This window comes from Marmota monax, unplaced genomic scaffold (genome assembly GCF_021218885.2).
Source record: "Marmota monax isolate L192 unplaced genomic scaffold, Marmota_monax_Labrador192_F-V1.1 WCK01_AAM20220418_F8-fsc00076, whole genome shotgun sequence".
NCBI lineage: Eukaryota > Metazoa > Chordata > Mammalia > Rodentia > Sciuridae > Marmota > Marmota monax.
Genome location: NW_026692843.1, coordinates 928,662 through 1,060,000, shown reverse-complemented (window position 1 = coordinate 1,060,000; position 131,339 = coordinate 928,662). Strand labels below are relative to the sequence as shown.

The 131,339-nt window shown below is 41.1% G+C and overlaps 4 protein-coding genes and 1 pseudogene across 10 annotated transcripts; 3 read left to right on the top strand and 2 right to left on the bottom strand.

Moving 5' to 3' along the window:
• Positions 1-39,649: 39,649 nt before the first annotated feature.
• On the bottom strand, positions 39,650-80,623 carry Acadsb (acyl-CoA dehydrogenase short/branched chain). Of its 2 annotated transcripts, XM_046448797.2 has the most exons (11): positions 80,468-80,623; positions 60,252-60,426; positions 59,063-59,163; positions 53,764-53,970; positions 53,070-53,240; positions 52,114-52,239; positions 50,816-50,908; positions 48,061-48,150; positions 43,828-43,965; positions 41,157-41,256; positions 39,650-40,455 (listed from the first exon to the last, which is right to left on the bottom strand). In XM_046448797.2, the coding sequence occupies exons 1-11, from the start codon at positions 80,507-80,509 to the stop codon at positions 40,385-40,387; spliced, it is 1,314 nt and encodes a 437-aa protein (XP_046304753.1). In that variant the 5' UTR covers positions 80,510-80,623; the 3' UTR covers positions 39,650-40,384. The 2 variants fall into 2 exon arrangements, with proteins under 2 accessions (XP_046304753.1, XP_046304754.1); XM_046448798.2 differs by lacking the exon at positions 52,114-52,239.
• LOC124095605 (histone H3.3C-like) lies at positions 61,141-61,505 on the top strand (annotated as a pseudogene).
• An 80-nt stretch (positions 80,624-80,703) lies between the features above and the next one.
• Ikzf5 (IKAROS family zinc finger 5) lies at positions 80,704-96,889 on the top strand. Of its 6 annotated transcripts, none has more exons than XM_046448804.2 (6): positions 80,704-80,832; positions 82,383-82,531; positions 83,543-83,658; positions 89,030-89,203; positions 91,518-91,700; positions 92,916-96,889. In XM_046448804.2, the coding sequence occupies exons 4-6, from the start codon at positions 89,071-89,073 to the stop codon at positions 93,857-93,859; spliced, it is 1,260 nt and encodes a 419-aa protein (XP_046304760.1). In that variant the 5' UTR covers positions 80,704-80,832; positions 82,383-82,531; positions 83,543-83,658; positions 89,030-89,070; the 3' UTR covers positions 93,860-96,889. The 6 variants fall into 6 exon arrangements, with proteins under 6 accessions (XP_046304760.1, XP_046304759.1, XP_046304757.1 ...); XM_046448803.2 differs by having other exon boundaries at positions 89,012-89,203; XM_046448801.2 differs by lacking the exon at positions 83,543-83,658.
• A 464-nt stretch (positions 96,890-97,353) lies between these two features.
• On the bottom strand, positions 97,354-106,008 carry Pstk (phosphoseryl-tRNA kinase). The gene is made up of 6 exons (XM_046448805.1): positions 105,326-106,008; positions 102,586-102,877; positions 102,146-102,344; positions 100,485-100,563; positions 99,889-99,982; positions 97,354-97,567 (listed from the first exon to the last, which is right to left on the bottom strand). The coding sequence occupies exons 1-6, from the start codon at positions 105,539-105,541 to the stop codon at positions 97,371-97,373; spliced, it is 1,077 nt and encodes a 358-aa protein (XP_046304761.1). The 5' UTR covers positions 105,542-106,008; the 3' UTR covers positions 97,354-97,370.
• A 12,370-nt stretch (positions 106,009-118,378) lies between these two features.
• On the top strand, positions 118,379-129,928 carry LOC124095626 (ATPase PAAT). Its single transcript, XM_046448841.2, has 6 exons — positions 118,379-118,557; positions 118,973-119,176; positions 119,942-120,014; positions 122,000-122,206; positions 124,670-125,121; positions 129,295-129,928. Exons 1-6 carry the CDS (start codon positions 118,394-118,396, stop codon positions 129,527-129,529), a joined length of 1,335 nt encoding a protein of 444 aa, XP_046304797.1. The 5' UTR covers positions 118,379-118,393; the 3' UTR covers positions 129,530-129,928.
• The last annotated feature ends 1,411 nt before the right edge of the window (positions 129,929-131,339 follow it).

Genomic DNA, 131,339 nt, shown 5'->3' with positions numbered 1-131,339 from the left:
CTTGGGTGATACATGGAGTCACCAACAGCTGACTGTGATCTGTTGAGTAGATGTTTGCCACTGCAGTGATGGTCACTGGGGAGGGAGGTCAGTGAGGTGGAGGGAATTGGAGGTCAGGTCCAGCAGGGTCCCCTACAGTAACAGCCCCACACCCACCTTGCACTTCACAGTGGAAAATTGCTTCTAACTAAAGCATTCATTGGCCCCATTTTATTGACCAAGAAACTGTACAGCCTGGGGGAAGTCTGTTGGAAGGATTTGGGAATAGAACTGAACTTCAACCTCCATCTTCCAAATTCAAAGATTTTTTTCTTTAGCTGTGAACTGGGCTGGGGAATACTTTGTCCAACAGAGTTTGCAGATCCTTGGGGGGAAAATCCATCAGCCAAGCTCCCCTTTCCATAGAAGGAAGGAGAGGAAAACACTCTTTTCTCAAAGGTGAATTTGCTCTAAAATTTGCTCTTGATTAACTGAATGGGTATTGATGTGATTGGTCATCAATGGAGACCTCGATGCAGGTCACGTTTTTTGACTCTCTTAGCAGAGGATCAAAGGGACAACTTTGTCCAGTGGCTTAAGTTGAGTCCAAAAGGGAAAGGAAAAAACAAAAACAAAAATAAGAGAGGGTGGGGGCTCTGGAGGAGGAGAATACACAACAGAACGCTGAAGCCCCATGTCCCTTCTCAAGTGGAATACATAACAATGTGCTGAGAATTTTAAGATAAATTATCTCTGATCGCATTTCTCTATTGTACACTGGGTAAACATTTACAGTAAATCGTTTGTAAATTTCACCCTTGGAAAAACTACCACACAATCATGTTCGTTACTTCCCAGCTCCAACACAGTCTTTGGTGGCAGACTTATATTTCTCATATTACCTTGTTCCAAATGCGAGCTGGGGCAGCTGGCTCTTTTTTCTTTCCTTACATTTTCATGATTTATATAAATACTTTTGCCGCTGTATTGTATTTTATTTTTATCCCTTGCATTTTATTGGTACCAAACTACTCGTGCATTTCCAGGGCTCCCAAGCGAATATTCCTATTTATTCCATGATTATTTATTGAAAGCTATCTCATGCTCGGTTACTTTGCCACTTTCTTTGGCTTTAAACATTAAACAGATGCAGTATATTTTCAAATAATTTAAACAATACTTGATGAGTGAATTTTCCCTTTTGCCCTGGTAGGATTTTGTTCCTTCTGGTCAAAATTGGAATGTTGCTGTCTTTGCCATTAGATTGGCTGCTACAGACTGAGAATTGCTGCTGTCTCCCAGTGGCCTGGTCCAGATGAAGCAGGCTCTGCTTTGAACTCAAAGAAAGTTTTTGCACATGGAGGACAAGGTAGAGCCTAGAGGAGGGATCAGTGTTGTCTGGCAGAACTGGCTGAAGGGATTGGAATGCCACACTAAGTAACTTGATTTAATTTTAATTAAAAGTGGCCACGTGTGACTAGTGTCCACAATATTGATAGCACATTCCACATGGCCATGACAATTGGTTTGTTGGACTCTGAAAGTGGCTTGGCAAGGAAAATGAAGGTACATGCCAAAGAGCCAGGTGGTCCTGCCAGAGCTGGGGACTTGGGGTGAGGATGCTGGGGCCATCTCTAGCCTCACTTTCGCAGCTCAGTGACCACAAGTCAGTCCCAGGAACTCTCAGAGCACTGATTTCCTCATCAGGAAAATAGTCATAATAATTACAAACTTCTAAAATAACTGTGAGGATAAAATATGACGAATGCAAATAAATGTAGAGCAAAATATCTTGCACACTGAGTATTTGCTGGGGAATTCCCATGGATGGTCCCATTCAGTCTTTATGATGACCTCATGATGTCATTACTGCTGTACTTATCATGACTGCTGCTCCCATTTTACAGGCAGGGCCACTGAGGTCCAGAGAGGCCACTAAGATTCCCATCTCCCCCAGCTAGAAGGTGGCCGAGCTGTCCTGAGGGCCCATGTCCTTTACCACTGTGCCAAACGACCTCTGCAACAGAACCTTGAGATGTCAGCAGTGATTAATCACAACAGTCATCTTCAGTTTCCATTGTGCCTTTTGTCTAGTGGGAGGCAGGAACCGCATTTTCCAGTGGGGATTGCAGTGGAGCAAGGAGGTCTGGCAGTGGCAGCAGCTGGCCCTGTGACACAAGCCCCTTGGCAGAACCCCACCCCTCCCTGCCTGCGCCAGCTCCCTGTCCGCTGGGAGAAGCCACTTCTTCCTCTTAGCCTCCAGGTTTCTTTCAGTGGGCTCTGGACATGCAGACAGCGGCCTTTTTGTGGAGTGACCGGCTCCCCAGAGCGCCCAGTGGACCACGGTCTGTGTTCCTCCATGGCCTCTCGAGGTCCTCAGGCCCATTTAGTAGCATCAGAAGGGGTCTTTGGCGTGTCATTTCAGTCCGTAAACAAGTTATCATTATTTACGTCACAGAATAAATGAGCCACCAGCCCTGTAGGGGGCAGGTATAGGCCATGCATAGAGTCCACCAGGGACGGCAGGGTGACCACAGCTTTGAAGGCCTCCAGGGGCAGGGATGGGCGCCATCTATAGGAAGGATAACTTGCCTGTTCAGCACCCCCAGGACAGTGTACACACAGACATTTAAACCCCGGAGGACTTAACCATGTCTGAGGCCACAGATTAGTCCACAGGGGCTGAGAAGGGCGTCCTGAGAACCAGGCTTCCTGTCATAGTCCCCAGTGGCCTCTGGTCACAGGCAACCCGGACACTGCCATCCTGCCATCTTGCTTGAGCATCACCAGGCTCTGGCTTAAGACAGGAGGAGACACTCACTGAATTAATAGTCAAGGTGTTCCAACCAAGTCCTTATTTATACTCCCAAATTGTGTCTTCAGCTCTGGTCAATCAATTCCCTCAAGACATGCGTAGTGAAGCCTTACTCTCTAAGAACTTAATGAAAGATTGCACCAAAAACATTTGTGGTGGATTTCAATGGGTCACCCCTTGATTGAGTTTTACTAAGTGAAACCTGAGAGCCTTCTTGGGGCAGCTGGTAGCCCCAGGCACTGGCCTTTCTGAAATATCCATTCCCAGGTCTCCCGTCACTAGGGAGAAGGGTGAAAAGAGAGATGCCAGGATGGCCGAGGGCAGTGAGTGCCCTGGGAAGGTGAGAGGGGTAGGAGGTTTGCGCAGGTCAAGGGTGGATGTGATGCTCCTTGGAGGGCTCTGGCTCAACTCCAGGCAGCTGCCTTGGGCCATCCCGGTCTTTGGTTCCTCCAGTTCCCCCTCCAGGAGAGTCTGGGTCTCTGAGTAGATCTGGCTCTTCCTAGTTTATAAAGCATGTTTCCACCCATCGTCTCATTGGATGTACAGCTCTGCCAGGAGACTTGGATTGCTATCACCCCCATTTTAAAGACAAGGACACCAAAGCTGGGGTGGGGCAGTGATGACTCCCATAAGGACTCCCTGCTGGTGAAACGGAAGAGCTGGGACTAGACATAGGCTTCTGAGGCTAGCCCACCCACACCAGGAGTCATCTCAGGTGAATTCTCCTGCCCCCTTTTGGGGAATGGCAGAGAGAGGGGATTGACTGGAGCCTAGGAAAGGTGGCTCTGAAAATTGAGTCCTCAGCTGCTGATTTTGTTGCTTTTATGCAAGGTTCGTGTCTTCTCAGTGCAGTTCTGGTTGTGCTGAATTTAATTATTTGTAACAAAGCATTTTCAGAGCCGCTAGTGAAAGTAGCGTGATCACAGTGCAGTGATGTAGAGTCCCTGAGCCTCCGGGCCGCCCCTCCCGGGGAAGGGCAACTTCCTGAAGGAAGCAGCCGCTGCATCTTTGCCAAAACACCCCCATAATTAGGTCACATTAAGGATGCAATGCCCGTAAAATTGGATTGTTTAGAAATAATGAAACTTTAAGAGGCAAAAAAAAAAAAGAATTTTAACAATTAAAGATTTTCACACAGTGAAAAGATTTCCTTCCAGTTTGAACAGATTAAAATGTCACCCAGAAAACTGGATTTAGGGAAGAAATGAAGAGGGCCCCTGGTCCCCTTGAGATGTGGGACTGGGGTGAGTCCCTGCTCCAGGAGAGCGAGGGCAGGGTGAGCTGAGGGGGTCTCTAGCTTAGGGGCTGCTGGGCACCTCCGGCTCTGGTGGGGCCGAGCTGCATATGGCTCTCATTCTTTGAAAGGAGCCCAAGTGCTTGCCTTTTGGGCTTTGATTTGAACACTGTGGCGAGTGAATGAAATCCACCTTAGACCCCTGAGGGCAGCTGGGGGTCCCCCTGCCGGGCTTCAGGCTCAGGATGAGAATGAGGATGGTGGGAAGCGCCCTCACTCCTCTGTGCCCACAGAGGCTCCATGAAGCCTCTCTAGAGAATCCTGGAAACCCACCTCGGGAGGCCCGACCGGAAGGGTGGGCCTGTCTGCTCGCTCAGGGAGGGACTCACGTTCCCACTGAGGGTGCATGTAGATTTTGAGGACCCCTCCACCATCTGTGGAGGACCATCTGGTTCCGAGTGCCCCTCTCACCCATGCACTCACTCAGCTGCAGTGAGCTATGGCATAGTCTGGGCCCCGAGGGTGCAGCCTGTCCACCCCTGTCCACCCCGGGACTGTCAGCACAAAGACAGAATACGTGACCTCAGACCCTGAGAAGTACAGAAAAGAAAGCGAGCAAGGGGGAGGTGGGGCGGGGTCAGGTGGGGAGAGGAGCTCAAGAGAGGGGCTGCCAGGCGGCACAGGTGTGTCTGCACCTGTGGCAACACCTGCCTGTTTTCTGGCTGGACTGGAGCAGCCTGTTCCCTGGGATTGGCACCACCTAGAGACCACCCTCCAGCCTGAGCCTCCCCACTTCCTGGCCGCCCACCGAATGCCTCCCCCATGCCCCACTTTCCCTTCTCAGTGCCGCACTTAGCTGTGGGCAAGGCAGGCTGCACCCTCTGGCATCTCTGTTGGAGGGGGCTCCTGCTCCTGGGGTGCATGCAAGCATCCAAGGAGGCCTTTTGGAGGGAAAATAATTCTTTTCCTCCTGCCTTGGCTATATCTCTCAGTTGTCAGGCCCTCTTCAGGCCAGTGATCCTGGGCATTCCATGTTTGTCATTGAATCCTGTGGGGAATATCCAGGTGAACTCATGATCTGGATTTCTCAGGCTCTTGGACAACAAGGTCATTCAAGGTTGCGATCGGCTGCCACCTGTGGAGAGCTGCTGCAGCTCCCAGGCCCAGCGAGGTGCTGGGGGTGCCTCTTGGCCCTAATGCACATGCCGAACTTACAGGTCCCGGGGCTGGGGATGTGGCTCAAGCGGTAGCGCGCTCGCCTGGCATGCGCGTAGCACTGGGTTCAATCCTCAGCACCACATACAAATAAAGATGTTGTGTCTGCCAAAACTAAAAAAAAAAAAAAAAAGAACTTACAGGTCCCTTTTGAGCTTTGGGAACACCATTTCGGAGTGGAGAGGATGGGATTGGCTGTGGTTCCCATTGCACAGGGAGGAAACCGAGGCTCAAGGAGAGAAGAGGGGAAAGGACCTTCTATAGTTTGGATCTGAAATGTCCCCCCAAAGACCCATGTGTTCAAGACTTGGTCCCCATCCTGGCACTGCTAAGAGGTTGTGGAACTTTTAAGATGCGGGGTCTGGTGGGAAGTATTGGGAGCAGGCCCTTGAAGGGAATTGTGGGATCCCGCCCCTCTTCTTCTCTTTCTTTCATTCCTGGCCATGAAGTATGGACTTCCTTTTTGCCACACATACCTGCCTTGATGTAGATCCAAAAGCAACAGAAACAACTGACCATGCACTGAAATCATGAGCCAAAATAAGCTTTTCCTCTTTTTAAGTTGATTATTTCATGTATTTTGTTACAGTAACGGAAAGCAACTTAACACAGCCTGGAGCTAGCAGGTGTCAAGGTCCAACCTGGAGCCCTGGCTTGCCTCTTTCTATACTCGCCTGTGACTTCTGTGGCAGATTGCCAGGAATCTGTTGGCTTAAAACAAAAGAATTTATTTTCTCACAGTTCTGGAGACCAGAAGTTGGAAGTCAGTCTCAGTGGGCTGAATCAAGGCCTGAGCAAGGTCTTATTCCCTCAGAGGCTCTAAGGGATGACCCTCCCTTGCTGCCTCCAGCTTCTGGAGGTTGCCAGCTTTCCCTGGTCTGTGGCTGCACCGATCTTGTCTTCAAGGCCACATCGTCATTGTCTTTGAGCTGTCTTTGTATCACCCTCTCCTCTGTGTACATCTAATCGCCCTCATGCAGATCCATATCACGGCATCTGGGGCCTGCCTTTATCCAAGATAACCTCCCCATCTTGAGCACACATGTGCTGAGACCCCTTTTCCTCATTAGGAAAGTTTACAGGCTCCAAGGATTAGGCCTGACATCCTGAGGGCCATTGTTCAGCCTATCACACTCTCCCACCTGCAGAGGCTGCAGTGTTAGCTGAGAGCTTCCAGAACATCTTCTGACTGGGCCTCTGCTTTGAGCTTAGACAGATCTCCCCCAGCAGACATCCACAGCGGGAGACCCAGGTGGCTCCTAGGGATGGAAGGCTGGTCAGCCAGGGGTGGGGGAGGGGAGCAGGCAACCCCAAGGTCACTGGCTGCCTGTTGGCTCCACCCCCCAGCATGCAAGTTGGGTGCAAATGGTCCCCACTGGGGAGAGCCCAGGGAAGGAGACTGACATCTGAGCTGGCACCTGCTTTTAAGTTTGTATCAAAGCAAAGCAGAGTGAGCACCCAGCTTCCCCAGGAGTGGAAAGGGGAGAGGCAGCCATGGGGCTCCCAAGGGGCTCCCATCTGTCCAGATGCCTCTGACAGGCCAACCCCACATCCTCAGGCCTCTCCGACTCCTTGGGCACTAAGCTCTCTAGGCGCTCACACAGAGTCACACTTCCAGAACCGGCTGGGGCTGTTGTCTTCCCTGGCATATTCATTTTCCAGGGCTGTGGTAAGAGATGGTCACAGCCCGGGAGGTCCAGACCACACACACTTACTTTCTCACGATTCTGGAGGCTGGAAGCCGGAGGTCAAGGTGTGGGCAGGGCTGGTTTCCTGTGAGGCCTCTCCTCGCCTGGCTGACAGCTGCCTTTTCCCTTGTGGTCTTTCCTCTGTACACCTCTCTCTCTCTCTCTCTCTCTCTGGATCAAACCAAGGGCCCTTCACGTGCTAGGAGAGTACTCTACCGTGAGCTACATCCCCAGCCCTAACTCTCCTTTTTTTAGGAGAACGGCAGTCAGATTGAATGAAGGCCCACCCCATGACTCCTTTAACTGGATTACTCTTTAAAGACCCTGTTTCCAAATACAGTCTCATTCTGAGATACTGAGGGTTTGGGCTTGAACACAGAGTTTCGAGGGGGATGCCATTTAGTCCGTGCACGCCCTTTCCTTTCCCGCGGGGCATCCTTCCATTTGTCCTTTGAGGCTTGGCTCCATGGGGTGCCTCCTCTGCAAAGCTGTCCTAGAACTCCTTCTCCCCAGCAGAGGCCTTCATGGCAGAAGGGTGTCCACACTGCCCACAGTTATCACCGTCTTCTCACCGTCAGTCACATCCCCGGCTGCTCTCATTGCACCTGATCCCTCTGCCCTGTGTTCCTGCCCAGGGACTGGCAAGGAGGGCGTGCCAGTCCTAAACAGAGAGGCAGGCCCTCCAGACCGCAGGCTCTGAAGCCTTCCTTCCTGCCTGTGGCTCTGGGTAGGACTTGCATACAGCTCCTGTGTTCCACCCTGAGACTCTCCAGCTAGACCTGGGTCATGGAGGACCTGGGAACTAACGGAGGGTGGAACATTTAGGGGAACTCATCGGCCTGGCTGGCCAGCTTCCTGATGGGGCCATTCTGGTTTGTTGATGGTTCTGCCAAACTGAGAATTAATTACCAGGATACTTAAGTCTCTGTGTCCTTTCTGAAAATGTGAGACACTGACATATATTCCCTTATTTGGCGTGAAGTACCAATCTGACACTAATTCTAATAACGTGATAATTCAGAAGGATCTTTAAAGGCCCAATAGCCCCGTACAGAGCCACCATCATGCCCCCTGGTGCTCACTGGAATGACCTAATTTGGTGCTGACCGACATTCTCACTGAGCAGGATGCTGGCCAAGTTCCATTTCTCTGTAGCACTGGGACTTCTACATGTGACTTTCTTCTGCTTTCTCCTCCCTACATTTAGTGGACAGTGACTGGTTCTACTTCTCTGTGCTGAGGGATCACAGGCCAGCCTGACTTCTCAGTGTCCTGTTGGTCTTCCAAGTGGAGACCACTGGGTTGCCTTGGTATCTCCTGGGCTCCTGGGGAGGCCGGGTCAGCTGATGCATACCAAAGAGCTTTGAAAACAGCGGCTTGAGCACACACTTAAAAATCATTCCAGAGGTTGTGAGACTCTGCTTAGGAGGAACCACACAGTTGAGAAAGCAGAATGGGTTGGTTTGCACCCACACCCTGCAGGGGAGAATTCTGCTCTCTGAGCCAGGGGACCAAGTTGCAGAGAGACACACTTCCCCCTTATTGCCCCCTCTGCCACCTTGCTCAGGGAGTCCATTCCTAGGCAGCAGGGGCTGGCCAAGGGAGTCAGGCACCATTGATACTTGCCCGCAGGCCTGGAGCGGAGTTCCCGGGTAAGGCCATCTGCATGCAAGCCCGGGGACAGATGAGACATTTAAATTTTACCAGCTCTCAGTTATGGGCTTGACATAGAGAAATGGCTGCAATTCTTTTTATCAGCTGAAAGAACAGGCATTAAATGACAAAATATTAGCCAGGGCCTACATTCGCAAAATCGACAAGTTCAGGAGGGATTTCATGAAATCCAAACTTCGGGTAGAGCTGGAGACGGGCAGACAGGGCTTCCTGTTTCCAGACCTGCTCTCAGAGCACCTGATCTTCTCTTGCATTTATTATCTTGCCCACTTTATTCATCCATCTGTTCATCTGTGTCAACCCATTTAAAAAAAAATTTAATTCTTATTTGTAGAATGACCTTAATAAACTCTCCTCAAGTCCTGCAGGTTTGTCACTGTCATGGGTGAAAACATTATTAATGGCCAGCTGGCTGGCTGGGGACCACTGCCCTTTAAACTCCTCTGGAGCTGGCTGGACGGCAGAGTCCTGGCTGGGAAGAGGGGGCAGCGGTCGATGAGGTCGGGTCAGCGGCAGGGGCCCATCATTACTGCCCCCTCCTATCGACACGGCCCACCTCGCCCTCAGGTGGAGCCTTCTGCTCCGGCTCTCATCAGATGTCCCCAGAGCACAAGTGCCCCACACAATCTCTTTATTTAAAATAAAGAGAAATAAACAGAAGGCGGCAGAAGCCAGAGAAGGAGAGTGTGTCGAACCTTGTCCACGGGGAGGCTGGGAAGTGGGATGGCTTCACAGAAGCTGTCTTGGCCTTGAAACAAAGAAGTCCCTGGCTGGGGCATGGCTCGGTGGTGAAGCCTTGGCTGGCAGGTGCGAAGCTGGGTTTCAGCCCAAGAACTGAAAAGCAAACAGCAACCAAACTCCTCTTGGAGAAAAATCAGACCAAGCAGACAGAGCACCAGGGGCCCACAGAAATATCGTAATTTCCATTTCTTGTAAAATCAGAAAAAAAAAAGAATAGTAATTACCATATCATAATGAATCTAGTGTAGATTATATTTGTTTTGGTACCAATGCTATGCTAAGACATGATTTTAATTTTGTGTGTGTGTGTGGCTGAGGGCCAAGTAGGAGGGGGAATCCGCAGGGCTAAGGTGCCCAGGACAGGACCCATGAATACCCTAAAGCAGCCCTGGCCCAGGCTCACAGGTTTGTTAAACTATGTCTGATACTCTCCCCAGATGGGTAATCCATAATTTCATTAAAAGCACATCCTGGTTTTGTGGCCTTCTCTCGTCACCTGGGATCATAAACTTTCCAAAGACGCTGGCTTGGCAGGGTAGAAAAATATTTCGTCAAATTGTAAATCAAGGCTGCATCCATTAGCCTTAAAATTAGATGCTTCTACACGAATTCGTGGGCACATTCTTAAAAGACAATAGTCTGCAGTCTGACTGGGAAACAGATGTAAATCCTGATTGTCGGTGGCAGACAGACTCCAAATGGACATTTCCCCTACTTTAGGGGCTGAAAATAAGCTTAGCAATGATTTGTCAGAATATCTCAAATCCTGCTCACTTTCATCTCCCATGCTCGGTGACAGAGCCTGAGTGTTCAAGGCACAGCGGAAGGGCCGAGGCATCCAGGGCTTCCCCAGGCACGTGGCCACTGGGACCCGGGAGTCCTCCCACGCCACCTGGCCCAGAGCTGGTGAGGTAAATCACACCACGTCCCCATTAACGTCTCATGTTGTTGCAGGGAGGTAATTTTGACAGCAAAATAAGCCACCAAACTGCATATGCTATTGGGTGACATGTAATTTTAACTTCATTCAGGAGCAAGACTTTTGAGACATTGTTACCTGCCGGAGCAAGCAATAAAACAAGGATGTACAGGAATGTGTCAAATAGAGGACCTTCCTAAATTACACCGGGAGGCACAGATTAATACATTTAATATATTCTGGTCATGAGTGAGGTGCTCATAGCAGAACAACTGCTCCTTCAGCGATATCATTCATGGGAATGAACTACAGTCGCCCTGACAGCCTGGAAAAATGCCCCCACTTTTCAAACTGTACAAATGGTGGTTGGACACAGTAACTCAAAACTGGACACTTCATTTCAAGTTTAAAGCTAGTGGCCCAGCCACAAACTATTACTCCATCTTCTTTATTTGTGGTCCATGGTTTTGTACTCTTTAAGAATCAAATAAATACTGGTGTAATGGTTAGCAACTGCCAGTTCAACGAAAAATACTGCTAAATTCACCAATAAGTCTTTTTTCCACACACACAAATTTATGCCCCAAGAAAAGAGCCCATTCCTGCCACGGGGCCTGGATAGTTTTTTAATGTAGAGGGAGACTCACTTTAGTGATAAGAGTTTAAACCTGAAGTCCTTTTTCCTTTCTTCTGGCTCATAGATCTAGCACTCAGAGCAGAGGGAGGTAAACGATCAATGTATGTAAGTGGAGGTGCATTAACTCTGGCCATCGGCCACAGGGCGGCATGGGCAGGACTCCTCCCCACCGCCCCAGCTGGACTGGGTTCTGAACCCTCACCCACACTGGGAATCTTCCAGGTTGGTAGGGGCTGAGGGCCTCCTGGGCATGCACACACAGAGACCTAGCCAGTGTCAACACATTGTTGATATTGTCGTCATGGTTAAAAACAGCTCCCATTTCCGGAGTGCCTTATTTTTTTTCACTTTAAAAAACCATTTTATAGACATGTAATTCACATACCACCCGGTTTATTCATTTAAAATGTACAGTTGTGGGGCTGGGGGTGTAGCTCAGTGGCAGAGCGCTTGCCTAGCATTAACAAGGCCTCGGGTTGGTTCCCAGCACCACAAATAAACACACGTGTACAATTCAATGGGTTTTAATGTATTTGCAGATATGTATGTACAACCCACTGACACCACAGTCAATTTTAGAATATTTTTTATTATTCCAGAAAGAATCCCCATACCTATTAGCCAGCATCCCTGTCTTCTCTTTCCTCCCAGCCCTGGGCAACAGCTAATGTACTTTCTGTCTCTGCAGATTTGCCCCTTCTGGACATTCCCGTAAATGGAATAAAACAACATGTGAGTCTTTGGGATTGGCTTCTCTGGCTTAGCACGTTTCCCTATTTCATTCTTGCAGCAAGGTTCGGTGATTTGTTCCTTTTGTTGTGGTGCTGGGATAGAACCAGGCCCTGTGCGCCAGGCAGCTCCTCCGCCGAGCCACACCCCAGCACCCACGCCGCTCTTTTCGTGGCACAGATGGACCACAGTTTATCTGTCCATTCCTCAGTTGCCTGGCCAGCGTCTGCCCCAGGGCTTGGCCCACCCGAGATCCTCACAGCAGGCCTACTGTGCGTCAAGCGCCCCGAGTGCAGTCGTGTCTGTGGTTTCCAAGCTGGTTACATACACTAGGTGCTGCACCAGGTGCTGTTTGTTCCTGGCTAGTTGACAGCTGGGATACTGAGGCAGAAGCAAAGCCAGGTGCCCAAGTTGTCTGGTCTGGGACAACAGCTCACAATGCGACTTTCCATTCAAGAATCTTTCTTCCACACGGTGAGTCCAGCCAATGAGCTGGGAATTTCAGCCCATCTCAGGAGAAAGGGATGGACCTGGGTTGCACATTCTCTGTTGAGATGCAGCCACAGGACTCCAGGCGGCTGAGCATCCTAGCAAGGCTCACACAGCAGTGTGCAGATTTGTGGTTTCCCTGGTCTCCTCCGACACCCACCCTGGGGGAGTGACTGGCTCTGCCTGAGTCATCGCACTAAGAGGGGAAATCCTATCAGCAGGTGAGCAAGGCCAGGAGGGGCTGATTCCAACAAACAGGGCAAAACAGAACTTCACACACCACGGTCCCTGCTCCCCTGTGTGCTCTGCAGTGGAGTCACGAAATTATGCCCTGATCAGACACCGTGGGTCCCTATGTGACGTCAACTCTCCCCTTCTTCCTTGCCCACAGATTATATTCAGGAGTCAGTATGCCCCACTAAAGGACTACAGTTCCCAGCCTCCCTTTCTGCAAAGTGTAGCCAATGAGAAGAAAGCAAATGTTGTTAGGCAAAGATTATGGGTAATCTCTCCTTAAAAAAAAACAAAAAACGAATTTTTTATTAGAAAAATTTTTAAGCATAAAGTTGAAGATAGGGTAACAGACAAATTTATTATTTAACATTTTGCCATATCCCCCCTGCCCCAAGTAATTAAATAAATACAGATGTCATGACATTTTGCCTCTAAATATTTTAGGTGCATTTTAAAAAGGAACATTTTCTTATCTATCCATAATATCTATCACACCTAATAAAATAAATAACTTCCTTATTATCAAGGAATCAGCCCATAGTTGATGGAGAAAATCTCTGAGAGAGGCTGACTCACATGAGAGACAGGTGTTCTTTTGTCCCTCTCCTTTCTAGCTTTCTGCTTTTCTAAACCACAAATATAATGGTTGGAGCCCCAGCAGCTATCCTGTGACTCTGAGGTCATGTTGATGATTAAAGCCAGGGATAAATATTGCAAAGTTGACAGAGATCAGGGTAGGTGCCCAGATTAATAAAACTCAAAAAATTTAAATTAATAAAATAAGATACAACTCTCCCCAATGAGTTGACAACAACAACAACAACAACAACAACAACAAAAACAGTTTTATTTGAATTGCAGATGAATAATGAATAATTTCTTTATTTTAAGTATCTGGGAAATACTGGAAAATTCTTTGTGGCTTATCTAGAATTCAAGTGTACCTGAGCATCTTGTGTTTTGTTTGGCAATCTGACAAGTGGTCTGAGTCTTTGAGTCTGTGGAGCTGTCAAGTAGCCTGAACCTGCTGCCTTCTCCTATCCTGCATGTTCTAACCAACCCACTTAAGGGTTATTTATTAAGTACCTAAGATGTGCTAGGTCTTGGGCATATCCCTGTGGATGCAGATAAGACCCACAATCTGGGGAATGATACAGATATTAAGGCAAATACTCACATACCTGGAAGATAAGGAATATGGATGGAGTGCCCCCCTCCCCACACCTGACCATACTGACCACTGAATAATGGGTTGCTCCCCTCCACTGGCTTTTGTCTATGCTGCCCCTTCCCCTGGAATGGCCCCCATACTCTGTTCTTCTCACTTCTTCCTGTTGTTCGTTCACTGGTTTATTCATTCATTCATTCTACAAACCATAATTAAATACTTGGGGTGTCCTGGGGAACAGCCCCACCCTGCAGGGGCTTGCAGACTCTCTGACCTTTCGTGAAGTCTTTTGGGTGCTACCATAGAGGTGGGGCCTGGGTCGTGACAGTGGAGCAGGTGGGGAGGGGATCTGCAGGGCCGATGGCTCACTAAGCAAGGGTTGAGGGGTGAACAAGGCTTGGAAAGGGCGCACAGAGGGCAGAAGTGACTGAGTGGTGGAGGGCGTGGCTCTCCCAGGCAGGACTCAGCATGAACTACTCTCTCTTCTACGTGGGGACAAGGCCAGATCCAGGGGGACTTCAGGGTCCACACAGCCTGGATGGAGCACTACGGGGAGCCGACGCCACTTCCCTGCCTCTGGCTGGGCAGCAGTCACGCCCCACGGTGTCTGCTTCAGCTGCTGGGGGTTTAAATCACTTCACTGTTTCCTTGGCCCACGCTGCCCCTCTGCGACATGCGATTGAAAAGCCCGAGGTGGCTCATGCTCCAATCTCTCCCCCGCCAGCAGTTTGGGAGTCTTATGGAAGGTGAGGGCGGAGGTTTCTTAAAACAATATGAAGCAACCACTCGGTTGAATGATGAATAAACTGAGCCCAAAATTAGCGACAGAACTTACCCAGGGTTGTATCCCACAGCATGGTCCAGCCAGCTGTGTTGGAGGCCTGACCTTCCTGGATCACCACATATAAGCAATGATGGAAATGATTCCAGGCGAGTTAGAAAGAACACCTTGCCACCAACTATTTGGGGCATCCTGGTGGTGTCCTAACCCCTTAGTGCAGACCTGCCCGGCATAAGCCCTGGCAGCTTAGCTGAGGCCCTCTACAACGCCAGCCACCTCACAGGCTGGAGGCCCAGGCTCCTGAAGCCAGCCAATCTTAGGCGTCATCCCCTGGTGGTCAGTGGGCATCCTCGAGGCCCTGTCTCTTCTCTGCCTTTCCTTCCCCTGGGGGTTCTGCCTTTCCGCCCAGCGTGGCTATAGCCAAAGTGAACACAGGAGGGGAGCCTGGAGTTGCGCCATCCTAGTGAAGGGGAGAAGCTGCTGAGACTGAGCCTGGTGCAATGAAGGGCAGTGGGAGCTGGGACGGAGTCTGCAGGTGCCCATGGCGCAGGCCCGGGAGTGGGAGCGGCTGGTTCTCCTGGGAGAAGGTGAGGACTGGGCTGGCAAAGGCTTCCCAGGATGGCAGCCCTGGGGTCCCTGGGACCTGGATTAGCAAACCACGGAACCTGATTTCCAGTGAGGCCAGAGAAGACGGCATCAGTCTGCTTCATATGTGAATAGTGCCCAGATGCAGTGGAGACCCCAGGTCTCCTGACTCCCTTGCTCCCCTGGGCTCCCCCCTTGTCCCTGGGCTGCTGATGGAGCCTGGCTGGGCCTTCTGGGGATGTCCCAGAGTGCAGTGCCGTGGCCACTGCAGGTGAGCAGTCTGCTGGGAGCATGTGGGGCATTATCCTTCATGGACTCAGAGGTTAGGTGCTGATTCCACCTTGCCGCTGGCAATGAAGAGCACAGAAGACAGATGGAGCGGCTCCCACTGCCACTATGCTAATCCCCTACCCAGCGGACCAGGAAATGGCTGGCCATTTGAGCCGCCATCAAGACAGCGCTGCTGCCTCAAAGCTCACGTCTTTAACGCTGTCCCCTAGTTGGGGCTCCTTGGAGCAATTGCTCCAGTCAGTTTCCAGGGTTGCCAGCAGCATGAGGAATGGAACAAGTGACAGAAGTGTGCGGCTTCGTGGGGGCCTTCGCGGAGCCCTCTACCCACACTCATACTGCCCTGCCTGGGCACCTTTGGGCCAGTATCAGCACCTTCACCCCTGCTTAAGTCTGGTGGATGACAACAACAGAGTCCAGAGTGCAAAATGCCACTCTGGACTCTGCAGTCTCAGCCCCATGCTGGTCTCTGTGCATTGCTCATGGGACAAGAATGCTGCCTGGCCTTTGCAGAGTTTGATCTTCGGGTGCTGTGCTGTGCCACAGGCGGTGTCCAGGCTTCCTCCTTGGCAGCCACTTGGTCCTTCTTATGCCCAAGCCTTCAGCCACAGCACTTTGAACTTGAACTCAGTGCTCCTGGACCCCTTCCTTCTGACCACCAACCTCTATGACCACCATAGACATCTGTGTATCCTTTGCTACTGGGAAACACCCAAACTGGGAGGGCCATCTCTCCTGGACCAGCCAGCCTGGCCATCTGGACCTGGAGGTGGAAGCTCAGGGGGACTGATGCCTTGTGTGTGTGCGCGCGCACATGCGCATGCACGCACATGCACACTGCCTCCTGGGGATCCCAAGGTGTCACATGGGGTGCATGATGTCCTTGTCATCCTAGAAAATTGACCCTGACAAATCCCCACTTTAAACTGATCCGTTTAACACATCATGTCTGTTATCCTATATAGAATTGAAAACTTGGAACTTAATGGGTTAAAACAGCTGCCTGCCATCACTGATTTTCTAATAAATGGGAAAACAAAAGAGGTATGATGAGGAATTTGTCTTAAAACTTTTCAAAATAAAAAAAGTTATCTTATTTTCAAGTTAAGGCTATAATTACATCTGTAATCTGAACCAAGCCAAAAACGAATCAAGTGTGACTCTGGGCAGGGGTCTGGGTTTTTCTGCACCAAATGATGGCTCACTCTGTAGGCTGTTCTGTGTGGTTGATTTTCACAGCATGGCCTTAGAGAGTGTCATTTTGGTAAAATTCTCCAGACGTCTCATGCATTGTCCCAAGGGCATATCTTAATCTGTGGCACTCAAGTCACTCTTCTGAGTGCTGCTGGTCGTCCCCCCTTTGCCTGTTTTTTTAAACTTGAGAATGGCCAGATCCTCATTTGTCAAGGACTTTGCATGAAATTCGAATCATTCTCTAGCGTCATTTTCATGACTCCATGAAATCCTGCAAGGGTGGCACAAATTGCAGTTTCATTTTGCAATCGATTTATTCAGGCTTTGCAATATATTGATGGAACATGGGACAATTAGTGAGACAGACAATAAAGATGACAGGCGATGATATGAGCAAAGGCAGACCCTAGGGTTTCCCAGAAGGGGAGGTTTGAGTGGGTGCTGCTTTCATGGTTGTTAGTCCTTTAGCGGACACAGCAAGACACAGCATGGTAATGACTTTCACTGCCCTCAGCAAACTACCTGGAGGGCACAGGTAATGAGTCCTAGGATAATGGGAACCGTGACTGTGGCATTTCTTTTATGTATCTAGATCCTCTCCTCTGAGAAGTAGGGAGGGAAACCTGCTTCCTTCTGTGTTGTCTCTGCTGGTTTTTCCTGAACCAGGTCTGAGAGACTCATCCTCTCAGAGGATGTGTTCTAACTCAGTAGAGCTCTGCTGGAAAGCGCTCTGGACCTGTGACCTCTTTAAATTGGGTTAGTCTGGCAGTCTTCTCTCTGGGAAGGCAAAGGGTTCAATCAGAGATGACAGTCCCTGTGCCATCTCTCCAGGACTCAGGTCGTTGGTGGGCAGCACTTTGGGTAACCCATCTCATTAAACACCAATGGTCTTGAGGGCATCGGTATTAACATACTAGTATTAAGTATGTTCCTTGTGCCAGGTCTTGCTGTAAACACTTTAAAAGTATTATTTTATTTCATTTTTACTGCCCTGTTAGTGTTATTCAACATTTTAAAGTTGAAGAAGTAAAGACATAGGTGATTTTTCCCCCCTCAAGGTTACATAGTGAGTTGGGATTTGAACCCAGGTTTCCTGGACTCCAGACCTCAGATTTGTGATGAACACTGGATTGGACACTAACTTGGCTTGTTTCATCTTGGTCTGAGTAATGCCAAGGGTCAGAACTAAGACCCAACAGGAAATGAATATTCAGGATATTGCCCCATTCTCAATTGGATAAGTGTAGAAATGGAGACCCAGAAAGATCTTTGTCCCACTTGCCCAATAACTTGTATGTGGTCTCCCAAATCAACAGCAAAAGGCAATTAAAATTGAGTCTCCTAAATCCTTCACAAGTGGACTTCGATTTAATCATGAATTCATTTTTAATATTCCAAGCATAAGTCAGGAAGCTGTCTTCTACGAAAGGCCACCCCAGAAAAGCTGTTGTCACTCAATCTCAACAGACACAGAAGTATTTTCGCAAAGATGCCTCATTTCTTAAAACTAATAAAATAATTGGGCTGAACATGCTCAATGCAGACCTTCCCTACCAGTGAGCTCTTTCATAGCTACTGAAAAGTCACTTTTTGGGGGGCTCATTATCCCTCAAGATCTTGTGCTGCTCATTTGCATATGAAAGAGGAAGTTCATAAAAGCCTTTCTTATTTTCTAACACAGGTTCAAATCAGGGGCCATTATCATCCTATAGAAAGACCCAAATGGCATATGGATCATTCTGGAGAAGGGGTGAGCGCCTTTTAAGAGAATTGTTTTAGTTTTTGCAGGAAATTAATCAGAGGGATGGGCTTTGTGGAGCGGGGAGCAAATCTAATCTGTCCTTTGTTCGAATTTGCCTTGCTCCAATTCCTACCAATTGTAGACAACATGGTCTTTTGTTCGGGAGACACTTGTTACATGCGTAATTAGAGACTGCAGTAGCTGTGTTTAAAGAAAAACTGTTTTCCAATGTAATGTGTGATCTTGATAATAGTATTTTCATCAAAGGTAGCAATTACATTCATTAAGCTGGGACTGGCGTGGAGGCAAGGAAATTAAGTGGAAAGTGAATAAAAAGCTCCCCTCCCCCCTTTTATCTCTTTCTCTTTATAAGTTGAAATGCACCATGGTGAGCTGTAACTGGGAAATACATAGTGAATATAAAAAAATAAAGTCCTCCTTAACCTTTCTGAATAATGACCCTGCAGATATCCTAGGGACAGCAAGTATAGATGCACTTTTCAAATCAAAGGGCTTTATTCTGCCCTAATTTCCTATGCATGTTTTAAACGAGCTCAACATATGATTCAGGCTTTTAAAGGCTGCTGGGATCTTTAGGATTAATTCACTGTTCTTTTCACACATAAATTAATACTTCTGGGTTCTCAAAAAAAAAAAAAAAAAAAAAAAAAACCACAACAAGGCATAAATCAACCGGTTTAGGAGAGAGGAGACAGGCCAGTCGCCTACTTTTAATTACCCCTTTAACTACTGATTAGAATTCCTTATACTTTAATTTTGAGGAGGTTATAAATGCAGTGCACACATTTGAGAGAGAGGCTAGCATGGGAAAAGAGTCCTGCCCACGTTGCATCTCACTGTTGTGTTGTGAGAAATTCATTCTGCAGGCTCCAAACGTGCATGTGTGTGCGTGTACTCGTGTGTGTGTGTGTGTGTGTGCGCGCGTGTACTCGTGTGTGTGCATCTCCTCCAGGCCGAGATTCTGTGTTTTCACCCACTGGATTAAAAGTCCTGCTTTAAAAATGTCCTTGCAATGCCTCAAATGGCTTGATGATTCCAATTTTATTCAGCAGAGCACAATGAGAGTCTGGCATTCCTGGGCAAAGCAGATGGAAACACACCACCTCCTATCAGCACCCTTGCTCCCGCCGACGTTTGACCTGAAAAGCTTTCTGAGAAAATGAAAGCAGTCCACAAAAATCAATTGGGGACCCCTCTTCTGGTGATTGGGTGGGCACAGCTCTGCAGCAAGAATCATTATCTCTCGATTGATTGACCCAAATGTCATGCAGATCATCTTAGAGTGGAGGCCAAAGTGCTTGAACAACCTCCACATTTTCAGCCGGCTGCACAGCCAGACTCGGCAGTGGCCTTGATGGCTGACCTCAAAGCAAATGGGTCAGGGTATTTTACTCCCTAGGGGAGTTGATATAATTTTTAGACAAAGTGAGGTTTCAGAACTTTCTCAAATTTACTTTCTGACTGCTCCTTAGCAGTTGCTTTGACGTCATGAGACAAGAACATTGACTGAGGTGCCAGGAGACCCAGCTTGTGGTCCCAGCTGGCGTTTACTGAGAGGCTTGCTGTCCGCCTGGTCCTCTGCCTAGGGTTTACATGCACATACAACTTGCTCCTCAGAGTGACCCTTCAAGATGGGCATCAGCATTATCACCGTGCCCCTTTACAAGTCAGAAGACTGAGCCGACTTGGACAGGTCAAGTGGCCTGCTGCTGTGGTCTGAATGTCGGGCGGAGGGAGGAGAGGAAGTCTTTGGAAGGTGATTAGGGTATGGGGGCTATACCCTCACGAATGGGATTGGTGCCCTTAGAAAAGAGGTCTGAGGGAAGTTTTTTGCTCCTTCTGCTATGTGAGGACACAGTGAGAAGGCATCACCTAAGAAGCAGAGAGCCCTCACCAGACACGGATCTTGGACTTTTTTTTAAAATTCTGATTTATTATATATGACAGCAGAATGCATAACACCTCATATTACACATACAGAGCACAATTTTTCATGTCTCTGGTTGTACACAAAGTAGAGTCACACCATTCATGTCTTCATACATGTACTTAGGGTAATGATGTCCATCTCATTCCACTGTCTTTCCTACCTCAGCCCCCTCCCTTCCCCTCTTCCCTTTGCCCTATCTAGAGTTCCTCCATTCTTCCCATGGTCCTCCCCCACCCCACTATGAATCAGCCTCCTTATATCAGAGAAACCATTCAACATTTGGATTTTTTGGAATTGGCTAACTTCACTTAGCATTATATTCTCCAACTCCATCCATTTACCTACAAATGCCATGATTTTATTCTCTTTTAAAGCTGAGTGATATTCCATTGTGTGTGTGTGTGTGTGTGTGTATATATATATATATATATATATATATGTGTATATATATATATATATATATATATATATATATATATCACATTTTCTTTATCCATTAATCTACTGAAGGGCATTTAGGTTGGCTCCACAGTTTAGCTATTGTGAATTGTGCTGATATAAAGATTGATGTGGCTGTGTCCCAGTAATGCGCTGTTTTTAAATCCTTTGGGTATACATTGAGGAGTGGGATAGCTGGGTCAAATGGTGGTTCCATTCCCAGTTTTCCAAGGAATCTCCATATTGCTTTCTATATTGGCTGCACCAATTTGCAGTCCCACCAGTGATGTGATCCTGGACTTTTTTGGCCCCTAAAATGGTGAAAAATAAACCTCTGAGGTTTATAAACCACCCAGTCTGAGGCGTTTTGTTATAATGGCCTGAATAGACACCGACACCCCCCCAGGGGGGTACAAGTAAGAGGCGTCAGCAGATGTCTGAACTCCAGTTGTCTGATATCAAAGCCTTGGCTCTTAGTCATCTGCTCAGAAACCAGGGGGAAAGGGCTTTTGCTCCTCGGCTCTGACTCCCTCTATTTAAGATAAGGAAGTAACCGACAAGTCTCTGGGAGAACAGGCTGAACTTTCCAGGGAACTGAGACTTATGGTCATCTGATCCTTCAGCTGCTCTGGACTTGAGCTCTGCTTCTGCAAAAGGATAAAAGTCATGCCCTGCACCCTCTCATACCACCCATCAGTGTGGCGTCAACTCAGCCCCGCCCAACAACTGGACGGGATATCCACCTCCAAGCAGGGCTCCCTCCCCCCAGGGGTGCTATCTGGGTTCTGGGATTTTACCCAGGGCCGCCATATGAAGGGGTCCCTCCAGCCTGCATCATCCTCCATGCTCTTTACACCTGTGTGAGAAAAGGTCCATTCTTTTGACCCAGACCCTTCCTTTGGGCCGGCTTCTCTGCTGGGGCCCTACTTGAGGTACAGCTTGTTTTGCAAGGAGAGGGTTCTGCCCGGGGATGCAGCCTTCCGGGGGTCTACTCTTCCTCCCCTCCTCTTTGGAACAGGTTTCAGGGCACTTGTGTAGCCTACATATCAGACCTGAAGACCTCTCTCCCTTTCTGCAACTGGGGGCAATCACTCTTTAACTTGGGGGGAATTCTTTTTTTAAGCATTGTTCTGCACATTGGACTTGGGTTTCTCCTTTCTCTTCAAACTTTTTTCAAAACTCAATAGATTAAGCTTCTAGACAAAAATCAAGAAGAGTTGCCACCAATTTCAGCCAAAGGCAAGAAATAGTGCCTCCTGAATAGGGAGAAGAGAAAGGAGAGAGAAGAAAACAGCTCCTCCAATTCCTCTTCCCCTACTGCTTCACAGCCAGCAGGTCCTGGAGACCAGGGAAGCTACTTGGTCAGCAGCTCTGGGCACCACTTGCTCTTCTGAGGGAGAAGTTGTGCATCTTCAAGAGCAGCACAGAACTTTCTGGGATAATGGAAACACTCTGTCTGCACTGACCTACGGTGACCATGGCCACAGGTGGCTAATGAGCACTTGAAACGTGATTAGTGTAACCAAAGAACTGAATTTTAAAATCTATTTCATCTTGATTAATTTAAACAGACACATGTGGGTATCATATTGGACAGCCCTATTCTAGCGAAATCATGGAAGAGGAATGACATAATCTAACATTTAAAAGAATGTCTTAGAAATGCAAATTAAAAATCCTAGGCCATGTTCATTGGTTATACATGTTTGGAATGTTAACCAATATATTTGTCAGTTGTGATTTTTATTCACTGTTACACTTTTGTGCATGCTTTAACAAATTATTACTTTTTAAATCTAGACTGAGTATTCTAAAGACTGCTACTAAAGATCTGATTTAAAAAAAAAAAAAACTACACTGAGATTTCACCTCACTCCAGTCAGAACAGCAATTATCAAGAATACAAGTAACAATAAATGTTAGTGAGGATGTGGGGGGAAAGGCACACTCATACGTTGCTGGTGGGACTGAAAATTGGTGTAACCACTCTGGAAAGCAGTATGGAGATTCCTCAGAAAACTTGGAATGGAACCACCATTTGACTCATGTGACCATCCCACACCTTGGTATATACACAAAGAACTTAAAATCAGCATACTATGTATAGTGATGCAGCCACATCAGTGTTTACAACAGCTCAACTCATAATAGCTAAGCTATGGAACCAACCTAGGTGCTCTTTAACAGATAAATGGATAAAGAAAATGTGGCACATAACACAATGGAATATTACTCAGTCATAAAGAAGAATAAAATTATGGCATTTGCTGGTAAATGGATGGAACTGGAGACTTACCATGCTAAGTGAAGTAAGCCAATCTCAAATAACCAAAGGGCAAATGTTCCCTCAGATATGCAGATGGTAACTCACAATGGAAGGGGGGATTTACAGATTGGTTAGGGCAGAGTGAGGGGAAGACAGGAGGGATGGGAATAGGAAAGACAGGAGAATGGATTAGACATAATTCTTCTATGTTCATATATGAATACATGATTGGTGTAACTCTACATCATGTATAACCACAAAAATGGGAAGTTATACTCCATGTATAGATGATATGCCAAAATTTGTTCTACTAAAATGAACAAGTAAAAATTTTTAAAAAGCCAAAAATAAAAATAAAAGAATGTCTCAGGATGCTAGATGGAAAATGTATTGGATGACGGGAAGCATGGAAGATGGAAGCCAACTATGAGGCTACTGTGCTATTCCAAGCAGGAGACAATGCCCTAGGTTAGACTGTAGTGTTAGTAGAGGTGAAAGACCTGACAGACTGAAGAACTGCTTTCAAGGTTAAAACCAGTGAAGGAAGCCCACTGGTGATGGAGAGCTGGCTGCCATACTCCACGCTGAAATTTACATTTGCAGTTAATTGTGTTAGTCCATTTTCTGTTGCTATAACAAAATACTAGAGAGAAGGTAGTATATAAATGAAAAAGACATATTTTGGCCCGTGGTTTGTGGAGGTAGGGAAAACCAAGACAGGGCAGCTGCGTCTGGTGAGGGCCTTGTGCTGCTTCAATTCATGGTGGAAAGTGGAAGGTCAAGTGAATGAATTCAGGAAGAGAAAAAAATACAAGGGCAGCTTTGCTTTAGAACAATCTGCTCTCATGGTAATTTGTTCAGTTCTAGGAGATCAAGAACCCCCAGGAAAAAGGTATTTATCCATTCATGAGGGCTCCACCCCATGACCAAACACCTCCCATTACACTGCACCTCCCAACAGTGGTCACTGAGGTTAAGAATTAAGATTTCAACATGTGAACTTTTGGGAAGCACACTTAAACCACAGTATCAATCCACCACCCGCTGAACCATCCACTGATCCTCGGATGCCCCTTGATGGAGGGCGTCTTCTTTCAGTGGTGGACACCGTCTCAAGCCATGTGAAGCCACAGAGACAAGGACAACACTTCCTCTATCCAGCTACAAACCTACCAACAGGAGTTTCCACAAATACTCCTGTCTCTGCTGGTTGATGTTCCAAACGATGTCTGTGTCCCTGGAGCCAATCCCAGCGGGACCCCACTAGGGTGAAAACAGAAAGTAAAAGAAAGAGAAATGCGACCCACAAGATGCTTCCTGGCCAGCCACAGTCTGTTCTCAGCTATCCGGAGGCTGGGCTGGGAACAGGGTGGGAAAGGGAAGATTCTTCCTGTTTTACTCCAAATTAGGTGATCCCACCAGAGCTTCCCAGGGTTCTGACTTCTCCTCCCTCCTCCTGTGTCCTAAAGTTTTACTCAGCCAAGAAAAAAAAGAGTATTCTAATTTTTGAAGTCTTCAAAACCCATCTGAGTTTAATTTCCCCAACTCTTTTTTTTTTCTTGGTGGTGGTGGGGGGGCGGATTGAACCGAGGGCCTTATGCATGCAAGGCAAGCACTCTACCCATTGAGCTTTATTCCCAGCCCCTCTCCAACATTTGATATGTTAATTCTCCTCTTTTTTACTTCCTGAAGAGCTCTGTCCTCCTTCAGTCAACGAGTAGTCCACCCTTGTGGTGGTGCAGCTGCGGCGACCTTCCCCTCACTGACCACAGTGTCCTGCAGCCTCAGTTCCCACAGCCACTTGCTTCTCCAGTGCCTGGGCTGCTGGGTTCTTCCCTGAGAGGCTCTTCCTGCATCCTGCCCACCTCCAAGGTCAGCTTTGCTGGATGGTTCCAGACTTTAGCTTGCTTCCGAAGTTGCCCCTTGCTTGTTCTCAAGAATTTGGTTCTCTTTTCCTCTGTACTTGAAAGGCAGAGTACTTAAGAACCCCTGGTTCCGGGCCTCATCTCTTCTTTGTCAAGCTACAAAAATGTTGCAATTTCTTAGATTTACCTTCACCTCACCCAAAAGAGATCAGCTGCTTTAGGGTAAAGCTGGGTGGGAAAGAGACAGAGCCTCACCCCCTCTCTGGTCTGGAACCTAACTCCCCAGTGGAGGCTAAGAAGCAGGAGCAGGGCTCTCTGCTGCAGACACCCTGCGCCCCATTCCTACCCCAGAACTGGCCAGGGGTGTGTAACTCTGCTTTCCTTACGTCAGAAATCAAATCAGGAAATAACAACCCCACATGAAGATGTGGAAACAAAAGCATTCTTTAAAAAAGACTACTTTTTGTTGAGGATGCAAATCAAGTCAAGATGGCACCTGGCACTTTGCCAGGAGGAGTGGTTTGTGAAGCAACGCCAGCGAGCCATTAAGATGATGAGGATTCCTTAATGACTGACTGCTGTATCTAGATGTTAATTGAGTTAAGCTGTGTGTAATTAGTTAAGTATGTACACCTCTGCTGTCCCGCAGAGAAGCGGCTCCTGCTACTTTGAGTTCTCACTCAGTTCCCGCTGAGTTCACTCGCAATAAAGCAGTTCCCGTTTCAACCTTCAAGTTGCTTGTCACCTCCCGGTTATTTGCCCAGCCGGACTTCGGCAATTTTTTGAGTCAGTTTCTAAAATTTATAGCAAAACTGAGAAGAAACTAAAGAAATATCCCATGTATTTCTGCAATCATATCTGCACAGCCTTCCTGTTAACCCCTCCCCCTCCCAGAGTGGCACATTCGTTACAGTTGGTGAATCTGTACCGACACATCACCCAAGGCGCACAGTTGACGTTAGGCTCACACTTGGTACTGTACATCCTTTGGCTCTGGACAAGTGTCCGATATGTCTTCATCATTACAGCACCAAACAGAATAGTTTCACTGGCCTAAACGTCATCCCTGCTCTACATGTTCGTACCTCCCTACCTTCCTCTGGCAATCATTGAACTTTTTATGGTCTCTATTTTTTTGTCTTTTCCAGAATGTCATATAGCTGGATACTAACAGCATGTGGGACTTTGCCCAATCTGTGGCAAAAGTCAATGTCACCGAGTAAAATGTATTTAATTTGCTCCACATTTTCATGGCTTTATAGCTCATTAAAAATTTCTACATCATGCTTTTTTTTTTTTTTTTTTTTAGTGCTGAGTAATATTCTGCTGTCCTGAGGAATCCTCCTACTGACACCTTGGTTGCTTCTTCCAGGTTTTGCTAATTAAAAATAAAGCTGCTACAGACATCTCTGTTAGGGGCTTGTGTGATCAAACTCGGAGTGCCCAGCTCCTTTGGGTAAATACCATGACGTCTAATTACTAGATCAAGTGGTAAGTGTGTTTCAATTAATAAGAAAATCAGCCAAACTGTCATCCCACCAGCAGTAAACCAGAGTTCCTGTTGCTTCACATTCTGAGGGAGTTTTGGTGTGGTCGGTGCTTTGGACTTCTGCCCCTGTGGTGTTTCCTGATATCTTGTTTTAATTTGCATTTCCTGGTTACGTGTTGCAGAGCATATTTTCATATGCTTATTTGCCATCTGTATATCTTCTTTGTTGAGATGCCCATTATGGTTTTGGCCCATTTTTAAAAGGAACTGTTTTCTTATTGTTGAATCTTAGGAGGTCTTTGTATATTTGGATAATAGTCCTTAATCATAGGTGTCTCTTGCAAATACTCCCTCAGAGTCTGTGACCTGCCTGTTTGGTCTCTTCAGAGTGTCTTTTGCAGAACAGAGATTTTAATTTTAACAAAGTTCAGCATATCAATTCTTTGATGGGTCATGTGTTAGTCAGTTTTCTGTCACTATTACAAATACTTGAGATGATTAACTTATAAAATTATTTTGGCTTGTAATTTCAGAGATTTCAGTCCATGAAATCTGTTGCTTTGGGGCCTGTGGCAAGGCTGCAGCACATGATGGTGGAAAGCCTGTGGCAAGAGGGGAAGAGGAAGGGACTGGGTCCTGCCTCCCACTCCCTTGAGGGCATAACTCCAAGGACCTGAAGACCCCACTTGGCCTGGATTCTTAGTTTCCATCACCTCCCAAATGCACCACTCAAGTATCCCTTTGAGGGATATTTAAGGCCAAAGTATAGTTGGTCATGTCTTATGTAGTGTATCTAAAAAATCATCAGCAGACTCCAGGTCTTCTAGATTTTCTCCTCAGAGTTTGTTTTGTTTTTGTTTTTGTCCTAGGGATTGAACCCAGGGAGCCTAACCACTGAGCCACATCCACAGTCCTTTTATAAATTTATTATTTTGAGACAGGGTCTCACTAGATTGCTTATAGCCTCACTAAGTTGCCAAGGCTGGCTTTGAACATGTGATCCTCTTGCCTCAGCCTCCCTAGCCCAAGCCACTGGAATTATAGGCATGTACCACCACTCCTGGCTCCTAGAAGTTTTATAGTTTTGTGTTTTACATTTAGGCTATGATCATTTTTAATTTTTGTGAAGGGTAAAAAGTCAGTGTCTAGATTCTTTTTCTTTTTCTTCTGGGTATGAATGTTCAGCTGTTTTAGTACCACTGGTTGGAAAGAGTATCCTTTCTCTGTTGTATGGCCTTTGCTCCTTTGCTCTAGATAGGTGACTATATTTACTTGTGTCTATTTCTGGGCTCTCTCTTCTGCTCTATCAATCTATTTGTCCTTCCACCAAGACTGAACCAACTTGATTACTGCAGCTCTATAGTTAAGCCTTCAGGTTGTAGTTTCAATTCCTCAAGTTTGTTGTTCTACTTCAGTGTTGTGTTTCTAGATATTTTGCTTCTCCACATAACTTTAGAATCAATTTGTCAATATCCACAAATAGCTTGCTGGAGATTTTTATATGGATTGCATTGAATCTATAAGTTAATTTGGGAAGAACTAACATCTTGACAGTATTGAGTCTTCCTATCCATGAACATAGACTATCTCTCCACTTATTTAGTTCTTCTTTGATTTTATTAGAATTTTGTAGTTTTCTTCATATAGATCTGGTACACATTTTGTTAAGATTTATGCTGAAGTATTTCATTTTGGGGAATGCTAGTGTTAATGGTATTGGTTTCTAATTCAAACCCCACTTGTCATTGCAAGTATACAAGAAAGTGAACAACTTATATATTAGCCTTGTATCCTGCAACCTTGCTATAATCACTTAGTAGCTTCAGGAAGTTTTTGTCTTGTTGATGCTTTTGAATAATCTGCATAGACTATCATGTCATCTGCAAATAAGATAAATAAAAAAGAGTTTTATTTCTTCCTTTTCAATCAGTATACCTGTTATTTCTTTCTCTTGTCTTATTACATTAATTAGGACTTCCAGTCTGACATTGAACAGAAGTTTTTGTTGTTGTTGTTGTTATTGTTGTTTTGTACTGGGGATTGAATGGTGACTGTACCATTGAATTACATCAATAGCCCTTTTTATTTTTTGAGACAGCATCTTGCTAAGTTGCACAAGTTGCCTCTAATTTTTTACACTTTGAATAAAATCACATTTAAAAATAATCCTGTGGACCATAGTACATGGCAAGATCATATTAGAAATAAAACATACTAAGTGGAGCTCAGAACACAAAGCTAGAAAGAATGTACCCATGAATGAGCCTGCAACTATAGGCTAGCCCTAGGCCCAGGAGCACCAGGGAGGCCTATTCACCCTTCAGAATGCACTGCAGAGAAGGTGGAGATGTCTAGTGACCTCTGTTACATGGGGTCTGCTGAAATGACCATGAAATCATAGAAGGGAATGGTGCAGGAATTAGGGACCAAAAAATGATAGAAGTCAGCAGCATAAGACATGTCCAAAGAGCAAAAAGAGATGAGTGCTAAGAGAAATGACCTAAGAGCCTCAAACCAACCACCAAACAATGCGCCAACAACAAGAGTCCTCCCCTTTCCTGCTGGGCATGAGCTAAGAGGCACGAGGACGGTCTTTCAAGAGCTGTTGCTTTAGATGCCAGGGGGGTATTCTGCCTTCACACACAGAGCACAATGACTTCCTCCAAGGGGCCAGGGTGATGCTGCAGTGTTTCCTTTGGACGGGGTTCTACAGCCTCTGTATTGCTAGTCAAAGATGAGAAAGTAAACTAGTTTAGAAATGCTTACTCTTCTGGAGACTACTCTTGACTGAAAAATCAGCAACCATGAGGCAAAAACTAATAAAAACTTAGGGTCAACTGGGGCAAGAAGTGCATTAACTGAAATGCAGCATGAATGTCCACATCAAATAAGAAGTTGTCTTTTGAGAATATCATAGTAGTTTGGCAGAATCAAAATATTTTTATATAATGTAAAAAATAAACATACAAAACCAAACCTATGTCTTTCTATATCTGGCAACTGTTTTACATTGAGAAGTTTCACCCTGAGTAATTTCCAAGATGTTTTGCCCACTGGATACGTGAAGGTTTGCTTCAGTCTCAAAATGCTCGTCTTTACAAATAAGTTTAAAATGAGCTCAGCAGCAATCAATAAGCATATCCTTAGCCTTTGTCTACTTGGAAAAATCAATCAGGTTGGCAAGATGGAGCGTTAATGTGTGAAGGAACTGTACATACATTATACACTGATGGGTTTCTGTTACATGACAGAGCACAGAATAAATCAAGACTGGAAGGGGCTGTCCACTCAACCGGAAGTACTCCCTTCAGAATCCCTAACCCTCCAAGGGGGCAAAACCTTACAGCCTGGAGTTACTTTATTGTTAGTTTGCATCTCCAAAAGGAAAAAAAAAAATTAATCTCTTTGAGAAGTGGTTAGATTTAAAAACACCAAACTCACAGTGAGTTATTTTATCAGCAGCTTCTAAATCTTGATAATAAAGGTGAAAATTCATGAAAGCGAGCCCCAATGAGCCTCTTGGGAACTGTGAACACCTTGCCCTAAATAGCCCTGGTTCTGTAGAAGCAGGAAAGCAGATAGTGTGGGACTTCCCAGGAGCACCTTGGGAGGGTGTGTGGGGAGTGGGTAAGGACACTCAACTCAGGAAGACACAGAGGACCTGCTGGGCTGCTCCTTCCCCCTTCTTCCTCTCTAAGCAGGCAGGGCTTTAGGGAACTCCAGGGTTCACTGAGTTGGTCTTACTGGTTTGGGTGCTGGGGAAGCAGCTGGACAGGAATGTGGACTTAGGGCTAGAGTCATTTTTGAATATCCTGCTCAAGCTTTCATGTGTGATGAGAATCTCTTGGGGGATTCTTAAACAGGCTGATTCCTAGGACCCTTCAGACCCAGTCCTAGGACTCCTAGATCTAGAAGTGAGACCTTTTTTACAGCAACCTGGTCATTTGGGAGCAGAAAGCCCAGGAGGTGGCCATTCCACACTACCTGAGATCTCCACCTACCTCTACACCATTAGTAACTCTGTGAGATCCCAGATCTCCTACCCTAATCTTTCTGCACTTCAGAAAAAAATTTCCAAAGCCTGCTGCATATCCTGCCAGGACAGGCCTGAGAAGAACGCTAGGCCAATGACTTGAAAACTTAGAGGGCTATGCTTCAGTCTGCTCTTCTAGGACCCTCAAAGCTCTTCTAAAGCACAGTGAATTTTGAGACTCGTAGCCCCAGGCCAGTGCTGATGGCCATGCCTGTGCCTGCCTGCAAGCCCATCTGGGAGGCACTGGGAAGCACAGTAGGACACACATTGCTCTGCCCACAGGACAAGCAGTTGAACCTGGATAGAGATGTTTATATATAGACATGGCATCCTCCCATCGGGGATTATATTTCTGACCTTTTCCCTCCTTCTGTGCCAGTCATGTTCCTGGGAGGCTGAAGGGGCTGTCTTCTTGGCTGTGGCTATTTGAGAGAAGCAGAAAGATCAGTTAAAAATGAGGAACAAAAGTGAAAAATTTCAGTGACCCTATTATAACTGTTAATTTATTCCCCATTACAGTTATGTAAGAATATATTTCCATTATAAAAATTCAAATAGTATAGATGACACCAATAGTATAAATGATATTCCTAGTCCTAGCACAGGCCCCCAAATCAAGTGCAGCTCTCAGTGTGGCAACATTATTTTCCAAAGAATTTGTACATACATGCTCATACATACAGAAATAAAAATAGTTTGTACTGTTCTGTACAAATACTGGGTGGTTCATCATTTTCTTAAAAGTGTGACTTGATGATTTTATCTCCATACATGGATCTTATTCTATTAAACTGCTGAAAAGAATGTACAGTGTGTATTTCCATGTTTTATTCATTTATTCTTATTAGTCATTTCTAACTTTTCACTACAGGGCTAAGCATCCCTAATCTCAAAGTCTGAAATGCTCCAAAACCCAAAACTTTTTGAGCACCAACATGAGGAAAATTTCACACGTGACCTCATGTGACAGGTTGCAGTCAAAATGTAAACACATTAAAAATATTTTGTTAAATTACCTTAAGGATACGTGCACTGGAGATTTTATACACACACACACACACACACACACACACATACATACATATATATAATGGATAAATTCTGTGTTTATATTTGGGCCCTCCTCCATGATATCTCATTATGTATACATAAATAAAATTTGAAAAAAATTAATAAAGCAACCCTGAAGTCCAAAACTCTTCTGGTCCCAAGCACTGGGACAAGGGATACCCAACCTGCATCAAACTTGCACTGATGTCCCTGACAAATCTTTCTATACATCCTCCCAGCATCCCTGAATGAGACAGCAGAGCTTGTCATGCCCTGGATGACAATTTATACTTCACATTTTTAATTAATACAGGTTATTTAAAGTCATGATTGGCTTTTAATATCCTTTTTATTTATTTATTTGCTTATCATTGTGTATAATGATGCTGCCCTTAAATTGTGTCTTTTTTGGAATTCATGGAAATTTCCTGAGTTAAAATTCTAATGTCAAAAAAAAAAAAAAAAATTCTAATGTCCATTCATTTGCATTAGAAAAGAAACAAAAGCATTCCCCATATAGCAATCTTTTTAATTATGCTATCCAAATCCTCTACATCTGTTCTTACCTCTTCCTATTTGACTTGTAGGTTTCTAAGTCAGTACCTATGATTATGGCTTTGTCAATTTTTTTCATTGTATTTCTATTTGTTTTGCTCTATAGAGTTCCCAGTTATGTTGTTGGGGATTAGGGACATAAAGTTCATGACTATTGGACCTTCTTGGTGATTCTTTCTTTTTATGAGATATCCTTTAAAATTATTTTTGCTTTAATTCAGTTTTGCTACGTATTAACATTGCTACTCCTGCTTTTGTTTTTGCAGGTTTCTAAAGTCTTTCCATCCCTTTATTTCAACCTTACTGTGCTGTTTTGTTTTAGGTGACTCTAACTTTACGTAGCTAGGATTTAAATTCTTTTGCTCATCTGAACATTTTTTAATAGGTAGGCTGAACCAATTGGCACCTATAAATACCACTATGTGTGGCTATTATTCCTACCATATCTTGTTTTTTCCCTAACCATGTCTGTTTTTCTTTTTTCCTTTTGTACTGGGGCTTGAACCAGGGCTGCTTTACCACTGAGCCACAAGCCCCTACTCTTTTTTTAAGACAGGGTCTCACTAAGTTGTTGAGGCTGGTCTCAAACTCCTGAGTTGCTGGGATTATAGGCATGTGCCCCACATTTTTTTCTTTTTTTGGGGCAGTGGGGTGCCGCAGTCTGGCTGGGCACAAATGCCGCAGTCTGGCTGGGCACACAATCACGAGCCACCACACAGCTTGTAGATTCAAACAGCAACTCTTTATTCCCGAACTCACACCAGCCGTCTACAATCACGTTCTGGGGAAATCCACGTTCTCTTCCCAAATCCACGTTCTCTGCCCAAATTCACCTCCACTCGGCTTCTATCCCAAAATATACTGTCTGAATCCCGTGAGAACTCAAGGGGAACTCAGGCAGCAGGATACGCCCTATTCCCAGCAGGAATAATCTTAAACCTTAAACCTGGAACCTAAACTGGGAACGCCCTAAACAAGATTATCTTAAAACCGGGAACACCCTAATCTGCCTTGGTCCTTGAGCAAGGTTAAGTACATTCAATGTCACTGCAACATGGGGTACGCTGGCAAGGAAATTGTCATACTTACTTGGCTAATGGCTCCCAGCATCTCCCCCCTTCTGATTAATTAAACAACAAGCAATGCGGCTTAAGGACCGTGCCTGGTAGGTTGTCCAATTCAACATATGGTTCTTACCCGTCATCGGAAAACTGACCTTTAGGCGTCAGCCTCCTGTCTTAGGCTGATACCACTGCAATTGAATCATACCCGTCACTGACTACCGGTCCAGCATACAGCCATACTTGTGGATAGGTCTATGCACCAGTGGGGGGGTGAGGTTCTTTGCCTCACCTCTGTTGGCCCCCAAATTTGGCCTTGGTGCCAGTGGGGGAGTGAGGTTAATGTGGCTTATGGACCGTGCCTGGTAGGTTGTCCAATTCAACATATGGTTCTTACCCGTCATCGGAAAACTGACCTTTAGGCGTCAGCCTCCTGTCTTAGGTTGATACCACTGCAATTGGATCATACCCGTCACTGACTACCGGTCCAGCATAAGCCATTGGCCCCCAAATTTTAGACCATCACTAGCAGAAGGGAGGAGGATACAGAAATGCCACGACACCAAGCCAATTGATGGCTCCTTGGGAAAAATTGCATCACTGGTGACACCATCAGCAAAGATATGCCAGTATTACCACAATTCGCTGCACCAAACGATAGTTACATAGTCCAGGCAAGTTCTGCAAGCAGTTCAAAGCGGAGGAATCTATCAATATGTCCATTTCCTCCCAAAATCCGTTTCCTCCCAAAGTAAGTTAACTCCTTGATTGAGCATTACTTGTTGAGTTCTTCACCGGCACTGGGATGGAGATAGGAATTCTGGCAATGATGCTAAAGAGACATTATCCTGAAAAGAATTATTAAATATAATGAAAAGGAAAGGTGAAAGTAAACAAACAGATCTGTTAACCTACTTTAGAAACAATCCTTAACAGCTTTTTACCTAATTTAAATTAGTAAACAAACAGATCTGTTAACCACCTTTAAAAACAATCCTTAACAGCTGTTTACCTAATTTAAATTAAACCATTTAAATCACGTGAATAAAAAAAATAATAATAATTCGGATCCATTTTTTCATGAGCGCTCCTCACATTAACCTCACTCCCCCACTGGCACCAAGGCCAAATTTGGGGGCCAACAGAGGTGAGGCAAAGAACCTCACCCCCCCACTGGTGCATAGACCTATCCACAAGTATGGCTGTATGCTGGACCGGTAGTCAGTGACGGGTATGATTCAATTGCAGTGGTATCAACCTAAGACAGGAGGCTGACGCCTAAAGGTCAGTTTTCCGATGACGGGTAAGAACCATATGTTGAATTGGACAACCTACCAGGCACGGTCCTTAAGCCGCATTGCTTGTTGTTTAATTAATCAGAAGGGGGGAGATGCTGGGAGCCATTAGCCAAGTAAGTATGACAATTTCCTTGCCAGCGTACCCCATGTTGCAGTGACATTGAATGTACTTAACCTTGCTCAAGGACCAAGGCAGATTAGGGTGTTCCCGGTTTTAAGATAATCTTGTTTAGGGCGTTCCCAGTTTAGGTTCCAGGTTTAAGGTTTAAGATTATTCCTGCTGGGAATAGGGCGTATCCTGCTGCCTGAGTTCCCCTTGAGTTCTCACGGGATTCAGACAGTATATTTTGGGATAGAAGCCGAGTGGAGGTGAATTTGGGCAGAGAACGTGGATTTGGGAAGAGAACGTGGATTTCCCCAGAACGTGATTGTAGACGGCTGGTGTGAGTTCGGGAATAAAGAGTTGCTGTTTGAATCTACAAGCTGTGTGGTGGCTCGTGATTGTGTGCCCAGCCAGACTGCGGCATTTGTGCCCAGCCAGACTGCGGCATTTACAACTTTTTACTTTACCACACAGAGATTATCTCATCTAGAAACATTTCTTTTTCCTTTAACCTTTTATATTAAAATATATTTCCACATCTTGAATCTTTTTCTATCTCTTTTTTAACCGTTAACCCTTTTTATAAATTCACATTTTGAAACAACTCATAAAATTTTTGATTTAGACAGATTACTCCACTTTAATAAGATGAAAGACTTTCATGTTTTTTATACTACAATACTATAATTGAAACCCAACTGAAAATTTTTTTACTTTGTATATAAATTACACATGATAGAATCTTAACACTTAGTAACCTTGTTTTAGCAAAGACACAGACACAAAGCAATATTAAACCTTTTTCCATTTACCAATTTATGAAAACACACATAATGTTTAAATATATTACCTTATGGAACTTAATAAGTAAAGAGTACTTGATTTCATATTTAGTGGTTGATATTTTAACACTTTAGCTTTGTAAATTAATCAGATGTCTGTAAAAACCAAGATCTTAGACAAATGTAGTAAACAGAACTAGCCATCTCTTTCTTGTTGAGGAAAAATTCTTCTACAGGATACCATGATGGTCCCATTGATATACTTAATAATTTGTCTTTAAAAAGCCATGGGCTACATTTTTGTATTGTATCAACATATGCCCTAATTGTTCTTGGTCTCACTGGGGTGCCTCCTTCCTCTAACAATTTCTCTTCCTCGGAGGCGAACAACTTCAAACCTTGAGTCAACCATTTTCCCCAGTTTGCCTGAGAAAGTTCTAGGAACAGGCAACTTGAAATAAAAACAAAATAAATCAAAACAATAACACATTGTTTTTTGAAATGTTCACCCATTCTATCTCTCTTCCTCAAGGGTGAGAAATTTCACTTACCTCTAAGCTTCAGAAGTTCCCCGTACGGGCCACCAAATGCCGCAGTCTGGCTGGGCACACAATCACGAGCCACCACACAGCTTGTAGATTCAAACAGCAACTCTTTATTCCCGAACTCACACCAGCCGTCTACAATCACGTTCTGGGGAAATCCACGTTCTCTTCCCAAATCCACGTTCTCTGCCCAAATTCACCTCCACTCGGCTTCTATCCCAAAATATACTGTCTGAATCCCGTGAGAACTCAAGGGGAACTCAGGCAGCAGGATACGCCCTATTCCCAGCAGGAATAATCTTAAACCTTAAACCTAAACTGGGAACGCCCTAAACAAGATTATCTTAAAACCGGGAACACCCTAATCTGCCTTGGTCCTTGAGCAAGGTTAAGTACATTCAATGTCACTGCAACATGGGGTACGCTGGCAAGGAAATTGTCATACTTACTTGGCTAATGGCTCCCAGCAGTGGGGTACTGGGGAATTGAACTCAGGGTCACATTACGCTACCAAGCTACCAAGATGAGCCACATCCCCAGCCCTATTTGCATTTCATTTAGAGACAGGGTCTTGCTGAGCTGCTTAGCGCCTTGCTGGCTAAGAACTCATCCTGCCTCAGCCTCCAAAACTGCTGGGATTACAGATGTGCACCACCACACCCGATTTTTTTTTTTGCTGTTGTTAATATTATGTTTTTTCTTTATATTGGGAGCTATCTGTAACAAATACCTGCAATTTAAATAACCCGTAGCCACCACTCAGATTTTTATCATATTCTCTTGTCATTCTTTACACAGCAGGGTAGCTTTTAGTTATTATTTTCTTAAAAATTTTTTTCATATGAAGAGTCGTCTGTGGCTGGGTTCAGTAGTTCATGCCTATAATGCCATTGGCTCAGAAGACTGAGGCAGGAGGACCACAAGTTCAAAGCCAGCCTCAGTAACTTAGTGAGGCTCTAAGTGACTTAGCAAGACCCTATCTCAAAATTAAACAAAATAATAATAAAAAATAAAAAGGTTTGAGGAGTTAGCTCTTTAGCTCAATGTTAGAGTGGCCCTGGGTACAATCTCTGGTACCAAAAAGAAAAAAAAGTCACCTGTGGCATATAGCATGTTGCCGTTGAAACTCTGGAGGAGATGGCATCTTGGCACTCTGTAGTTCATTTATTTTTCAATACTTTTCTAGCCATGTACCAATGAGCATCTTATTGAAATTCTCTATGCCCCAGTCTCCTTGCCTATAAAATGGGATATAAGAGCATCCAACTCATAGGCTGTATGAGTTAATATGTACCAAAAATGAAGTATGACAGTTGGCACAGGCACATGGGAAGCTTAAGAGGTGTTAGCACTTGTCATTCTAACAGATCTGAGGGGGTACTTCTGAATTGGGTTGACCTTGGTAGTTTTCTACTCCATCTTTTTATGAGGATACACCAATGAAAACATTAAAAAGACAGTAAGGTGGGCACACATTTAAATAAGGAGCTGTTCTAATTCATTTACAATGGCAGGTCAGAGCCCATAGTACTTCCGATATAGTAATTACTCAAACATGTTGCTGAATGACAAAAGGAAAATCTGGATTTCTAAAATAATGTAGGAAACAGTGGGTCAGATAAACTGAAATCTTCTATGGCTTTAGACTGTAGTGTACCACTGAGTAAAAAGTACAATAACATAAAGTTTCCAAAAGTAAATCATAAGCCACAGGCTTAAATATCAGTCAGATAATATATGAACCATGAGGATATGCTCAAAAAGAGGTGACTTCTCTACTCAAGAGCTAATTATTTTGCCAGGGGGCGGGTAGAGGACACTGGTAAATTTTTCTTTAGTGTCGTGAATTTAAACTTGGTTTACAGGAGAGGCGAGCTATTGACTTGGTAAACAAAAGTGTTGCATCTATCTTGCAGGAAAATTACATTATTTTCTTCATCTAAATGTGTAAACGATTTTGTCTTATTAAAGTAGCAAAAATCTCCAGTTAATTTAGTGCATTATGTTTTCATTCATCATAAAATATTGATTTTGTAATAGTGAATACATTCTGATAAAAACCATTAAAACAAAACTTTCACTTTATGAAAGATCAGCATAAATAAAGCAGCGAGAATACAACTAGTGAGTGCATTTACTAAACTACAGTATAACAACGAAGTCAAACGATCACATACAATAATCTTCATATTTGATCCCAGCTACAATCTAGGAGAGCATGTTAAATGCCAGTGCCTTTAGCAAGTGATTAATATATGTAAGTGAGACACGGATGAATCCTAATACTTGAAATGTTCATTCTTCACCAGTTAAATCTAAAATAAACCAACACACAATAGCAGGGAAGAAATCCAAGATCTGTTGAACAGGGACAGTGTTAATAGTGTATTTCGATTCTTGTCTTTGTGCCTGCATAATCTTGGGAGAGCAAAGGCTATGATCCTTTACTTTAAAAATGAGGAAATGTCTGGGCGGTTCTCTAAGGTCTTTCTAGGTCTAACCTTCCATGATTCTAAAATTCTTGATACCGATTCATTTTCATGGATGAATTCTCTAACAATACTAATATGGCAGCTGAGTTAAGACCAGCTCCCCCCACCCCCAAATATGGTCAAATAGTTCTCTACTTTCTAATCCCCATCCTCAAACTAATAGCCCAATCCTCAAATTAACAGCCCAATCCTCAAAGTAACAAACAATAACAACAGGCTTCAGGAGGCTGGATCTCCACCAGACACAAACTCAAGATAGAAAATTTTAAAGATCCCAAAGTCATGGTTATCAGAAGAAAAGGTATAATGAAAGAACAACAGGGAAAACCCACAGTATCTTCTCTGGTTAAACAACACAATGATTCACTAACAGAAGATGATAAGATCATATAATAACAAGAATATAGAACATGATTAATTTTGACTATTCTCTGTGACATGCACAAAGTATACACCACAAATTAGAACTTCATCATTCCTAAATATACACTCATGGTCCAGATATATACGGCAGCCTCTGATAACTGCAAATTTAAACATGAGGTTAATTGTACTTTCACAAGTTTCCGACTGTACAGGAAGAGGGTGGGATTCTGTTTACTAATATCAGCTCTTCCTCCATCATCTGTAACATCCACCTCTCTTCCACATCATCAGAGATGAAAAATATCCAAGCCACCCAGGGCATTTCACCCACTTCCAGGGTAGTTCACTGACCCCCTACTCTTATCAAATGACTGTCTTTTTGTTTTGAAAGACTGGATGGGGTTTCCATCATCTTCCTATCTGAATGTAAAGCAGACTCTCTCTTTGGACCAAGGTCTAAATTTGTCCTTATTTCTTCCTAATATTTTAATGTAATTCCTACCTGAATTGTGTTTACACAACTTTGAATACTTAACTATGATTTGCATTGCAGAAATTAACACAACTCAATAAACATGAATGTGTAAAGCAAAATTACTTTGAAAATGTCAGGTTTTCTTAGTATTTATCCTTTCATTAAAGTACAAAAATGCCCCATATAATAATAATAATGATTACTTTCAGTGAAATTGCATGAGGCTTGGAACAATTCTCATGTTTGACCCATGTCTCTTTTTTAGGGAATACAAAACTCTCATCTGTTGTCCTCCTGTGAGAATTTAGGATCCACCCTGGAGGGTTTTTTCCTGCTGAGACTCCCTATATGGAAGGAATGGCATTGCCTGCTATGTATTTTGTTGGGATCCATCTTTCTGTCATTTGTATTGTAGAAAAATATTTACTTTTGTCTTCGCATATATAAAATTGCTTTAAGTTGATTATGATTTTTCAAACTCTACAGCTTCCTTCTATCCCTCATTCCTTATAAAATTCTGATATGCTTCTTAATGGAGGCAACATCTCTCTTTCTTGAGAATCACTGAACCAAAACCCAATTTTTGAATTAGTTACTATTTAGGATGAAGCCCAATAACAAAGTTTGAGAAAAGAGCATTCAATCAAAACAGAGAGAGAGGACTGGGGATATAGCTCAGTTGGTAGAGTGCTTGCCTCGAATCGACAAGGCCCTGGGTTCAATCCCCAGTACCACATACACACATAAAACAAAACAAAAACAAAACACATACACAGAGAAATTATATTATTGAAAATAGTGCAAAACAGAATGAATATTACAATTTTAGACATTTTCAGTTAAAACAACTTCATTTGAACTTCATAGTTGAAAATTAATGCAAAGACAGATTTTTTAAAACGATCGTCTGAAACCATTATGAAATGCAGTTTTTATATAGGTTAATTAAAGTGGCAAATTATATTGCTTTATTATAAGACCTATAAAGTTACACCCTTAATTTCCACCCATTCACTGATTTTTTTTTTTAGAAGTTTTAGATTTTTTCCAAATAAATTTCTATCATTTTTGGCCTCATTTGGCTACTTACAATAAAATCTATAAAGTATCGAATAAAAATCGTTGACTGTAACAAATGTTTCTCTGATGTAGTAATATAAAGATTTAGAAGAAATATAAAATAACTACTTTTTTAATACTTTGATGCCTTCATTTTTCCAAATGTTGACAGAGCAAAGCTTTTGTATACTCTGAAATTACAGTGATAATTTATATAAATATTAACATAAGTTTTAAGTCAATTTTGGAGAAAATATGGATGCATTTCTTCCCAAATTAAAAAATGATCTCCTGTGCCCATAAAGGGAAAAGGCCAAGGCCACAGACCTGGACTGGGGACCTCAATAAAACACAACAATGCCATGGAGCCTAATACCCCCAACAATGCACAGGAGTTTAGAATGTTAGACCAATGGCATTCAGGAGGGGCCCAGACCCAGGGCCATCAGTATTCCTGGTCGATGTACTTTGCAATGGTGTTCAGCTGGATATTGGAAGTTCCTTCATAGATTGTACCTTAAATGAGAGGAAGCAAAAGGAACAATTAGGAAGGGACCCACAGCTAAGAGTCGAAGACAAAACTATAAACACTACCTCTGTAGTTGCTCAAATCCATTGCTAGTCACATTATTTAATGTCCCCAGAATATGGAAGTACTGGACAAAGTCATTTTGACCAAGAAAAGATGACAATTTTCCTTGGCTTATAAAATGTCCAGAATCAGCATGGAGCAATTGAAGATTCTGGTTCCTAAACCATCAATGCATAAGCTCTGACTGTCTCTGAGGAACATGTGGCGTCTGAGCTGGTGTGTTTATTTTCCTTTCAGGTGGTAGAGCACTGGACCACTCCAGCCTGATAGGGCACTTAGCTTCTGAAATTAGAACCCTACTTCAAAAAACAGCATTAAATCACACTAGTCACAAATATTAAGACTTTTAGTAAAAGAAAAATTAAGATAGTAGATCTTGATGCAGTTTTACTCAAAGGCCTGTTGAGGCACTTAAAAAAGACAAATTGATGTTTTTAAAATCCAAATTCAATTTTCAGATAGAAGAGGTGGGCAAAAAAAAAAAATCCAGCTACAAGAAGAGCGCCAATAAACTGAAGAGATTAAAACTACTTATGCCAAGGTACCAGTAAAATAAAATCAACAAATATAATAGCTCAAATGCCAAAATAACAACAAAATAAAATGTAAAAAAAAATCTACTTACCAATCTTTGCGTCTCGGAAGTATTTTTCCACAGGGTAATCTTTTGTGTAGCCTACTCCTCCCATCCATTCAATACATTTACTAGTTGTTAGCCCTGCAATCTACCAAAAAACAAGCAGCAAGTTACATAATGACACCACACAATTTATGATTATAAACACTCGTTAATGATATTTTAGTAACATGGATTTATTATTACTGGCAACTGGAAGGACTGAAGTTGTTTTATAAACTAGCATTTTTTTGTACCATTCTCTCTAATATAAGTATCCTATTAATTTGCAAAATTCCTTTTTCCTTAAGAAAATCAGAATATTGGTGTTCTGTTTGTCTTCTGCAGTACTGGAATGCTAGGCAATCACTCCACCTGACCTACGCCCCCAACCCAGAAAACCAAAGAATTGCTCACACGCATATGCTTTCCACTAGGTATGATTTATTAGCAGACATTTGTCAAGGGTGTCCTTTATACTGCATACTCTGCCAGCCTGTGGGTATACAATGGTTGGCAGTGAGCAGTCACTGCCCCTTTGGTCCTGGTGGTCACGTAGAGAAAGACATTAAACCAAAAGCACAGAAACTGATAAACTGCATAGGGCAAAAGAGGAGCTTGCTGGGAAAGTGATGTGATTTACATGGTGGGATACTGGAGGAGACAGCCTGAGACCTAAATAGGAGTTACAGGGCATGTTTTAATCTGAGAAACAACACGTGCAAAGGTGCCACGGGGAGAAGGGGCTCATCATCCTCAGGGACCTGAGAGAGAGAGCTGATGGGCTGGGTTCAGGGAAAGCTGTGATAAAAAGAGAATGGAGGGGTAGGCCGGCCTTAGAGGAGGGTGAGCAGCTTGACTATTGGTACTGGTCCCTCCAGGATGCCCACAGCCTAATCCTCAGGAACAGAATAAGCTACCTTACATGGCAATGTCTTTGCCACTGTGATTATATTAAAGACCTTGGGATGGAGATTTTATTCTGGATCATCTGGGTGGATCTAATGTCATCACAAGGTTTTTTAATAAGGGACAGAGAAAGGCAAAGTAGTCAATCACTGAAGGCAACAGGAAGTGTGGGAGAGCTTCAACTCTGCTACAGCACTGGCTGTACAGACAGTACAGGAGGAAGAAGTTGAGGAATGCAAGCAGCCTACCTAAGCTGGAATCACATTCTCTTGGGAGTCTCCAGGAAGGCAGGCTTGCCAACATCTTGATTTGATCCCAGTTAGACCCATCTCAGACTTCTGACCACCAGAAGTGGGATACAATAAAGTTACACTGTTTTAGGCCACTTCATTTTTGGTTATTTGCAGTAGTGGTGATAGAAAACTAACACAAAAATATTTGTATGAGAAGGCAATGAAGTAAAGGTTTAAAGTGGAGAGTGACATGACCTCATGGATACTTTGGAGTCAGCAACAGGAACCATGATAGCAGTTAGGTGACTGCAGTAGTTTGGTGAAGAAATGACATGTCTTGCTTGGATGGAGACGTTTCAGGGAGAGAAAAGTACATAAATTCAAGAAATCTTTTGCAGGCAGATCTACAAGAACGGATGACAGATTTAACATGGGGAAGAAGGAGAATGTTAAGATGACACTGAGGTTTCTGACTGGTGCACTGGGTAGATGGGCAGGTTAAGCACAGGCTGGACGCATTAGTTGGAACACAAGGGAGGTTAAGGTAGGAGGATAAATTTAGGGATTGGATGCCGCAGTCTGGCTGGGCACAAATGCCGCAGTCTGGCTGGGCACACAATCACGAGCCACCACACAGCTTGTAGATTCAAACAGCAACTCTTTATTCCCGAACTCACACCAGCCGTCTACAATCACGTTCTGGGGAAATCCACGTTCTCTGCCCAAATCCACGTTCTCTGCCCAAATCCACGTTCTCTTCCCAAATCCACCTTCTCTCCCAAATTCACTTCCACTGGGCTTCTATCTCCAAAATATACTGTCTGAATCCCGTGAGAACTCAAGGGGAACTCAGGCAGCAGGATACGCCCTATTCCCAGCAGGAATAATCTTAAACCTTAAACCTGGAACCTAAACTGGGAACGCCCTAAACAAGATTATCTTAAAACCCGGAACACCCTAATCTGCCTTGGTCCTTGAGCAAGGTCACTTACATTCAATGTCACTGCAACATATCAGCAACATGGGGTACGCTGGCAAGGAAATTGTCATACCTACTTGGCTAATGGCTCCCAGCAATTGGAGAGCTTAAATGAGTATTTAAAATAAATCAGACATATTGTCAAGACTGGGAAATAGCTGTTCAATGATGTGGCTAATTTCTCCAGTCAAACTATAACTCCTTAAATGTTAAGTATGAGCAGAAAACATTAAACACAGACAATTTTTTTCTTTGCGCTTTTAATCTCATTTGCTAACACCTCATCTTCCATGCCCCAACCTGAAACCATGGGCCTGACACCACTGCTCACAGGAGGCTCCTCTGTGGACTTGTTAGGGTGGGCTACCTGAACTGACTACTCATGAAAACACAAGACCCCCACAGAATTAAAATGTTCTCCTAGGGTAGCTTTGCTTTTTTGCTTTTCAACTGTCAGAAGTGAAAAGTCCATGTTACCTACTTGAAAAAAAAACCTGAGTTCAGTCAACATTCTTAAGTGGAAAGGTAAAAATAAAAAATTCCATTTTTTTTTTTTTACCTCTGCTGCATAATATTTGGCCATAGATGCTTCTTTGATGAATGGTCTTCCAGTTTCTACAAGCCTAGCAGCGTTGTATATCAGTAATCGTGTAGCTTCCAGCTGGGTGGCCACATGAGCCACTTGGTGTTGGAGCCCCTGTAACATTCAAGGCCCAAGATGGAGAGTTAGGATCTCTTGAGACAGCTTTGGTCCTTTCAGAAGATATAACCCTGACAGATTCAAAATATATCCCAAAGGAAATTCATACTCATTTCTAAAATACTTTAAAATCTCCAATCTAAAAATGAACTAAGACATTACAAGATTGCTCTTTTCTCAGAAAAATTCAAAGCTCATGCAATTCTTTATAATTGTCAAGATTTAATATCTCAAAGTCAGATTTAAAAATCTGAGTGTTATTAACAATTATTTTCAATTCTCTTTTATGATGAAAATTGAGCTTAAATTAAACTCTAATAGCAAAACTTTATATTCTTTATTTGATAGAATTAAGAAAATTCTGGGGCTGGAGTTGTGGCTCAGCGGTAGAGTGCATGCCTAGCACATGTGAGGCCCTGGGTTCGATCCTCAGCACCACATAAAAATAAATAAAATAAATGTGTATATAAAAAAAGAAAATTCTGATTTTGCACATGGTCTCAAGGCATCACATGATATTAAATGCAAAGTAATGAAGGAATATTTGAAGCACCCCCTTTGAGTGACTTTATTAATGTGACTTTACTAAAAAACCCAATAACAGATACCACTTTCTTTAAGGTTATAGAAAACAGAACAAGAACTTAAAAAAAACCACACTAAAAAAACTCATACCACTCTGATATTTTTGAGGGTAAAAAAGTGAGTGATTTAATGAGTGAGAAATGAATGATAATATTTAGAGTTATAAGCAATTTCCTGGAAATCTAGGCACAAGATGTTTATTATAGACTGAAATGATTCTCATGCTTAACTTATCTATTCACCCAGACATTTATTGAGCGGCTAGTATATGCCAGGCACTATGCTGAGCAATGCAGACATCACACTGAACATTATAGTCAAGAGTTCCCTGTCCTTCTGATTTATGGCATCCTGCAGGGAGAACAGACAAATAAATATAATAATCTGTGCTGAATGTTAAGACAGACTCTTGATTGGGCAAGTACTCATATAATCCCAGGAATGGCCTTTCCTAAACAAAAGGGAGGAATAAACTGCAGAAAAATGGCACTGTTTGCAAATACCCTGTAGATTCTTCTGTCTGTGGTACGAGATACATCAAATTTTGATGTGTATAAAAAAGACTAAGTTACATACATATAGGTTATGAAACATGGTAACAAACCAAACACCCTCAAATCTATGTGTAACACAAATATCTTCTCCATTATGATCTTTTTACTTCCTGGCATCTTCTTTTAAAAAATTAATTAATTTATTTGTTCTAATTAGTTATACATGACAGCAGAATGCATTTCAATCATAGTACATAAATGGAGCACAATTTTTCATTTCTCTGGTTGTATACAAAGTAGAGTCACACCATATGTGCAGTCATACATGTACCCAGGGTAATTATATCCATTTCATTCCACCATCTTTCCTACCCCCATGCCCCCTCCCTTCCCCTTGCCCTATCCAAAGTTCTTCCATTCCTCCCATGCCTCGCCTCCTGCCCCATTATGGATCAGCATCCACTTATCAGAGAAAACATTCAGCCTTTGGTTTCTTGGGATTGGCTTATTTCACTTAGCGTGATATTCTCCAACGCCATCCATTTATACCTGCAAATGCCATGATTTTATTCTCTTTTAATGCTGAGTAAAATACTTCCTGGCATCTTGTGAGGGAAAGAAATTTGGTAGTCAAATTCACCAATTTTATCCTTTATGATTAGTTCTTATGTGTTTTATTCTGTTTTCCCCTGTGATTTTTAAAGTTTTGCTTCTTACATTATCCCTTTAATACATCTGAAATCTATTTTCTGCATATGGTGTGAGGTAAGGATAGTTTCATTATTTACAATTTCATCTTTAATATATATCAATTTGCATACCTGCATGGATCTATTTCTGGCCTTTCTATTTTGTTCTATCAGTCAATTTGTCTATTTCTATGCCAATATCAATGTTATGAAAAGTTTTTCTAGCTTCTTATGTGAAACTCAGAGATTCAGACTGTTTTCATAAAATACATTCAGTTCATTTAAATCTACAGTCACCATCCATGTTGTCTATTCTAGTAAGTACACACAAGGCAGAAAAGGGATAGTGGTTGTGTTTCCTTCCCTAAAGAGCACACTGTTGCTGCATATTAGTTCCCTAAATACACTGTGAGCACAGGGCCTGGCATGAAGAGCATGTTCGACAAACTGAAAGAAGTAAGGAGGAGGTCTGGTCTTTACCCTCCCGAGTAAGAAATAAATGAACATATGCAAAGCAAACCCAAATCATTCTAATGAGACGAAATACATAAAACCCTACTAACTTTAATCAAAGCTTATATAGTTAATGGTGGTTTTTAGGATCAAATTTCTAAGTTTCAAAAAAATTACTCACCCCAGGTATTTCTAAAACTGTCTTTGTGATTACACTTGTTAGTACATCTGACCCCCAGGTGTACATGTGTATATATTTATATATGTATATACACATATATAAATGTGTATATTATACGTATATGCATACATGTAAACACTGTTTCCTGGGTGTTTCCTGCAGAGAAGATCAACAGCCTCCTCAAACCCTTCTCGCCTTCTGTCCTTGCTGTGAGCTATGTGGAAGATGGCTCTGAGATAGGACTTGAGTACAATGAAATGCAAGACCAAAAACTAAGACAAAAACCTGTAATTTTGGTACCATACTAGTAACATGACCTTGAAAACTTGCCCTCCAAGTGCCTCAGTTTCCTGAGTATAGCATGGGGATGACAGCATGGGCTGTGCAGGCTCTGGTCAGGTGTGCCATGCTCAGTCTCTGGGTCTTGGATTAACTGCATGTCCATGGCTTTATATCTCCACACATGCAGTTTGAGTATGCTCATGTGATGTCTAGTGATTATAAACCTGAAGACAATGTAGCATGACAGAGCTGATAGTATAGTAAGAAATTATACTTGGAACTCAGACTATTAAAATAAAAAGGGAGGTTTTTGCAACTATGTAAAGTAATTATTCTGGAATTTTAGGTAATACACTTCAGGGTGCCTGCAATGCCTGGTAAGCTGCTTCTACAGGCTGTCCTGACGCTGGTAAGACCTCAATATGGACAAGAATACCCTTGCCATCAAGGAATCCCTGAATGCCCTATCAGTGGACCAGTCCAGTATTTCCCAAAATGTCTGGTTCAGAGTATCTCAATTGCATTAGCAAACTGTATCTCCAGTAAGATGCATGTGTCAAGGTGCCCTCTGAGATTACCACATGGGTCTGGTCTGACTAGGGCACTTAAGACGAGTTTTACCATCTACTGAGAACTATTACACCATGAAGTGTGTTAAACACTTCACACATATCTAATTTAAAATAGGATGTCTCATATCATATTATCTTTATATTATAAATGAGGCATTTGAGGCTTAGAGTGATCAAAGCCTAAAGCTATGACAGATTGAACACCCGGATTTGAAAATGTGAAATCCATAAATGTCCCAAAATCTGAAAATTTTTGAATGGCAACATGATGCCACAAATGAAAAAATCTACAACATGAAGCTTTGTTTTGTGTACAACATCATTAAGTACGTCATATAAAATTACCTTCAGGCTATGTATATAAGATGTATTTGAGGTACAAATGAATTTTGTGTTTAGACAGGGGGACCATCCCCAAGATGTCTTATTATGTCTATGTAAATATTTCAAAATCTGAAAACACCTGATATCTGCAACACTTCTGCTCCCAAGCATTTCAGATAAAATGATACACAATGTGCAAGTAGCAGAACTAGGATTTGAACCCATGAAGTCTGACTTCAGACTTCATGTCCTGTACTTACGAAGCAGTGAGGAGAAATCTCTGAAAAATTCACCAAGACATCCCATGTCACAGCACAGCTGGAACACAAGGATGACAGTTCCACCCTTGACAAAGATCAAAGCATGTACAAGTGCATGCTCAGAGGCCTATTCCTGCCCTCCTCCCTCCATTAAAATCCCCTCCAGTGATTCCCTCCATGGATTTTCAACAAAGCTCCTTATCAACTGGAAGAGAGGAGAGTCTGGGATAGTAGAACAGTCTAATTATGTACCTGAAAATCAAATATTCTTTGGCCAAATTGTATCCTTTCTTTAATATATGGAATGGTGTAGTCAAAGCATCCTTGGGCCAGTCCCAGCATCTGTTTAAAAAAAAAAGAAGGAAAAGAAAACCAGAATTTCTCACTTTTCCACAAGTTTATGGTTGTAGTTACCCAAGTCATAAATTACTTTTCTAGCAGATTGAACAGATGGAGTAGGAGGAGAACTTGATCTACCGAAGTGCTGAGGTATGTATTAACTACACATCTTCATCTATTGCATTTATAGAACTGAACTTCCAGTAACTGGGAGAAAATCTGGACTGGTGTCATATAAATATGAGTGTATTTAATTCTAGGACAGAGTAAATCTTCTGGCATGGCTGTATTCATGCAACTAAGCTACTGTTTAGGAATCTTTTTCTTTAAGCTCTGATCCTCTAGGCACAAAGTGAGCCACAGAAATTCTGCCCAGAACTGGCCTTCAAGACAGTAATAAATGTCCTCTCCAGTCCTTCCAGAAGTCAAATATGGAAGATCACTTCTTAACCTTCTACCTTCCTATCCATTTTGCCTATAATTAATGAAAGTTCCAATGGAAGGGACATCAGAACATAACAGAACAGGATTTCCCAAACTTAGATGCACATTAGGATCATTTGGGGAACTTGATTAAAACAAATCCATGCCTGGGTATAACATCTGAGTATAAGAACTGAATCCAAATCTTGGAAGTGGAGGAGGTGGTTAAGTGTGTTCTAAACATCAGCATTTTAAAACTCTGGGTGATTTAATGCACAGATAAGGTTGAGAACAACTGATAGCATCTGGTAAAATCATTAATTTACAAGTTAGAAGAATAAGGGATGGTATTTAACAATTTTAGCTGAATTATGTCACTGCTAATCAATTCTATATCTATTGAATTATTTGAGCTTATAAATGGTTTCTAAATTTCAACATTAGGTAGCTATTAAATCACTAATTATGTCAAACTATGGAGGTTTTTAAAAAGGAAAAAAAATCAATAGTTAAAGCTTTAGGGGGAATGCCCACAAACATCAATATTTCATTAGTGTTCATTCATATTTTCATTTAGCCTTTACTTTGAACTCTCTGCAGAACAGAAGATAATGTTAAATATTAAAGAAACAGCTAGGCATGCTGGTTCATTTCTGTAATCCCAGTGACTTGGAAGGCTGAGGCAGGAGGATTACAAATTTAACACCTTGGCAAAGTAGCGAGACCCTGTATCAAATAAATTAAAAGGGCTGGGGATGTATCTCAATGGTAGAGTGCCTCTGGCTTTGATCCCCAGTACTTGAAAACAAAAAACAAAACAAAAACAAAAAAAGAACATAAGAAAATTAAAGGGACAAAACCCCCACAAACCCCAATTTAAAGTGAGGCAGTAGGCTCAATGCTTCTGGCTATAAGAAAAGATGATGCCAGTCATAACTAGAGTTTAAAGCATGGAAACAATAGCCTATACTGACACAAAAACTGAAGTCATTAGTTATTAATCAAAATAAGCTATTTCATCTCAGTAAAATGTTTCCATGAAAAATACTGAAGAACCAAATTTTCTCCAACTGCAGTGTTTTGAGGATGGATGACCTCAGTTCACTCTTTTACCTATGCCTCTTCCTCTAAAAGCCATCCACAGAGACATAATTACTATCTGACCTTAACTTTTCATTAGGTTATAAGATAACTTGGAGTAATTAGACTAAAGACCATGCTGTGTATTTTACTGCCAGAATATCTCTATTATTTAAATGCCTGGGAAAAATCAGGTCTGGTACTGTAGTTTTTAATGCCACATCTGATGAAATTAAATCACAGAAAAACTTTAAAAAGGATAGATATGCCAGTGCTCTTTAGTAACATATTACCTAGCTTTGTGGGAAACTTAGGTTAATTACTGATCTAAAGAACACTCTGTTGGGCTGGGGATGTAGTTCAGTAGTAGGGGTAGCAGGCATGCTTAGCATGTTCAAGGCCCTGGACTTAATTACCAGCACCAAAATGAACAGTTTGTTAAGAAAGTAACAGCAGCAGGAAAATATCTGGAGTAATACTCTAACATTTAACTATTCCAATTGCTAATGTATATCAATGTACATCAAAATCTAAAAGCTCTAAATTGAATTTCAGATATTCATATATAATAAACTAAAGCCTTTATTCATTTCGTTAATCTAGAAAATAATGTAATTTAATATAAAATGAATATATACAATACGGTAAATCTGGTAAAAATTTGAGTAATTCTCAAATTACACTGTGTATTTATTTATGGCTGTTTTATTTCATGTGCCACAAAAAATTGCTCCATTTTCACACTTGTAAAACACTAAGCAGTGAGTCTTTCATTGTTTGAGTCAGAGATCACAGAGAACATGTATTTATTCTTAATTTAAAAGATGTCTTCCAGAATGAATTTCATGCTTTGAGATGCTGATTTTATAAAAATTACATATTTAACTTATAATACATTTTAGAAGTTATTGAGTCAGGTATTAGATAATATTTCAGTGTTCTCAAAATAGAAAACATGTTATCACTAAGCCATTGTTTGGTTCTCTGGGTACTTACATAATTGACTAAAGTGGAATCTGAAATAACAAGCCATTCTTTCATCTCATGTAAAGGAAGGGTGCCATCTTGTGTTCAAAAGCTTCCACATTCTCATTGGTCTTACTGTATTTCTTTATTTTTACATTTTAATTGGCTCATATTGTGGAAGAGTTACAATTTGACTTACCTGTGCAGCAATTCCTATTCTGCCTTCATTAAGACTTCCTATAGCATACTTATAGCCGTGGCCAATTTGTCCCAAGATATTGGCTTCTGGAACCTGAAAATACAAATGTGCACCTTTTTCTCAATTTAATTTGACATAATTTGATTTGATTACACACATATTTAAAGGCTCATATACTTCCAATTTGTGTGATAGTACCTGATCACAGTACTTATTAAAATCTAATGAGATTATCTGCTGATTTCTCCAAGTCTCTACAACTACTTCCCCAAGTCGGTTATTCACTATTGCATTGTGCAGAGCCTAGCAGTCTGCTCCATAAATGAATGAATGACTCTAGAAAAAGGGAATGTTGAACAATTCATCAATTGCATAAATAACAATTTTCCTCCAATTCTTATCTGTATATTAATAGTGTAAGATAACATCACTAGGAACTATAAAAAACATGAAGTACTTGTAAAATAATAAGGTTTTCTTCTGTTGAGATGATTCATCCTTTTTTAAAAGTCAACTGAGGCATGTGTGTAGTGTGTTTATACATACCTGTGTGCATGCAAAAGAGAGAAAAAAGGAGGAATGAGAAAACAGACTAAAATGTACTTGAAAATAAGATTAAAGATTCAGATTGGGAACAATAAAAAATACTTAGCTTTATAATATGGGCAATTAGGAGAGGGAGCAGGGCAGAATGGGAAAGAAAAAGGAGAATCAGAAGGTCAGGGGAGGGAAGTAGCCAAACCCAAATGACAACTATAAAGTTATCTCCTACCCCCACCCCAGACACACAGGTGCATGAAGATCAAGCTCCACTATGAGTGATGGGAAACCCATGACAACCTGTCATGCCTGTGTAAAAGCTCTGGAGCCTCAGCCTCAGCACTCCAGCTATCTTGTTTTGTGGGGTGCTACCTCCTTACTCTTCATTCTCACTGAGCAACATCCCCATCTTGTGGCCTATGGTGCACTGACACCAGACTTCCTTCACAAGTACACCAAGCTTTATAAAGTAGTAGTCATTCAGAAGTATGCAAGTTATAAAACATAACAGGTTAATTCTCAGCATTTTATTCTGAGCCAGTTACTGGGCAGAAAGGTTTCCATTCTGGTCTAAACTACTATGAAAAGTACTCTGGTGACAACTTAACCTAAGAGCACTTTTAGGATTCCACAAAACACTCTCCTGTGCGTACCGTTTGCCACTTAGTATTTTGATAGCTCTCTTGCACACCCACACTCCCTATGGTACCACCCGAAGCTCCTTTCACAGTACTTTACTGATTATTCTAAATACCCACCTTGACATTTTCAAATGTTACTGGGCAGGTGGAAGAAGCTCTGATACCCAGTTTATTTTCTGCTTTCCCTATATGAAGGCCTTCTGTATCACGATCTACTAGGAAGCAGGTGATTCCTCTATATCCCTAGAAAGAAGATTTAAAATTCTATTTCCACTTGGATTTATAAAATCTCTTGTTTATAAAGGGTTCCAAGGAAAAAGAAAACTAAAAATGGACTTTAGAATACTTAGGAAAGAACTCTGAATGTGTGCATTATGAAATAAGTGGAAGATGTGAGATACAACACCAGGAACCTTGCCATTTCTTTTGCTTCTTCAGAAACCATAATGGATATTAAAATTATTTTTGTCATAAGGTATGATTATGAGAATCCCATGTTTTAAATTTAATTTTATTAAATACCTTAAAGTTTTTCAATTCAATTAAATGTTATATTAGTGGAAATATTAAAAATATACTTTTTTTTGTGGTACTGGGGATTGAACCCAGGGACACTCTATATACCCAGTCTTTTAAAATTCTTTAAAATTTTGAGACAGGGTATCACTAAGTTGCCCAGCTGGTCTTGAACTTGTGATCCCCCAACCTAAGCCTCCCAAGTAGCTGAGATTACATGTCATTGTGTCCAGCTCTAAAACATTCTTAAAAATAAATGTACTACATAGGTACTTAAATTCTTCACTATTAAAATTTGAAATTATATAAAATTAAAGATTGGCTTCTTCTATAGCATATTAGGAGATAAATAACAAATGGTCTCATGTAATTAATAATTATGTCAAAATATTTTAAGAGATTAATAAATAAGGTGAAAAGATGCCAGTTCAATCTCACATTTTCAGTACCAAGGAAAATATAAATTTAAGACTAAGTCCTACAAAGGAAATGGAAGGAGGAAAGAAAAAGAGAAAAGATGAGGAGGAAAAGAGAAGAAATTTTGTTTTCAAACTTACACGGGTAGGGTCCACATTTGCGAAAACCAGGAAGAGTCCTGCATGTGCAGCATTGCTAATCCACATCTTTGACCCATTGATGAGATAGTAATTTCCCCTTTTATCAGCTCTGGTCTTCAAAGCAAAGGGGTCACTACCTGCTCCAGTCTCTGAAAGGCAGAAGCTTCCTACCTACACACATGAGGAAAAAAAAGTCCAAATAACAATTGCATTTATGTTCTGCATGACAAATGCTTATAGCAAAATGGACATTTGTAAATAAAACCCATAGCTACTTTTTAAAAAGTCTATATTTATCAAAACAGTACTCTCACAGTATTATTTCCCTCAAACTACCACACTATTTGCCTAAGACAAATTTGCAGACTTGAGAATACATGCTTAAGTTTATCTAAATTAATTCTAATAATTAGAGGAGAAAGCCAACTCAACACAAATGAAACTATCAACAAAAGAATTGGAAAACAAAATTGTGACAAAAAAGAAATAATTTTACTGTATAAATTTCCAAGTGGCAAATGAGAAGCAGAGTCCCCCCCCCCCCCCCCAGTAAGTTACTGAGCACGGCTTGATTAATTTATGGTGCTGCATTGTGTCCTAGATAATAAAAGTTAACACTGCAGCTACTTTTCTCCTGAAAATATTGCAAACTTAGAAAAGACCAAACCATTTCAACAACTCATTTTCAACTCACTTTTTCTGTAACCAGTTTAGGAAGATGGGTAGTCTTTTGTTCTTCTGTTCCATGTTTTTTAATCAGCTTGTTAATTATTGTGTTCTGGATGTCACATACGAGAGCAACAGATGCATCAACTTTGGCTAATTCCTCTATGACTAGGATACTGGAAAAAAATGAGAATCCTGTTCCTCCATACTTTGCATCAACTTCAATACCCATCAACTAAAGGAAAAACAAGAAAACAGATTAAGCAGTCTATTTTTATGCCTGAAAATTTCTTGCAAGAAAAGTTAAAAATACACTGTAAACATAGATGTTTTTAGTTCATAAAAAATTAATTAATCTTTGGTACTGGGGAATAAAACCAGGGCATTCTACTGAGAAACATCCCAGTCCTTTTTATTTGCTTTTTATTATTTTTATGTTGAGGCAGGGTTTCACTATGTTTCTGAGGCTGGCCTTAAACCTGCCATCCTCCTGTCTCAGCCTCCCAAGTCACTGGGATTATAGGTGTGGGCTACTGTGGCTAATTTGATATCAGTAAATGAAAAAAAAAAAAACCTGTAACAGAAATAATTTATTTTGGAAAGGAATAAAATTGTATTCTAGACCTATTATTTTCTTTTGGGCCTCCAAAAATGAAAATAAGAGGTAAAATGCTTTTAAGAGTGTTTAGTCAGTTTTGCATTGCTGTGGCCAAAAGACCTGAGAAGAAAATCTCAAGAGGAAACATTTATTTTGGCTCATGGTTTTAGAGATTCAGTCCCTAGTAGGCAGACACCATAGCTCTGGGCCCAAGATGAAGAAGAACATTGTGACAGAGGGCATGACAGAGGAAAGCAGTTCAGGACATTGTGGTCAGAAAGCAGAGAGAGCTCTATGCACTAGGGACAAAATATAAACCCCAAATATAAATTCTTAGGGACTCATTCCTCCAGCCATGTCCTACCTGCCTTCAGTTATCACTTTGTAAATTCATATCAGTGGAATAATGCATTGATTAGATTAAAGCTCTCATAATCTAATCATTTCACCCCTGAAATTCCTTGCATTCTTGCATTCGGGGGACACCTTATATCTACACCATAACATTCCAACCCTGGACCCCCCAAACTCAAGCCCATCTCAAAATGCAAAATACATTTAGTCTATTTCTAAGTGTCTCCATAGTCTTAAGTTACAGCATTACCCAAAGTCAACGTCTGAGACTCAAGGCAAACTTAGCTATGAGCCAAGATCAAAAGCAAGTAACATATATCCAATGTATAATGAATGGCCCAGAATAAACATTTCCATTCCAAAAGGGAGAAACAAGAGTATAGGAAGAAGGAAGACTGAAATCCAGCTGGCCATACAAGTTTTGTAGCTCCACATCCAGCATCTGGGGCACATGGCTTTGTGAGTTTTCTCCAAATTTTGTGCAGCTTCACCCCATGGCCTTGTTGGTTGCAGCTCACATGACCTTTCTCTTGGCTTATGTCCGCTCGATTCCTGCAGCTTTCCTCCGCAGATGTTCCACATTAATAGCATCTCTCAATCTGTGGGTCTCCACCGCAGCTTAGGCTTCCTTCTCACATCTTCATGCATCATCCTCTTGGTGCACCTCACAGGAACTCCAACTCTGCTACACTCTGCCTGGCCTCCGAGGCCTTCCTTTGAAATACTGGTGGGGGCCTCCATAACCTGAACTCTAATTCTGCAGTCCTGCAGAATTGGCACTATGTGGTTGACACCAAGGTCTGCCACCACCTTGAGTAGTAGCCAAGCGTTCCTGGGACCATGGCTGTAGCAGCCTCTGAGTCCGGATGGCTGAGAAGAGTAAATTAACTTCCTAGGTCCCCATGTGCAAGCAATGTTCCCCCAGGGACTCAATGGAATTTTAACTTTTACACCCTTGAGCCTGATATGGTTGTGGTCTTGCCAATTCCTGAGAAGCTCTCAAGCCATCTTTTCCATTGTCTCTGTGCAAAGTATTTAGCTTCTCTTTATACTGCTGTAATGTCTTTAATAATCATATCTCAGCCCTAGCTTTACTGGTACTTTCCTAGCCAAACTGCAAGTTTTTCCAAATCTTTCTGCTTTGCTTTCTGCTCCTGATTAAACTTGATTAAAAGCATCCAGAAATATCTATGCCACCCCTTGAATGCTGTGCTATCCTGAAATTTTGTCTGCCAGATTAATAAGTCCATCATCTTTAAATTCAGCCTCACAGAAAGTCTCAGGATGCAGGCAAACATAGAAAACTTGTTAGCCAGAATGCTAACATGAACAGCCTCTAGCCCAATTTCCAATAAAGTCCTCCCTCTCCTCTGAAACCTCATGAGCCCAGTCTTTACTGTCTGCAGTCCTACTGGCATTCTGTTCTGCTGAGTTCCCACCAGCCATCCATTAAACTACACTCACAACATTCTAAAGCTTTTCCAGTTTGTATTTCTAAACTTTTCAAAATTCCTCCCCTCATAAACCAGCTCCAAAGGCTTCTGAGCCACATGGTCAGCCTAGTCATAGTAATGACCCCACTTCTCAGAATCAAATTCTGTTTAAGTTTTCTCTGTGTCACTGTGACTCAAAGACCTGAACAGAACAACATAAAGGAGAAAAAATTTATTTTGGCTCACAGTTTTAGAGGTCCAGTCCATGGTCAGCCAATTCCATAGCTCTGGGCCCAAGGTGAAGAAAGATATCATGATAGAAGGGCATGACAGAGAAAAGCAGTTCAGGACATGGCAGTCAGAAAGCAGAGAAAGAGAGCTCTGTTCACTAGGGACAAAATATAAACCCTAAAGGCATACCACCAGTGACCTACTTTCTCCAGTCACACCCTATCTGCCTACAGTTACCGCCGAGTTAATCCATATCAGTGGATTAATCTACTGATTTGGTTAAAGTTCTCATAAAAATAACCATTTCACCTCTGAACATTCTTGCATTGTCTCAAAGATGAGCTTTTGGGGAACACCTCAGATCTAAATAACTGAAGGGAATAAGAAAATATCTTACGAAATATAAACATAACCTGATGTCCTTTCTTGCTAATAACTATAGGAGTTGTTTTGGTCTTTCAACACTATCCCCTTTATACCACTTTGAATATAATAAGTAAATACAAGAAAACGACTAGCCCTCAAGGGGAAACATTTACAATTTCATTTAGCATAATCTCTTCTAGACAGGTTTCTTGATATTTTCAGCTGAGATAAGGGTTGAATGACCAATCCACTTGCAATTTTAGCAAGTCTAGGATGGCTAGCAGATAATACTTGGCACTATTTGCTAGAGTCACATTTGACCAGGCACAGGTGCCTGATAAACACAACAAAATGTTGGCCACAGACTTCTAATAACCTTGATACAGGCCAACTGATCAGTCACTACTCCTAAGTCTGACATATGAATCTTCCTCAGTAACACTCATTCCATTTTTATTTTTAACTTTTTTAAAAAATATATATTTTAGGGGGCTGGGGTTGTGACTTAGTGGTAGAGTGCTCGCTTAGTACACGTGAGGCACTGGGTTCGATCCTCAGCACCACATAGATATAAAATAAAGATTGTGTCAACCTAAAACTAAAAAATAAATATTAAAAAAATTATATATATATATATATTTTTAGTTGCAGTTGGACATAACCTTTATTTATTTATTTTTATGTAGTGCTGAGGATTTAACCCAGTGTCTTGCACATGCTAGGCAAATACTCTACTGCTGAGCCACAAGCCCAGCCCCAACATTCCATTTTTAAGAGACTTTATTTCAGATAGGAACATGTGAACATGTGAATCAAGACCTATAGCTGGTAATGGATAAATGATAATGCTCCAATTCTCACTATACTCTCTGGGAATCACTCCATGTTATGTATGGTCAGGGTTATGGCTGTCATGTTTCAGGATGAAGAAAGATTTTGCCGCTATGAAGGCAGAAACACAAAGGGGATGATTAAAATGTGAGAGAACCAGAAATGATGCTCTCTGAGGAAAACCTGAGGATCTGGGCATGCCTGGAGACTAGTAGGCCTGACAGCTACCTGACTATAATTTTTGGAGCAGCCATTGGAGATACTGCTTCTCTATAAAAAGTCATGAACTTCTCAACTGGAAAATAGGTGTCAGGTGACTAAAGAGCTGAGACAACAGGTGTTAGGTAAGTGGAACTACTCTAAGCAGAAGCAATTTATGGAGCTGGGTACTAGGAGCATGAAGCCTCTGAGGTCTACCACCTCAGGAGAGGCCTTAGAGAAGCCTACAGGGTCATAAACCACGACAGTGAAAGCTAGCTAGCGACGAACTCATTCAGTCTGTCTGTCTTATGTTCTGGACTTCTGATTGACCTGGTGTGGCTCCACATAAGGTTCCATGCTCCCAAGAGTTTCTTTGCTAACACAAAGTTGGAAAAAACACTAAAAGCTGGTCACTTTAAAATAGGAAGAAATGAAATTATATGGCTAAGTGGCAAGGTTATTTTTCAAACAGGATGACAGATGAAATTTAGGACAATGAAATAGCAGTGACTAATTCTGTTCCATCCTTAGTAAAAAAAAAAATCACTTTGCATCTATGGAGAAGGGAGAAATCAGGAGTGAGTGTGGTGATTTTTAAATGTCCTCCTTGGAGTCCCCATGTCCTCCTTGGAGTCCCTCATAACCTCTTCTAGCCATAATCAAAGTAGTTCTATTTTAATCTTTTTTGTCTGTTTCACTAAAGGTCTAGTGACTTAAAAAGTTAGAAATCTGTTACCCTGGTTAACATGGAATTCAGATGTCACCCGTTTCTAAGTGTCTAAGCTGAGCACACACGTAGGAGACTCAGGTAGAATGAACCCTACACTATGGCATCTTATTGTTGCTGTGGCAGTTGTCCTGTGCATTGCAGGATGCTGAGCAGTATCCCTTGATGCTGTGACATAGAGTTAAGGAAATAGGCTTTGGAGTCCGAAAAACTTGATCTGCTCTCTCCATCATCATTTCCTCATTTGAAAGAGCTGCAGTGGTGCAAAGGGCAGTGCATTATTCCTACTCCATTGGATGCCTGCAACATGCCCCCTGGAAGGCCTAAAGAAATCACTCTCTCACTGCCAACTTTTTTCTTAAAAAACACAATATTTCCATTTATAATGTTAATTCAACTACTAAAAATTTTAAGTATATAAATATTAATGAAGACCTCCAATGAACAGAGAGCACAGACATTTTTTAGCTAGGAAACAAAGGGTTCATTATGCTCATTACAGTCCTTAAATTAAAAGAACACATGAGTGTTAACACTGGAAAGTATCTACAGAAGCTTGAAATTGGAAGAATTATAAAATATATACCCCTTGTTGGAATAAGCCTTGGATTACTGATTTTTCCATTTTTGAATTTTCATCCATGGTTGAAACCAAAGGAGCAATCTCTTCCTGTGCGAATTTTTTAACTGCAGAAAAAAGAATCACTATTAAGTCTACGTTCAAGTGGTAGTCATTTTAATAATAACTATAATCATCATTGATAGTTTGCTGATAAACTTTAATTTTTAATTTAAGTTAAATGCATGTGAGTGCACTTATTCTTTTAAAACAGAAAATATAAAGTTTCTTTAATATAGAAAAGTATAATTCTCCAACTCCCTTTGTAATCCTTGATGCCATTAAAAGTAAGTAACATATATAAAAATATAAACAATATAGAAAGCATAAAATGAAAAATGAAAGCCTTATTCCCTGTTCTGGCTACCCACCCCTCTCCCCAAAGGTTACTATTTTTATGTTTATTATGTATTTTTTCTGAAAACTTTTCTTTGAAAATCATCTGTGTCTACACAGACACATGAATTATCCATTTATCTGTCAACTTATATCTCTACACAAAGGAATCATATGAAACACATTCAACCTTCTCCCCAAGCATGTCTAGATCTTTCCATGCCAGCACACTCCATCTAACATGGGCCTTTGAATAGCTGCATGGCCACACAGAATGAGGTTTCTCCACCTCAGCACTATGGACACTTTGAGGCAGGTGAGTCTTTGTTGTGGAGTCGTCCTGTGTACTACAGGATGTTTAGCAGCATCCCTGGCCTTTATACAACTAGCTGCCCACAGTAGGTGCCCATTCCAAGGCTCTCTAAGAAACTTTTTATTTTTTTATTTTTTAGTTTTCGGCTGACACAACATCTTTGTTTGTATGTGGTGCTGAGGATTGAACCCGGGCCGCATGCATGCCAGGCGAGCGCACTACCTCTTGAGCCACATCTCCAGCCCTCTAAGAAACTTTTTAACAAAGCAGCTTCTGGCAAGAACTGGGGAAGCAGAGACCAGAGGTTGGGGGCCCTTCAACCAGAAAGCATTTTAGTCTATTGTTGTTTTTAACTTTTAGATATATATCACTGTTTTTTTTTTTAAAGTCAGAAAACTCCATTCACAAACTTAATGAATTCACCTTTCATCTGTCATATGTAATTTCATATTGCAGACCCCACTCATGACCAGAGGAGTAACAAGGTAAAGTGAGAAATGTACTCACCTGCACTCTTTATCATCATTTCCTCGTCTGTAAATGTTTGCAGTGGCACAAAGGGTAGTGCATTATTTCTGACATCAAGGACAGCTTCTGACTGGGAAGATTTTAGGACACGAGGAGGAATTTTCCAAGACGACAGGCATGTTGGGAAGTTTCTTCTTAGCTTTAGGAACAGCCCCTGATGAAAGAGGGAACACATACACACACATGAAAGTAAAAAAGTGATTGAACATCTGTTGCTTTGGGGATAATTTCATAACCCATTCTTATATTTCACCTCACCAAAATGAGAGCTTGACTTAGTAGATTTTAAAATTCATTGTCTTTTGAACAAACACAAATTAGTTTAACATTATATCTTCTTTTCCCAGAAATTGATGGCCAAGTAACTTTTTCCAATCAAGGAAACAGAGCTTTCTAGGTGGAACTCACTGTCAAAATGTATTTCTCAGTTCACTGACTTTTTGGATAGGGAAACTGGGACACAGCGCTGCTAATGTCTACCACTGACCACTGTCAAGAGCATTCTCTCGTGGGGCACAGGAGCAACTGGAGGAGTGGCACTGCCTGCCCTGCAGCTGGCCCAAGCAGCTGTGCTTCAGTGTCTAGTTTTGTTTTCTCAGAGTCTCCCTAGTAAGAGACTATGCAGCATAAAGGTTAAGGATATAGGCTCTGGAATGTTAAAGAACTAGTCTCAACTCCTAGCATCTGATATTTAATAGCAATCTAGATGGGCAAGGGATTTTCTTCTACTGGTTCATTATAATTATACAAAATAGTGGAATTCAGATTGTGTTTGTAGCCGCCCATTGCTCTCTAACGCCACTGCCGCCTCTAGCGTGCTGACCTCTACCTGAAGGAGAAAGGGGGTAAGTAGGGAGGTCTCTCTACCATGGCTCCTACAAAGCAGACTGCCTGCAAATCAGCCAGTGTAGCACCCAAGAAACAACAAGCTACAAAAGGTGCTCACAAGAGTGCATCCTCTACTGGAGGGGTGAAGAAACTTCATCGTTATAGGCCTGGTACTGTGGCACTCCATGAAATTAGACGTTATCAGAAGTTCTGATTTGCAAACTCCCCTTCCAGCATCTGGTGTGAGAAATTGCTCAGGACTTTAAAACAGATCTGCGCTTCCAGAGTGTAGCTATTGGTGCTTTGTAGGAGGCAAGTGAGGCCTATCTGGTTGGCCTTTTTGAAGACACCAACCTCTGTGCTATCCATGCAAAACATGTAACAATTATGCCTAAAGACATCTAACTAGAATGCCACAGTTGGAGAAAGTGCTTAAGAATTCATTATAATGGGAAACATTTCAATCTCAAAAAAAATTTTTTCTCTTATTCCTGTCATTGGTAGTTCTGAACATTAGATTTTTTCCCACGGGGTCAAAAGGTACCTAAGTATATGATTTGCAAGTGGAAAAATAGGGGACAGAAATCAGGTATTGGCTGTTTTTCCATTTTCATTTGTGTGTGAATTTTTAATATAAATGTGGGAATGTAAAGCATTAATGCAAGTCAAAATGTTTCAGTGAACCAGTTTCAGCAGCTCAACTTTATAACAATTATACATAAAACTGTTAAATTTTTCTGGACAATGCCAGCATTTGGATTTTTTTTTTAAACAGGTAAATTTCTTATTGACAGCAACTAAATGGTATTTGTAGCATTTTTATTTACAGTAGATTCCATCCACTCACTATACTTTTCTGAGTTGTCCAATATGTAAGTATATATTTTTAATGTTGTTAAGTCTTCTCTGCTGTTCCTGTAAGTTTGCTTTTAAAATACATTAAACTATAAAAAAAATAGTGGGATTCACTGTGATATATTTGTATATGTATATAACATGATTTGGTCCATTTCATGTGGCAAATGATTTTTAACTTCTTAGTTAAAACTTCTCAGAATCTGTTTCCTTTGGACTGGAAAAATGAAGATAATCCATTGGAGTTTTGAGTGGCTGAGTGAAACAATCCACAGAGAGGTTTTAGCCTAAGTATCTATCATACAGAAAGCGCTCAGTAAACATAAATGACTGTTTCTACTACAACTTAGAAGACAGTGGTGGTGGTGATAGCAGTAGTAATAGTATCAACCTTCAGCTACCACTGCTTGCCATCAGTGCACCTCCCTGTTACTGTGTCCTGATGCCTCTGACAAATGTAATAATGAACTTTCTCAACAGTTTTGATTATACGCTGAAAAGCTGAGAAAAATTAAACAAGAGTCACTTCACTTAATATCACTGGCAATCTTAGTTACGTGTCGGCCAATCTTTGCAATTATGTGCCTAGGTGAAGACGTGTTCTACTCTGGATTCACCTGGGTAAAAGAAACATTGACCAGTCTGAAGAAAAACATGTCTTCATTTTTCTCATTAAATTTGTTATTGTTGTTTTTAAAATCAGGAGAAATGAGTTTAGGGAAAAGTTGCACAAACCTTTTTTCCCATTAGAAGACAGGAAACTCTGGACTACAAAGGGGGATACATGAGGTATTCTTCCTGATGAGATAGAAAGAAGTAAAAAAGAGGGTAAAGAAGTTCAAAGAGGCTCAAGATGGGGAGGAATGTTGTTAAGCAGCATAAGAAGGGGAAGTGGCAGCAACTGATACACAGAAGAACCAGAAGAAGGAAAGAAAAAAATGGAGAAGAGACGCAAGCATGGAGGTCATTTGGCTCAATGCTAGTGGCAGTCTTGGATGGTGTCCTCAATATATAATCAAATGAATGAAAGAATGAGCCAACTAAACTCCATAAAATACTCATGAAACTTGCCTATTCACTTCAAAAACTGCCCACATTTCTTATTTCTAGAGATTATTTACTTCACTAAACCTACCACAGAATTCTTTGTCTCTTAGTCAATGCCTCTGTACCTAAGCTGATATTTAAAAGAAAGCCCACCACTGAGAAAATTAAGAATTCAGTGGGTCTTAAATGACCCAGCTATATCACTCTTCGGTATATATCCTAAAGAATAAAGTCAATATACTATAGCAATGCATGCCTATCACGTTTATAACAGCATGATTCACCATAGCCAAACTATAAAGCCTAGGTGTCCATCGATGGATGAATGGGTAAAGAAAATGTGACATATGTAACAATAGGGTTGTATTCAGTCATAAAGAATGAAATTATGTCATTTGAAGGAAAATGGATGGAACTTAAGAACATTATGTGAAATAAGCCAAACTCGGAAAGTGAAGGGTCATGGTTTTTCTTATATGTGAAAGCCAGAGAGGAAAAAGGAAAAGAAAGGCGGGGGAGGGATCTCATCAAAATTGAAGGAAGATCAGAAGAGTAGAGGAAAGGAGCCAGGGGGAGGGAGGAAGAGAGGAAAACGGGAAACGCTGGGGAATGATATTGGATAAATCATATTGTTATACTGTGTGCATGTACATATATGTAACAATGAATCCACTATTATGTGTAATTATAATGTACCAATAAGAATATGGAAAAAATGATTCAGTGCATCTTATGATAATACCTATTTTTCCTGATAACAATTGCGAATCCCTTAGTCTTAATATCGTTACTGACAAAGTATATGACAACTTCAACACCGAGTAATTCTTTTAGATACAAAGACAAGAAAACAGAGGTAAACTGACTTTTAAAAATGCATAAAATAGTAAGCAATAACAGGTAAGATTGCTGAAAATGTTTATCATAAAATACAGGGATGATAAGCTAAGTGAACGGAATCCACTTTTAGTCAAAGTACTGAGAGATATTATCTACCAGATAGGAGAAAACTTTGTTTAATATAAATCTTTAATAAAGGGAACTGTCCTTTGCTTGCGTTTAGACTCACAGCCAAGATGTCGATGTTGATTTTCTAGCATGCTCTGCCTTTTGGTGGTGCCTACAGCTGCTGCAGCTCTGGGGTTCACTCCATCAAAATGATTTTCCACAGTTATAACCCATTGCACCATATCATCACATTTTTTTGTGTAGAGCAGCAATTGCTACTTGATGAAATAATGGTTATTTATGCCTTGCCAGATACGTGTCAGAGCTTGAGTCTGATCTGTTCTGTACTCAACTGACCAGAGTTCTGTTGCACTTGGAAGTGCTGATGATCAAACCCAGACAGAAAAATAAAGAGTAAAAAAAAAGAAAAATAAAGAGTATGAACTTGGTTGGGGGGTGGGGAATAATACCTTTATTTCATAAATCTCTAACCAAAATACAGCCATGTATGGGCAACATGTTATGGTAGTATTAGCAGCATCTGTAAACTCTGCTACCAAAAGAAATTACATCTATTTTCATATTATATCAAGTTGATACCCATGGCTTAAGATACTGTTTGTGTTCACCATGACTTTGAAATTGCAACAGCTATTATAACGACAGCCAGGTCTTATTTAAGAAGCACATATTACTAAATCAAATTTTAAAATATTTTATAATTGTTTTATTATAATTGATTTCCTTTATAATCCAATATCTTTCGTGTTATACATTTTAAAAAATTTTGGAAAAGATATAAACTTTACTGCATTGCTGTATAGTCTTTTTTTTTTTTTTGGTTCTGGGGACTGAACCTGTGGCACTTAACCACTGAGCCATATCTCCCCCCTCACCTGCCCCCACTTTTTCCCCCAACCCTTTTTTGTATTTTATTTAGAGACAGATCTCAACTGAGTTGCTAAGTGCCTCGATAAGCTGCTACAGCTGGCTTTGAACTCGCAATTCTCCTGCCTCAGCCTCCCAAACCGCTGGGATTACAGGTGTGTGCCACTGCACCTAGCTGCTGTACACTCCTTTGCAGGAAGCCATCTGAGAAATACATGAGGATCTTCTCTAGCATGAAGTCAGGGAGAGTTAGGCCACGGCAACAGATTGCCAATGCACGTGACCTTTCCTTCCCCTCTGCTAGGAAGGTTCCTCACAGTAGCTCTGGAGACAGGCATAACCTGTTAGGAACTGAACAGCCCACCTTTAACCTTTTTTGGAGAAGAACATTCCATAGAATCTCTTTGATGTTTCCGGATATACATAAAGCAGGCAAGGGCTTCATTTTGTCTAGAAGCTCAACCTGCCTGATCAGCTTGCCTGTCCTGCCCCTGCTTTTGAAACTACTTTCTGTGTTTTGCGTTTTTTAGCCATTTTATTTCTCTTAGCTTTTATTTCTCAGCCAGCCCATTCCATGGAGGGGAACCCCATTCCCACCACCATCACGGGACGTGGGTGGGACTCCTTACTCATTGCACAAACAAGTTAAGAACACCTGATTAATGGCAAGAATGTTCTAGCAAACCTTTTGCTAAACTCAAACTTAGCCACTGTGTTAGTCATCACTCCTTCTCCACTATGCTCTAGCATAATAAAGTACTGTTTCAACATATCTAAAGTACTTCAAGTCTAGAAGCTTCCACAATGCATGAAAGGCAAAGGAAGACATAACAAGAAGTTGTACTGACCAACAAGGACAGAACCAATGAGGCTACCACAAGGAAATGCTTCCATACAACACAACAGTGTGTCACCTTAAATCCCCACAGTCACTGGTTCCTTCTGAGGGTGCACTTCTGGCTCTTTCCTCTCTGAGAGGGACTATCTGCCCACTGTCAACTCAGATGTCCATCACTAGAGAGCATGACAAAAGGCTGCTTCCCTCTCAGCTTCTGAGAAGACTCCTCCTTCCTGGAGTAAAGGCAACTTTGCTCCAAGTACACACTTCCCCGGAAGTTCACTCAAGTGGAAATTGTTCCTTCTCTTACAATCTGCCTTTCTAGAGGTGAGAGGTCTCTTAACTCCTACTACTTTGTGAAGCTTCAAGAACATTATACCTGCATCCTCTTGTGGGAGGAAGGAGGAAGGGGAGGGAGTGAGAAAGGAGACGATTTCCCTTGACACTCAGGATAACAATCAACAGCACCCTTTCCCACCCTTCACCCCAGCATCTCTGTCCTCCTGGACAATTTCCCTTGTTTATTGAACTTTGCCCACAAATAGCCTCTCTACCCAACACCAACCAGGGGTTTAGGAAGGTCAGAGTCCATGAGGCTAACTTGACACTGGCCCTGACCTCTTCTCACACCCAGTGACTTTTCCAATTTTATCAGCCATCTGCTCCAAGTCCTCCCTCAGTATTCTCTCTAGAAGTCTCCATTTCAGATCACAGCTTCCTGTCCCTCTAGCTTGCCTGCTAACTATGACACTGAACTTGTTTCTGAATATCACCAGTTCTCCAGCCTCTTCAACTCATCTAACTTCTTTCTCTCCAGCTGTCCGTCCTGCCTGCACTACCTCCACTACCCAGCATCAGCTCCGCGGTTGATCTTTGCCAACATTTACTTCACTATACACAAAACATTCTTACCCCTATTTTCTTCTCCTTTAAAAAACTCTGTGTTGAGATGCTGTCCTTTCAGAAGACCTGCATGCAGGCTCATCCCATTTCCCTGAAACCAGCTCCCCTACGTGTGAGCACCTGAAATAACCATGTTCAAACATCACTGTGACCTCTCAGTCAGGAGACACACAGGGAGCCTCATACAAATATAAGTCCATGGCCACCAACACCCTCAACTCAGTGCTCAAGACTGTCTGCACATGAGTATCTGCACTTAGTCCCTTTCCTGAGCTCTAAATGACGACCTCAAACCCACACTCTGCTCGAAGGCCCACCCTTCATTGTCAGCTAGTACCTCTCCTGCTAGAGAAGATAAATGCCAACAAGCGGAACCAACACAAGTGCTCACTGCTACACCCACAAATTGTCCTGCATCTGCATTTCCCCCTTCTTCTCTCATGTTAGTGTCCCTTCTCTCAAGGCCAGTCCTCCAGCTCTTCTCTGGGTCCCATTCTTCCTGCCCTCTCAGGATCCTCAGTCACCACTTTTGCCTTCTCATCTTTGCCATTTCCCTTTAAGCCTTTCATTGGCATGAACAACCTGCAGATTCTCCCCATCTTGTCTTGTTCTCGCTGACCTTGCCTCCACTTCTAGCTACTATCCTTTCTCTCCCTCACCCACACACCCAAATATTGCCAAAGCATGGCTTTATTTACTGTCTCCACGTGTCACCCCGTTCACTCCTCAACCCCCTATCTCAAGATGCCCACCCCCCAGCAATTACCAGAAGCTCATCTCAGTCAGGTCACCAGACATCTCTGTGTTCTTCAGGCTTCCTTGTATTTGTCCTCAACAGATTCAGTCCACCAAGCACATCTTCACCCTGCCTTTGCTCCTGTGCCCAATTCCCATGTCTTGCTTCTGCCCTATTTCCCTCCAGTTCTGAACTGTCTTAGCGTCTTACAGCTTCCTCATCACTACTTGGTCCTGAAGTGTGAAGGAAAGTGGGGGAGAGGGAGGAGAAACTCTTTATCCTATGGGTTGAAGTGTAAATCACTGGCATAATAACTTGGGACAATTTAATGAGAGCAAAAATAAAGATATGCTATGACTGAAGTATGTATCCTCCAAAATTTAGACTTTGAAGCTTAATGGCTAATATGATGGTGTTAAGAAGTGGGGCGAAGCCAGGTGCAGGGAGGCTGAGGCAGGAGGATTGCGAGTTCAAAGCCAGCCTCAGCCAAAAGCGAGGCGCTAAGCAAACTCAATGAGACCCTGTCTCTAAATAAAATACAAAATAGGGCTGGGATGTGGCTCAGTGGTCAAGTGCCCCCAAGTTTAATCACCGGTACCCCCCCCAAAAAGAAGTGGGGCCTTTTGAAGCTGATGAGGCCATGAGGTTTTTCCCGGCATGAACATAAAAGACACTTCACATGGCATTCAGCTCATTTGCCCTTCTGCATTCTGCCTTGTGAGGACACTTGTCCTTAGTAAGGAAAGTCCTCACCAGACAACTGAGCCTGCTGGCACCTTGATTCTGGACTTCCCAGTTTTCAGAACTGTGAGAAATAAACTTCTGTTCTTTATAATCCAGTCAATAGTATTCTAACAGCCCAAAACAGACCAAGACCTTACTATGGAAAGGTCCTATAATTTTTACTTTAGTTCATATGAACAAGTACACAAATGCAAAGGATGCAGTGGTGTTTGTAAGGGTCAAAAATGAAAAGCCTTATTATCAACATAGGAATGCATAAATTGTAATATATTGATTCAAGAGACTATTTTACAGGCGTTAAAGTGAAGGGGGAGCTACAGGTACCAACATGTATAATTTTTTTTTTTTTTTTTTGTCAACACAAGTTTAACTTTAGTTGCTTAGTGAATTTTGAACTAGCTCCCTTTAGTGGTGAATACAACACTTTGTATTTGGTGTAGAAACTAAACAAATCAGGCTTTTCCCTTGATTTGTGTGTAAAGTACCAGTTTTATTTACAAAGTAGTTAAGTAAACTTTAAAGTCTGCTTTGCAGCAGTGAGACTGATATTTTTCATGGATAAATTTTGACAATATAATATTGAGCACAAAAATGATTTGTTCAGGATAACAACATTTATGTACACTTTTAAAACACATTAAATGATGGCATACATTCTTAAAGGTGCATGCAGATGCAGTAGAAGTTCCTGACATGAACGGGAAGCATACATACCAGCTTCAGAATTGGGGTTACAGGAGGAGTATGGAAGTGTGGGTTTATGATAGCATTGTTTTATCTGTTTAAATATAAATCTATATCAAAAGTGGGTTCACTGCTAGTTATACTAGTTCCTGCACTATTCATTATATTAGAAATATTTTTTTTTAAAACTTTGATGTTTAGACCTTTTAAAGTATGTATAATTGACTGAATCATGTATGCTTTGGGATTTCAAAGTAGGCTTGCCTTTAAAAGCCTAGAAGTAAATTTTGGATAATGTGTTCACCATGACATTACAGAACCATCTTATGGATTTCTTAAGAATTTAACTGACAAATAAAATGACACATAATTAAACTGAAGAGATTGGTTTAGGGCTGTGGCTGTGGCTCAGTGGTATCGCACTTGCCTGGCATGTGTGAGGCACTGGGTTCAATTCTCAGCACCACATATAAATAAATAAAATAAAGGTCTATCAACAACTAAAAAAAGTATTAAAAAAAAGAGATTGGTTTATTCTGAGAATATCTACCAACTACTCTATTAGTGTCTACAAAACAAGTGCTCCTGAGATTTAAATCAGAGGTTTCCAATGCTGGGGGTCAGGAAGTGAGACCCTAAAGAATGGTGCTTGACATCCTGAGTTAAACCAAAGGAATGGCTTCAAGGTCTTTCTGACTCCCCTCCCCCATCTCCAACCTCTCTCCTGAAGAGCAGAGAGCTAAGGTTCACCTTATCTGACCAAGGGAAGTCCCTGCAGAAGGAAGTTAATGTACCGCCCTCTCTCTTCCACCACCATAATTTCTTCAAACAGGGAAGATTAACTTGCAGGATGGAAGACTGGAGCAACATCACCTGTGCAGATCCTGTTAACTTTGTATTACCTGTTCTTTGGGCCCATTCATCTCCCTAAAATCCATTTACATGTTTTCTTCCTTATCTTTGGTTTTGCTTTTCATGGTTTTAGTTACCTGTGATCTGAAAATATTATCTGGAAAATTCCAGAAATAAACAACTAGAAAGTTCTAAATTGCATGTCATTCTGAGTATAATGAAAGATGGTAGAAACCATCTTGCTTTGTCCAAACAAGCCTGAATGATCCCTGTGTCCTGCTGCATTTGCTGGCCCATTAATCACTTAATCCCTTAATTGACATGTAGGCTGTACTGTTGCTATGTGGCAGTGGCTGTGTTCAAATAACTCTTAAAGAACTTAACATAGGCCCAAAGTACAAGAGAAACAATGCTGGCAATTCAAACATGGAGAAGCAAGAACACAAGCGCATGCTTTAAGTGAAAAGGTAAAAGCTTGATTTAATAAGGAAAGAGAAAAACTGTACACTGAGGTTGCTAACAACTACCGTAAGAATGAATCCTCTACCCATGAAATTGTGAAGAAGGGAAAAGAAATTTATCCTGGATTTGTGGTCATATCTTAAGCTACAAAACTTATGGCCATAGTGCAAAGTTAGCTTAGTTAAAAGAGAAAAGGTATTGAATAATAGGGTTTGATATTATCCATGGTTTTGGGCATCCACTGGGGATTTACAAAGTATCTCTTGTAGATAAGGTGGGACTGCTATATTCTCAAACAGCACAATTCTTCCACTTCCTTATAAAGATGGTGTAAATGAAGGAAAACCTAAATAAATCCTCTAGATTTACTTGCTTTCAGCTAATTTTGGATGTCATGCAGATAATTAGTCTCCCACAAACTTAGCTGTAGAGACACCTCTCTTCTTAGCTGAAGCCACCTAACAGATTAAAACTATTCTCTGGCAAAAGTTGTTTTATTCTCCTCCCTTATTCTGCATCTTAAACTGCAAGGTTAGCTAAAACTAAAAAGACATATGAGTTTATAAACTTCCTAATCAGTAACTTTTCGGTAGATTTACAGAACCCTGGGTATCTGATGACCTTCAAACCAGATCAAAATGTATATCATTTAACACAAAACATTCAACTTGCAAATAATGTTCTTCAACAAAAAACAGAAGTATAATTAATGTTTAACTTGCAGGAAAATACTGTGTTTATCTGAAGAATTACAAAGACTGTCCTAGGAGATGAAGGTCGGTTGTTGTAAGGATATTCTGGCAAGAAAGAGAAAACAAAATATCTCCTGATTGACAGAGATGATTATCAAGCCAGGATGGATGACTCAGCATGTCCTCTTCCTGCCCATGGCCCCCACCACCCTGAACCCCCTTTCCCTGCCTATGAATGCCCTTTCACATAACTGAGTTCCCAAAGATGTGGCTCTGAGATATTAAGTTCCCTCATCTTCTCAGGGTACCAGCCCATGAATAAAACTGATTTGTCTCTTTGAGTATTGGCTACTAAGTGGGGAGCAGACAGACCTGGTCCTGTAACAAAGGTAAATAAGTTCCAAACTTCTGAGTTATTGGATATTCACTTGCTTATGATGCCAGTGTGCGCAGAATAAACTTGCATGCCTTTGTTCCTGTTAATCTGTATGTTGTCAGTTTGTTTCAGCAGGCTCAATCACCAAACCTTCAGAGGGTATAAAGGGAAGTTCCCTTAGCCCTTAAACCACTCTTGACTGCATACCCAAATCACCTGGGGAGCTTAAAAAAGAGCTCTCTTAGTTTCACCACTTAAGATGATGGGCTTCTCACTAAAAAATGACAAAATCATGGAATTTGCAGGGAAATGGATGGCACTAGAGCAGATTATGCTTAGTGAAGCTAGCCAATCCCTAAAAAAACAAATACCAAATGTCTTCTTTGATATAATGAGAGCAACTAAGAACAAAGCAGGGAGGAAGAGCAGGAAGAAAAGATTAACATTAAACAGATACATGAGGTGGGAGGGAAAGGGAGAGAAAAGGGAAATTGCATGGTAATGGAGGGAGACCCGCATGGTTATACAAAATTACATACAAGAGGTTGTGAGGGGAATGGGAAAATAAACAAGGAGAGAAATGAATTACAGTAGATGGGGTAGAGAGAGAAGATGGGAGGGGAGGGGAGGGGAGGGGGGATAGTAGAGGATAGGAAAGGTAGCAGAATACAACAGTTACTAATAGGGCATTATGTAAAAATGTGGATGTGTAACCAATGTGATTCTGCAATCTGTATTTGGGGTAAAATTGGGAGTTCATAACCAACTTGAATCTAATGTATGAAATATGATATGTCAAGAGCTTTGTAATGTTTTGAACAACCAATAAAAAAATATATATATATATTTAAAAAAAGATGATGGGCTTCTTTGTTTCTAACAAATCTCCCCCAGGTGACTAGAATATGGAGTCTGGGCTGGAATATTGTGGTTTACTGACAAAGTCACTGCCTAGCCAAACTTTAGGCTTCTGCGCCTTTTCCTAGGCTCATCTGAGCACTTCCTTGTGAAATCTAGTTGTAGCAAAGAACCCTGCTAAGTCAGTTCAGCCAGAAGCCCCCTTCTAATATTTGATCACCCTTAATATCTGGTCAGACTCCTCCCCCTCAACCTCCACCCCAGGGAATGTCTGAACACTCTAGACATCTTCAGCATGAATCCTGTTAGTTCAGTTTAGTCAGAATCTCTTTTACTCCTGATGTTTTCTCTTAGTCAATTTTCTTTCTTTTTTCTTTGGTGCTGGGAATCGAACTCAGGGACACTTGGCCACTGAGCCACACCCCCAGCCCTATTTTGTATTTTATTTAGAGACAGGGTCTCACTAAGTTGCTAAGTTTCTAAGGATGGATTTGAACTTGTGATTCTCCTGCCTCAGCCTCCCGAGCCACTGGGATTACAGGCATGCGCCACTGTGCCCAGCTGTTAGTTATTTTCTACCCTCTGACTCCCACACTGGCTATCCAGTCCCACTTGCCTATGCTGTATTAAGACTTGAGTCTAATCTCCCCCAAGTGCAAGATCCTGCTGCAGTGGTTCTTGTATCTACCATGACCATTCTGAAAAAGTCTTCCCTGCTGTGCTTTAATAAGTGCCACTGAACAATGTTTTTCTTTAACATTACTGCACTCCAATCTTTGGAGGATGAAAACTCAACTCCTCTTACAACATTCAAAAGCCAACCTGTTCTTTCACTTGTTGCCTAGATTCTATGATTCATGAATATGCCTCCTCATTAGTATCCCCATCCCCAGTTGTCTGTCTTTAAAACTTATTTTGTTCAGTATATAACACAAACACATTTCAAGAAGGCTGTCATAACCTCCTGATCTAGTCCACTTCTCAAATTCTCCCATAGGTAACCACTTTGACTGATTTCCTTAGAATCCTTCTAGTGTTTTGTTTTGTTTTTTGGCAGTCAATCACTGAGCCACATCCTTAGTCCTAGTTATTATATTTTTAAGTTAGAGACAGGTCTCATTGAGTTGCTTAGCACCTCACTTTTGCTGAAGCTGGGTTTGAACTCACCATCCTCCTGCCTCAGCCTCCCGAGCTACTGGGATAAGGCGTATGCAACCATGCCTGGCTCTAAACATACTCAAATAGGAATATACATTCTTATTTCCTTCCTGTCCTTTCCAAAAGGAAGCATATTACATAGCTTGTCTTTTTTTTTTTCATGGAGCAATACATTCTGGAGATATTTTCATATTAAGCTTTCTCACTCCTTTGTTAAATAGTTGCAAAATAGTTTACTGTATACAAGAACAGCTTTCTAGGGCTGGGGATATAGCTCAGATGGTAGAGTGCTTGCCTTGCATGCACAAGGCCCTGGGTTCAATCCCCAGCACCACCAAAAAAAAAAAAAAAAAAAAAGAACAGCTTTCTTTCAAAGGAGACTCCACTTTAGGATGCATAGGGCAGGCTAAGGCAGGAGAGGGTTAGATGGGAATGGTATGGTAGAACTTTTATTAAAAATGATCCTGCAACTGAAGCCAAGCCCTTGTCTCTGAGCTGTGGAGAGGCAGCCAGGCTACGTTGAAGCACTGGTAGCAAGCTCAGGCCTTAGCCTGTGGGGACATCAGTTCCACATAGCACTCCAGCCCAAACCCCGGAACATTCACAATCCACTGACCTCAACCTCTAGCTTCCCAATGAGCTGCAAGAAAATAGAAGTGGGGCAGACCTGAGTGGAAGTTCAGACTCACGGGTTAGACTTTTCCAAACCCTGAATAGCCTAAATTTGGACCCATAGTGCTGACCCTAGAGCTATATAAACCCCCAGACTAGCACGCTCAGGTCCCCTCTTACCCCTGCGAGAGTTCTGTTTCTATTCTTCACACTTGAATAACTCCTATTCCTTTTACTTTTCATGAATTTCATTCTTCAGATTTGTTGTTGCTGTTGGTACCAGGGATTGAACCTAGGGTCGCTTAGCCACTGAGCCCCAGCCCTTTTTATTTTGATACCTGTTACTTAGGGCATCACTAAGTTACTGAGGCTGGTATTGAACTTGTGATCCTCCTGCCTCAGCATCCTGAGCCACTGGGAATATAGGTGTGAGCCACCATGCCAAGCTCATTCACCACCACGCCCAGCTCATTATTCAGATATGTCAGACAAGAACCCTGAAAGAAGTTGGTGGTGAGCTGTTGGGGTCTGTTGCAACATTGGAGGGCAAACCGGCCCCCCCTTAAGAGTTTCAACACTAAAAGCTGCAACATGCCACTCAACGGTGGTGTAGAAGAATCATGCTTTGCCGGCTGCAACACTTGAGCTAACCCACGAAGGCATTCCCTAATGTAAATAGCTGCTACCACTAAAATGGGCTTTCTCCACCACAGAGGCCTGCAGCTTGCATGGGCTTCACTTGCCAGCAGAAGCAGAAAACAAGTTTTGTCTCCAACAACAGTGCTATCCGCCAGCAAAGACAGAGAACTGAATTTGGTCTCAAGAAATCTTTGTATCTTTTTTTTTTTAATCTTTTATTTATTTTATTTTATTTTTTAATACATGACAGCAGTGAAATGCATTACAATTCTTATTACACATAGAGCACAATTTTTCATATCTCTGTATATAAAGTGTGTTCACACCAATTCATGCCTTTATACATGTACTTTTTTTTGCATTACAATTCTTAATACACATATATACCACAATTTTTCATATCTCTGTATATAAAGTATGTTGACACCCAATTCAAGTCTTCATACATGTACTTTGTATAATGATGTCCATCACATTCCACCATCCTTGCTAATCCCCTGCCCCCTCCCTTTCCCTCCCACCCCTCTTCCCTATCTAGAATTCATCTAATCCTCCCATGCTCTCCCTCCCTACCCCATTATGAGCAGAGAAATGCAAATCAAAACTACGCTAAGATATCATCTCACTCCAGTCAGAATGGCAGCTATTATGAAGACAAACAACAGCAAGTATTGGCAAGGATGTGGGGAAAAGGGTACACTCATACATTGCTGGTGGGACTGCAAATTAGTGTAGCCAATATGGAAAGCAGTATGGAGATTCCTTGGAAATCTGGGAATGGAACCACCATTTGACCCAGCTATTCCTCTCCTCGGACTATACCCAAAAGACTTAAAAACAGCATACTATAGGGACACAGCCACATCAATGTCTATAGCAGCACAATTCACAGTAGCTAAACTGTGGAGCCAACCTAAATATCCTTCAGTGGATGCATGGATTAAAAAAAAAAATGCGGCATATATACACAATGGAATTTTACTCAGCATTAAAAAAGAACAAAATCATGGCACTTGTAGGTAAATGGTTGGCGTTGGAGAAGATAATGCTAAGTGAAGTTAGCCAATCCCCAAAAAACAAATGCTGAATGTTTTCTCTGATCATCTTTGTATCTTGATTGTGGTAATGATTACAAAAAATTGACCTGTGACAAATTCCACAGAACTATACACACTGCACTTTTCTCTACCACTCTTAGTTAAATGGTGTTGGGGTTGACAATGGACAGATCAATAGGAGAAAGGCAAGGTTTATTTACACATGCTGCTGTATTTTCAGAAGGCTGATTTATAGCTTAGGCCATGTTTCTGACTGTGGCTGCTGGTTGTTGGGATGTTTATACAGTTTAAGGTAATGTTCACACCACTGTAGTGGAATAGGGGAAACAATAAGGATTTGTTGTTGTTGTGTTAGGGCAACTCTGTTTTTTAGCACAGTATTCTCTACTTGCCCAACTAGTTGTTGTAGTATCACAATGTTTATGTTGATGTAACCCTTATTTTACTTCATTGTGGTCCCAAAGTGCAAGAGTAGTAAGGCTAGAAATATGGGTATGATAAAGAGAAGCTGTAAAGTGCCTTCTGTAAGTAAAAAGGCAACATTTACCATGAGCACATAAGATAGGAGAAACACAGCATATAGAGGGTTCACTGCTATGTTTGGTTTCAGGCATCCACTGGAGTTCTTAAGACACTGATAAGGGATAAAATAATAAATTATGTAATGTTCCTTTCTCGACTCCCAATAGCTAAAGGATTCCAATCCTCTACACAAACTTCCAAACTTCCACTGAATTCTGACTAAAATTGGAATATCCACGGTAGGATCTGGTTGAAATGCTGCCTACCCCATTTATGTTGCCTCTTTCTCTGCTTTCACTTCCCCAAGCCCAAATTTCCACACCAAAATCTCACTACCTTCTGCTTGCTTTCTTCAAAACAGAGACTTTTGTTCTTGAAATTCTCCAAAACTACAAATGGTATAATTTTTTCCCTTCCACGAGTTTCTGGCTCCTTATTTTATCTCTGTAATTTCCTAACAATCCCTCAACCTTTTAAAATAATAGTGACTGCTTCAAAAGAGGACTAAACAAACCAAGACAGGGCATAGTACCCAGGAATTAACACAAAGAATACCTGTTTATTTTCTGTACAACCCTGGCCATGCCAACAAGTTCTCATTCCTAAATCACCAGTGTACAAAAATGACACCAGATGTTCCGTTTTTTCTATTTCCAAAGAAATCTTACATGATAGGATTACTTTTTATGTAGTTATTTGGGTCTAACACCTTATTGGGGACTGTGAACTCCTTTGATACCCTCCTTTTCAGGGAAGACAGGTTATGTAGCACAAAGAACACTTAACTAGAAGTCAGGAAGCCAGGGTTCCAGAGCAGAAGTGGCTCAATCAATGTCTGCAGGGTCATGCGGATACCAAGCTGAGCGGAGGGTGTGCTGCAGGCGTTCACAGCCAGCTTGTTTTGTATTCCAGCAGCTCCAAGTGCAGGACCTACTGTGTCTAAACAACTCCCTGTCCTTCACTGGTTTGTTTCCTTTACTTTCTGTGACACAGATTCCGCTTGTACTTTTGCTCTTAAATATCCTTCTCCTTTTTTGCTCCAATTCTGAATATGATATATTTGTTGCAAAGTCTCCTCTAACTCTATTCTACTAATTCTCCTGCTTCTTTGCCTTCCTTCGATGTTCACTCAGAATGGTCTGCATGCTACTCCAAAGGCTCAGACTTGTCATCTCCTCTTTACTCTCCCTTAGATGCCCCATAGCTCTCTGTGGCTCTGGCATCTATATTTCTAGCTTCTATTTTCCTACTACTTTCCAGGTCTATTTACTGACCAGCCTCCAAAATACTTTTTAAGGTGTTGATAACATTTTAAACATGTCTAAAACACAATTACTCATCTTCCTTTCATTACCCTAAATTATTTTTCCTCTATACGCTGCATCAAGAACTTAGAGGCTGCTGTCCTAAAAGCACTCTCTCTTCACTTGGGCCTTGTGTATGGCTGCAGATGCCTGACAGGCAACTAAAAGCAGGATAAAAGCTAAGCAATTCCTTCTTTAGATGGTCAGTTCAAACCCCACTTCGTATAAGCACATTTGCCCATACTATTAGCATTAGCCATCTTAGCTATCTTCTACTGTCCCAGTATTCATTTTCACACACATTTACCACACATTTTAACATCCCATCTCCCCAATTAAAATTGTAATTTCCTTGATTCAAGGCCCCTGTTGTAAACTTATAAATCTCCAAGACCTGTCCAAGTACTTCGCATAAGGCAAAGACACCCTGCCTCTTCCCTCATGGTATTATTGGTAACGGGTTCTGCCTGTATGATTAGCTAGTGGCTTTGAGTATTTATGGGTCTTAAGTACTTAGCATTTACTATTTCACTTAATACTGTTATTCTCTCACTTTGGAGAAAAGGAAATGGAATTAGAGTGGGGAAGTCACTTGTCTGAAGTCATCATGCTAAGAGGTAGCAGAGAGGATTAAATTCAAGCAGCATGATTGATTACACAACCTGTGATCATTTTTCTCCCTTATTGCTCAAGAATAATTTGTTTGCCAACTTACTTTGTCCTTTTTGTTCTGCTATGACAGAATACTGCCAATTTGGTAATTTAAATAAACAGAAATTCATTTCCCCAAAGTTCTGGAGGTTGGAGGGGCCAAGATCAAGGCGCTGACATCTTGTTGTGACATTCCACATCAGGTGATAGGGCAAGAGGGAGCAAGAGGAACAAAGTTTCACAAAGATGGCATTATTCATCCATGAGGGCAATGAACCCAAGACCTAAACATACCTCCTCAGGCCCCACCTCCCAGGGGATCAAGTTTCCAACAAATGAACTTTGGAAGTTAAATTCAAACCATGGCACCTACCAAGTTCTCTCTACCTGGATGCCAAACAAACAAACAACAACAACAAAAAACAGTGTTAACTTTGTTGATTAGTAACACTTGTCTCTGGATAGGGATCAAAATTAGCCCCAACTTGCAATTCTCTATTTTCCAGGCACCCGCTACCACAGCTAACTACACTTTAGCTCTGATTAAGTACCTCTGAGGCTCTAAACCTTCAGTGGCTCTCCACAACTCAAAATGATAAACCCCCAAATTCCTTAAAATGTACATTTCACTCCCCATTTGCTACAAAGCTCCCCCGCCTAAGCTTCCTAAATTCTAAAACCAGCTACCAGAGTCTGTCTTTGCTCAATGTTCCTACTCATCACTCTGTCCTCTGAACTCATGGCCAGCTGTGGACCCTTTAGGATTTGTTTCACATGTAAATGAATATGTAATTAGATAAAGTTATAAAATCTTCAGGAAAAGATAAAACTTCTTGAAGGTAGGGTGTTTTAGTCCTTCTTACATCTGTCGTGGACACAAAGCCTCATGTCTAGAATAATAGCTAACATTTACTAAAAAGCCAACTATAGACTGGGCACTCTTCTAAGAGCCTTAGAATATGAACTCATTCAATCTTCACAATAATCTTAGGGAGTGGGTAGTATGATTCTTTCCATTTTAGAGTCAGAAAACAGATCAAAGAGAGTAAAAAACTTGGCCAAGATTTTGCCACTAGAAAGTGACAGAGCCTGGGTTCAAACTCAGGCAGTCAGGCTACAGAATGCACATTCTTAACTATCATGCTACAGTCAGCATTCAATTATATATGGTAATGTATGCTCTGAAAACTATGAAGGACCATTACCACAATAAAACCAACAAATCTAAACAAAATAGCTAGCTTCCTGACATTAAGGAAGGGGCGGCAGCAGTGCACGCAGGTTGGGTTTTTAATCAGACCAGAGTTTCAACACAAGTTCTATCACTTTCTAGCTTTGGGAATTCACTTAAATCATTTCTGCAATCTGCATCTGCAAGATTAACTAGTACTTATTATATTATTTCTGAGAATTAAGTGAGATCAGAAGCAGGCAGAGAACCAGGAACATGTAGAGCACACATTACGTGGTCATTATGTTTGGCCCTAAAACAGATTCAAAACATGAAACCCACAAAACTTTACATTATTAGCCAACAATTATAAAACTATTCAACAGCAATCATGCGAACACATTCTATTCCTTTGTGACAATACACTGACATGACTTTACTAATTTTCTTAATACCACGAGCTTATAAAATAGTCAGATAACATTAATTATCTCTAATGTGAGATGAAGTTATAAAAGAGTTCTGCCTCTGGGCAAAAGAGACAAGCAGCAATACAAGAGCCTTTGATTTGTCAAAGCAAAAGCAAACGAAATATAAAAAGCAACCGTCAGCAGAGAGAAAACTTCCAAAGTACCACCTTTACTGAGAAACCCAGGGTACCCAAACGTGTGAGGATTTTTGAAAACCCGCCATATGATGACAGGGCTGAAGAGGACTGGGATGTTCAACATGTAAGTACCAATCCCGACACAGGGCTGCGGAGGAGTGAGCAGTTTGCGAGGGTCCAGAGCAGGGTTAAGTACAACGGGAGGCTTCGGGAAGCGGCTCCAGAAGGGGCTCCACCGAGCCCTGGGGTGCCCTTCCCTGCAGGACGGCCGGCCCAGCGTGCGACGCGGGCAGAGGGAATTCTCTCCCCGGCTGGCAGGTCCCTCCGACCCCGGGACCCTTCCACCCGGCGGGCGGGGCTGCGGAGGAGGCAGGAGACACCTGCCGGGAACCAGACCCGGCCTGTTTTTAGCGGGGTCAGTAGTCACGGGGAAAGCTGGGTTAGGGCACCTGAGAGTCAGAGACCAGTCTGGCTGCCTCTCACCAGTGGCCTGTGAGGGTCTCCTGCCCGGCCAGCGCTCCGACCCCACGCTAGGGATGGACCCCCGCCCCCTCCAACGCAAACGGAAGCCAGCTCCGCCCGAGCGCGGGGCGAGGTCGCGGTGGCCATCCGCCCCTGGGTGGCGGCTCTGAGGGGACCAGCGGTCCGAGCGAGGAGCGGGCCCTGGACCAGCTCCCAGCCTGTTAGAAGACCCCGACGACGACGACGTCGGGGACCACTGTCGTCCTGGGGGCCCAGGACGCTCGCCACGAACACACTTACCAGACCGCTGCTCCGCAGCAGCCGAACAGCTGAGCCCTCCATCGCCGCCGCAGGCCAGAACGCTTGGCAGGCTGGGTTCTGCGCTTCTAGCCTCGCACCCGCACCCGGGGGCGGGCCGAGACGGGCCCCGCCCCTCACACACCCCCCGGAGACGACTCCCCTTCGTGCCTACGGAACCCTAAGAGAGACAAACGGTGCCCTCCTCCGCTTGCGCCCTGCGCCTTACTCACGCGAGACTTGGGCAAGGCAGGGGGCGGGAAGGGATCGGAGACACAACAAACATGGCGGCGGCGACGGTGACGAAGACGGCGGCGGCGGCGACGTTGAACAAGGCGGTGGGGGTTACCCGGTGTGGTTGTCAAGAGGTAAGTAGCAGTCTCCCGGATTGGAAAACAGCGCCCCGGATGAGCAGGGCGCATAGAAAGAGGGGGCAGAAGAGGACAGCCGGGTTCACCGCGGGCCGGCTGACCCGGCCCGAGCCTCGCCCCCAGCGGAGGGTCGTGCGTGGCCCGTCGGAGGACAGGGTCAGGAGCCGGGTCCTTCCTGGCCCCAGCGCGTGCGGCGGCAGTGTGGGCCGCCGGAGCCCCGGGGCAGCGGTGCCTGCGCGTGGGCGCCGTCGGGCCGGAGCGCGGAGGCTCCGGGGTGCGGAGGCTGCTCCGGGCTCTGACAGGTAGCTGCGCTGGGGGCGCCCGGCGGTTTGCGTCTTCACCGGGTTCCAGGGGCCGGGGTCAGCCCCGGCGCGGGTCTCCTAGGTGTTTCGAACCCTGGTGAGGATGTCCTTCCGAATCCTGGCGAGGATACAGTCCCGACGCCGGTTCGGGGCTGCTGTTTAGGGCAGGGACATTTAAAACCTCCGTCCTTTATTTCACGATCCTGCCGGGATCCGTTTCTACTGCACGTGCACTCTAAATTTGGGGAACTTGTGAGCTTTCCGGAGGACGTTGAACTATTGAGGAACTATTCAGGTTCATTCCGGGTGTAGGTCTCTGATGAACTGGAATGCGAGTAGCCACCCCAGGCATCTAGTAAGTGTTCCATAACCGTGGATCTGAAGTTTAGTCGGTTCTAGCTGCCAGTAACCACGTGGCCCTTTTAGTGACCCGGTAAAGTGATCGGAACCCGAAAGAGGAGTGACCGTCCGGAGAAGTCATGAAGACATCTCGGATTGTGAGATATCAGGAAATAAAGTTTAGAAAAAGCAAAATTAATTTAAAACAATGTTTTAAACATCTGGACTAACAATTAAATTAAGAGTTCCATCGATTTTGATTTATATCTGTTTTTGAAAAAAACAGCTAGAGATCAATATATTCTTGGGAGTTCCTTAGAGTGAATTGAGATGTTTGGTGTTCTTTCCCCCGGTGGTCCGAGTGTTTCCCAGAAAAACCTGATTATTTTGTATTGGTATAGAGAGGATAATGAAGATGAGGATCGGATGGGATTAGATGTTCTTTTGTTGGGCATATGGTAGTTCTGTTTTGTTTTTGTTTGTGTTTCTTTACATCCTTTCCTACAAATATTTCCCTAATTATAGGGCTAATACATTGTTGTTGGGCAACTACAGCTATTCCCCAGGACTAAGCCTGACCCTTGTACAAGTATACTGTGAACAAATGAAATTAATATCATAAATTTAGAAAAACATTTACAAATTTCCCAGAACTAAAATCTTGAGAAGTCACCAGTGCGTGTGAAGAGGAGGCAATAGTCACATATTGCATGTTATTCTTTGGTGATTCTATGGTGGTTTTGCAGAAGTGAGACTGTTGGTTTGTTCTTAGATTGTCACCTTCATTCTGTGTTCAGCTAATGGTAAGATTGGCACAAGTTTCTTAATTAGTTTATTAAACCTGTAGATGCTAATGTGATTTTGATTTGTGGTGTGCTTTTTTTCTTTTTTTCTTTTTTTCCACAGACCTCTGTATGGCTTTTGAATTTTAGTTGAAATTCCCTCCATGGCCTTTTGGAGTCCCTTGGTGTGTCTCCAGAATAAATTTCAAATACTCTACATTTCATCAATGTTGGAGTGGCAAGAAAAAGGTGGAACTGATTTGGGGTGAAAAGGTTAGATTGTATAACACTTCTTTTGGATTTCAACATGGTTTTAGTTATGTTTTACTTTTATATTATATTTTCTGGTTTCTTAAAGCCTCCTCGTAAGGTCCCTTTTTGCCTTCAAAGAGTTTTTTGACATTTATGAAATGAGGAATTGTGTTCTAATTCTTTATGAAGGCCCGTGTTACTATATACAAGCCAAGCCTCCCTTATCAGCCTTCTCAATTACTATGAATTCTATTGGAGAGTAAATCTTTCAGTGATCATAATTATTATACTGTAGAAGTAAACACATCTGTTGAACTATAATCACTTTACACATATAGACCTAAAAGTCCAAATGAAGTATTATATATTAGTTGCTAAGTATTCTTCTTTATGTTTAGTAACCCTTAAACACTTCTCAAAAAAATGCTAGATGGATGAAATATATCTTATTGTGCCCTAATCATGATCTCAAAATTCTCCCACAATTTGTGGGGAGGACAGGTTAAAGAGCCTCTTCTGGTATTTATATTCTCTCTGTTTCAGTTGTGTTTGCCTTTTAATTCACATCTTGATACCTCTGTTTTAAATAATTAACCCCCAGTTAAGAGGAACTGTGTATGCATGCATACATATGTATGTACATGTATTCATCATCAACTTCTCATTTCTGAGACTGAAGATGAAAGGTAAAGAATTTCGTACAAGATAAATCCTTTATCAGAGGCCAAAGAAGGTTGGAGAATAGTTTAAATTACCTGCTTGAAGGTAAAGAATTTGTCATGTTCTTTTGGGATATCAAAACTTAACTCTTGGATATCTTTTTTTCCTCAACTGACTTGGGCAACCTCTGTTTTGTAAAAGCATTTATTTTTGAGACTTGAATGGATAATTTGCTGGACACTATTGTCACAAAAATAATTTGTGTATGCTATAGCCAGCTTCTCTACATACATACGTATATCCGAGGGAATTCCATACTAGATTCAACTTACCTTTTTTTTTTTCTTTTGTGGTGCTCGGGGTCTAACCCAGGGCCTCTTGCATGCTAGGCAAATACTCTACCACTGAGCCACATCCCCAATCCATCTCAGCTTAAGTTCAATCAGAGTAATCACAGGAAGGCCTCAGGAGTTATACTAAATCATAAGGTATGATAATCAAAGGTTTGAAATACATATTTTCTTTGGTTGATATATTTATTTATCTGTTTTAGTTCAGGCTGTTATAACAAATTGCCATTGACTTGGTAGTTTAAACAAACATTTCTCATAATTCTGGGGGTTGGGAAGTTTAATCTCAAGGTACTAGTGAGTCCAGTGACCAGGTACAGGCCTGCTGTCTAGTTATATTCTCACAGGGCAGAAAGCAGAGGGGAAGCGCCATGTTTCTTCTTCTAACGCACTAATCCCATTCAAAGGGCTTCACCCTCACAGCCTCATTATCCCTCAAAGACCATCATTTTGAGGGTTAGAATTTCAACACATGGATTTTAGGTGATATAAACAATATCATTTAGCAGAAACAGTAGATCTGGCTTGGGATAACCCACCTAATTCTATAATATTGGAGAATACTTAGTATGTTTCTTTTTCTGATGACATGATTTTACATACTAAAGTTTTGTTTAAGTAACTTTTTGGCAACAAACTCCAAGGTTTGTTGGAATGATACCATTGAAAAAAATTATACTTTGCTGACTTCTTTTTTTGGGGGGGTGGGTGTTACCAGGGATTTAACTCAGGGGCACTCAACCACTGAGCCACATCCCCAGTCCTATTTTGTATTTCATTTAGAGACAGGATCTCACTGAGTTGTCTAGTGCCTTGCTTTTGCTGAGGCTGGGTTTGAACTCCCGATCCTCCTGCCTTAGCCTCCCAAGCTGCTGGGACTACAGGTGCCCATTACCATGCCTGGCTGATTTCTGGTATACACACTCATCCCTCAGTCATCCCTTGGGGGATTAGTTCAAAGATCCCTTGTGAATACCAAAATCTGAGAATGTTCAAGTCCCTTATATAAAATGGAGTAGTATATCCTCAGGTGATTCTCCTGCCTCAGCTTGAGGCTGGCATTACAGGCAAGCATCACTGTGCTCACCTATCCAAGTCATCTCTAGATTATTTTTACCTAATACAATGTAAATGGTTGTTAGACTGTATTGTTTAAGGAATAACAACAACAAGAAAAAAGTCAGTACACACTCAGTTCAAATGCCATTTTTCATCTGCCTTGGTTGAATCCTTAGATGCAGCATTTGTATTATATTGGCACAGATTTTTCAATTTATCGGTGCCTTACCACTACCTCTAGGTATCAATTAATTTGTGGAGTTTTTAGATTAAACTTTCAGTCCTGAGCTGATGATTATTAAGAACAGGAAGATGGTTTGGATAGAAAATCTGTATTAACAGGAAGTCTGTAGTTTCAGAATTTTTGTTTTCCACATATTGTGCTTATAAATATTAACCTGAGATGGTGAAAGGTGTGTGTGAGCTAAAGATTCCACTAACATTTAGACACCTTTCAAGAATCTGTTCCCCTGCCTAGAGCTCTGCAAGCACATGTCATGTCTCTTGTCCACAGATATGTGTAATACAGATGATGATACAGGTCAGGTGTACACCTAGATGCTGAAGAATGATAATGACACCAAATTTTTAAACCATGGCAGGATGTCTAAGGTTATAAGCCATATTAGTAGGTTTAAAATTGTAATTTAAGAAGAGCTTGTCTTAATGTTTAGAATGTTATCTTCCCTTATTCTTTGGCATCTTTTTTTAAGTCCATCATGCATAATTGAAAGCAGCTTGCAGTTTATGGTAGGGAGCACTGTGAAATGTATAATGTGACACTGTGATGATAGCTAAGACTGTCAAAATATGTCAGCCATCCTCTGTATTTAGGCTCATTTATGTTCTTAAACTTGAGATACATGTATAAAAATATCACTCTTTTCTGCTTGCTTACTGGCAATTTTAACATGTTTTCACTCGATTGTCACATGTTGTTCTATAATGGTGTTATGCTTTCTAATCAAGATTTAGTGAAATTTAGTTTGCTTATTGAAGCCTATCAAAGTACATTCAGATATTTTTAGAGGAAAATATATCAGCTTTCATATGAACTGTATACTAAGTTATAATGTAAATACTGGGATTTCCTTTTTAATGAAATCTCGTATAATTAGAACTCAGATGATCAATAGGGCTTTACAGCTTGAAAAATCATTTCTTAGATCTTATTATTGATCATTTTCATTGATTGGGGCAGACCCTAGCTCACATTCCCTAACCAAAAGGCAAAATTTAAAGGACAAATAATCAGCAAATCATCAATAGTCACAAAACAAATAGTAATACAATGACAGAGAACTGGTTCAAGTAAACATGATAATATAGAAAAAAATTGAAACTTCAAAAGTCAACAATAATCTATAAGATTGATAAAGTTGAGCCAGATTAAAGCAAGTGATTTAAAAGTAAAATAATAAGAGGTGAGGGAAATTATAGATGGACTTAGGAAATTGCAAATGGGGATATGTGAATTAATGAGATTGAAGTGGTTTATATTTGTTTCATTGAACTAAGGAATAGATAGATGCTCAGTATATTCTCCAACCAAGTTGATAAATGAAAGAAGGGGAAAAACTTTGAGACAGAGAGGAGTTTCTTAATCCAAGTATAATTACTTTTTGCTGTAAAAATAATTATTATAAAATAATTAACTGTTGTCTGAGAACTTACCATATTTTGTACATATTGTGATACTTTATGCATATTTAACTATAAAACTGAAGATAGTACTCAAGTTGGTTTTATTATTCCAATTTACAAAATAGGAAATTAAAGCTATGAGTGGTCCCTTCCTGTTCAGAGTCTAAAGTCTAAGTCAGAGTTTGACTTAGTACCAAAATATTCTCTTCATCCCCAGAATAGAGTTTCAGTAGGCTCATTTTTCTAGAAAACAGTGAAAAGGCATAGTCACAATAGTAACTTTAAAATCTCTGGGAAACTTCTAAAAAAGGAGTTAAGAACTATTCACAAATGTTGCATTGAGAAAGAATTCAGGGGCCTGGGGTTGTGGTTCAGAGGTAGAGCACTCGCCTAGCAGGCGTGAGGCACTGGGTTCAGTTCTCAGCACCACATAAAAATAAGATATTCTGTCCACCTATAACTAAAAAACTAAAAAAAAAAAAAAAAAAGCAGTCACCTACAGGTCCTTAATGTATTCGAGTAAAGAACAAATTAGATGAAAGAGAAAGGAAGAAAAGAAATATGAAAATAAAATATATCAGTCTGAGACCAGTAAACATTAGGGAAAATTAGAATAGCCACATTCTTTCATTAGTTCCTGAGTATATCACTGCATTGTTGTAAAGTATGGTAATCTGTAGTAATGTCATAGTCTAGGGTTGGTCTATTTCCAGTTAAGTCAAAGTGTAAAAGTTTTAATTCTTGTGAGGTTGGGCAAGTTTTTGTAAATTGGGAAATATACTTTTGTGAAACCCCCTCATTTCTCATCCCCATAGTTCTGCCATTTAAAAAACTTAGGCTGAAAAGGATCAAGAATATACAGTCATTCTCAAAAAAGAAAAACAAAACTGTTGGTCTTAAAGGATAACAACACTTAATAAGACTGAATAGTGTGGCATTCATAGACACAGACAGGATAGTGGAGCAGAATTGAAAATTCAGAAATAGAGCACATTCAGAAATAACCACCTGATGATTCTGGAGCCTGGTGGAGAAAGGCTGGCCTGTTAAATGCAGGTTGCTGGGATGTTGAATATCTTCTTGGAAAAAAAATAAGTTTTGACTCTTATTGCATGTAAGACTAAATCCTGGATAAAAATAAAAGAAAAATGCTAAAGCTTTTAGAAGGAAATATAGGATAACATCTTCAAGTAAAATGAAGACAAGGATTTCTTGAATAGGGCACAAACCTCTCTAAAAGTAAAGGGAAAGAATGAGTAAATGGGACTGTATTAAGAACTTCTGGCCAGGCATGGTGGTGCACACCTGTAATCCCAGCAGTTCGAGAAGCTGAGGCAGGAGGATCGTGAGTTTAAAGCCAGCCTCAGCAATTTAGAGAGGCACTAAGCAACTCAGTGAGACCCTGTCTCTAAATAAAATACAGAATAGGTCTGGGGATGTGGCTCAGTGGTTGAGTGCCTCCGAGTTCAATCCCTAGTACCCCAAAACAAACAAACAAATAAATAAAAGGGCTGGGATTGTGGCTCAGTGTTCGAGCACCCCTGGGTTCACTCTCACCAAAAAAAAAAAAAGGACCTCTGTTTATCAGAAGTTACTATTAACTAGTTGAAAGCACAAAATAGGAAAAAGATAAAGAATTCTTACATATTAATTAGAACAAAACAGACAGCTGTAGAAAAAAAGGATCAAAAGACTTGAACAGACAGTATCCCAAAGAGGGTATCTAAATGGCTAGTTAACATATTAAAAATATATTACTTCACTAATCGTCAAGAAACATAAAACTAGTGTAAAACCACCACACATTCACCACAATGGCTAATATGAAAAAAGGTAAAAATTAGACAAGTGCTGGCAAGAGCAGAACTCTTGGCCACTGTTGTGGCAGTGTAATTGGTAAAATCACCTTGAAAAACTATTTGGCACTAACTAACCCTGAATATATACATACCCTTTGACACAGAAATTCCATTTCATTTCTATATTATAGTCAATTCAGTATATAAATATACCTTTTCTTAAATCTATTTAATGAGTAATTTTCCATCTAAAAAAGTTTTCATCTTTAATTGCCAGTTGTAGGCATCTAAAATTCATTACTCTTTGGCATATTGCTTAACTCTTTCTTGAAGCATAGCATAAACACAGAAAAGTATATAATTCAGAAGTCTTGAGCTAATCAGTTGTCACAAAATGAAAACACATCCATGAAATCAACACCAAAATGAAGAGACAGAAGGCTGCCTGCTTCCTGGAAGCTGCCCTTGTGCTACCGTCTGCCCTATTGGGGGTCACAGGGGTCTGACTTTTGGCACTGCAGTTCAGCTTGGTCCGCTCTTCAACTGGATGTAAATGCAGTCCTGCCCTACAAACCCTGGTGGGCTTCTGTAACTCCACATTCTGATTGTTAGATCTGTGTAGTTGCATGCAGCTCAAGTTTGCTCCTTTCCCTGCAGCCCATTGTGTGGCCATGCCACAACTAATGTATTGTACTGTTTTGGGGTCATTTGGGTAATTTTTTGCACTTGGCTGTTGTGAATAAAGTTTCTCTGTTTTCTGTCTTTGTAATTTCTTTCCATCCTCTGTGATGAAATTTGAATTCCAGTTACTTAATTATTAAATATGTTTATTTTTCACCGTTTTCAGATAACCAGTAAGATTATATGAGATATTGGAAAGCAAGCACCATATTTTCTGTTGCTTTGTACAGTATCTTGCACAAAATAGTTTTTGTCACTGTTGTTTTATTTTGTACTGGATCTCCCTAAATAATGTAAAATTATTTCAGTTTTTTCCCCATCTCTAGGTATAAGAAACTATAAACGTAAGGAGGAAAAAAAAGCAAAGATGGGTGAAAAGAAACCAGAACCTTTGGACTTCGTGAAAGATTTTCAGGAATACCTGACTCAGCAGACCCATCATGTGAACATGATTTCTGGATCGGTTAGTGGGGATAAAGAAGCAGAAGCTCTTCAGGGAGGTAGACTCTTCTTAATACTATTCGTCACTTTTATAAATGTATCAATGTTTGTGTGTAGCTATCCATACTATGAAAACTAGTATTTACTAATGTAGATCATTCCACTTTTTTAAAGAAAGATATAGGACTTTTTTCTCCCCTTTAAGTGTGTCAGATTCTCAGATTTTTGCTAAGGGAGAATGACTCAACATGGGGTTCTAAAACCCAGCCTGTCTTTTAGGTTCTGTTAGCTAACAATAGACTCAAGGAAACCAGAAGAAAGCAAAACATCAACTTCACCACCCAGAGAATTCAGCCATCAGGAAGTATGGATTAGACCTGAGTCTCCAAAGGGTTTTCTGTTCTCTCTGAAAATGAAGAAAGGGCTGAACATGTTTACATGTTTAAGAGGAGAAACTAGAATAGGAAAAGCAGCAACCTACTGAGCCTGGTAGAAGTAAACTTTCTCCAGTTTATAGACCACAGAGACTGGAATATATTTCCAAGCATAGCTCAGGGTCAGCAAACTATAGCCTATAGGCCTTATCAGTACTGCTGCTTTTGTGTGGCCTACAAGCTTAAGAAAGATTTTTATTTGCTGGTGAGGTGGTACATGCCTGTAATCCCATCAGCATGGGAGGCTAAGGCAGGAAAATTGCAATTCAAAGCCAGCCTCAGCAACTTAGCGAGGCCCTAAGCAACTTAGACCCTGTCTCAAAATAAAAAATAAAAAGCGACTGGGAATGTGGCTTAGCAGTTAAGCACCCCTGGGTTCAATCCCCAGTACTCCCCCGCAAAAAGAAAGGTTTTTAAATAATGTCATTACACATGAAAATTATATGAAATTTTAACTTCAGTGTCCATAAATAAAGTTTTATTGGAATATGTACATATATTTCCATATTGTCTATAGTTGCTTTTGTGCTCCAACAACAGAGATGAGTAGTTGTGATAGAGACAAAGCCCACAAACTCTAAAGTGTTTACTATTTCACCCCTATAGGAAGTTTGCTGACCTCTGACCTAGGCGGTCAAATCCAAGGACTGGCAGCATGGATCAAGCATCACCTGGGAGCTTGTTAGAAATGTAAAATGCAGACAGCTGTGGTGGTGCACACCTGTAATTCCAGTGACTTGGGAGGTTGAGGCAGGAGGATTCGTGAGTTCAAAGTCAGCCTCAGCAACTTACAAGGCCCTAAGCAATTTAGTGAGACCCTGTCTCAAAATAAAACATTAAGAGGGCCAGGGATACGGCTCAGTGGTTAAATTTCTGGTACCAAGTGGTTCAATCCCTGGTACAAAAAAGAGAGAGAGAGAGAGAGAGAGAAATGAAAAGAAAAGAAATGTAAAATGCCAGACCCCACCCCAGATCTAGTTAGTCAGTTTATTTTAATTATTCATGCATACATCAAAATGTGAGTGTTCCTAGCTATGGAAAGCAGTGGGAACAAGGGAGATACCGAGCCTGGTCCCTCAGCACACTGGCTCCAACCTGCACAATCACTTAATTTCTGGTGAAGGGTAGAAGTAACAGTGGAGCAGGGCTTGAGTAGTGCATGCCAGTACCACTCCATCCTGGGATGGAGTGGAAGTTCTTTTCCCAGGACACTGTAGGAATATAAATTTTCCCTTCTGAATCTAGTGTGTACAGATTCCTATATTGACATTGAAGAAGCCAAGTTTGTAGTCCCCAAAGTTTGCTGGTTTTCCTGATTATGAGTACCTGCCCCTTTATACAGTTTCCTTTATACAAAGAAGTAGTCCACTTAGATTGAAAGCAAACACCCATGCATCTTTTAGCTCTGAATTTCTTTTTTCCTCACATTCAGTGGTATCAGATAAAATATTTTCCTTTATGTGCTAAATTAGAATTTTAAGATCCTGAATATAACCCAGAATGTGGGCTATATATATAAACTGAGTGGTATGGTGGAAAACTCATTAATTGCTTTAGATTAAAACAAATAGTTTTAGAGATTATTATGAATGCTAATTATTATTGTAGGAATGACTAGCATCCTAAATGCTTGTGTGAACTCTGTCATCAATCTTAAGGGAGTCTCTTGGATCTCTTTATCTCTTCTTGAAAAGCATGTTGAGAACTGACTTATTTAACTTTTGTTTATAATTTGAGGTCTCCCTATAAAATTTTCTCAGAATATAATGCTTTTATACAAAATTAGCCTCAGTTTGAAAAAAATCTGTGTTATTTTACAGATTTAACTTGTAGGAAGTGAACTTTCAATTTATGAAAGATTTTCAACCACTTGAGACTAAAGTGCTAAATTGAGTTGATTCTGAGATGCATAATTTCTTTTGCTATACTTTGTTTATAGCTGGAACAGATGGTGATCAAAATGGACTTGATCACCCATCTGTTGAAGTTTCCCTGGATGAAAACTCAGGAATGTTAGTAGACGGGTTTGAAAGGACCTTTGATGGGAAGCTCAAGTGTCGGTACTGCAATTATGCCAGCAAAGGAACAGCACGGCTTATCGAACATATTAGAATCCACACAGGTAATGGAGAAACAGCTGTTGAAGGGGGGCTAAGGAGCCCAGGTCTGTCCATCATATAAAAAGCACCGATTGTTCACAAATGAAGGTTTGTAAGGTTTGAATCAATGGAGAAGTTATTCCATTTTCTTACAAAGCAATAGCTTAATGGCATACAAAGAGTGGGAAGTGAGGCCCCTTTTTAATTCATCTCCCTTCTCAGGCATTTTACTGGTTGAACTACATAATCTGTCAACATCCGTCTGTTTTTAAGGTTGAGGAGGTTAATGCTAAAGGCAGTATGGAATGTTGAATTGTTTTTATCTTACTCTCACTAGTACAGTTCAGGTGCACCTGGTCTCACCTTCACCATATCTGAACAACCTTCCTAACTATACCCTACCCCGCTTCAAGACCAGGCCAGTTGTCCTGCCTTTGTGTTCCATGGCATTCTGTGCTCATCCATCACATCATTTTGGTGACTTGAAAAGCCTGTGAAGACAGGGATTGTGATAGGGCCATTCTTGTACCCCAAAACTAGCATAGCATCTGGCACATAGTAGGTCTCGATACTAGTTAGGTGAATGGCTCCAAATCTTTCATTCCAATGTTTATTCTGCGTACTTGGGGAGTCTTCAGCTAACAGCATAAACTAAAATCGTGCCTTCTGGGAACTAAAGAGTAGGAAGGTAGAAGAAAAGTGCTGGCAGTTTTGAAGGGATAATTTGCATAACTCATACTTGGACTAGCAAGCTCATTTTGATTTTGAACTTTTTATTTTATATAAGGACTTTTAAAAAAAAAGTGGTTTTTTTTTGTATTTTTCCCCCTGAAGAAAGGGTATGCATAAATGTGTATATCTATGAATATAGATATATAATTGTTTATGTATGGTCATGTGCTTGAATATATTTCTCTGAGGCATACTATTGATAAAATCATGTAGCAAATATTATTGTCATTTGGGCTATTTCTTCTTTCCCCAAATGCCAGTTAAAGCTATAACTATATTGACTAATAGAATTTAAATGTATATTTCAAATTGTTGCAGATGAGTTCTTAGGTTTTATTTCAACTTGCAGGTTTCTTTACAGACTTTAATAATCTTTTATGCAAATGTGAATTTCTTAAAAACATTATATTTTCGACCAATTCCCAAATCCAATGAATGGACAAACATGGAACTTTCCATAAATGAGCTACTCTTGCAGTTTCTCCCCCATTTTTCCTTTTAAACAGGTGAGAAACCACATAGATGTCACTTGTGTCCATTTGCATCTGCTTATGAGCGTCATCTGGAAGCCCACATGCGTTCCCATACCGGAGAAAAACCATACAAATGTGAATTATGTTCCTTCCGCTGCAGTGATCGAAGTAACCTGTCTCATCATCGAAGGCGCAAGCATAAAATGGTACCAATTAAAGGTACTAGGTCTTCCTTAAGCAGCAAGAAAATGTGGGGGGTTTTACAGAAGAAAACAAGCAATCTGGGGTATAGCAGAAGAGCACTAATCAACTTAAGTCCACCTTCCATGGTGGTTCAGAAACCAGACTACCTTAATGATTTTACCCATGAAATCCCAAGTATCCAGACTGACTCCTATGAAAGTATAGCAAAAACAACACCAACTGGTGGCTTACCGAGGGATCCCCAAGAACTCATGGTTGACAACCCTTTAAATCAGCTCTCAACTCTAGCAGGACAGTTGTCCAGTTTGCCACCTGAAAACCCAAACCCTGCATCCCCTGATGTCGTTCCCTGCCCAGATGAAAAGCCTTTCATGATTCAGCAGCCCTCTGCCCAAGCGGTGGTTTCTGCTGTATCAGCAAGTATTCCTCAGAGCTCCTCTCCCACAAGCCCTGAACCTCGGCCATCACATAGTCAGAGGAACTATAGTCCAGTGGCAGGTCCAAGCAGTGAACCAAGTGCCCACACTAGTACTCCCAGCATAGGAAACAGCCAGCCAAGCACTCCAGCCCCAACCCTGCCGGTCCAGGATCCTCAGCTTCTGCACCACTGCCAGCACTGTGACATGTACTTTGCAGACAATATCCTTTACACTATTCACATGGGGTGTCATGGGTATGAAAATCCTTTCCAGTGTAATATATGTGGATGCAAATGTAAAAACAAGTATGATTTCGCCTGTCATTTTGCAAGAGGGCAACATAACCAACACTGAAAACAATCACTATGTTTTACTTGGTTTGGCCTTCTGGGGGTTGTAGTTTTTTTTTTTTTTTTTTTGTTATCCCTAATGAGGTGTCTGCTAATTTAAAGTTTATGCATTATATTTATAGAATATAAATTTGACAGTGGAAAATTTTTTTCATAAAAGTTTAGTCAGGGTCATTTATGTATTAGAATAGTTATTGATATCTGTTTTTCCCTTTCATTTATACATGTGAGAATTGGAGTACAATCATAATTTTAACAGGTGTTCTTTTACATTTCCCACATTTATGGTCCATAGAGACTTGAAGGCTTATCCCATACTCTTGCTATTTCTGTATATACAGTATAGCCAGATGTTACTTCTGCCATATTTCAAAATGGTAGAGTAAATTATTTTCTCTTACAAAATCTGTTACAACCTATTTCAGTGTTTGTAGAGAAATTGGCCTTTAAAATTATTCTTAATTAAAGTACTATTTAGTTCACATATCTTAAGTTGAATTAGTAGTTTGATTTCAACTGATAATAGTAAACCTTTTTTTTTCTACAAGGGAAAATGTAAAACAATTATTTTAAAATTAAAGTTATAAAAATAGGTCAAAGTTCTGAAAAGAAGTAAAACTCAAGATTTTAAATTGAAAATTGTGTTTAATATTTAAAATAACCTGTTTATTTCATGTCTACTTTAAACATGTCAGTTTTCCATTGGATTTTTTTCTAATAGTTGGCAGTTTGTTTTTAAAAACCACTAGATGCCATTTTCTTTTCATTTTGAACTTCTCATTTAAATTCTTCCTTCTGATGTTTAGTGTCAGGTGAAGTTGGTATGGTGAGAATCTGTTTCTTCCTATTCCTTTGATGACCAAAGAGGTACAGTGGAAGTCATTCATCTTATTATTAAGATGCAGTCCTTCAAAAAAATCTCCAAAGTTTCCTTTTCCTGCCTTCTATCCATTTATTGCCCATAATATCCAAGAAAAGGTGGGTATAGAAACACATGGGGAAATGTGATAGTAAAGTAATACTTAATAAAAATAAGAATTTGTATCCAGAAGAGATCCTGGTCTTCTCTTCAGAGTTGGCCATTTAAAATATTTTCTGTGAATTCAAACTGTAATATTTACTTGCAGTTTTACCAGTCTTCATGTACAGTGACAATACCATATGGAAACTGATTGAATTGTCCCCTTAATAGAAAAGGATAAAGGTGTAAAAATGGATATAAAATTCATTTAAACATGCCATTTAATTTATTTATACAAGTAAGGCTTGTTAAATAGAGTAATTCATTTTGAACAGGAGGCTATTGTTTTTATATTGTGTAATAACTAGCTTACTCCAAAGAGAGTTTGGTCAAACAATAAAATATATTGTTACTAACTTGGTTTCTGTGTATTTTGCAAAAAATTTATTTTTAACTTGGTTCATATCTTGAAAATAAACATAATTGGATTCTTAAAGAAAATATGCTATTAAGCATTTGTTAAACAAAAAAGCATCCTTACTCTTATAATAAATAAAAGGGAAATATTGATAGTATCTGCTAAGCCCCAAGTGCCAAGTTAAAAGAGCCCTCTGCCTCCCTGCAGTGCTTGAAAGCCATTAGAATGAGTGCTTGTGGTTGAGTAGCCAATCTAGGCTAATCTCCACTGCCTTGTTTAAAGCACAGCTTCAAGGACACTTTCTCCAAACTGGAACTCTCTTGCTGTCAAATCTTGTGACCTTAAGTTCTGATTTCACTCCTGCTTGAATCACCACTGCTTAGATCAGTTTTAGTGCAGTTTCCAAATGTGTAACTTGGCTTTAGTATTTATCATTTGTCAGAAAGAAACAAGTTGTCATTTGGAAACTTTTGCAATTTTATTTGTTTTCTATGTTATTCTTCAAATAAAAGCAATAGCCCAAAACAGAAAACAGAAATTTTCATTAAACAAAGAGGGGTAACTCTTCTGAAAACAAGCTTATTAATTGTAGATTATGGGCCAAATAGTGACAAATACATTTTTTTCTAACAACTAAAGATGGATGTTTTAAAGGTACATTTTAATTTAAATGGAAAATATTTTTCATAATTACAAACTAGAATGTAAAATTATAATTTTCCTACCACTTAAAAGAGCACAGTTGGTATTCCAAAGGTGTTGATGCTTCAAAGCTACAATTCTTTCTAAATGCACTAAAATTTTTGAAGCAAATCTACCTTAGAAACTTTTTTGGAATTGTACTTTTTAAAAGATTTAGTATTTTATTTAAACTTCCTGAGTTGAATTGTGTATTTGGAAAGATGTTAGAATCTTCCCTTAAATGTTCATTTCATTTTATTTTTAATCAAATATTTTATAGAAATGAGTTAGGAAGAGTTTAACATGCACTATTTATAGTACTTTGCCATTAACAGGCAATGTTCTGAAACTAAATTTATTTTTGTTCAGTGAACATGAGTTTAGATCTTTAAAGTTTGTAGATAATTTATCTCCACTAATATTTTTTTAAGAAACTGTGAAGAGATTAACAGGGAATAATTTTATTTCAGATTTTACTAATGTAGTATGTAGCTGCAACTTCTTGAAAATCAAGTAAAGGCTAGCTAGACTTTTACTTTGAAAAAACTCCATTCAGTATTTTTTGTGCTGTTTCGTTTTAGAAAAAAATATTTGCCCTTCATCTGCAGAATTGATTGACAAATGGAATATTACTAAAAATAAAGAGAGAGAAACCTAATTTTAAGTTCTACAAAATTATTTATCAAATGAGCGTGTTGTTAAAATTTTTTTAATTCCCTGCTAAAGACTTTTTCTTTAATCTTCGAGGGTATATACTTTCTACAACTTGTTTTTGTTAATATGTACTTTGATGTAAAGAACATATTTTGTATGCAAAGCATAAATCTTGCATTATAGTTGTAAAATACATTATATTCTTTAGGAATCCAGGAAACAGTTTAATGCTGAAATAATTATATCTAGTATGTAGTTTAAATGGTGAATGAAGCTTTGCTTTTGTAATATATGAATAAAAAAATAACACTTTCTAATGACCTTGATTTTTCTTTTTTGAAAACTAGGAATAAATTAGTTTTTTAGTAATTTTCTGGTATGTAAAATGTTAAGTTAATAAAAGAAAAAGATTTTATGGGTACTCTGGTTTGAATTTCTAGAATGCCTTACCATGAAAAGATCTATCACCAAGTTAAAAACAAAAATAGCCCCACATATGTGCAATTGCCTCCATCCTAGCTTACCCTCTTTATTCAAGATCCATTTAACCTGACTCCTATGCCCTAAGGGTTCTGGCACATCAATGAGGAGGGCCACCTCAGATGCTTAATTATCCATGTCATACCTGATAAATGACTGAAGTGATTTCTGTTATGACTAATGGGTCCTTTAGAATAGACTGTTTTCTTTGAAAGAATGGTCTTTAGCAGGTCACATTATTGGCCTAGAAAACACCCACTAATACAAAATTACTTATCTGCAAAAGCTCGTCAAAATCAAACAGTTGGAAATTCTGAAATTTTAATGTTGCTTTGAAAAATACTTCTGTACAATATTATGTTTCTCATTACAAAAAAAAGAAGTGACATCTGATAGGTCAGTGGTTGGTTGAAAGCATAGATATTTGTTTCCTTGTCTTAGGTCTTCCAGAAATTCTGCTTTGAGCTTATTAAGTTCTTCTGCTAGAAGCTTCAAGTTGTTAGGAAGTACTTGTTCATCTAAAATAAAAAAGATTCTCAAATTATTTCTGCAAATCTAGGCTGAAAATTAATTTGATTATATCACACAAAGGATTCTTCTAAGTTCTCTATCCTATTCAATACAGTAGGTGCTAGACATTCAGGCATTATTACTGAGAATCTGAAGTTCAACTTGACCATTAGCTTTATTAAGATTTAATTCATATACCATAAATTTATCCACTTAACTGTATAATACAGTGCTTTTTCATATAGTCATATAATACAACCATCACCAAAGTTGATTTTAGAACATTTTCATAATCTAAAAACCCTCTACCCTTTGGCTATCACTCTCCTAACTTCCCTTTTTCCTACCCCTTTCTTAATCCCTAATTGTCTCAAAAGTTCCTTGTTCTGGACATTTCGTATGACTAGAATCATATAATAAATGTTTATGATTATTTCACTTTGCATGTTTTCTCATGTTGTATTCTATATCAATACTCCATTCCTTGGCTGAATAATATCCCATTGTGTGGACAGACCACATTTTGTTTATTCATTTATCAGCAGATGGACGTTTGGATTGTTTCCATCTTTTGGCTATCATGAATAATGCTGGTATAAACATTCATGTACAAGTTCTGGTGTGAGCATCTATTTTCATTTCTCTTGAGAATATAGACCTTGAGCAGAATTGCTGGGCCACATGGTAACTACATTTGAGGGAACCGTTGGGCTGTTTTCCAGAGTAGCTGCATCATTTGACATTCCCAGCAGTAGGGCATGAGGGTTCAGATTTCTCCACATCACCAATGTCACCTAGGCTTGAAGTGGTGTCTCCTTATGGTTTTGATTTGTATTTCCTTGATGACTAAGTGATGTCAAATGTATTTTCATGTGGTTATTGACCATTTATATACTTTCATTAGAGAAATGTCTATTAGGATCCTTTGTCCCTTTAACAAATTGAGTTATTTACTGAGTTATAAGAGTTTTTTCTTTATATATGGATATATACAAGTTCCTTACAAGCTATAAGTTTGCAAATATTTTCTCACCTGTCAGTTGATAGAGGAACTGAATTTTCAATTTTATTTAAACACAGATTTAGAAACTAGACTAACTACCTTGGATCCCCTTAAGAGTTTTTTTATAGGTGGGAAATAGTTAAGACAGATTTAGGCATAAGATAGAATAGAAGAAAGGCAACGGTTAAGAGAGAACTCCTGGAACTACTTTTTATTATTTTCTAATTATGCTCCCGTTTCTATTCTGGACCTTTGCTATAAATTCTGGATCGTAACCCATTAGTGGTGTATGGCACTGTTTTTCTAAAATGAAATTAAAACAGCAGAATTCGTTATACATGTGAGGGTATTTTGTGAAACTTGTAGACATGCCTGAGTTTATGTACCATGTTACATACTGGTTTACAATGTAAGAGCTAATTAAGTATGGATTTTTTTAAAAGTTTGAGAAACACAACATGGTTAGTATGTTTTTTCCTTTCCCAATGTTCTAATCTTTTGTTAGGGTACTAGTAAATGCTGGTGATGCAGCTGTTCAGTCTTGGGAAAGTTACTTGATCCACTGTGAACCTGCATTTGCCCCTTGTAAAAGCACACCTGCCTTACAGATGTAAAGATTAGAGAGTGTAAGGCACTTAGCTTATAAGGAGAACTAAAGAAATGCTAGCTGCTGTTGTTTTTTTTTTTCTGCAAGTAAAAATTTATAGTTAAATATTCCAAACCTGAAGGAACTACATATTTCATCTATTAGTTAAATTCCGATTGTACATCAATCTTGCTCAGAATTCCATGAAAATCTTACACCTATCTGGCCCTTGCCTACCTCTCCCCTGCCTTCCTGTGTCACTTCAGGCTCAATGGCTTCTTTCCTGTTCTAGAACATTTCAGATGGCTTTACATCTGGACTTAGGCACATCATATGTCCACTGCCTGGAACCCTCAGGTCTCTTGCCTCGCTTGTTCTTCTCATGACTCACATCTGGGTTTAAATGTTATGTCTAAGAAGCCTTTCTGATTACCTTTTTAAGAATAAACCCATCACTCAACATTGCCTTGGCCTACTTTTTCTTGAAAGCACTGACATATATTTCACATCATTCCTTTTTGTCTCCTCACTAGAATGTCCTGCTTCTTGCTTACTACCCTTATTGGTTGCAATGTGTCACCAAATTGCAATTTTAAAATAAGCAGGATGTGAAGTTTGGAACCTTAGAAACCACCTGAGTGTCAGGAAATGGCCACAACAGTAGTCAATATCACATGAATTATAGCACACAACAGTCACAAGTCAACTACATCAACTACAGCCCCCTACTGTCAACAGACCTTTTGCTTCCTTCATTGTCTGAGAGACAATTCTTCGGAGTGTCTGATCAGCTTTATGAAGAACATTAGTTGAACAAATAATTCTGTCCATTTCCTATGTAAATACAGACATTATTATCATTATTGTTACTGGAATAGCTAGTTAGTTTATCAAATAAATGGCTAAATGTAGGTGACCCATTTGATGAGATTAAATGAAAAGTAAAGTGGCTTTCCTGTTTGTTAATTTTCCTTAGGAGAGAGTCTAAAGGAATGATATCCACTTGCTGGAGAGTGTCTGCTGACTGGCTCTCCAGGGAAAAAAGTAATCCCCCAAACCTCTCTGTAGTGTTTGCTTATTTTTGTGGTGTAAATTTACTATCCTTGTCCATTTCAAGCTACCAATATAATGTCAAAAGGCTCCAGTGTTTCTGAAGATGAAGTTTTGGCCAGATGGCACAAGCCACCTAAGGTCACCACTACATCCAGGTGTCAGGTGCTGAATATTGGCAAGACGCCAAGCCATTGACAAAGCTTCTTTACATCTGACTTAAAGCTCAAAAAGATCTGAAAAGTTTTCCTTCTCATTTACACTGAATTCCTACTGGAAGACTTACCTTTTGTTCCATATTGTCCTCTATATTGTTTACTGGATTTTCCAAAGCAGTAAGCAATAATAAATCAGTCACCTCCAGGCTACAGAGAAAGTGGAATAAAATACAATAATTCCTTATGGTGAACATTTCTGTTCTTAAAGACCAAGTATTTATTAATACTGAATTGAATTCTAAAGGAGTAAAACTGCTACAACCCAAGATCATTAGTAAAAAGGGGAAGAACTCAACTGATTTGGAAGTATCTTCCATTTGCAAAATCCAAATACAAACAATTATAAGTCCAAACCTCCCTCGTTTACAAAATATTAAATTAATTAAAATATTAATTTCCTAAGACTCATCAGTAAGCTTTGAAAAGTTATCCCCTATCTTCCCCTATTAAATGTTGGGCTATATAGGCTATCATATAGCCTATATAGCCCATCATTTAGTCTTTAGTCTCTGATGAAAGAAGGTCTGTCTTTTGCTTATTTACTGGATAAGGATTAGCAAAGTTCCTCACTGGTCAAGGGTCCAGAGAGGACTGAGGTAGAATTCATTCATTCACTTAAATATTTATTGAGCTTCTCATATGAAAAATATTGTACAACTGCTTATGTAGAACTATGTGCTGATTTGGGGTGTAAAAAGATCCCTAACCCCACCAAGCCTGTAATATAATGGAGGGAAACATCAATTAATTAAGCAAAAATAATTTTGAACAGTAATGGATAGGTGAGTGAAGACAATAAATAAGGTGATAATGGTAAGAGAGTGACTCCTTCACCCTAGTCAGACAAGGCAGTCAGCTTAAATATGTGGGAAACGCAGCGGGGGAGCAAGTACAGAGGCCACAGGAAAAGACCAGTTTAGTTTAAAAGTAGCAAGTGGAGAGGGGAAGTGGTAGAATATGAAGCTGGAGAGTCAGGGCTATTAGAACATGTAAGTAAGGGTCAGGAGTTTGAATTTTACTCAGAGTACATGGAGGACTGAAATGGTAAGCCAGTGAGATCATCATGTTGAGTCTCAACCTCACGATGATTTTTCTCACAGTAGGAATTCAGGTTCTAAAGTGAGACTGCAGGGGGCTTGGCCACTCAACTACCTGGGTATGTCACTTCCTGGGCCTGTTATCCTATGGAAAAAAAATAGGAATTATAGTTTCCCCTCTTAAAGTGTTATTATAAAGATCAAATGAGGGAGCTGGAGTTGTAGCTCAGTGGAAGAGCACTTGCCTAGCATGTGTGAAGCACTGGGTTCGATTCTCAGTACCACATATAAATAAATAAATTAAAGGTCCATCGACAACTAAAAAATATTTTTAAAAAAGATTGAATGAGACCATACATATAAAAGTCCAGAACATGCCCAATACGTAGAATGTGATCAATAACTCTTATTATTTACTTTGTTGAAGTCTGGAAAAGGTACCTTTATCAGGTCATTTTTTGACTTCAATACAGGACCACCAGACTCCACACTTCCCCTTCGACAGTTACCCTGTGACTATGTGGATATAGACATAGGTGACAGGTTCTTAAGACCTGGGACCAAACTGCTCTTACGCACAATAGTCCTCCAGAGCTACGTAAGGATCAGCCAAACCGAGATAGGTAAAATATTTACTAAGCACAGTCATTGGCACAGGGGGCACCAAGGAAAGATGGCTTTGAGTAGCATACCTGCTCTCCAAAGAACATGCTGGACTCTGAATTGTGAGGCTGTTGTGTTCCCAAGCATTTTTCTGAGGGTTGGGCTTTTCTATCTTTTCCCCCATTGCATAAATGGTCTCAGGAGGCAGGGCTCGTAATCTCTGGCCATTCCTCTGCAAGCAGGTCTCAAGGGGACAATCTAAAAAGAGCTGGCAAAAGCCTAATGAATCTGAAAACAGTTAAAATCATCAAGTTACTACTGGTCTATTATCTTTCCAAAATGTGAAGTTAACATATATTAGACAAATTATCCCAGCTGAAGCAGGAAAAACTCCATCTGTAATACTGAACACCTCACTTTTAAAATTAAATCTGTATAAACCTCCTATCCAATTAAATTCTTACTGAAGACAACAGTGATTGATATATGAATAACTGTTTCCATGTGTAAGAAAAAATGTTTTAATTACATTTCCGAGCCAGCTGGAAGACTTCGTATCTCATACTTTGATAATAAAAGTTGTCATCTAAAACCAAAAATAAAGGTCTAGAAACAGCAGTTTTTGCTAAGAGATAGCAATATGGGGCCTCGAGTGCTGAAGAAAATATCAGTTCTTGATCCTTTAGGCAAGTTATAAAATTTTCCCATATGGCTTCAGTCCTGTTGGGTGGGGCAGACATCTGGCACCCGCTAATGACAGCAGTCAAGAAGCATTCCAGGTACTTCAACAGTTCCCGTCGAAGCATTTTCCATTGGGATGGCTGTAAAAGATGGAAAAATTACAATTTACATTAGGCTTTGGCCAACAGGGTGGTCATCTGTCCCAACTGCCACCCTGCCTTATATGAAAATGTCAGCTTACATTGCTAAACCATCTGGAGTTCCCTACAGACACCTCCTTTCTCAGGCTTCTGTCTTCATATACACTGCTCCCTCTGACTGAAAATTCTTATTTAATGCTGGTAGTGCCGAGAGAAGCCTCCTTCAGACTCAGCCTCGCTGAAGGCAACTCAGCTTCTCCCTTGCCTACTGACACACCCCGTTTTGTACATATTATGTGTCCACTCTAGTTATAAACACTGGGCTATTTAACTGTTTGCACATCTCTATCTCTCTGCCAGATCACTAGTTCACTGTATACCATCCTCCAACTGACAGTCTGGCACCTATCTGGTGTTCCCAAAATGTATATTCAATGAATGAATGAGTGAGTGAATCAATGAGAGAATGAAAAGCTCTCATTTAGAAAGGAGGAGCTAAATAAAACATCCTGCCAAATTAAGAGTTGGCTAAGATATGACAGTGCTGATTTGCCCCTGAAATGAGGAAGATTATGGACAGCGAGATGGTCAGCTGAAAGGTCTCCAGGTCAGGATAAAAAGTCCTCAGGCTAACAACTCGGCTGGTCGGGGGCTAGAAAATATGCAGGAAGCAGACTGATGGGAAGAAAATAAGCAATTTGAGAATACAAGCAATCGTGTGTTGGTCCAGGGCTGTGAGGAGCACTGACATATTCCTGAAGTCAAGGATGAAGGGAGAATGCCAGGACAGGTCAGGTCCCTGCCTTACCACCTCACTGAGATTACACCGTGCGCAGGTGCATCAGCTAAACCACTAAGCAGGAAACACGAATCACTTCCTAAAAAGTGAGATTTTCTAATCATGGTGACCAAATGAGTCCCAGAACCTCTGTCTAAAGACAAAGAGTGGGAAAAATATATAGTAATGAACACGAGGCAAAGGCCAGCAAATACAACACTCCTACCAACAATTTTCTACTTTCTTCCAACTAAATCCTGTGCTACCCCAACACTGTATCTATCTCCCAGTTAATCAAGAATGAAGAAGTAGATAAGCTTTCCTGGAGAGGTGGAGAACTTGTCCACATGCCAAAAGAACTATATTTTCACAAATATACTTATTGAGCAGAACCATGTCATGTTTGCATTTGATTTATGTGAATTCATCTACACTCAAACACACAGCAACAAAAATTACAATTTAAAAATTTCAGAATATTTCAAGGGGTATTTGCTCTAGAGTGAGTAAATTGCAGACAGGCCTTACTCTTCCCCCAGTGGCCTCTTTCCATGTGCTTCTCCAAGAGGGTACATCTCAGTGTGCTGACTTTAAGTTGACGGATTAAAGTCAAGTAAATGCTTGGAACATACAAGCTGGTTCCCAAATACAAGCCCATTAAATCATCCAGTGGTCAACTAGGACACAGTCATCTTTTCCAATTCTGGTGGAGCCAGATTTTCCCTGACAGGAATGAAGATAAGCCTGAGAGGCCAGGCCCTTCATTTGGACAGCCTCTTTCTTTCTGGGAGGGACTCTAGCAAACGTTGTTCAAAAAAAAATTTTTTTAAGGGAATAAAATTCCCTTTACACCAAATGACAGAGTTCAAGCTCCACAGACGATCTGGTGTTAAACTGGCTACCTTGGACTCTTGAGAGATTCCTATCTTGGCCCAAGGAGAAACTTCCCGTGGGTCTGGTGGTGCTCACCCATAATCCCAGCTACTCGGGAGGCTGAGGCAGGAGGACCACAAGTTCAAAGCCAACCTCAGCAATTTAGCCAGGCTCTAATCAACTTATTGAAGATTCTGTCTCAAAAAAAAAAAAAAAAAGACTGGGGGGAGGGGGGGATATAGCTCTATGGTAAAGCGCCCCTAGGTTCAACCCCCAGTACAAAAAAAAAAAAAAAAAAAAACCCAGAAAACTAGAAAAGAAAATTACTTCTGTCTACAAGGAATTTCTATCCTGTACACTGAACTCAGAACTTAACTCTGCGGTAAGATTCCAGTGTGGGACGCGATGGTGCAGGTCTATAGGTTACTCTGGAGGTGGAGGCATGAGGTTCGCTTCAGCCTAGAAGTAAGAGGCCAGCCTGGGCAAAATAGCGAGACCTCGTCTCAAATCAAAAACAAAAATCAAAAGGCTCCACTGCATAGAATATGCAATCCATAAATGCACCAAACGCACACGTAAACCTCCATAATGCATCATTCTAAAAGTCTTATCCAAGGCCCCCTCGTTCACGGGCTGCAACGTTAACCGTGCCCACTGTCCTGGAACTCGGTGTCCCCTCCCCGGCAGGGCTCCATCTCCCACACAGCGGGCGCTCGCTACCGTCCACACGGCACACGTCCGCGTGCACCCGGCGCTGCGTGCCCGCGCTCGGCGCCCTCAGCCCGCCCCGTGCTGACCGGCGGCCGCGCGCCCTCGGAATCCAGGGAGGCGTCTGGGAGGACGTCGTCGTAGGAGAGGACGCCCACGGTCCAGCCTCGCTCCTGCCGCAGCCGGCGGCCCAGGGCGCGCGCGAAGGTCGATTTTCCCGCTGCAGGCAGGCCGCACAGCACGCAAAGGCCTCGCTCCCTCGGCCCTGCGCTACCGGCAGCCTGGGCGCCCGCCGCGGTCTCCATGCTGTCCGCGGCCGGTGGTGGCACCGGAGTCCCCCAGTTCGCCCAGCGCGCACGCGCCGCGCTCCCGCTGCCCTGCTGCGCCCCCTGGCGCCGCGGCGAAGGAATGGGCGAGGCTTCGAGTCCAGGAGGGATACCCGGTGCAGGTGTTCCCACGGCGCCCTTAGGGTCACGCGGCCAGCCTTCTAGCCGCGGAGTCCACGGCGCTGCGTCTCCTTCTCCCCGACATTGCTAATGGGTCCCAGGACTGGGTTAGTCTCCCTACAGAATCATTCTCCCTTCCAGAAACGAAAGCCATTAGGACTTGTGCCTCGGTTTTGTTTCCTGCCCAGGAAAAACTCAAAAGAGACTCTGGGCATTTTTATCCAGCAGGCTTTAAAAGGTAAATTCCCGGAGACCAAAGAAGAGGAAGCGAAGCGAGGACCGGGCTCCGCTGCCCTTGCTAGAGGTGAACCGGGCAAGAGCAAAGTAATATCAGTTATGGCGCCGGAGCGCCACCTGTTGGCGACAAGGGTGAGGACATGCGGGCTGGAAAGGAAATCCTTGGACCTCTTCTGCGGTGCAGGACGCAGGGTTGGGGAGCTTGTTAGCGTTAAGTATGGTGGAGAGAGAGAAAAAACAAGAAATGTTAATGTGGGAATACTGTGTAGGGCAAAAGGAATTCAGATGCTACTTTTTCATCGTATTTTTCGGAGATGATTACTTTCTACTCATGACGGTTATATTCAAAATATGAACACGTGAGGATACAATCAATGTTTACTGGGCTGAAATACAGCCAGTAACCTGATATGCTTTTAGAGCACATGCAATAAATCGTCTCCTTTTCATTCGGATTGCAAATGAACAGTATTGCAGTATTGAGTTACTCCCCATCTCATGATTTTTTTTTTTTTTTGAGGGGGCTGGATACTAGATGCCCATTTCTTCTATTTTTTATTTTGAGACAGAGTCTTGCTAAGTTGCTGAGGCTGACCTGGAATTTGGAATCCTCCTACCTCTGCCTCCCCAGTCGCTGAGGTTACAGGCATGTGCCACCACTGTGCCTGGCATTTCATGGCATTTTATCATTATTGGTTCAATACAAGGTCCCGGCTCATTAATTTACCATTCGCTTTTATCCCTTCATTCTCCACACTAACACTTGTTTCTCACCTTTCCTAAAGACAGACATTTATTTTTCTTTATAACATGATTACTTTTGTTTTGGTTATCTCGTTTTTAAATTTTTTTTTTTAGTTGTAGATGGGCACAATGCATTTATTTATTTATTTGTTTTTGTGTGGTGTTGAGGATTGAACCCAGTGCTATGCAAGCATCACACGTGCTAGGCAAGCACTCTAACACTGAACTACACCCCCAGCCCTGTTTTGATTATAGCTTAAAATAAATAGACTTTTAAGAGCAATTTAAGATTCACTGCAAAATTAAGCAGAATGTACAGAGTTCTCATGCACCCCTTTCCCATCCCCCATACAGCCTCCTCCACTATCAGTATCACTCACCAGAATGATACCTTTTCTCCAATTGATGAAACTACATTGAGTATTGTCACACAAAATTCTGTTGTTTACATTGAAGTTCACTTTTGGAGCTATACATTCTGTAGGTTTTGAAAAAATATGATAATATGTAGTTAACATGATAGTGTCATACAGAAGAGTTTAACAGCCCCCCAAATCCTCCACACGCCATCTATTCATTCCTACTTCTCCTCTAATACCTGGCACCACTTAGATTAGAATCATAAAGTCTTTTTAGATTTTTTTCTTTCACTAGTAATATGCATTTAAAGTTTCCCCATCTTTCCATGGCTTGATAGCTTATTTCTTTTTTGGCACTAAACAGTATCCCAATGTCCATAGTTCATTTTTCCATTTACCTGCTGATGGACATCTTGGTTGCTTCCAAGTTTTAGCAGTTATCACCCATGTGCAGATTTTTCTATAAACACAGGTTTTCAATTCATTTGGGTAAATGCCAGAAGCTGGGTTATATGGTAAGAGGATTTTTAGTTTTACAACTGTCTTCCAGAGTGGCTGTGTGGTTGTGCATTTCCACCAGCCAAGAGTGAGACTTCCTGTGCTCTACATCCTCACCAGCATATGGCATTATCAGTGTTTTGTATTTTTTCCATTCTAATAAGCATGAAGTGACATCTCATTACCCTATTAATTTCAAATTCCTTGGTGACCTAGGATGATGTGCACCTTCTCACATACTTATTTGCCATCTGTATATTTTCCTAGTTGAAGTGTCTGTTTAGATCTTCTTGCCCATTTTTAAATTGGGGTGTTTGTTTTCTTATTGTTGAATTTTAAGAGTTTTTTGTGTATTTTAGATAACAATCCTTTATCAGAGGTCTTTTGTAAATAATTTCTCTCTGCCTGTGGGTTGTCCTTTCATTCTCTTGACTGTCTTTGGCAGAGCAGGACTTTTAATTTTTGCTGAGAGCCACAGCCAAGTAGGAATGACGCATGACATTTTGGTTTGAAAGGTGACCCTGCTCCAGGTTTAGGGTGGATCCTGCTAGGAATAGGGCGGCTCCAGGATTAGGGCGGATCCTGATCCTGCTGCCTCAAGCGCCCACTCCTTCTGAGTTCCCGTTGAGTTCTCGTGGGGTTCTGAGAGTATTGGTATGCAGAGCCCGGTGGAGGGAGTGGATTTTCCCAGAACGTTCGTGTAGAGTGCCGGCGAGAGTTCGGGAATAAAGAGTTGCTGTTTGAATCTACAAGGCTTTTGTGGTGGCTGGGTTATTTTGTGCCCAGCCAGACTGCGGCAAATTTTAATGAAGTCCAGTTTACCAATTGGGTCTTCATGAATTACTCCTTTGACATTAAATCTAAAAAGTCATCATGAAACCTAGTCTTCTTAAATTTCTCCCATATTATCTTCTAGGAATTTTATGGGTTTCGTGTTTTACATTTTGATCCATCTGAGTTAATTTTTGTGGAGGACGTAAACACTACGTTTCATGTTTTAAAACACTGGAGTCCAGTTGTTTCAGCCTCAAGTTTTCTGGCAAAGGAGCTAAGGAACTGCAACAAAGATCAGTTTGATTACATTTCTATGGGTCTGGTTCTCACTGGTCTAGTTGTCTGCCAGCTTCCCCATACCACCTGTCTTGATGACTGTAGCTGTGTGTAAGCCTTGGGGTGAGATAGTGTCAGTTTTCCATTCTCATTCTTCTCTTTCAATATCGTGTTGGCTATTCTAGATCTTTGCCTCTACATAAACTCTAAAATCCGTTTGTTATTGTTCACAAAACAATTTGCTGAGATAGATTGGGATTGCAGTGAATCTATGGATCAAATTGGGAAGAATTTCCACCATTAAGCATGATATAAGCTATAGGTTTTTTGCAGATATTTATCAAGGTGAGAAAGTGCCCCTGTGTTCCTAGTTTGTTGCAAGTGGTTTTTAAAATATGGCTGTCGATTTTGTAAAATGTTCTTTCTGTATTTATTAATGTGATCATATGATTTTTTTTCCTTCTTTAGTCTGTTGATATGATGAATTTCATCGATTTTTTAAAAATGTTGAACCAGCTTTGTATAGCTGGAATAGATTCCACTTCATTGTGTGTATAATTCTTTTTATATATTATTGTATTAAATTTGCTGATATGTTGTTAAATTAGCAGGTTACACACATGGTAACATTGTATTACTACTGGAGGGTGTTGAGGTGGACTGAGGTAGGTAGATTAGGATCCAAGAAATGGGGCCAGGGGATGTGGACTTTTGCCCTGCTCTGCACTCCCTTCCTTCTGTAGTTCCAGGTTGACCACTTTGTCCTACTAGACAAACTACTTGTGGCTGTAAGTGGCAAGCCAGGCTTGTTCTGTGTGTGTGAACTGTGAGCATTGAGCACTAAGTAGACTGGACTGACATTGCCTCTCTGGGCTGCCGACGTGTGTATCCTTTTGCGTGACCTTCCAAGATGTCAGTCAGTTTGTTAACAGCAAGACATTCGAAGCTAGACTCAACCCCCTGAAACATGACCCTTGCCTCCTTTGAATGGCTTCTCCCCAATAGACCGCAGGTTCCAGGCATGCTCCCTCTCATTCTTGCCTGCCTTGCCTCCTTTATGGGAGCTGGGTCAGAGGGACTGTCACAGAACCCAAAAAGAAAGGTATTTGTTTTGGGGGTGATTATTTCGTGCCAGCCCAGTTCTCCTGGAGTGACTGTGACCGGCTTAGTCGCGTGCAGCAACAGCTGTATTTTACGCTTCTCTCATCCCAGCTTGGGACCCCCACAAGTCATCTTTCCACAGTACACCTTCAGTGGGTGCCATCTGTGGCCTGTTTGTTTCTGCACTCAATGGGGTCAGGCTGGGTACTTGGTACAGACAAGGGTGAGAAGTTAGTGATGTGGGAAAAATCCTCCTGAACCATGTATAGACTGTCATCCCCACCACACCTTGTGGGCAGAGATCCCAGGCCAGCACCTATCCTAGTTCCCAGGGTTCTGAGTGCTAAAAGAAAATCTTCTCTTTCAGAAGATGCCGCAGTCTGGCTGGGCACAAAATAACTGAGCCGCCACACAGCCTTGTAGGTTCAAAACAGGAACTCCTTTATTCTCCGCACTCCCGCGAACGCCATGCACGCGGCCTTCTCCCGGGACACACCACACACCAACCGGAAATCCCTCCCCCGGGCTGCGTGCACTCCCTCTGGAAACCCCATCCTATTACCGGACAGTAAAGTCTGATATACAATTGAATCAATCCAGCATCATCTTAATGGCTCGCCTCTCAACCAATACTATTGGCAAAATGCCAGGGGCCATTCCGACTCGGCTGTGGCTCTCAGCAAGAAGAAGCCTGGCAGGTACAACAGAGATTGGGTGACTGTGGAAGAGGTTGAGGAGCACCTCTTCCTACCAAGACAGCTTGTGGGGAAGGAGGGGAGCAAACCGCACTAGATCTGTCTGGAGACCCGAGAGGGAGTCGGAGATTGACAGGCATTTCTGGAGTCAAGGCAGCTGGGAGGGAACTAATAGAGTAGTGGTAGCTGGAGATTACCTCAAGATCAGTCCAATTGAAGTTTGTGCAGATTTAAATACTTGTTGATCCCAGGTCAATTTGATTATCTCCAAAACGAGTGTGGTCCTCTTTCCCCTCCCCCCTTTCAATAAAGAGCACTACCACCCACCAAGCTTATCTAGGAGTCACACGGATTCTTCCCACTTGTCCACCCCCAAATCCAGTTCATTTGCAGGTAGGTATCCTCCATTCTCCCTTCAAATTTTGTCTCCATCTTCATTCCAGTCCTCTACAAATTCATAATCTTTTAATTGGAACCACTGAATCTAGGTGCAGAAGTTAGTAATTTTTTGGTGTTTGGATGGGTAATACATATAATGTGTATGAACCTCGGTGAGTGTCTAGGATAGTGCCATATAATCAGATACATTAATATTTTTTCAAAGAAACATGGATATTCATACAATGAAAAGTAGCCCTCATTTGAAAACCATGCAACTCCCTCCCCCCCCCCCCCGCTTTGTAACTATATTCTTGAAAATCTTTACTTTTAAAAAAAATTATAAAAATGGCTATCTGTAACCTTTAGGTATATAATTTTACATGAATATTATTATTGCTATGTCATTCATAGTATTGTATACTGATGTGGTTCATTAATCTTGACTGCTAATATTAAGTTATGGTATAAATATAATTTATTCATCCTGTTCATAAGCATTAGGGTTGTTTTAATATTTTGCTATCATAAATGGTGCCACTATGAAGATTCTTATATATATCCTTGCTCTACATATGCAATAATTATTATTGAGTATATATTTAAGGGTAAAATTGCTAAACTTTTGAAGGTTGGAAGATAATACCAAACTTCTTTAAAAAATGATTGAATCATTCAACATCACTGTTAACATTTTATAAGAAATGCAGATCTATTATCTTCTTGAACATTTGATATTGATGTTGATGTGATTTGATGTTGAGGCCCATTACATTGATAATGCATGTTATTGTGGTCTGGATTTACACTTCCCCTCAGGAAGAGGTTGAGTAGCTCTTCATTTCTTCAGGTTTATTTTGGCTATATTTACTCATTTGTGAAATTCCTGTTGATGTATCTTATCACTTTTCTTCTGTGTTGTTGTGCTTTTCCTACTGAGTTGTCCAATTGTCACATGTATATATTGTGATTATTTTCTCTAAGTTTGTAACTTTTCTCTTCCTTTTTTTTTTTTGTCAGATTATCTTTCTCTTAAGAAAGGGTCACATTTTCCTACTTCTCTGTATGTCAAGTAATTTTGGACTATTGTTTGCAACAGTGTAGATGATACACTGTAGAGATTCTGGATTCCATTTTGTTCCTCCAAAGATTGGAGTGTGGTTTTATTAAAGCAAATAGTTTACATGACAGAACTAATCCTGCACAGCCAATTGGCCTGCCCTATAGTGAGCAATAGTTTGTATTTCAGTTTGGTTCTTTAGATTTAGCTTAAATCTCTCACTTGTGCATGAATTCCTCAAAGATCAAAACACTGCATGCAGAAGTTACTTGGGCTGTTTTTTTTAACCCATCTTTGTTGATTTTTACATCTGAGTATACAAAACATTAGCATGGTTCTCCATCCTTTTCTACTCCATTCCCATTCAATACCTGTGGGTAACCAATAACATTTGTTTTAATTTTTTTATTACTTGGTACTGGGGATTGAACCCAAGGTTGCTTTACCACTGAGCCATATCCCCTCTCTCCCCACTTTTTATGAGGTGGGTTCTTGTTAAGTTGCTTATGGTCTTACTAAATTAAGGCCATAAGGCCATAAAGTAAGGCTGATCTTGAACTTGCAATCCTCCTGTTTCATCCTCCCAAACTGCTGGGATTACAGGCATGCACCACTGCACCCAGCAAGGACTCAAATTTTTATTGCTCTGTGGATATTAGTACCCATGTTTAGACTTGATCTTTGGAATCATTACTAATTATCATTGGAGGCAATAAATGAAGCATTGAGAAATTCCCATCTTCAATGGAGACAGTGGGTGGCCAGTTTTACCTTACACACAGACATAGAACCTAAGGGCCATAGGTCACTCTAGTCTAGGGTTTGCTGTTAAACTTGACTAAAATTGCATTAGGTTGGTAGAGTCACATGGGCAGAGTCAGCTGATGACCCGTAGGACAGTAGGGGGAAGATTGGTAATCCTTCATGTTAGAGCAGCCATTCTACTTGAAACCCAGGGCAAGGCCACGTGACCCACCTCACCTTACTAGTTCTGTTCTGTCAGTGCTGCCACTCAGGGCCCTGGGCATTGTAAGGGACTTTTTAGAAAATCTGAGATTGGACTTCTGCCATCTTTAGTACACTTAAAAGCAGGTTTCTCTTCTGGTTGCTTTCAATTTTGTGCTAACTCATCATCCAGCCTCTTTAATTGGTAACAGAGATTGCTAACAGTAGCTGCAAAAGCCCAGATTTAATCACAGCAATGGCCATATAAAACCCACTTCTCACCACTTTTGCTCATCTTCTGCCTTCTTTATTAATTCAAGGGCCAAGACTTCTGAAGCTCCCTTTAAGTTATGAACAGATTTTTACCTTTTAAAAATACCTGGAACTCCTTTGGCCCAGCATGGTGGCATACGTCTGTAATTCCAGTGGCGGGGAATGTGGCTTGGTAGTTGAGTGCTCCTGAGTTCAATCCCAGTTACCCTTCCCCCCAAACCTGGAACTCCTTCACCATAATTCAAACATGAGTTGGTCAGTATATCAATGTCCAAAAACTCCACACAAGTCTCATTTCTAGTTGCAGAGATTAAGTGTTAGTTAGTACCTGGTAGATAATATTTCATGCTTGCCCCTTAGCTGCCACCCACTCGCTGACTTTATTCTTCACTGAGGCAAAATTCATACCCATTTCAACATTTTGTAAAATTTAGGCCAATGTAAAATTTACAAGCTTCCTGGCTCCTTTTTATACTGTCCATCATTGGATCATTGTCATTTGTGGTTGAATCACCTTTAAGTCACCTGTCTTACCTTCCTATTTTTTTTAAAAAGGGGATCCTAAGATATGAGTCAGATATTTTGACAATATCTAGTGTTTTTTGGTTTCCCAAAGGCCACTGTGCTCCTAATATTATGAGGTTCAAAGCAAATAAGTTATCTAATCTGCTGAGAGTGGATACTGAGACCCAGAATAATCAATGTCGCTAACACTAAGATTACCATGTATCTTGAACAAAGAGCAGTTGTACATGTTGAGAAAGGATCTGAGCATCCAGCACACCTTGGGAAGAAAGCAGTTCCTAGCAATTTCCAATGATTTTTCCCACTGTGTCCTTACTTCCTAGCATTGTTTTATATGTTTAATTATAAAGATGTTTAAAGTAGCCCTCCCACAGGTTAATAATTGTATTTTAATGCTATTTAAGTTATTCATTCAGTGTTCACTTGATATTTGTATATTAGAGACTATTAAATGCTGGGAGTTCACATGTAAATAAAGATAGTTCCTGCAGTTAAAAAAGGTCACAATTCAAAGGGATAAAGTGAGATAAGTACAATGTCTACAGTATATTGAGAAAAAAATATAATTACAAATTAAGAAAATTTACATTTGATTTTTTATATCATGTTACATAAAAAAGCACAGCTAACCAAGCTGATTCTGCAGCATCCCCTTAACTTTTAATCCAATAGTACAGCATATCCCTGGAGGGAATGTTAATAAACATACCTCAAAATTCTATCAACATTCTGCCTAAAATGGATGATTTCTGCAGGAAATGTACAAAATTCACATGGATTGTAGAACTTTTGATGGGTTACTTTTTCAGAGTGTACAAGTGCCACAAAAGCATAACAAAAAGTAGTAAATCAAAAGTTCAAACCCTATAGTTAATTTAGTTTAGTTGATACTTTAAACTTACCAAAACAAGAGTTGGTTCATCTAGGCCTCTAAGACTCTTAAGTTACTGCCGAGTCCTCAAGAAAGCAGGATAAAGCAATTTCATTAATGGGTTCATTATGAAAGTTCATCTTCAGCCAGGTGTTCTGAAGCTGGAGGGGCATTTTCTGTATTGTAGTTCATGCTGCTTACCTTTCTGATCCACTTTTTACCATTTTCATTCACATTAATGTACATTACTGTAGACTCAAGTAAAACATTTATTTTTTTTTAAATTAGGAAGATAAAATATAAACAAAAACTCTGAATTTAAAAGATGTGCCAAAGTGTTTAAGAATGTGTTATAAGACACACATAGTTAGCAATAAGACATGGCTATGTGATTCCTACCTACTTGTATTAAAGAGTCCCCTAACTTTACTTTTAAATTATTCTCTTTATCAATGCTCTAGGGTAGTGATCACAGAGGTAAGGAAGCAAGAATAGCGATTTTTGTGTGTTGCTAAGAATATATGTTTTTTAAGTCACGTATACTATCCCCTAATATAACTAGCACTTTCCCACTGAGAATTAACTTACTAATGGAAGAATGTCCATTCCTTGACTTACACTGACCATCACTGCTGTGTTGAAGATCCCTTCAACCACCCTCATTGATTTGCTGGAAGGACTCATAAAACTCAGAAAAAGAAATAACTCACAACTGTGATTTATTACAAAGGACACATATTAAATTAGCAAAGGTACATAGTGAAAAATCAGACCAAGGACAAGCTTCTAGTTGTCTTATCCCAGTGAAGCTGGGAGCATTTACTTGTCTCTGCAGTGATGTGTGACATGTACACATTACTGCTGACCAGGGAAATTCATTGGCACCTTGGTGTTAATGGTTTGTCATTGGGGTTGGTCTCATAGGTATGGAACATCCATGTGCTTTCTTCAGGCTTCAGTCTATCCAGAGGTCACATTGATAACAGCATGACTCACCTGTGATCCTCACCCTAAATCATTGCTGACATAAACTAGCTGGCAGGATTCCTCTGGCTTAGAGGTTATCTTCCAGGAGCTGGTCAAGAGCCAGAGTCTTTGGAGACTGCATTACAGCTTTAGGATAAGAAAGTGTAAGACAGGGGATGATCATGTATGTGGACAGATTCCACTATAGTCTAAAAGCCTCCACAGTATTTCAACATTTTCTTCGGCTGTATTGAAATCTGTATATAGTCCAGCAGTGTTAGTAACCAGACAGAGGCTGTAAATGAGATGGAGGTAGAGAGTGCCCAGTGATGGAATTGAGGGAGAACGGTAGGGAGGCTAATCTTTCCACACTTTCCTTACTGCAGGCCCAGTATGAAGACTTGCTGGGAAGAAATTCCTGGCAACTGTGACTTGCAAGGACAAGAGAGAGGAGGGAAGAGAGGAAGTACAAAGCAAGTGGTCCTAGCAAGGAGGGAAATCATGTCCCTATCACCACTTTGCTGGGTAAAAGGGCATCTGCAATAAAATGCTATTTAAAATGAAGATGGTGTAGGGCTGGGGATGTGGCTCAAGCGGTAGCCCGCTCGCCTGGCATGCGTGCGGCCTGGGTTCGATCCTCAGCACCACATACAAACAAAGATGTTGTGTCCGCCAAAAATTAAAAAATAAATATTAAAAAATTCTCTCTTTAAAAAAAATAAATAAAATGAAGATGGTGTAAATTGCTGCACTTCTAACTGGGTTCAAGGAAACATCTTAAGTCACTTCTAAAATGTACCTTTCAAATATATGCTGCCCCATATTCTGAAAATAGATGTGAAACATGCTCCTAAAGCTGTAATTAGTTGTTGAAAATAGGTAAACCAAAAAAACTGCATGGTTTATCCTAGTGATATTGGTAGGAAATTTCCAACATTTAAAAAAATTATTTCAAAGTGAAAAATAAAGCAAAAAACAAAACAAAAACACCTTTGCAATTCTTGATAAGGGCAATGAATCATATTGAGATCAGCTCTAAATCATTACCTTGCAGGCTTTGGGGAAAAAAAGCATAAAGTTGGATTTACTAGTTCTGCCTTTTTCTGCTTTTAGTTTGTGATAAAGCTGCCCGTTAACACCAATCAATTCCACACAAAGAACCTGTAGTCAACAACCAGGCACAAAGTAATTCTTAATCTCAGCAAGTATGAGGATTAATAGGCAAAAATGTCAAAGAAGAGAATTTTAGTGTAAAATAGGTGCAATGTAGCACAGAGGAATTAGTTCAATTATGTAGCAGAGTGGATGTGGGCATGGTTTGAATGATAAACAGAATTTTCACAACTATTGAGAAGAAATGGCATTCTAGGTAACAAAGAGCTTTGATTGCATGCTAAGGAGTCAAGTTGATGGTGATTCTCTATCACCAGAAGGCAGAAGGCAGCCCAAAGGATATGCAGGTGATGAGAATAAAGACTAGTGACCAGTAAATAAAGGGCTGGAGTGGTTCAAATGAAGCTAGTGCTTTAAAACATAAGCAGCAGAGATGGAGTTCTTAAAATGTAGACTGGGTGATTTATTGATCATACGAGAATGAAAGGGAGACCATAATGTGTTTACTTTTTTTAAAATATATTTTTTATTTGTAGATGGACACAATACCTTTATTTTTATGTGGTGCCGAGGATCAACCCAGTGCCTCAAACATGCTAGGCAAGCACTTTACAACTGAGCAACAGCCCAGCCCCAGCCCCATAATATGTTTACTTTTGGTTCCAGATTCACCAGCCTTAAGGAAGTACAGATAACATTGATCTTGTTCCCGAGATTGCAGATTAGTGTTTCTGAAGAGCCTATTTTCCTTTGAATTGTCCACAAGTCAGTTAACTTATGACCAAAGAAACAGAAAATATAGAACTGAAATAGTGGTAAGAACCTAAGTTCTTAAGAGTCTAGAGTATTAAGGAATATTTGCAAACCAGGAGCTTTTCAATTAAAGACTTTATTCCTTTTGAGTTCTGTATCCATAAGACATCTGGTTGGGTTTCTTTCAATCTTGGTGAATTCACTTACACACTGCTGAGTTTTAAATTGAGGACACGTATTCAAAAAGAAAAAAAGGTAAATTGCAATGAATGAACACATAATATGCCTTAAACACAACTTTGAAACTCTGACATTGCACTTTTCTATAAACTATTTTGTTCTCTCAAAAGATGCTAGAATCACCTACAGCCTCTTTGGGGCGAAAACTGGAGGTGTACAGCCTTTCTCTTCTTTCCCTACCTTTCTATTTTGCAGGACATCTAGAAGGTCGCAAGTTACATAGGCTCTCACTTATCCCCACCCAAGGTTTCAGTTCCAGTTAATACAATTCTTCAAAAGAGGTGGAGGGCGTGCGGGTTAGGCTACCCAGGTCCCCATGGCACAGTGGAGCCGGTCCGCTAACTGGGCGGGTCCAGGCGCCTAAGAAACCAACAGCCGCCGGCACAACCTCGGGGGGCCGCCTGGAAGCCCTCACCTCGCACCTCAGCGACCCTCTCCGCCGCAAGCACGCGCCGGGGCACTGGGAGAACTAACACCAGATTTCGTCACCGCCCCTACTCGCCCCGGGTGCCACGCACACAGCTCAGGCCGCAGGGGAAAGGCCCCGACGTCCACTCCAGAGGCTACTAGGACCGCAGCGGCGCCCGCAGGTCGCGGGGGGCGAGTAGTACACACCCGCAACCTGCAAAATTCCTCTGCACCGCAGACACTTCTCCCCGCCAACGTCGGAAAACCGACACCGGGCCTCGACCTCCAACTCTTCGCCTGAACGCGCTTCGGAAAGTCGCACGGCGGAGCGCATGCGTGCCTCGGCTTGCCAGGTCTCTAGACACTGGCAAGAGAAGCGGCGGCTCCGGGTTTGAAGAGAGACAGCCGGAAGTCGCTGAACGTCCGCACTCCACTCTGCACCGACCGAAACTCGAGCCCTGCAAGAGAGGTTCCGGGGCTGGTTGAGGCGGCGAAATGGAGACCGGGGCCGAGGACTCGGGAATGACCGGCCGCCCGATGCTGGCCTCTTCCTGGGATACCGCGAACGGGGTCCTGTCCCGGAGCCTCCTCCTCACCCGGGCTGGCGTCGGCGCCCAGGACTTCGACTGGGAGGAGCTGCTGGTGCCGCCTGCTTCGGGGTGCGCCGTGCCTCGGGGGAGCCGGGTCGTGGCGCTCGGCGACAGCCACGCTCCGGGGGAGACGAGCGGGGGACGCGGGGCGGGAGACCTGGGAGCGCTCGCAGGCGCATCCGCCTCGCCCGCTTGGAAACGAGGGGCAGCTCCTGGCCGCCCGAACGGCGCAGAAGTCGCCTAGAGCCCCGCGTGTGCGGGCGGGGAAGGGCGCGCGTGCGTCTGGCTGCGCAGAGCCGGCGAGTGCTGGACTGGCTGCGGCCAGCAGCAGGTCGGGGTCGGGGAGGGGCGCGGGCTGCGGGGCTGCGGCCCAGCCGCGTCCCTGAGCGGCGCGTCCCGAGGCCGCGGGGGTCCGGGGAGGGGCGCGGGCGGGTGCGAGCGCGACCGCGGAAACCGGGCGTCACGTGTGCCCCGACCTCCTCAGCCAGCCTCTGGTGAGCCTGAGCGCCGTGCCGGGCCCCCGGGGCAGGACGCCCTGCTTCCTCGACCTGCGGTGCGACCCCGGGGCCGGGGAAGAGATCCTCGCGGTGGGCGTCCTGAGCTCGGCGAGGAACATGGAGGTGTACGTGGGAGAGGAGTACTGTGGCACCGGCCGGGGCCAGGGCGCCCGCACCGTCCCGGAGGGCAGGTCGGTGATTCCGCGCCGCGGCCCCTCGGCCCCTTTCCCGGGCGTGGGACGGTTCAGATTGCCTGACGTCGTGCCAGTCACCCGGGGAGGGAACCTAAAAGTGCACCGGTGGCAGAGACGGGGTCGCCTTGCCGCCTCTTAAAGGCAGCGCAGATCAGCCTAGTTGTTTTCATACCTGGAAACTTGGGGCTGGTTAGTGGAAGTGAATGGTGGGTCACAGCTGGTTAGTGGAAGAGTTTTGTTAGGAGAAGCCCTGACAAGTGCTCCTTGTCTCTCCTCTTCGCTCACAGGGTTGGCTTCCAGAGTTTCCCCCAAATTAATGACTCAGTCAGTCTGGAACACTGAGCTCATCCTCTAGGAAGCCCCTTACTAAGGGTGTGGGAATCTAAGACTGCCACAGCCGCCTAGTTGTTAACCGGTTATAAACGTGATCATTTGCCCCCCCCCCCCCCGTTTCCCCCCTTACAAAGATTCTGCTGCATCTTTTTTAATGTAACCGAAATTTAGAGCTTTCCTATGTCCAGTGCAAGTTGAAAATAATAGGTGTGTTCACTGAACTTTACAATATGGTCTGTGCTCCATGACTGTATTATCTCCTTCAGTTCTCTTGGCTAGGCTGAGAGGCCCCTGTGGTCCTTAAGGCAGTGCAGTGCATTCCGGAGCCCCAGCTCCTTGTGCCTCACCACGAAAACAGTCCCAGGATGGAGTATTGTCCTAGAACAATTTATTTTTAATCATAACTAAAAAATTATTTTTTGTTTTTAGTGAACAGGAAAATATTATTTTCTACAAAAAACATCTAAAATTGGAAACTTCCACATATGCTTGTAAAATAAAGGTAAGCCATCATCAAATTTTAACTAATTTAAATCTTTATCAAGTTTGTTTTTGTTCTCTATATAATTAATTTTCTTTCCTTGAATACAGTTAATCCTATATTGTCCCTAGTTTTACTAAGACATAGTAAACATATAAAAGGTAATTACTTTGCTAAAAAATCATCAACCCTCTTGAAGATTTAATTCTTTTAGTCTATCACCAGTTATGGAAATATATTTTGTTAATAAGTGCTATATTTTGAGGTTTTGGGAAATTTATCTAGAACATTTTTTAATCTTTCTGTAAAACTGTGTTGCCAAAAAAATTACAAACAAAACTTTGGTCCTATGAATTAAAGAAGAAGGTAGTGAAAGGAGTTTCAGACAAGAGAACCAAGAAGTTAAAGGGTTTTGGACTGTTGGCTGCAGCATGAAGATTGTTAAGGTTTGCATTAGTGGTGATGTCAAAGTCTAGGAATCATGAGAAATACAGAGCCAGAATATTAACTCAGCTTTGTTGCTGTCACACTAGTCTGAGCAAGCTTCTTGGCTTGTTTGGACATACTTCGGGAGTAAAATTAGAGAACTGAAGAAAGAAAATTCTTGGGTTCTTTTTGACTCTGAAAAATCTATACTTATTATCACCACTTATGGGAAATTGTGAGACTTAGTTTTAGAATAAGGTAAAATTAGTGATTTTCTTTCATTGAAGAACAAAATAAACGTTCTTCAATCACAGAACTGATTAAAGTGATTCATTCATTCTGTGAATATTTGATGCCAGATACTATATGAGGCATTTAGGAATTACCAGTAGTAAAATAAATTGAAATACCTGTCCTCATGTTGCTTATATTTTACTGGGGCAAGACTGGTAATAAGCATGCTCAATGAGTGAAACAGATCCTATATTTGATGTTGAGAAAGTGTTTGGGTATAACAAAGCGGAAGGGGGAGAATAGGTTGGGATGTAAGATAAATGTAATGGGTGTTTCCCTGATTGTTGAAGACTGTCACATATTTGGTTACACACTTAAAAGAGTTTTTAGAGCATAGGTGTACATTTACCTATTGACACGTGGGTCTGTGTGTGTCGCTCTGGTGAACATTTTTTGTAACTGTGTATGGAAACGAAGGGTTGGTTCGTTCATGGAACCCCTGGGTTATGTATGAAAGTGTGTCCTGGGACAACAGCATATGGAAGGTTAAGATAAAAATAAAGTGTTCCTGATACAGACTTTTGAGCACTTCCTCAGGGATAGATACTGGATATTTTGACACATAAGCCATCTCTCATTTTACTGACTTGATTTTAGTTTTACCCTGTGTGAGCATTTGCCCAGGGTCACCCAGGCTGTTGAGCAGCAGAGTCATAATTTAAACCCAGATGTGTCTGATCCAAATCTCTTCCCTTTCATTTTACTACTCTGTTTTATGGACCACACATGGAGTACAGCTCAGTGGTAGAGCCCTTGCTCCACATGCTTGAAGCCCTGGGTTCCATGCCCAACACTGCAAAAAAAGAAAAAAAATTACAGGGATAGAACCAGAGGATTTAGACTGTAAGCTCTGATTTTTAACATTTCCTTACAGTTCTAAATCCTGAAAGACTGAATTGTGTCTATAATTTCAGTAAATACTGCTTGGGCCTCTAGACAGTTATATTTTGTATTAAATAATATTATACCAAACTGTGGCATGTTAAGATCTCAGACTGTTTATTTTTAATGCCTTAAATTAAGTAAAACTATATTTAATCTACTCAGACTTATTTTCTGTATATTAGTTTGAGAAGGATTTCTTGATTTAATTAGTTGATCTGAGCCTTATGTTAAAATAGAAATTTTTCTATCTATGACTATTCTAAAGATAACTTAAAAACATGCTTGAGATTAAGACTGTTAGATTCTTGAATATTTCACTCTTGATTTGGTAATACTAGGAAGTGACTTTAAATTATTGGTTTTAATACCTATATTTCCTGGACTTTTTTGTTTCATAATAGTTGCTGTCCTTTGGTGAAAAACAGTGTGTGTTCATCAGTAAGGTTGTGGTACACATGAAACCAGTTTCAGGAAATTCTTCACCAAGCTCTCCTGCTCTAGGATCAAGGATAGACCTTGACAAGGTCCAAACCATAATGGAGTCCATGGGGTCAAAGTTATCACCTGGAGCTCAGCAGCTAATGAACATGGTTAGGTTTCAACAGCAGGTAAGTAGAAATGTTTTTCTTTCCACATAGCAGTAAAAAATCATTTCAAAATGATGGCCTTTAATGAGGAAATGCAGTATTTGTTTTTTTTTTTAAAGCTTTTTTCTGTGATACTAGGGATTGAACCCAGGGACTTGGGCATACTAGGCAAGCACTCTAGTGCTGGACTACCTCCCTGGCCCTTCTTATTCTATTTTAGATGGGGTTTTGCTTAGTTGTTTAGGCTGTGCTTGAACTTGCAATCTTTCTGTCTCAGCCTCCAAAATAGCTGGAATTACAGGTGTGCACCACTGCACCCAGCTAAATTTTTAATTTTTATTATTGATTTAACTGTCATCTGTTCATAGTTTGCAAAAGGCATATTTTGTAGACTTACCCTCATATAAAAAGTTTTGACTGGACAGCTTCACCATTTTTCATTAATTCATTCACCCATCATTCAGCAAGTAGCAACTTTGATGAATTATGGGCTGGTTTGAGCACTTTCTAGGATGCAAAAATGATCAATTGGTGTATAGCCTGTTTTTAAGGATTTTTACAGGCTAGATCATATGAGTGGTCTCATACAGAAATAAATTTTCTCTGATGACTGAGTAAAGCTCCTTTGAGCTAAAAGAATGTTGTCTAATGTTAAAATATTAGAAATATAACCCATCTTATTCCAGGAATATTTTAAGACTTATTCAAAACTTGGAATAGAACAAGAAAAAATGACAATAGGCTAGCATTTCTCTATATAGAGCCTTTTCCAAAGTGCATTTCTGTAAGATATGTTGGATGGGTACTTGCTATCACAGGTGCCTCTGCCTCCACTTCCCTGGCCCTCATTATCCCCTTTCCTGCCTGATTTTTTCCCTGAAGTATCTATCACCACCTACATCCCATGATGTATTTCCTCCTCCTCTCTCCTCATCCCTCCTGTCTTTCCCTCCGTCCTTTTCAGGCAGTCTCTCCCTTCTATCTTAAGACTCTAAGAGGTCAGAGATTTTAATTTGTTTGATTCACTGCCATATTTCTCATACCTCAAGTGGAGCCTAACACATAAATTTCTGGTAAACATTTTTTGAATAAATGAATGTAGATCTAGCTTGATCTCAGAATAGAATATCTAGATGAATGTATGAACTGAACTTCTTTAGCTAATCTTGATAATCACTTTTCAGCCCATCTTTCAAAAACTGAATAGCAGTAAGTGTGGGATGATAAACCCTGATAAAAACCTGTAGTAGGCTTCTACGTTTTGAATTTAAGAGCTCCATATGCCTTCACACAAACAATTCAGTTAGAGGTCATTTGGTTTTTCTTTAGTGGAAAAATTGAAAACCTGAAGAAGAAGATAGTATACTTCAACATAAAATCTCAAGAAACAAAGGAAAGAATAACACATAAGCAATTTAGTCATGGTACCAATATGGAATTTTGGTTTTTTTATTTTGGTGTAGGGATTGAACCCAGGACCTCACACACTTCAGGCAAGTGTTCTACCACTGAGCCACATCCCTAGGTCTTTAATTCTTATTAAGGTGGAAATTCTTAAACACAGACAAGTGGTAGCTCATTTTAGTTATTGAAAATGTCACAGTGCTAAGTGAAATAACCCAATCCCAAAAAACCAAAGGCCAAATGTTTTCTCTGATAAGTGGATGCTGATCCATAATGGGGGGTGGGAGAGGGCATATGAAAAATGGAGGAACTTTGGATTGGGCCTAGGGGAGGGAGGAGAAAGGAAGGGGCCTGGAGGGTAGGAAAGATTGTGGAATGAGGTGGACATCATTACTCTAAGCACATGTACATATGGTGCTGCACATATGTGTAAGGCCATATCGTGTATGTACAACCAGAGAAATGAAAAGTTGTGCTGCAATTGTATACGATGAATCAAAGTGCATTCTGCTGTCATATATACCTAATTAGAATAGTAAGTTAATTAATTAATTAAAAAAAAAAAGAAAATATCACAAGTATATACATAGAATATCTAGCTTTAAATAGTGTATAGCCTCCATTAAAAACTCATGGCAAAAGATATGGCCAGGTGAAAACGAATAGCTTTTCAACCATATGTTGAAAGTTGGGGAATGACAATTGAGTTCTAAGAAAATGATCAATCATTGTAACTCAGTTGAAAGTATCACATTTTTATTGTCATAAATTAAGGAGGACTTTGTAGGTAAAATACTAAAATATGTCACTGCAAATTTACTATGCAATTTTAGTATTTATTTTCTTTAGAAAATAATGTTAAGTCTTGCCTGTGGAGTTAGGTTGCTTGGATTTATGTCCTGGTTCTGCCACTTACCAACTGGTTACCTTGGCCAGGGACCTTCTGACTGGGTCACTTAATATTGAATAGTAATAGCCTACTTCCTGAGGATCAAAGGAAGGAATGCACAGTGCCCAGTAATGACTCCCACAGTGAACTGTCCTTCTTAGTCTTAACATTTTCTTATTTACCTTTTTTAGAATTGTATTCCCATTGGAGAGCAGCTTCAGTCAGTTTTGGGAACTACCGGGTATAAGCATATGATTGCACTCCAGCCATCGTCCACTTCAGGAGCCTTGGACAAGTCATCCTCCACACCTTTCCCTTTTAGAACTGAATTGACATCTGCAAACAGGACTGAACCCTTACAGGCTTTCATCGACAAAAGCACCAGGCCACCTGGGGAAGGAAATACCACCAGCCGCGACAGGTGTAAAACTGTGCCACAAAACCATTCCCTTCTTGAGAATGATCTTAAAAATGCAGTATCTTCTTTCTTACCAAAGAAGGCGAGTGACGGCTCACTGCCCAGCTCTGAGTTGCTGCCCTTTCTCCAAAATCTGTGCAGTCAAGTTAACCATCTTCGCGTGGGACATAACGCCAAGTGGCAGGAAAACGTCTCCAAGCCCCGTGAAGGCATTGTTGGTGTTGCGTGAGTATTTTATCTCAAGACAAATGTGGTTACAAATGAGGTTTATAGCCGGTAGGTGAGAGAATCAGATGAAGGGGAAACAGATCTGTCTCAATGAACAATCTTTCCAGAGAAAATTTGAGCAGTTTTTGCATTTTACCATGAACACGCTTGTGGGCAATAACTGTTCTCCAGAGAGAAATGCATGGCTGTGACAGAAGTGCCTATAACTGAAGGTGCTGCACACCTCTCTGGCATTTGGTGGAAGGGTTACCAGCAGCAGTTGTGGGTTGGAGTAGAAGGCTATTTGCATGAGTGGAAAGGTGCTGTGGTAATAATGATCTTTACATTGTTTTTCTAGCTGGGTATACTAAGCATGTCATTGCTTTGTAGATTATATTTGGTCTAGGTTAACTTTGGAATTATCAAAAACTATTTTAGGATGGTGATTATCTGTAGGATACAAGTTTTTATGCTCTAGTCTCTTAATCCCTTACCTTGACAACATGTTTCAGTAAGAATTGGCTGAGGAGTTAGTATGTTCTTAATCCTTTTCACAAATATAGTGTGTCAAAATAGTATTCTAGATTGGAATTCAGGACTTTGGTCATAGTTTTCGTTTATTTTCTATACTTAATCTCTCTTAGAATTTTCATCTAAAAATGAGATAGTTATATTAGTTTGGAACTAAATACCACTAACCACCAGCAGGATCAGTTGGCATTTATAGAACTCTCTGCCAACAGTAGCAGAGTACATTTTTTTTTTTTTTTGAAGATTCACAAAGATAAATTATATGATAAGTCTTAAAGCACACCTAATGAAGTTTAAGGAGATTGGATCATAGAATGTGCTTTCTCTGGCTACAAAAGACAAGAAATCATATCTATAACAGAAAGACAAGACATTTAGATTGACAAAACACCTGTAAACTAAACAACACTTGTAAATCTATGATTCAAGAAGTCTCAACAGAAAAATTTTTTTACGAATATATGAAAATAACAATAGATCAAAATTTGTGTGATTCAGCTAAAGAGGTTTTGCTAAGAACTTGTTTACCACTGTATGCTTGCATTAGAAAAGAGCAGAGTTTTCAAATCAATACTATAAAACTACAGCTACTCAATAAAAATGAAATAGATAATCTGAATAGTCTTATAAGCACTAAAGAAATTGAATTTTTCATTTAAAAGCCAAGCAAAAGGAACCCAAAGCAAGCAGAAGAATGAAACAATAAAGAACAGAAATCTATTTAATTGAAAAAAAAAATCAATTAAAAAGCTGGTTCTTTGAAAATTTCAGTAAAATTGACAAATTTCTAGCAAGACTGGCAAATAAGAGATGACACAAATCACCAATCTGAGGAATGTAATGGGAAATACCATTACAGGGCCTCAAGCCATAATAAAGATAAGGGAATATTGTAACAATTTGATTGACAACTAGGAGGAAATGGATTAATTCCTTAAAAAACACAAATTATCAAACTCAACCAACATGAAATAAATAATGGAACACTTCTATGGCCACTAAATACTATATTCAAAATTGAAGAGATCGTGAAAAAGAAATGTCCTGTCCCAAATGCTTTCACTCAAGAATTCTGCCAAACATTTAAAGAAAACCACTTTTACACATTTCCAAAAAATAGAAGAGGAGGGAAGACTTCCCAACTCATTTCATGAAGCCAGCATTACTCTGCTACCAAGACTAAATTATCCCCAAAGAAATAAGTACATATAAATGAATGTAAAACATAATTGTACATATAAATCTGACAAGAGACATAGAGGACCTTATGACCTGAAAATTGTTAAATACTGATGAAAGAAATGAAAGAAGACCCAAAGAAATGGAGCAATATACCGTATTCATGGTACTGTTGAAGACTCAACAGTAAAAATGTCAGTTTTCCATTAATTGATATATATATATATGTTTAGCACAATTTCTATCAGAAGTTCAAAATGTATTTTTTGTAAATACGAATAAGATGATTCCAAAATTTGGAAGTGGAAAATTCTAAGTGGAAAGACAACAGTACTGGAATTAGAATAGAGAGAAATCACTACTGGATTTCAAGAGTCTGTTTTGGCAAGACAGCTAGACACATAGATGAACAGAATAGAACAGAAAGCACAGAAATCGCTCTACAGAAGTATACCTGTTGGCCTTCTACCAACGTGCAAAAGTCATTCAGTGGAGGAAGGATGATCGTCTAGCATGTGATGCTGGAACAAATGGAGAGTCACAGGCTAAAAAATGAACCATGAATGCAGATATATGAAAATTAACACACAATGGAGCATAAGCTAAAATGTTAAGTATAAAACTGTAAAATCTTTTTAATCTATGGGAGAAATTTTTAGGGACCTAGGAAGAGAATTCTTCCAGGTCACCAAAAGCATGATCCATAAAATATGTATATAGAGCCCATTTAATATTTACAAATTTTACATATGAAAGGCCCCAGTAAGAGGATTAATACAGACTGGGAGAAAATATTTGTAAATCACGAATCCAACAAATGCCTTGTATCTAAAATGTATGAAGGATTTGCAAGATTTGTTTTTTAAAATACCATCTAATTAGAACATGGATAATAGATGTGAAGAATCATCAAGAGGATGGATATATAAATAGCAAATAAGCCCAGGAAAAGATGATCAACAGTGACTTCAGTGTTATTAGAGAAATGCTTATTAAAACCACAAGGTAGGGCTGAGGTTGTGGCTCAGAGGTAGAGCGCTCGCCTACCATGCGTGAAGGACTGGGTTCGATCCTTAGCACCACATAAAAATAAAATAAAGATATTGTGTCCACCTATAACTAAAAAATAAATATTAAAAAACCCCCACAAGATATCTCTATATATCTATTTGAATGACTAAAATTTAAAATTATAAACAATAAGAATACCAAATGTTGACAAGCATATAGAGAAACTGGATCTCATTCCTTGCTGGCGGGAATTAAAATGGTACATCCACCCTAAAAACATATCTGGGCAGTTTCTTAACAACTAAACACACAGTTATACCATACAACCCATTAGTCCTAATCCTGGGCATTTATCCCAAAGAAATGAAAAGATGTGGCAACATTAAAAAGCTCTACGCAGTTGTTCATGAGACCTTTATTTGTAGTAGTGCCAAACAAAAAACAATCAAAATGTCTCATGGTAGGTGAATGGTTAAACAGACTGGGGTGCATCCATATCATGAACAACAATTTAAATGGCTCTGCAGGGCATTATGCCAAGATCAAACTTATTGGCGTTTACAATCTTGAGGACTCCTAAAATCTTTTAGTTTTACAGCTATATAAAATATTTGTTTAAAAATAATAATTAAACCTTTTCATGTCAACGTAAATAAGAAATAGTCAAACTTTCAAAACATGTAACAAGAAGAATATTGTTTTAAATTTATGCAAATCTATATTAGCTTTTGGGCACATTCTCATACACGTTACTCTATAGCATGTGTAATTAAACATAGCTAGTATGAGAACAGTAGGAATACCGAGAATAGTTAACCTCTGAAAACATACATATTTATATAGTAAATCTACTACCTGAGGAAATTCTAAAGAGAATTCACAGCCTTGATTTGTATAGGCTCTGGAAAAGTACTTTTTCCTCATTGAGCTCCTGAAAGGATTATGGAAACCCTAAGCGTTGTGGATTTTTAGAAATCGGTGTTCTTTTGATCCTATTAATTTTTGTTTGTCCATCCTAGATAAATTCATAAACATTTTCAGATCAGGTTAGCAAAGAACCTTCTAGTGTTTTAGTAAGGTTGTTTGTATTTAAGAGGAAAAAGCTATATGAATTAGAGGGTTGCTTTGAAACAATACTTGGAAAAGATACTTTTTTTTTTTTTAAATTGGGCAAAATCAGTTTTTATTTGGAACTTAAAAAGGGCATTCCCCAAGGTTTGTTTTTGTAGATGTGTCTTCATTTTTATGTTCCCACTTCAACTGAATACTTAATAAGAAGTAAGGAGTGTGTTGGGCATTAAGGGCTGTGGTCACCTATTGCATGTGTTTTGCAACCTGGAAATGAGTCACAGGAGCAGTGCAGTTGTGGAGACAAGTTTCAGCCATGTTCCTTGGCCACTGGTTGCATAGCTTGCTTGTTTTTGTTGTAATAGTGGGGAAAATTGATAGACTTTTTAAACTTATTTTTAGAGTGGAAGAACAGCCTATTTGCTCCTACTTGGAAAAGATTCTTTCTAAAAATATGGAACTGATGGAAAAGAAACTTGTGGACTACATTGATCGGCGAATACTCCAACTCCAGGAGCACATAGATGATAAGATTACCTTGTTAATGGACTTCCTGCAGAATCCCAACTCCCCGCCCAATGGGCTGCCTTTGAGACATTATGACTCTGGAGAAAGACTTTCCAATGGAGAAAGATAAGCTCTCAGCGTACGATGGCCTGCAGATATTTATTACCTATTTATTACAAAGCCCAAACCTAAAACGTTTATGAAAAGCAAGTATCTAATGTCCTCCGAAGGATCATCGGCTTACATAAAGTGACCTCAGTGTCCATTTTTACTGCCCTTGTTATTGTAAATCCAGTACTGTACACCAAGAGGTGACCCCATTGTCCTAAGTTATTCTTATTTGCAGTGTTTTTCACTTACAGATTTTTATGTATTCTTGTGTTTTAAATGTTTAAATGCTTATGGATTTCTAATGCAGTTCATTGGTTTGTATTGTATGTGTTTGAAGTACTATTTTAATTTGTACAAAGACCTTATTTAATAGTTGAAGGGTATGAAAAAAATGCTTACTTGACTTTTTTTCCCCTAATTGATTGTTCTTGGAAAACCAGGTGTTTTGACCTGAAACATTTAATTTCAGATCACCAACTTATATTTTATGTTGTTTACTTCACATTTCAAAGATGGATGTCATGTATGGTAAATGAAAGATCAGTTCTCATTGTGGCCATTGATTTTATGCTCTATCACATTGTAACAGCAGATAGGAAAGTGAAAAATGAAAACTGGCCCATTCTTTGTTAGGATTGTTACTTGGATGCAGTGTTTGATGTAAAATGGAAGAAGTTGTCTTGTCTTACCTCAGTACCCCAGAACACATAATGAAGCCTCCTTTTCCAGCTGATACAAGTTCTTTTTCCCAGGCCTTCCTAGCTTATGTTGAGTATGAACTGCTGAGGGTCTGCATTGAAGTATTAGAGCACATGAGTCCAGTTCTGTCTGGTAGAATTGATTCTTCAGAAATTAGCTGGGCATAGTGGTGCTCACCTGTAATCCCAGAGACTCTGAAGGCTGAGGCAGGAGGATTGCAAGTTTAAAGCCAGCCTCAGCAACTTAGTGAGGCCCTAAGCAACTTAGCAAAGACCTAGCCTCAAAAAAAAAAAAAAATAAATTATTAAAAGGCTGGGGGTGTGGCTCAGTGGTAAAGCACCCCTCGGTAAATCCCCAGTGCCACAAAACAAAACAAAAACAGATACAACACCAAGCGCGGGGCAGCCGAGTTCCGACTCCCGGAACCGCCCTGCCCCAGGGCTGCGGAGCCTGTGGAGGCTGCTTCTTGGACCCTGCTCCTATCAGAGCATACACCAAGCACTAAGCGGCCGAATTCCAGCTCCCGGAACTGAGCCCGCGGGGACTGCTTCTTGGAGCCTACTCTTATCAGAGCTTACACTGAGCACGGAGCGGCCGAGTTCCGGCTCCCGGAACTACCCTGGCCCAGGGCTAGGAGCCCGCGGAAACTGCTTCTCGGTCCGGGTCCTGCTGAGGGCCGGTCAGGACTCACCCGTTGCTTTGGTTGCCCGGCAAGGGGAACGAAATGCTGCCATTCGCATAGGATACCAACATGGCAGAGATCTGATATCATCAGAAAGCGGCGGAGGAGAGAACTTCATCAATACCAGCGGTGACAGAAACAGTTGGTCTCCTGGTAGGGGGGGTGAGGCACAGACACCCGAGTCTCCTCAATTTGTCATCGAGCCAGAGGGGAGGAGCCGGGCCGCCGCCAGCGCCCGGAGCAGGCCCAGCGGCTCGCCAGCGTGGTGACTGCGTGACCCCAATTGGAGAGGGGGCGGAGCGGAGCCGCCACCCGCACCCGCAAGGTGGGCAGACCCGCGACCCAGTGGTACATGGGCGTGGTAGGAGGGGTAGGGCAGAGCCGCCGCCCGCGCTTGCAAGGTAAACAGACCTGTGACTGGCGGGTCAGGCCCAGTGGCCTGCCAGTG

What these genes read in the sequence shown, in the direction of transcription:
- Acadsb (XM_046448797.2), bottom strand. Translation starts at nt 80,509, where the DNA reads ATGGAGGGCTCAGCTGTTCGGCTGCTGCGGAGCAGCGGTCTG. An exon ending in TAACATTTGAAAATGTCAAG is followed by an intron (nt 50,909 to 52,113) that starts GTGGGTATTTAG and finishes TTGTATTTTCAG; the next exon opens with GTTCCAGAAGCCAATATCTT. An exon ending in CCAAATATTATGCAGCAGAG is followed by an intron (nt 41,257 to 43,827) that starts GTAAAAAAAAAA and finishes GTTTTTTGGTAG; the next exon opens with ATTGCAGGGCTAACAACTAG.
- Ikzf5 (XM_046448801.2), top strand. Translation starts at nt 89,071, where the DNA reads ATGGGTGAAAAGAAACCAGAACCTTTGGACTTCGTGAAAGATTTTCAG. An exon ending in AGCAGAAGCTCTTCAGGGAG is followed by an intron (nt 89,204 to 91,517) that starts GTAGACTCTTCT and finishes CTTTGTTTATAG; the next exon opens with CTGGAACAGATGGTGATCAA. An exon ending in ACATATTAGAATCCACACAG is followed by an intron (nt 91,701 to 92,915) that starts GTAATGGAGAAA and finishes CCTTTTAAACAG; the next exon opens with GTGAGAAACCACATAGATGT.
- Pstk (XM_046448805.1), bottom strand. Translation starts at nt 105,541, where the DNA reads ATGGAGACCGCGGCGGGCGCCCAGGCTGCCGGTAGCGCAGGGCCGAGG. An exon ending in GCATGTTCTTTGGAGAGCAG is followed by an intron (nt 100,564 to 102,145) that starts GTATGCTACTCA and finishes CTTTCTCTGTAG; the next exon opens with CCTGGAGGTGACTGATTTAT. An exon ending in GACAATGAAGGAAGCAAAAG is followed by an intron (nt 97,568 to 99,888) that starts GTCTGTTGACAG and finishes TTTTTATTTTAG; the next exon opens with ATGAACAAGTACTTCCTAAC.
- LOC124095626 (XM_046448841.2), top strand. Translation starts at nt 118,394, where the DNA reads ATGGAGACCGGGGCCGAGGACTCGGGAATGACCGGCCGCCCGATGCTG. An exon ending in CTGGTGCCGCCTGCTTCGGG is followed by an intron (nt 118,558 to 118,972) that starts GTGCGCCGTGCC and finishes CGACCTCCTCAG; the next exon opens with CCAGCCTCTGGTGAGCCTGA. An exon ending in CGCACCGTCCCGGAGGGCAG is followed by an intron (nt 119,177 to 119,941) that starts GTCGGTGATTCC and finishes TTTTGTTTTTAG; the next exon opens with TGAACAGGAAAATATTATTT.